Source organism: Neodiprion pinetum, chromosome 7 (genome assembly GCF_021155775.2).
Source record: "Neodiprion pinetum isolate iyNeoPine1 chromosome 7, iyNeoPine1.2, whole genome shotgun sequence".
NCBI lineage: Eukaryota > Metazoa > Arthropoda > Insecta > Hymenoptera > Diprionidae > Neodiprion > Neodiprion pinetum.
Window position 1 is genome coordinate 25,666,488 of NC_060238.1, and position 139,035 is coordinate 25,805,522.

General features: G+C 42.9%; 14 protein-coding genes and 1 long non-coding RNA gene across 33 annotated transcripts in view; 7 read left to right on the forward strand and 8 right to left on the reverse strand.

Moving 5' to 3' along the window:
- The first annotated feature begins 6,561 nt into the window (after nt 1-6,561).
- On the forward strand, nt 6,562-8,521 carry LOC124223456 (gustatory and odorant receptor 21a-like). Its single transcript, XM_046635441.2, has 5 exons — nt 6,562-6,768; nt 6,842-7,219; nt 7,290-7,461; nt 8,074-8,204; nt 8,312-8,521. The coding sequence occupies exons 1-5, from the start codon at nt 6,562-6,564 to the stop codon at nt 8,519-8,521; spliced, it is 1,098 nt and encodes a 365-aa protein (XP_046491397.1).
- Nucleotides 8,522-8,612: 91 nt separating this feature from the next.
- Nucleotides 8,613-11,529, reverse strand: LOC124223455 (uncharacterized). 3 transcript variants are annotated; one of them, XM_046635439.2, is made up of 5 exons: nt 11,189-11,529; nt 9,833-10,135; nt 9,222-9,653; nt 8,915-9,138; nt 8,613-8,831 (listed from the first exon to the last, which is right to left on the reverse strand). In XM_046635439.2, exons 1-5 carry the CDS (start codon nt 11,241-11,243, stop codon nt 8,754-8,756), a joined length of 1,092 nt encoding a protein of 363 aa, XP_046491395.1. In that variant the 5' UTR covers nt 11,244-11,529; the 3' UTR covers nt 8,613-8,753. The 3 variants fall into 3 exon arrangements, with proteins under 3 accessions (XP_046491395.1, XP_046491394.1, XP_046491393.1); XM_046635438.2 differs by having other exon boundaries at nt 9,222-9,635; nt 9,833-11,529; XM_046635437.2 differs by having other exon boundaries at nt 9,833-11,529.
- Nucleotides 11,530-11,616: 87 nt separating this feature from the next.
- Nucleotides 11,617-15,035, forward strand: LOC124223454 (uncharacterized). Its single transcript, XM_046635436.2, has 3 exons — nt 11,617-13,842; nt 13,947-14,328; nt 14,881-15,035. Exons 1-3 carry the CDS (start codon nt 12,197-12,199, stop codon nt 15,004-15,006), a joined length of 2,154 nt encoding a protein of 717 aa, XP_046491392.1. The 5' UTR covers nt 11,617-12,196; the 3' UTR covers nt 15,007-15,035.
- Nucleotides 15,036-15,052: 17 nt separating this feature from the next.
- On the reverse strand, nt 15,053-17,430 carry LOC124223459 (coiled-coil domain-containing protein 124). Its single transcript, XM_046635449.2, has 4 exons — nt 17,252-17,430; nt 16,615-16,802; nt 16,250-16,524; nt 15,053-15,828 (listed from the first exon to the last, which is right to left on the reverse strand). The coding sequence occupies exons 2-4, from the start codon at nt 16,771-16,773 to the stop codon at nt 15,633-15,635; spliced, it is 630 nt and encodes a 209-aa protein (XP_046491405.1). The 5' UTR covers nt 16,774-16,802; nt 17,252-17,430; the 3' UTR covers nt 15,053-15,632.
- On the forward strand, nt 16,956-18,525 carry LOC124223461 (UPF0235 protein C15orf40 homolog). The gene is made up of 4 exons (XM_046635453.2): nt 16,956-17,229; nt 17,650-17,743; nt 17,829-17,956; nt 18,143-18,525. Exons 1-4 carry the CDS (start codon nt 17,086-17,088, stop codon nt 18,236-18,238), a joined length of 462 nt encoding a protein of 153 aa, XP_046491409.1. The 5' UTR covers nt 16,956-17,085; the 3' UTR covers nt 18,239-18,525.
- Nucleotides 18,526-19,195: 670 nt separating this feature from the next.
- Nucleotides 19,196-22,728, reverse strand: Vdup1 (arrestin family protein Vdup1). Of its 4 annotated transcripts, none has more exons than XM_046635445.2 (7): nt 22,704-22,728; nt 22,027-22,239; nt 21,173-21,297; nt 20,874-21,091; nt 20,609-20,782; nt 19,467-19,688; nt 19,196-19,387 (listed from the first exon to the last, which is right to left on the reverse strand). In XM_046635445.2, the coding sequence occupies exons 2-7, from the start codon at nt 22,137-22,139 to the stop codon at nt 19,196-19,198; spliced, it is 1,044 nt and encodes a 347-aa protein (XP_046491401.1). In that variant the 5' UTR covers nt 22,140-22,239; nt 22,704-22,728. The 4 variants fall into 4 exon arrangements, with proteins under 4 accessions (XP_046491401.1, XP_046491400.1, XP_046491399.1 ...); XM_046635444.2 differs by lacking the exon at nt 22,704-22,728 and adding an exon at nt 22,381-22,697; XM_046635443.2 differs by lacking the exon at nt 22,704-22,728 and adding an exon at nt 22,377-22,697.
- Nucleotides 22,729-24,649: 1,921 nt separating this feature from the next.
- igl (igloo) lies at nt 24,650-47,948 on the forward strand. Of its 2 annotated transcripts, XM_046635447.2 has the most exons (5): nt 24,650-25,039; nt 25,241-25,544; nt 35,723-36,001; nt 36,691-36,863; nt 43,971-47,948. In XM_046635447.2, the coding sequence occupies exons 2-5, from the start codon at nt 25,472-25,474 to the stop codon at nt 44,115-44,117; spliced, it is 672 nt and encodes a 223-aa protein (XP_046491403.1). In that variant the 5' UTR covers nt 24,650-25,039; nt 25,241-25,471; the 3' UTR covers nt 44,118-47,948. The 2 variants fall into 2 exon arrangements, with proteins under 2 accessions (XP_046491403.1, XP_046491404.1); XM_046635448.2 differs by having other exon boundaries at nt 24,650-25,544; nt 36,718-36,863.
- A 1,771-nt stretch (nt 47,949-49,719) lies between these two features.
- Nucleotides 49,720-50,981, forward strand: LOC124223460 (zinc finger matrin-type protein 5). The gene is made up of 3 exons (XM_046635451.2): nt 49,720-50,043; nt 50,119-50,256; nt 50,316-50,981. Exons 1-3 carry the CDS (start codon nt 49,917-49,919, stop codon nt 50,549-50,551), a joined length of 501 nt encoding a protein of 166 aa, XP_046491407.1. The 5' UTR covers nt 49,720-49,916; the 3' UTR covers nt 50,552-50,981.
- A 175-nt stretch (nt 50,982-51,156) lies between these two features.
- On the forward strand, nt 51,157-80,933 carry LOC124223452 (pleckstrin homology-like domain family B member 1). Its single transcript, XM_046635430.2, has 13 exons — nt 51,157-51,431; nt 65,070-65,204; nt 66,448-66,621; nt 66,693-67,875; nt 67,968-68,808; nt 69,711-70,093; nt 70,209-70,359; nt 70,506-70,737; nt 70,826-70,994; nt 72,546-72,696; nt 77,363-77,539; nt 78,255-78,515; nt 79,736-80,933. Exons 2-13 carry the CDS (start codon nt 65,075-65,077, stop codon nt 79,922-79,924), a joined length of 4,041 nt encoding a protein of 1,346 aa, XP_046491386.1. The 5' UTR covers nt 51,157-51,431; nt 65,070-65,074; the 3' UTR covers nt 79,925-80,933.
- On the reverse strand, nt 73,147-75,319 carry LOC124223462 (uncharacterized). The gene is made up of 3 exons (XR_006884312.2): nt 75,043-75,319; nt 74,795-74,887; nt 73,147-73,401 (listed from the first exon to the last, which is right to left on the reverse strand). It is a non-coding gene; the product is annotated as an uncharacterized lncRNA (long non-coding RNA).
- A 13,330-nt stretch (nt 80,934-94,263) lies between the features above and the next one.
- On the forward strand, nt 94,264-134,654 carry LOC124223254 (cilia- and flagella-associated protein 298). 7 transcript variants are annotated; one of them, XM_046635052.2, is made up of 6 exons: nt 94,264-94,468; nt 94,594-94,743; nt 94,800-94,885; nt 94,959-95,129; nt 95,248-95,463; nt 130,986-134,654. In XM_046635052.2, the coding sequence occupies exons 1-6, from the start codon at nt 94,330-94,332 to the stop codon at nt 131,094-131,096; spliced, it is 873 nt and encodes a 290-aa protein (XP_046491008.1). In that variant the 5' UTR covers nt 94,264-94,329; the 3' UTR covers nt 131,097-134,654. The 7 variants fall into 7 exon arrangements, with proteins under 7 accessions (XP_046491008.1, XP_046491002.1, XP_046491007.1 ...); XM_046635046.2 differs by lacking the exons at nt 94,264-94,468; nt 94,594-94,743; nt 94,800-94,885; nt 94,959-95,129; nt 95,248-95,463 and adding exons at nt 124,316-125,134; nt 125,248-125,596; nt 126,706-126,996; nt 127,099-127,292; nt 127,385-127,704 and having other exon boundaries at nt 130,967-134,654; XM_046635051.2 differs by lacking the exons at nt 94,264-94,468; nt 94,594-94,743; nt 94,800-94,885; nt 94,959-95,129; nt 95,248-95,463 and adding exons at nt 124,316-125,134; nt 125,248-125,596; nt 126,706-126,996; nt 127,099-127,292; nt 127,385-127,704.
- On the reverse strand, nt 99,138-108,646 carry Teh4 (tipE homolog 4). Its single transcript, XM_046635042.2, has 5 exons — nt 107,190-108,646; nt 106,349-106,559; nt 103,206-103,660; nt 102,745-103,042; nt 99,138-100,560 (listed from the first exon to the last, which is right to left on the reverse strand). The coding sequence occupies exons 1-5, from the start codon at nt 107,330-107,332 to the stop codon at nt 100,282-100,284; spliced, it is 1,386 nt and encodes a 461-aa protein (XP_046490998.1). The 5' UTR covers nt 107,333-108,646; the 3' UTR covers nt 99,138-100,281.
- Nucleotides 109,528-114,827, reverse strand: Teh2 (tipE homolog 2). Of its 2 annotated transcripts, none has more exons than XM_046635057.2 (4): nt 114,535-114,827; nt 113,761-114,019; nt 113,509-113,676; nt 109,528-112,918 (listed from the first exon to the last, which is right to left on the reverse strand). In XM_046635057.2, exons 1-4 carry the CDS (start codon nt 114,821-114,823, stop codon nt 112,873-112,875), a joined length of 762 nt encoding a protein of 253 aa, XP_046491013.1. In that variant the 5' UTR covers nt 114,824-114,827; the 3' UTR covers nt 109,528-112,872. The 2 variants fall into 2 exon arrangements, with proteins under 2 accessions (XP_046491013.1, XP_046491014.1); XM_046635058.2 differs by having other exon boundaries at nt 113,498-113,676.
- On the reverse strand, nt 113,882-118,929 carry Teh3 (tipE homolog 3). 4 transcript variants are annotated; one of them, XM_069137831.1, is made up of 2 exons: nt 116,423-118,929; nt 113,882-114,019 (listed from the first exon to the last, which is right to left on the reverse strand). In XM_069137831.1, exon 1 carries the CDS (start codon nt 117,774-117,776, stop codon nt 116,433-116,435), a length of 1,344 nt encoding a protein of 447 aa, XP_068993932.1. In that variant the 5' UTR covers nt 117,777-118,929; the 3' UTR covers nt 113,882-114,019; nt 116,423-116,432. The 4 variants fall into 4 exon arrangements, with proteins under 4 accessions (XP_068993932.1, XP_068993933.1, XP_046491001.1 ...); XM_069137832.1 differs by lacking the exon at nt 113,882-114,019 and adding an exon at nt 114,952-115,062 and having other exon boundaries at nt 116,423-118,677; XM_046635045.2 differs by lacking the exon at nt 113,882-114,019 and adding an exon at nt 115,775-116,155 and having other exon boundaries at nt 116,427-118,929.
- A 484-nt stretch (nt 134,655-135,138) lies between the features above and the next one.
- The window catches only part of LOC124223250 (protein no-on-transient A), a 13,007-nt gene continuing 9,110 nt past the window's right edge, over nt 135,139-139,035 (reverse strand). For 2 of the 3 annotated variants that reach the window (XM_046635035.2, XM_046635036.2), the window contains 5 exons: nt 136,306-136,354; nt 136,000-136,087; nt 135,747-135,821; nt 135,503-135,550; nt 135,139-135,274 (listed from right to left, as the gene is read on the reverse strand). In XM_046635035.2, coding sequence (XP_046490991.1) covers nt 136,048-136,087; nt 136,306-136,354 — 89 coding nt within the window. In that variant the 3' untranslated portion in view covers nt 135,139-135,274; nt 135,503-135,550; nt 135,747-135,821; nt 136,000-136,047. Of the gene's footprint in view, nt 135,275-135,502; nt 135,551-135,746; nt 135,822-135,999; nt 136,088-136,305; nt 136,355-137,934 lie in introns of all 3 variants that reach the window. The other variant, XM_046635033.2, reaches the window with a different exon arrangement.

A 139,035-nucleotide genomic window follows, 5' to 3' on the forward strand; every position in this document is an offset into this window, starting at 1 on the left:
TATTCACACAACGTTTAATGGTTTTATGATCGTATTGGGGTTTTTTAAGCTTCGATCGCTATCCTACGCCGCAATCGCGATGAATCTTTCGCTATTCTCAAGATTGCAGCACACGATCTGTCGATTTACCAGTTTCCATTTTTGTTAGCTATAACGTTTCGATGCGATTTTTTACGCAGCCTCGCCAATACGCGTCAGAGGATTATATACAATGCGATGTCGTATTGTATGGGTTTGCGAAATAGGACTCGTAAATCTGTGCTGTTCTGTTGACATCTGCAATAAACATAATCGAGTACGCGTATAAGGTGTAGGTATCTTACAAATATTCGTATTTTCTAAATTCTCATAACGCAGATCGTATCTCGGATCGCTAAACTAGTCGTAACTTTAGAGAGGAATCGCAACGACGTTGGTATATCATCATTATTCTATCGGAGCTCGTCAAATACTTGTCGTCGTAGTTTTATTTGTACTGTAGGTGTACGTATTTTCTGTTTACTTAGGGAAATCCGTCTCGATCCTCAATATAACGCCTCTCGCTGAAACTTTTACGTATTACTTACTTACCGCGTACCTTATACTCACATGCCCTGTAGTGTGAAATAAGTCAGGCGTTTTAGAGATTTTACACATCAGAGAGCGCCGATCCGTGCCAGGCTTGATTCAATTAGGGAGAAACTTGGCCTGCATTTAATGAAATCAAAGAAGAAATCGATATTCGTTCGAAACGAAAAATAGAACAGGAGCTTCGTTCGGTCCATGGCTGTATATTTGTACATGTGACCAAAAATCGGGAAGGAGGCGTCCATTAATTAAGTGAGCTGAAAATTGATGGGGGGGGGGGGGATCGATTAAAATTTCACACCAACTTTTCTCATTCAGAGAATATACATTGTTATAACAGATAACATATTGTATTATTAAATCAATCCCGGGAGTAAACAATATTACATAAACATATCAAATAAATTTAATTGCTTAAAAATTATTGGTTAAATATGACGTGAGAGAAAGGGGGAAGAGGGAGGAACAAATGAAAAAAAAAAAAATTGCTTTGCGTAATTAACGAACGCCCCCTAAGCTGTAAAAATCGACGATAAGCATCGAATCCCGCTATTGGGATTTCCGTAGAAGGTTTCTAAAGCCGTCGTAAATGAGTAAAGGTGAAAATTGCAGAGACCTTTAAATGTTCGGGGTAAAATTTCCATATGGAAACAGGCCTGTCCGTACACAGAAAGTCTATTGTTACGGTCACGCAGCATCGAGGGTAATAAGACAATCTGCGAAATTATACAGTTCCGTGAAAATTTAGCCTACTCGGGTACGCATTGGATAATCCCTGTACGACGGGAGGGTGAATCGCTGGATTTATTCTCGCAGGACAGAGGCCTCCGACCCGGGTTCAGTTATCCTTGGAAAATAAATTTCGAATATTACGGAAGTCCGCAGGTTTATAACGAGGAAAATACCAGCGCGTGGCTCCGAGGCAATTATCTGGTTCACCCTCGGGGCCGAAAGCCGGTAAAAAGAAAGGGAAGAAATGGAAAAAAATTAAAATAAAAAAGGAAACCGGAAGGAAGAAAACGCGGTCGGGGGCAGGCAGGTGACCCCTGCGAGGGCTCTTCGCGCAATTAATCAGACCTCGGTGGCTCTCGTCATCCTGCAGGAGGGACGGTTGTTTTGAGTTATTAGACCGAGTTTCAGCTGCATCGAAACGGCGACTCCGGGGCCCCAACGAGGCGCGGTTGTAGCAATTATAAACATACCGTCGCGTCGGAATTACGGCTTCAACCGTCTGGCAGATGTAAGCGGTTGTCGACCGGTCTCCTTTATCGGTATTCGAAACCGATTTTCTCACTCGGGATTTCGTAATGTATTGGAATCCATGCCTGTACCGGTTCTGTAATAGGAAACCACGCGGACGGCTCGTGGATCTATCGTGTGTGGAGGTATAGATCCACTTCTCTCGGACGTAATTAAAGCCGGATCATATATTATCAACCTTCGCTAATTGCTTCGCAATCGATTCCGCGAGGCGTTACGATTCGATCAATCCTTAATCTTGACCGTAAAAACTTGACCTATCACCACTCGCTCCTCGTCGTCTGCAGTTCTGCTCGGGCTCTGTTTTTGTTTCTGGTTAAGGGGAAATGGGCCGATAATGGGATGATATTGAAATGGCATTTGTGAAGAACTGAAACAACGTAAGTCGTTTTCCTTTTTACAACGTTTTTATTGGAGTTTTGGCTATTAAATTCTGTGGTACAATTTCAAGAATATTAATGTTTATAATATGGAAGATATGGGCGGATAAGGAAGACCAGACCTAAATTTTTGGCACTTTCCAAGTGACATTGTCTTCGTGGAATGTCGTTCCTCTACGGACTGAAACAAAATTTTTTTGAAAAAACATAAGAGTTAAAAAAAATGGCGGCTTGGATTTGAAAAACATCGAAAAATGTACGACATTTGTTGGCAACAATAACAACGATAATAAATTACCAAAAACTAATGACGAACGTTGTTTGGCGTAAAACGCGTGTACCCGACCCGAAAAAATGTAACAAACAATTTATAATTAAGAAAAATTGCGCATGTTTTGTCAGTACTTTATAAAAGCAAATTGAATTTTTGCCGCATTTTCAGTTGTTTTTTTAATTTTTCTTGGGCCAAAATGTTTGGTCTGTAGTAACAGAATGCAAGAACTAGCAAAAGAGAAAACGAAAAACTTGGAACGTTTTTTGCGCCCGGGGTTCCCTTAGTTCGAAATTCCGGTATCTGCTGCCGCCTCTATTCGCGAATTCAAATATCCGCCAGAATTACCGCCGGCGGAGCGTTTCGTCGCCCCCCGAAGACGTCGACGCCATATGGGTGGCTCTTGGGAGTCCAGGTTCGAGTCAGAATTACCCATATTTACCATCGCATTGTCATTACACTTTTTCCTCTCCTCCGTGCAACGGTCAATGCGTGCGGTTTACGGTCAATGCGTGCGGTTTACGGTCAACGGAGCCTCGACTCCTCGTCTCCAGGCTAACAATCTATTATGTAGAATCTTACACGTGTGCGTCTTTCAACTTCACGCCTCTCTCCTCGTCGCCGATGCATCTATGAGAGGATCTCTTTGCCGCGGTCTGTCTTTTTCCTCAGATTTTCAACGTCTGATTGCAGAGGTGAACGAAGGGACCGGAGAAAGGGGGGAGGGGGGGGGGGGGGGGTCAGTCAACGCTGCAGACCGTATGAACGGCGACTCAATGCGCCTCGTCAGCTTAAAGACTCCCAACAAACGATCCCCCGTATCTTCCTGGATCGTTGGACGATCGGCAAACCGGCAAAGTTCCTTCCTTCCTTCCTTCCTTCCTCGGTTATTCACTCGAGCTTGTTAGTTAGCCGCCTTCTTCGTTTGCGATCATCGATTCGTCACCGTGAGCAGCTGGAAGAAAATAATCGAATTCAAAGATTGTTGCACACGTAACCCCCCGTGATTTCCGTGCCTCCCCCCTCCGCCCCTCGGGGGCAATCTTCGAGGAGACGAAACCCCGCGTCACGTTTTACGAGCGAGGAAACCCGGCGCGCGGTTTGGACGAGAAACGTTGGCAGCGACTTCCTTCCGCCGGACGGACAAGCCCTCGTAATTTTTTTTCCGACACCAGGGGTTATCGGGCGCGTGCCACATGCCGTAAGGGTTGATCCGATCCGGCGGGAGGTCGACTTTGCCGGGTTTGATATCCGGCCGGGAATTGGGGCTGCACCCTGGGATCAGCTGCGGCTCGTTTTGACCCGGCGATGTGTGCCTAATACGGAAACGGTTGCAACCCGAGCTGCAGTGTCTCCGGGGGGCAAGGAGGCGACGCTCCCTGGCTTCTTCGGGGGGCCCAAGGACGCCGATCGAGAGTGTAGTGCCGTGCCTTTTTTGGAATTTCTCATGCCGACTCCCGGGCACCTCCTGATTCGAACGTGGGCGATAGTTTATCGCTGTTCTGTTATGCGGCCGAGCACGCCACTTGACTCAATTGCCTGTCTCTCCGTCTACCGTCGATACAACGGCGGCGATCACTTTTTGGTAATCCTTGTTTCCGTGGGCTCCAGCGTTTATGCTAATCGTTGAAGAACGATTTATCGCTACACGGGTTCTAATGGAAATCAACGAGGATACTGGTTGCAAAAAATTTATATTGTGAAACTGATCGGGTTTCGGTAGCGACGTTATGTTGACTCGGACCATTCGGTGTCACGTTGGGCACTTTCCCTCTCCTTAGAAGAAATCGGGTTTCTTGTTTTGCTTGCCTTTGCAGAATCTCAAGATTTGTGTCACAGCTACGCGCTGCCCCGATTTTAGAGAGAGAGAGAGAGAGAGAAATTTTACGTGCTAATTGGAAAAAAAAGTAAAGAAATTAATCGAGACGGATTCAACGACGTTGATGCCGATAATTCGGTTTTACGACCAATTACAATTAATCACTTCCACTAATTTACGTCAGCGAGAATCTTCATATCGTAAAGCTTCTTCGAATCGATTTCATTTTATGCAACAATTTATTTTCAGAATGATTAACACCCGGGGGAAATGGGAACTGAGAGAACGGAGAGTTTGAACTTTCGTTTGCCTAATTCCTCGTCTCGACGTTTAGTTTTTCACTTTCCCGACGTGAATTCGCGTGCGAGAATAACGACAAGGGTGACAAAATCGAACCGATGTAGAACCTCTGATAAAGTGAGGCGGTGATTACAGATTGTGCAAGAATTTATAAACTGTAAATAACATACATACGCTATACCTGGACGCCGATTAGCGTGACATTCGGAATTAACATCGAAGGTAAACACACTCGAGGGCAGTTTATACTTTCGTAAAGTTTGTAAATATAATATGAGCCTTACCGGAAACAGGACCCGACGAAGCAAACGGGGATTTGAATTCAAGTTTAATAGCCGGGACATTACGGCGTGTTACGATATCGCTCGTTCGCCGCGTGGGCGAGGATTTACACACAACGCGGGGCGAAATTAGTTATACACAACGAGTCTGTCGTGGGCAGAGGGTCCGCATGTAGGAGCGGGCTGAACAAGCCTTCGAATACGTCGACGGGGTTCCCACGCCGAGAAGAGGAGAAGGAGGAAGAGGAGGACGAGAATTATCGGCGACTCGAACCGACCGACCGCTTTCGCTTTCTCGCTGCCGCTGCTCCTGCGGCTGCTGCACCCAGAGGAATTGGGGCACGCAGACCGCGATTATCCGGGACACCTGTTTACCCCCGGACCCCCCATGAAAGCGAAAACCCTAATTCTCGGCCCGATTTCGCATCTGGCCAAGCTCCGATACCAGTTTAATTAGGTCCGCTCACGCCACGGAACCGCGTCCTGATTGCCGTAATTGTTGATTTTCACACGTCAAATTGTTCGTCGTCGTCACGCTTTTCATCCTCGCGAATCGCATTCGCCGTCGATTAGTGATCATCTGGTCGAAAGCGGGTGAAACAATTTTTCTGAATTTTACAGCTATTGAAACCGACCGAAATTCACTTGTCGACTTTACTCGTGACTTTACTTACACGCTCTCAAGCGTGATTCGGCATTTCCCTTACGGCCGTTTGACGGGAAACGAGATAATTGTAAGCCGGAATATTGAAGGTCTCGGGTGTGCAGTGACGTGCAACGGACCCAAACCACGAGAAGGTGCGTATGGTGGTGCACTTATGCGGCATGATCGGAGTACAAAATATGAACTGTGTTCGAGGAACTTGATAGCAGCAGGAGAGAAACCAAGAGGCTTAATTCACCGGATCGCGTGGCTGCTCCTCGTACTCAGTTTCGATACAGCGGCGATAAGAGGAGGGGAAGAAAGAAACGGGAAAAAGATCCGCGGTGAAAATCTGGCTCGTTGTTCGAAGGCACGCGACGACGATGTTTCTACCAGACGAGACGACGCCTTTGGCTCGTCTGTCGGTCCCTAAAATCGGCTCGGATCGAAGATCGTGATCCGTGCCGGGCATAACTGCCCGGCCAGAGAGATCGATGAACTTGCTTGCGTCACATCTGGCCGTCGCTCAACCCGGAATGACCGGTAGATGCGCTCTCGTGTAACGTAGGTGTGCTGGATTCAAGAAGTCATTTTAGTGTAATTCACTCTTTCCCCCGGCAGTCGGTGCGTATCTTCGGGAACGAGCTGCAGGCTTCAGCTTTAAAGACGACTTTCGATCTCCTGCACGCTACAACTCGGTGTATCAATTTCTCGTCGCAGGGTAATCATCACTCGATTTTTTCCCATGTCTTTTAGCGTTTCGAAACCAGTTCGAGTGTCTAATGACACAACGACTGAATACAGGGACTCACGAAACGCGGCGATGATTAAATTCGCATATTCGTTCTCCTAACGGCACGATTAGACCATCCGTACCTGCAAATTGTATCGCCGCTGTCACCTAATTCGGACCATTACCGAAATTTATCAAACTGTGTGAAACTGCCAGACGGAATAATAGATTGTAACCGTCGCTGTTCATCGGGCAGTTCGGAACGAGAATTCGAATCCTTCAGCCATTCGGCGACGGTGACACAAGGATGGACTTCAGAACCGTCTGTCGTCCTATGATCCTGGCCCTCCGGGTATCCGGGACGTTCTTCATCTCCGTTAAACGCGATGGCTACACCTTCTCCTGGTTCTCCGTCGAGACCATTTACGCGATCCTCTTCCACGTGGTGACTGACGTGGTCGCCGCTATCTCGATCACGCCAAAGATAAAGGAGCTTTTGGAATCCGGATTCGACGTATTGACGATCAATTTTCCCGTCTCATGTATTTCCCTCTTTTCTTGATATTCAGCTATTGACATTCTTTCAGCTTGGGCTCGACAGCTTCTTCACTCTCGCGCTGACGTGGCCGAACTTTGTGCTGCCGATAATCGGCTTATTCTCCAGCAAATCCGTAACGAGATACCTGAACGAATGGAAGATCGTTGAGGACGAGTTTCGCGCCCTGGCCGGAAAGTCCCTGGTTTTTCCTGAACTGAAAACGGCCAGCCGTCTGCTACCGATTGTAACGTTGATCTTGCCGATCCCCGTTACCGTGATAGCCATAAGCATTGGCCGTCATTCGATCATCCAAGCGATCACAAACGCAAAACCCTTACTGACGTTCGAGTGTGTCGCAACGATGTGGCAAATCCAGGCCGAGCTTTTCAGCCTAACGTACCAAAAGTACTGCGAAAATCTATCCAAGGTATACCGTGAAAATCTTGCGTCGAACCAAACTATCTCAAAAACGAATCCTCCTCTTTGAACCCATGCAGACGCTGCACTCGACTCAGGGTACCAACGCCTCCGTTATCATACGGTACAGGCTTCTTTACCTGAGGATCACTTCACTGGCGTTGAGCCTGAACAGATCGATGAACCTGATGACCACGATTGCTTACGTCATCCTCTACATCGACATGATTATCGGAGCCTATTCGGCGATTGGTAATCGTAGTTTCTTAGAAGATCAATTTTCGAGGCAACGATAAAGAACCCGCGGAATACTTATGGAAATCGGCTCCGTAATTGGAAAAAAGTACGTTTCCAGATGTTTTGATATCTATGGATTTCCTGATTTTCATGAATTGTAAAGCTTCAATGGGACTTGAAATCAAACAAATCACTGAAAAAACTGCACGGTTGATTCTCGAAGATAGGCAGGAAGCTGTGACTGATTCCATCGACGCATCGATTCCATCCATGAACTCGCTGGTTTACCGGAAGGGGGTGCAACGTCGGATTTCTGGTGAAGAACGAGACCCTCCAACTCTTGCAATAATCGACTTGTTCTGTTATTCACGCGCGTGTGAAGTTTCGGCAAATCGGCTGTGCAGTTTCTGAGCGATACATTTGATTTCATGTTCCCCTTGAAGGTTTGTAATTCGTAAAAATCGCGTAACACATAGATATCAAAAAATTCATACACCCCCTATCCGAAGCCTGTATCTTGGAAACTACTTATTGCTGGGACTTATCTCCACGAGAACTTTTGATAAGGGTTCTGCGGGGTCCTTTCTACAGAAAAATTGTACCATTTTTTTTTTTTTATTATTACAGTGGGTCTCTCTAGCAAGGTAGTGACCGCCTCTCTACTCTACCAACTTTTCTTCCCGCTGTTATACTGCACAATTATAAATCAGGTCTACTGTGAGGCAGGGAGGAGGATCACGCTGGCCGGAGGCGAAGAGGTAAGAGTCCATTTTTAAAGGCAACCTTCCTTACTTACCGACGCTGAATGATCGACGGTCTTAGGCAAAAATCTGACGCCTGCAGTTACCGATCGATGCTTCAACAGGTCGCCGGAAAGATAAGCGGCATGAGGTCACGGTTCTCCTGGGCTGCCCGAACCGAGTTCTTTCGACTAATGGATACCGTTTACCTTCTTTCACCGGAGCCCAGACTCGCTGGCTGCGTAAGGTTGGGCAGAGGTCTCACAACCGTCAGTTTAAAGATTATGTTCAGCTATTTGGTTGTCTTGTTTCAATTCAGAGGCAGCCTTGAATAGGATGAAATCACACGTCGCGTTCCAGCATTGTAATAATGGTATGATTAAAATATTGAAACGACCATATTCTAATAATATTATGTGTTATCTATTACGTTCTTATCGCGTCATATTTATTTATTCCTACATCATGGGATGAAATTAGACTTAAGGTAATCAGGGAACATTGAAACTGAATCCAGTATCTCTGACGACACCGTCGATTCCGGGAATACAAGCTCAGAATCCGACCTCAGCCTCGTTGGCAGGCAGGATCACATCTTCCACGTTGATAGGGATAGGGCTGCTTGCAGCCGGAGCAATCGGAAGTCTGTAAAAACCACGAAGTCACAAAAAATTGGTAACAAAAATACGCCAAAGAGGATGAGATTCAGATAACAGCGATTCGAATACCTGCTGCAGTTGCTGATTCGGAATACACATCCAGATGCTCGTGTACGGGCAGCCAGCAGGGGCGGAACCCAAACCGAAACCAGTACTGATCCCAAGACCGAACGTGATCTGCGGCACCATTTGAATCTGGGGAACGAGAGCGAGGCTTGCAGTACCTGGTGCAGGGTACCACGGTTGAAATCCTGGGGCTGCTTCGAGTGGAGTATTCAGTCCAGGTTGTTCGCCTGAAAATCCAAGGTCGAATGACAGATCAGGCCACGGATCGACAGACAGACAGCAAACGAAGCTGATCACCGGCTGTTCTTACCCGACACGATGTCAGTCCCAGTGTCTGAGCACCCAGGTTGTCCAGGCCCGCAGCTGGTGTTGTTTCGGTTTGTGTCGTCTGGCTTTTTCCCACGATGACCGGCGTCCGAGTCAGGCAAGGGGTTGTTAACTATCAGGTTGGTATTGTTGACGTAATTCCGAATGTCGATGCTGGTCGTTAGGTTGGCGAACGGATTCACTCCTTGACGATGTTCGAACTTTCCTCCCTCGCATTTGTCTCCCTCCTCGCAGGCGCTCTCGTATTCGGTGATCCGATGGTGGATCTCCTTCGTCTTTCTCAGGCAGCGATCGTAGCAGACCTCGGAACAGGAAGTGACGTCTTGACGACGACACGGCTCGCGTTCACACTCCTCCATGCATCCGTTGCCAGCAGCGGGGACTGACGGCGTTCTACCTGGGTACAAAATTTCAACTATTCCACAGCATTAGATCGCTCGGTCTTCGTCATTGTTGACGGTGATATGAATCTTCCGAGAATTGAGGATGGTAAAATGGACGGTGCAAACCGCTTCCTCGACCCACAGACTGACGCGAAGTTGATGACGTCGACGCTTCAACACGGAATACATAATGTTATGGATCTATATTTACCAGTGGCCTGCGGTGAGTCGTACCTCCTATGCCTCAGCAGGCACTTGATGTACGACCTGTAATCTTTGTGATGGCAGAGAGATCCCTCGGTCTTCAGGGTGGACGAGCCGTAGTCGTGTCCAGGGGGCTTGATCTTCTCGGCGTCATCTTCGAGTTCGTTGAGGGTGGAGTTCGATCGCTGAGCCGAAGCACTCGCGAGTAATGCGAGGATCGCAATCGAGGCTGCGGTACCCGCGAGGCGCATTGCTTGGATGTGGGAGGTTGAGCGACCTGCGAGTTTCTTATCCCGGGCCTCGTGATGCCCTTTTATATACAAAAGAAACGGTTGGCAAACAGATAGTAGTCGGTTTGCGCAACACATTTTTTTCACCGTCTCTTGACAAGATAGGGCGATGCACTCCCTCCTCCCACACCGTGTACAACGCGGCGAGGCTCGACACGCGTGAATAATTGCTCGTAACTTAACGACTATTCTTTCACAGTCTGCAGGATGTTTAATCCGGGACACGTCTGTTTGAACTTCGTCCCGGGATAACGTTTCTCGGGCTTTCTGATACATGCGGCAATCTGATAACAAAGTCCTCCGCGTCGCGCGGACTCGCAAATGTGTCTGTATGTACTTTCCTCGCGATGCCTGATAACCCCGAAGAATTCTCTGACAATTAGTTACCTGGCCTCGGGGTTGTCGCGCAAATTTAACGAGCAACGGTAACGGTTCCATTATACGTTTCCCTACCTTCCTTGAATTCGCAAATGAAATGTGGGCGGAAGCGATCGTTCCGCGAATCTGATCATGAGTCATAACGGAATAAGCCAGAAAGTTTCTCAAACGAATCCGAGTCTGTCCTTTCGCGTTTCCGTCCGATTTAGAATTCTCCTTGAGTTCTACGGAGGTTCTTCAGGTGACTTTACGATGGTTGGCTCCTCACTCGGGAAATCCGAGGAGTAAATTTTCCGCCACAAAGGCCCGTTATTGTTTTGCCTAATTTTTCTCGAATCGAGGTCAGACATGAGGGGCGGTAAGGGGGAGGGTGAGGCAAGTTAATATTCATCGTATCAGAAACAGTGGCCCATATATTTCCCCTCCATTGTTATGAGAGTCAACGCGAGTCGCCGCGCGTGCCGTAGGCGTAGGTAACGTTTATAACTGTGATGCGCGATTACTTGTCGGAAAAGGGGTAAGGTACCGAGAAGTATGGATTACGGTCGTGGAATATCGAGGACTCGGAAGCGATTAGGAAATTCGTCCACGTCCCCCGGCGTGTCGGTGCATCGTGGCGCATAGTTCGAATCGATGTGCCTGTCCGATTATTAGGCGGTTAACGGGTTAGGCTTTCAAGAGCTCGTCGGTTGTACCTACAGGCAATGAGGCGTAACGACGTGCCGCGACGGGCATAACAGGTATACACATGCGATTCGGTCTCGGTACAGAGTGTAATTAGCTGAAAAGCGAGGGCACATGCAGGTTGCGCAACATCTGGCTGCGGGGTCGCCACGGCTATCTGGCTCTCGGTGTGAACTGAGATGAAACAGCGAATTCCAGATAGCTGACGGTCTGTTTACACTGGCCCGGCGACGGGGTGCGGGAGGCGGATGATTATTTTTGGAGCAACCTGCCGCGCGGATGGCCGGAAAGGTATAGCAGCCGGGGCCCCGGCTGGCGGGAGTAAGCATTTCTCGGTGTGGTGTTGTTAGAACGGTCGGAGTATAGCGAATGGCGGCGAGTAACGGGACCGACCCAGGCGTCGGGGCCCTCGGCGCACTGCGTTCAGTATTGAGACGCAGCCCGAGCTATGGTCTGCGGTGCCGTGCCCGAGCTTATGGCCACTACGCCATGGCCGCCGTGACCTAAACGCCAGTGTCAATCGTGCCCAATTTTCACTCGTTACCGTACCGACGAAACGCGGCGAAGAGGGCGACAGGCGCAGTCGGCCGAGGATCGCCACCGCGGGACAACCGCGGCAAGTACTCCTCCTCCAGCGAGTGACGTGAACGTGAGGATTTGAGAAACACACTCCGAGTGTCTTGCAACTGACAAGAAAGTCGACTCGACTCGGCTCGGCTCGAACGACGACGCCGTGACGCCGCCCAGCAGTTTGCGTCACCTCCAACTGCGCGCTGGCAAACTTATATTATACCTACTATACTCGGTGTGTACCCAGCTGGCTGCACGCAAGTCCGCTGACAATCTTATTCCACGCCGCGTGGTGCCGACCGGGACCTAAACGATCACGAATTCGCTCCGAGCCTCCGCCCAAGTCGTTTCGCGATCGCGTCGCGCTCCTTGGGAGCATGCCTCGGTCAGCACCGGTAGGCAGGAAGTCGTAGGCACACTTAGAGACACGCTGCAGCAGTCTTTCCGTCATGCAGGAAGCCGGCTGCGAGCCCCCGACGTCTTCTCCTGGGTCCGACGGACCCTCCTGGTACCGAAGGTGCCTGGCCTACCTCAGGAATCACGGTCGCGTTGATCCGGCCAAGGTTGAACTGCCGCACTGCGACTTCTTCATCGTCGGACAGCGCCGAACTCTGCGGGTCTTGAGGCCCGCGCTTAGGGGCCGGTGGTTCTACGAGGGTAACAACGGCCGGCCTGAATCCGTCAATGACAACTTCTTCTCAAGGTGGTCGAAGCGGCCTCATCCTTCCGGGAACTGCAGGTGCTCCTTTCGGCAGTCGGCCAGGCTAAGCTCGACCGAGGAGGAGATCATTTCGAAGGAGATAAACAGGATTCGGACGAGCCTTTGCGAGGCTGAGAAGACCGGGCAGGACATCGGGGAGATCGAAAGGAGCGTGGCGATCAACCTTGACGTGCTGATCCCCGTTACCAGTCAACCGACCAAAAGGGCGACCGTCGCTGAGGAGAAGATCGTCAAGACAAAGATCATCCAGGATCTGGAGAGGTACATAAACGATCTTCTTCAAGAAATACTCACCGACTCGGTAAAGTTCGCCGCGGACGTTGAGAAACTTGGACGACGGGAGGGAGGCGACGATGAAAGCGTGTCCGTCGGCCCCGATGAACGTAAGTCCGACAATAACGGTGAGCCGTTCGGTAATTTAAACTTCGCTTTTCACGCCGACGAGCAGAAGTCATTGGAACGAAACGGGAGCGTTCGAAAGGAGGAGATGACGCCTAGTGGTTACGAGAATCCCGCGTTCTTGGGCTCCTCGAGCGATCCCGACGGACTTGAGTTCTACCTTAACAGACCAGTGGGCAAGAGCTTGGCCCGCTGCACCATGGAGCAGCTGGACTGCATAGACTCCGGAATAAACAGCGTCGAGACGGTCGAGTTTCAGCCCGACCAGGAGCCCAGTCTGGAGGAATCGCTGATGGAGATCATAGACGCGAAACTCGGTCGAACGCACCTTCGCAAAAGCTGGGAGGACTTTCAAGCTCCGAAGGCAAAGAGCGCAGGCGACGACGAGCCGACCGAGAAAGTAACGGAGCCCCAAGGGGAGGTTGAATCACCGCCCGAGACGGGTGGCAGTGATACCGATACCTCCGAACCTCTCGACGAGGTTCAAACTGATCCCAGCTTCGCAAAGTTGCGCTTGGAGTTCAGCAAGAAACCGATTAACGAGGAAGTTCAGCTTGGAAGAAGGGCCGACTCGATCAGGTCCTCGCTGGTCGCCCAGGCCAGGGAACGCTCGGATTCGTTCGGGAGGCTGCAGGAGGACAAGGAATCGAACGGGTCTGAGCTGGACGACTCGTGCTCCGTGATCCCGGAGAGCCCGCGCGACATCGTGCTCTTCCGCAAAAACAGGAAACCCACGATCGTCTTCCTCCACGGCTTCGGCTCAAGCGCCGACGTCTTCGAACTCCAGCTCGAGTACTTCTCCAGTCTCGGCTACCCCTGCATCGCCCCCGACATGCTCGGCCACGGACTCAGTTCCGCTCCTGATCGCGCCAGCGATTACCACTTCGAAAAGCTCCTGAAGGACCTCGTCGTTCTTCTTCATCATTACGCTTTCAGGCCTGGACATAAGTGCGTCATAGTCGCGCACAACTACGGGTGAGTGGTTTGAGTGGTTCTCTTCTCACATTTCCATTTAACAATAAGGGTTATTCCACGATTCGACGAAAGCTTATCAACTCCCGGATCGTTTCAATTTTCAGGTGTAGTCTCGCCGCCGCGTTGGCCTGCAAGTTCGAAAGCAATATTCATCAGCTGGTCCTGATATCCGGCGGTGGTCCAACGCCCCTGGCGAGACCGAGTGCTGAGGGGGCTGCTCACTGCTGCTTAAGAGCGATGGTGGCTCCTCTTCTGGTCTGCGGTCTTCGCCGAGAGGTCATGTACTCTCCCAGGGGACGCCAACACCCCTACTGCGGTTCCGAGCCCCCGGAGCAGCGACCTTCCCACATGAAATACGTCCTCGATGGCATGGTCTGGCCCGAAGGGGAGTACACGCTCTACAGGCGGATCTGCACACCGACTTTACTCGTTCATGGACTCAGGGACAACGAGGTGTCACTTGTTCAGGAGTGTCAGATGGAAAGGGTGAGTTGAAATACGAAAGAACCTTGTACCAAACTGGGCCCCTGATGTACACAAATGGTTCATGTAGAAATGTATGGTATTAGCCAAGCATAACAACGACAAAAATATTTTAACGTATGAACGTGTGTGCGTTATAAAATATAGTTAATCAAAATTTGTCAAAAAAAGGACTCTTCATCGGAGGTGTCAAAAATTATAAAAATTTTTTCTATGTGTTCGTTTGGTAGCTTCAGAAGTTTTTCTTGGTGTTTAGCATAAGCCAAGTACCAAATGCCCATTAGAATGTGTGCACAACATTCCACAGTACGGGCACAATACTGACATTTTCAAAAAAAAAAAAAAAATAGATTTAACACCTACTGTAACTTGTAATACAGTATGACTTCAAGTTTCATATTAAGATGATTTGAGACAATGTTCTTTGTGCTGCAGAATTTCTTAAAAGTATAACGTTCGTGAATTAAGACCCCGAAGAGAATGCAATGTCGCAATAATCTTCTTCATAGTTTCCCTGATGCTGGTGAATGATTCGAACGAACGTTTTGCTTTCAGACGATGGTGAAAGCGTTTTTGGAAGCCCTTCCATCGGCCGGTCACAACCCAATGACGGACTGTCCGGAACAGCTGAACCACATGATTCATTGTTTCATAGACTTGTGGAAGAACAAGAAGTGGTAGAGACAAGTATTCGGAAGTTGATTTTTTGTTTTTTTTTTCGATACGAGAACCGAGTGTACGATAGTGAAACCTTAAAGTCTGCATCGAGCCTCTGGTTAACCAAAGCTAGGCGAATATATACCTGAGTAAATTTAATTGTAAAGAAAAGGTGACTCGACGATCGTTGTAGAAGGTCGAAAAACGCTGTTCAACGTTATTGTTATTGTCGTTTTCGTTGTTATATAGTATATTGTTGATAAAAATTACTTTATCAGAGGCTATATCTGCTACTGCGCTATGTAACGAGTCATGTACCAAAGATCATTTCTACGATATGTTGTATACGTGTATAGTATGTAATTCAAGTGTATTTTTCCGCTGTATAATTCGATATTATTATTATTATTATTTTTTTTTTCAAAAAAGCATAATTTATTAATCGATTTACACAACAAGAACGTCTCTCCGTTTGTGTTTGTTTCGCACTTTTCTCATTTACCAGTGACAATTCTGCATATCGACGTGCCGGTACATAGATCGCGTTATAGGAGGTCAAACACGAAACGGTCTCGCCAATCCGCGTTACCAGCTAAAATACTTTCGCCCGCACCCTTCCCTCGACAAATCGTTTCAAGCGCGATATCGACTCAGCGATTTTGAATTCTCTGGTTGAGCGGGTTGTCCGGCGACTTCATCCACTCCTTCCTTAATATCTGCTTCAGCTGGCTGAGCCGCAGTGTCGGATTCTGCTCTTTGATCAGCGGCATCATTCGCTCCTCGAACGCGGTGTAAGCAGCCTTCAGCCGTTTTTCAGGGTGCCGATCGACCTCAGATTCCTTTGTGCTGTAATTCAGTCGCGAACATGATCAAGTACGCGGTTAAAAATCTTTCGGTTATTTCTCACCAGAGGGGTTAATCACTCGTTGATTTGATGTACACCTGATTTCTAGATCACAAGGGTTTAAAAAGATTTCAGGGATGTTAAACGAATACAAAGAATTTTGAGTGATTTCGAAAGATTTCAAAAAATCACAAGAGATTTCATCGGATTTTAAAGGATTTTTTCAAAAGAAAATTTCAGAGTTTTCAAAACATTTCAACAAATTTCAAACGATTTCAAGAGATTTCCAAAGTTCTCAAAAGATTTCGAAGGCTGTAAAAGATTTCAAGAGATTTCAGAAGGTGTGAAATATTTCAAGAGTTTAACATGATATCCGGAAAAGTGTGCATCGGGTTTCACGAGTGATTAACTCCTCGTTCTCACCTGAGAACCGATAGCGCCTCGTCTATTCCGTGGGCCGTTTCGCCCTCGAGAACGATTCGGTTGATGTTTTCCTCTATCGGTCTCTCCTCATCTTCGGTCTTCTTCTTCTGGGCGACCTGGTTCCGCCTCTCAGTTTCCGCCTGAATTTCCGCCCGCGTCAACTTCGCCGCTGGCTGTTTTCCGCCCACCTTAATGCTGGACATTTCCTTTTCGAGGAGCGCCTTCGCCTCGGCTTTTTTCTCCAACTGCTGCAGCCGCTTCTTTTCCATTTCTTCCTAGAGAACGTACAATTCGGTTCACTTTCCGTGATTGTTTTGTCGTTTCTCTTGTTAAATTATTCCCTTTATTCTAGTCTATTTTCAAACCTGTTTCTGCTTCTTCTTCTGTAACTGCTTATCGTCGTCCTGCCACGCCTTGTCTTCGGCCTCTTGGACCTTCTTCGAGGCCTCGGCTTCCTTTACTGCCGCTTTTCGCGCCCTGGCTGCCACAGCCTTGCTGTTCTCCCCAACGAACTTTTTCGGCATCTTTTATACCGCTTCAGGAATAAACAGACCTACGATAAAATTTTTGTATGATTTAAATACAAGGTGTAAAGAAAATTGAACGTTTTAAAAAAATTCTATTTCAAATCGCGAGGCTTGCGGGGAATTTTTCAGCCTCTATGTTGGCATTCCTGAGCGTACTCCCTTCACCCCTCTGCTCGTCGCTGCGTTTCTAGCAGCTCAGTTGATAATTTAGCATCTAGGCCAGGGAGTCTGACAGAACGGAATAAAATCAGTCCGGGGTACGGAGATGCCATAAAAAAAAATAAAAATAAAAAATGATGAGAGGAGCCGATGTTGGGACAAGTGGTGATAAAATTGTGTGACGTAAAATTAGGCGCAGTGAAAAAAACTAGCAGCATCTCGTTGCGAGAAATGTCGAAGAAAGGATCGTCCAAGAAGGCTAGGGAGAAGGTGAAAACAGGTGAAAATATCGAGGTAAGTATTCGTTACTACTCACCCGAGTATTTTTGGAAACCGTTGGAAATTTTATCCTTTCCTTGAAAGATCCTCCTCCCGTCTTCTCTCGGTTTTCTCTCTTTACGCGATCATCTGTCGAACCAATACAACATTTCGGAGCAGAGCGCGTGGCCCTGGTCTTGCTCAGCTGCTCGCTTCAGTCGTTCGATAACAATGCTCGACACAGGCTGGGCAGCCGCTGGGCGAAAATTCACTAGAGAAGACCAGAGTCACCATGTATATTTTGTCGACGGTAATACGTGGTCCGAAAAAGGACTGACGGAAAAGGATGAGGCATGAAAACAATCGATAAAATCTAAGCTACAATGTATCAGATGCAATTTTCTGTATGTTAACATGACTATTCGTTTGATTTTAGTTTTTCTGCGCGTGTTACAGCCTCGCCTTACTTGTCCAGTTACTTTGGACAAAAGCGGCAACGTGTTGATCAAAATTCAAGCCAAGCCGGGAGCCAAGCACAACAATGTAACAGGTAATCGGACGATGTGCCGTTTCTGGTGTTTTCCTTTACTCTGGTTTACTCAAATTTCATTTTTCTACCTGTTTTCTCTCCCCAGACATTTCCGAAGAGAGTGTCGGAGTCGCTATATCAGCACCTCCGGTCGATGGCGAAGCAAACACAGAGCTGGTGAAATACCTGACGTCGGTACTGGGCGTAAGGAAGTCGGACGTGTCTTTGGACAGGGTGCGTATGATAAGATTCATGCAATTGAAATATTTGTCTAAGAATAATGAATGAAAGTTTTTTTTCGGGTAACGTTGAAAGGAAAGATCGTTTAGAAATCAAATGACACCATGATTAGTAATATCGATTTGTATACTCAACAGACGAGAAATTCATTGCTTAATATCTTATCAACTCATCCCGCAGGGTTCGAAGAGTCGTCAGAAGACCGTCATCGTGTCCAATCAGACCGTGGAAAGGGTTCTCGAAAAACTTCGAGAGGAAATGCAGACGAGCGGTTGACTTCGGTTAATTGTATGTATTTTGGGTAAAAATTTGTTTTAACATATAAATTTTAGGATTATCAACGAACTCTGTTAAATGTCGAGTTGAAACAACAAGCACACTCATACACACACATAAAAAGCATAATCATGCACACGTACGCAAATATATTTATATCAGTATATATAAACTGCATTAAATTACATATATTAAATACAATCATTTTTAATTAACCATCGTTAAATACGCGCGGGATCCACGTCTAAAATATGCAACTCTCAAAGTTTCGTTATTTGATTCCAGCGCGCGTGGCTCAAAACATTAAGATAGTGTTATAAAATTAATATGGCGCTTTAAACGGTGTGAAAAACATATCCAACTCAAATATTCAGGGGGGTAATCTCACGTCACGGTGACTTTTTTTTAATAATTTCTTTTTCGTATTAAAATTTATTTAATAATTTCAAATTTTTACACATAAAATAGGAAGATATGAAGCAATGCGAGAAAAAAAAACCAAAGAGATTATCAAAAAGTATACTTATCGCTATCGTCTGAAGCAAAATTTTGCAAATCCTATACATAAAAAAAACCAAATTTTGAATATCTTTTTTTTTAACTTAATTAGTTGAAACAATGGATTAAACTGGATATGGTGATTGAAATAATTTTGACGGTGCTTCAGACCATAACGTCAAGTATACGTTTCGATAATCTCTTTGGTCTCTTTTTTTTTTTGTCACATGCGTGAAAGTTGAGACATCGCGTCTACCAGATTTTAATACGGGTAACTTCAGGCGACCATACGTGAGAGATGTGCCATAAAAAAGGAAGAAAAAAAGTTTTCCGCATTACTTTACAACTTACTCTTCTGCGTGTAAAAATTTGAAATTATTAAACAAATGTTACTGTAAAAATAAAATCATGAAAAACAGTAATTGAGATGCGAGATGCGTCCTCCTCATCGAGGATAATCTACTCCTGGACATCAAAGGCCTTGTCGTCCAGCCAGGGCCTGAATATCGGCAAAGTAGAAGGGTAGTGGGCCCCCCTTTTCGAGGGCGCGGTTCCGGCCGGCGCTCCTTCCGGTCTGAGCGGATAAGTGGCCAGGACGATCGGTATCTGGAGCTTGATCTCCTTGTCGAGGCTCTTGGGAGTGATGACGAACTGCGGAAGAATACGACAGCGAAACGTCAGACTCGCTGGGAGAACGAACCCCGTGAAACAAAGTTAAATAACTTCTCACGTATACGTGGTAGAGTATGTTTATCAGGTGACACCCTCGCAGATTCGTTGGCGGCAACGGAGGGACGTACATCTGCTCGTTTAGCCACTCCTCGCCATCCCCGGGTCGAATTTTCCCCCTCGAAACGCTGGCGAGCTCCCGAGTCTCGCTCGCCAGGACCTTTCCTCGACACAAGTACTGGATCGTCTCGGTAAGCGAAGCCTTGGTGGACTTCATGGTCACCTGAGAAGAATAATGAGAAGATACGATTCGGCGAACACCGTTACGGAGTAATCCTACTGTGACCAGCGTGTAACAAGATTTATTTAGGAAAAACTGCAAATGCAATACTAATCATTTTTTCATATGTTTTTAGGTACAAAAATATTTATATTTTCACACGTTACTTTTCTTCGCGACGGCTGATGTGTAAATTTCCAAAAATTAGCCCGTTTGCATGTTGGTTACAGTAGGATAGCCCCTTAAGGGGTAACACTGCTGTAAATACTAAAAGAAAGCTATTTTTTGAATTTTATTCTTTTGCATGTGAGAAAGGCAATAAGGTAATAATATTTAAGAGTTATTAGGCATATATTCAAGCATAATGCAAACAATTATTGTCGTCAAATATTCAGACATGACGATACAGGAGTCATTCTCACGAAAAAAAAAATTAAAGAATCAAATAATCTACATATCATTATTTACAAACGTACGTAGGAGATTTTGAAAATATTTATTTTTGTGTAACTTGCGTATATTTGAATGAAAATGTTCAACGTTCGATCAAAGGAAGAGTATTTATTTGTTAATAAACAATGTTTAAATTGACTTATCGAAAATTCGTTACGTATTTCTGTAGCTATCAATATGTAGATTAGGTGATTCTATTTTTATACTTTCGCAGATTCAAACGCGCCGAATTTACCCTACATGCCGCATGTCTGGGGAGAATGATTCCAGTGTCACGATTTTTTGATATTTGTTAATAATAAATTTTTTGCATTACGCTTAAACGTATGCCCGACAGCTTCCTTGAATATCATCACCTCATTACCTTTTCTTCCAACAAAGAAAAATAAAAATTGTCAAATTTTGAAATTTTCACAGCGGCGTCACCCCTTAATCCTCGTTGTCCCTTCCCAGCGCCGACAAGCGCTCACCTTGCTGCGGTTGCTGACCGTGGCGGAAATGCCGATGGTCTCTCCAGGGACGTATCCACCGCGGTCAAGACTGACCCTGCAGAAAACGGGGCCCCCCGAGACGCAGGAGACGCCGACTCGCTGCTCGACCTCGAGCCTTGCAGGCTGCTGCATTGGAGAAGATCTTTGATCAAGCTTCGTGGCGGGGAGGAGATCGAAACGCAAAATGAGTGGTCGTCGGACTCGTTAGATAGATCAGGGTTTCAATATCGGTCTGTATCATTACCGCCAGTATCGGGGGCTCCAGGTTGAGATCGATCGGGTTCATCACGATGAAGACCTGCTGGTTCTTGTGCGTCAGGCCTCCAGGCTCGCGCAGGGCCGCCTTGCAGTAGTACTGGACCCATCCGTGCTTCCCGAGGAAGGTCGAGGGCAGTCCGAGAGGAAGTCCGAGCTTGAAGGGGAAGCTGTGGATCCCCGGGGACAGGAGGGACGGCCCTTCGCCTGGAATTGGAACTCAGTGTTAAAGCACCGTTGGATTAAAACGGGAAATTCGAGGAACGTAAAGTCGCGAGTGGCGCTTGCCTGGCTCCCCCAAAAGTCTCATCCGGAAATCGATGTAGTTCTCCTTGTCGTAGACCCGCTCGGCGCGCTGACTTCGAACCCTTACAACCCCCTCGCCAACGACGTGGAAATGCAGCCCGGAAACGCTGCGGAAATAGAGAAACGATTGATGTTGGGAAGGATTCTTTTCACCTTACGTGTCGTTAAGAACAAACAGATTAGCTTTGTCGTCGATTGTGACGAACAACTATGGTCGGAAAATATTCACTTTTTGCGTGTAACGTGAAAACTTTTAACTAACGCGTGTGTTGGAACAAGGTTTAGTATAATGGAATTGATGTTAGAATATTTTGTATACGAATGGTTTTATTGTAATGTGATTTTTTTCAGTTTTTCGCAAAACTACAGTTATTATTAACAAAAATTATGCTGTATATAGTGTCACGGTACACTGGTCGGAAAAATTTTGCGACAAGGAAGGTGCTTGCTAATTTTAAAATACCTGTAATACAATAATCTACCATCGTCGTAAAACCGTATTTATTTTTATTCGATCAGGTCCAGTTTTTGTGTTACAGCTAGTGTACCGGAAAAGTTGAATGTTTATCGTTCTGATTTACCTTTTTTTATCCTAGGCGTTTTGTTATTTGTTGTAACTGACTAGTATTTATATACGAATAAAAAAATGCAAGTCAGAACGACAAACATTCAATTTTACCGGTACACTAGCTGTAACAGAAAAACCAAACGTGATCGAATAAAAATAAATACGGTTCCACAGCGAGGGTAGATTACATTATTATAGGTATGTTAAAAACAGTAAATGCAATCAGCTCTCACTTTCGATGGATGAATAGATTAAACAGTGAACTCACTAGGCCTCGTCATCGAGCTCGATTAGCACTCTGCCCGAAAGAAAGTGCCCGGGAAAATACAGGAGATTGGTATTGTCGAAGAGTATAAGAAATTTGCTCAATTTCCGCGTCATAATTCCCGCTTTTTTCTCCTCTTAAAAGCCTGCAGTTTAGTGGTCCTCAACCGTGTCCAGCAACAGGTGTGTCGTACTCCTCATTCGTACGTCAGCAGCGCTGCAACGCGATTACGTGCATAGAATATACATTCGCATGTAACAAACACACACACACACGCACACACTCAGACGAGTTCTTATTTATCATTCGAAAGTAAGACGGGAGATCTTGTAAAGTGATGTTAAAAATTTCACCGACCGTTAGAACCGCGACTCGCGATGTCTGTTTTCTTTTTTTTTTTTTTTTTTTTTATCTTCAAGTCTCTCCGCGGACGGATATCTTTTTCCTTTAGTCAAAGAGTCGTCTACACCGCGATCCTCAGGAACCCTTGAAGCCTTCGATTTTACCGATCACCTTGGAACACATCCGGCACATGATCGCGCGGTTGTTCGATTATCGCTGCGTTGAAGTCACCGATTTTCACTGCGATTTTTCACTCCCGAATCCCGCGATCTCGTCTCAGCGATTATCTGGTGGTCGGAACCAGCCGCAACACACCCGCGACCTTGCTTCTTCCTTACCATTATTGGTGCCCGGTTCACTTTCGCTCCTTACCATCGTCTCCCACCGCCTTGCATTCCCGTAACCGTTCACCAATCCTAGTCAAATCCGAACGGTTACCTGAACGCGCTGACCAATCCTGGGCCCGAATACTTACTTGACGATGTTACGTAGGCGTCTGTTACGCGATTCCGAAAGGTTTTTTTACCCAAACAAACTTGCGGATACCTCCTATCTGTGAATAATAGAATTTTTTTTGGTCATTCTGAGTCCGTTGAATCTTGACGATAAATTATCGCGAATTTCTTTTTAAGCGGCGTACAAGCCTCGTTTTTCAATTTGACGATGAATTTTTCGTATATCTTTAAATTTTCGAACCCACGCAACTACGTCAGTCAAGTAGTTCCACAAGGCGACACCGATGGCGCCAACGTTCGTCTTTCCACCCAAACGCCTTTTCCGAATCGCTTTTACCCACAGTCGAAGATATAAGGGGACCGAAGTAGAGACTTTCTCCGATGAAAATAGAAAGTTGCCTTTCCGCTGACGAAATATTTGTACTCGTAAAATCACAGAGTAACAGTTTTCTTTCTTTTTTTTTTTTTATTTTTTATTTATCATTCTTAACTTTGAACTGTAGGTCGAAAGACAAAAAACGTCATTAACGAATGATATTGCACAAGGGAAAGGCATTGTTATACGAAAATTGTTGGTTTAAGATACGAAGTGAATAAAAACAAAAAAAAAAAAACGATATTGAAACAAACAAAACCTGCATTGCGATATTGTTGAATTTAAAGTATTTCAAACAAAATAATGCAAACTTTATAGCAAGATATGTTACTTATCAGATAACGGTAATCGAATGATGAGATATTTGAAGACTGAAAGAATTGCGCACAATTTCGAAAAATTCAAAACTCTATCGCACGGCGATTCGAGAAACTAAACGTGAGCTAGTAAAGTCGTCTGGTACGAATTCAAACCGTAGATGAAATTATTTATGCACTAACATCGTGTAAATATGTATGGAGGGCGTCAGCGTTGCCGCGTTTCAGGATTAAATATTCCAGTAACAGAAGCTTTCGATTTCGATCCGTTTATTCGAATCAAACCTCGAACAAAAAATTAAAAAAAAATTTTCTCCACAAACAGAATATTAGAAGATCCTTACGCGATTTATGACGAGTAAAAATGTTGCTCATAGAAACAATTATTAGCTGCAGTCTTTTTTTTTTGTCCGACCAAAATCTGGAGCAATAAAAATTTACGCGTAAAACGTTGTATTATAGACCGTTCGATAAGAAGTTGAAAATATTTGCGACAGTATTTTTCAACACAAGTCAACGTGTGTTTGCGAATAAATAAAAGTACGCCAGTACCATCGGTAGTTTAATTCTATATCGGGCTTCTTCTGAGACACGTATTTCCGAATTGTGGGATTCAGTCCGCTCGGAATGAGTCTGAATAAAAGGAGGTACGGTTAATATTTTGATTCTCCGTCGTCGTGGTGCCAGCTCAACGGAGATCCCACCAACCAGCGGCGTATAGCGTCGCGACGCAAGGGCAGGGTCGTCAGTACGCCCCGTGCCGCCGACGGGAACCATCTCTCAAATGTCGATCCCGAAGGTGTAGCTTAGATTAGCCGATAGTCCCGATAATAGGAGTGAAATCGAGGAATCGTCCAATTTCTTTGTACGACAAACGAATCGACGGAATTTGATACTAGAAATTTAAAGCCTCGTATTATATATATTATAACGTAAAAGTGAGGGGTTGAACAAAAAAAAAAAAAAAAAAATAGTCTCCAAAAATTAAGAACGCAGCTCAAACGCTTATTACGCAAAATCGTAGAGATATTATCTTGCAGAAAACATATTGTTAGTGCGAGTTGAACGTGAGTCGTCCCTCGTGCGTAATTAACAAGTTAATCTGTCGATTGTACGAGTAATCAACGTCGCAAGAGCCAAGTAACGCAACAATTACCGGTAAAACGGCACAGCCTGCACAAAAATTTCGTAGAGTAATTAATATTTTTTAATCAGACACGAATTAAACGGAAAGTATAAAGAGAGGAAGAAGAGACCAATTTTCAATTTAATTTTTTCAAACTGCGAAAGCGAAAGCTGTGAAAGTTTGAATCGTCGTTTACGCCGTTATTTGTCGTGGAATTAATTAGGCACGGGTGATTATAGATAATTGTTGACCAGTTCGCGTTCCTCGAGGGATAAGTACACACCGCTAAGAAAGTATAATCTAACAAACGAAACTGTCTTCGTTTAGATTTTCGAGTATCCAACGCGTACCGCACAGGTTAAAAGACCAAGTGGTAAAACACAGAACACGTCCGTCTCAGGTATAATAATCGTTAACTACAACCCTCAGAGTATATACACGATCAATTGTCCGCTGTAATATTTTTATAAAGTATAATATATACGTATTGAGATAACCGTACCTACATACATATTTTCCACGATATATTCCGTATATTTTTACGAGGTATCGATATTGTCGCGACGCGATAAATTAATATTCACATTCTCGACTGATGTAGAAGAATAGCGCGGCAGAATACTTCAACCGTATAACAAATGAGAGATTATTCTTATACCGACCAGTGAATGTAACATTGGCTCGAAGGGAAATTCGTAATTTTGATTTTAAAATAAAGAGAACGACGAAAAAGCTAAAAAAATAAACGAGATAAACAAAAGTGTGTGAAAAGTCTGCGCAGCTGTACCAGGTAGATAATCTCAAGGAGTGAGAGAAAAGAGAGACGTGCAAGATGGGATGTAACACGAGCAAGGAAAGCGTTCAGCCAACAGCCGAGGAGGCTAAAGAGGACTCGAAGAACGGTGGTGAGTAAATATTTCGATACTCCTTATCCATCCCTCGACGAGATAGGATTGATTTCCTTCCCCACTCCTTTTTGTTGTTTTCTAACCCGTCGTCGCTTATTCCTCGCTCTCTTCTTTCTGGTATTCGTTAATTACCGTCTTCCCGAGGGGGTCTGTCAAGTCCCACCAACTCCGTTCCAAGCCGGCCAGGCTTTGCCTACCTCGCGTGTTCGAGACGTCAAAGGTTGAGTGTAAGGTCACGCGAGGATGAGAATTGCATTTTCGCAATGTCTGGCTCCTGGGCACACATAAACTCTTATCCAAGGCTATCCATCGCACTGTCACATTGATATTTCCACGCTCGATTGACAGGCTGTGCTCGACTTCGTTATTTTCTATGGTCTCTTCTTCTCGTCCCTCTTGACATTGCCTTGCCTTTTATCTGTGGTTTTAGTTTTGATCTTTGACTTCTACGACTACCAAGCCTGTTTGGTGGGTATTCCTACGGTTCGTGCAAGTGGGCCTTGCCCGTGTTTAAGCTAGTAAATAAATAAACATGCCATCCGGACTGGCGAAAGACAAATCAGTCATGATTAATCCCCTCGTTTTCACCCTGTTGCTGAATTTACGCTCTCTAAGGGGTTGCCGAGTTGATGAGCAGTGCAAATATTTTGCGAAGAAAAATGAACCGAGACTTTCGAAGAGGGTTGGCAGGAAAAAAATAAATATAAGTCAAAGCTCAGGGAAGGGAAAAGAAGTGTAATTCGGCGTCATTCGGACGGGGAAAAACTGGGTGTGTTTTTAAGCGATCGGGTTACGTGAATTCGAGCCGTTAGCCCACGCTACAGGCGAAATAAAACACGAGCTGTTGCGCGTCTCTGTTGAGGAATCGATCGATTCAAATGAGAGTAATTGCCGGCGCGCCGATTCGCTCGGCTGGTATTTCTTCGCCTTTGTTCTCTGTCTGTCCAATGGGTCGGTGTTTTTTCACTCTCGAGGGTGGCTGAGAGCATTCTTGAAACTGATTTTTACCCCCTCGAATTAGATCGCTTGTTTTCGATTATTATTCGGAACAGAGGGGGGGACCATCCCCGCGTCGCGTTCCGGAAGGACGACGATACGGTTTTGCAGTAGACGGGAAGCGGGGAGCGGCCGCGATTTCAAGAGAAGACAGAGCTTCTGATAACGCGATCGATTCCTCGCGAACAGGTCGGCGAACCTACGCCATTCTCAAATAACGCCTTCCTATAGCCAGCGGTAGACGCGTGTCGAGACGTCCAAGTTGAACACTAAATATATACAATAGCTTTCCTCGATGTATGCGAGTGGCTTTTCGCCATCGTAAGATGGCCGTTACAGCTTCGCAAAAAAAAAAAGAAAAAAAAGTTACCAGCTAACGTCGAGTTGCGATAATTTTGCGATAGGGTGGTTCGATCTGCGAAGAGGGTGTATAGCACAGTTTATACACAATATAAGTGTACAACCAGTTTGTTCGTACACCCGGTGTTCCCGATAGCATCGCCCTTTACTGCAGCGTGTAGCGTAGGTAGATGGTATAACGTGAATACACGACGAATCAAAATTATACTTTAATATTCATGTGAAATTAGCATCGTTACTTTCTCGCGGATGGGTACAGGGTGATTCGGATCTGATTCCCCTCTTAAAACCAGGATGAAAGTTACTTTACGCGGATTTCGAGCTACCAACAGTTTCCGAGATACGGAGCTTCGAAGTTGACCAATCGTGGAGCTGCACGGCCGAGCAGACGACGCAAAGGCGGCTCTCCGATTGGTCGAACTTCTGGGTTCCGTAACTCGGAAGCCGTACATCCCTCGAAGATACTCCAAAGGAACTTTCGTTCCGGATTTTTACGAGCCACCCAGATCGCCGAACGTGAACCACCCTGTACGGACCAGCGAATTGCCGAGGTCGCGTGCCGACTCGACCTCCTTCAACAGCTCATAGCCATATAAGACAGATCCGCGATTTTGTGCCAGTTATAGCTTATGCATACATAAATTTCACATCGCGAACTAGGTAGATGTTACCCGGTGGCGAGGTGTGCTGGTTTACGAGTACGAGACCAAAGTAGGTATGTCATTACGCGTGTTGGACAGGGATGTACGCGCACATGTATAGCAGGGTGTTTCATTCGTTAACTTTCTTTGTTCTTAAGATGTCACTCGAAAAATTTGTCCCTTCTTCGTTTTCGGTACTGATTTTTGTGAACAATGATCAACTGGACCGCGATACGAAAAAAATAAACTAATGTACATACAAGTCCGTGAGATGTAGACATAAAAATAAATAAAAAATATAACAATAATTGGTAGCGACCTCTGAACATTTTCCTACTTCCTCCAGGGTTTACAACAGTTCTTTTTTTTCGGTATTTGTCACAAATTTTGATAGTGTCACCTTGAAAAAAAAATAAAAAAAGTCAAGATACGACCCACCCTACCGCACATGTGTATGTGTCGTGTGAATTCGTACCTATCCAGTAAAATGTACGTGCAAATATGTATGATGTATATTCACGAACACCGTTGCTACGGCTACCATTGTGGTGTCTGCGGGCCGCGGCTTCTATCTATGGCATACAAGCCACTTGGGAATCGTGACAATTGAAGCAAAAGGGTTGAAGAGAAAGATGGTGAACCATCCCCGCTGCTGGTAATGCGATTCCGCGGATGTATATTCATGCTTCACATCCGCAATCGTGGACTCGGTGATCGAATACGAGATGAAGAAATAGGAGAGGAAGGGAATTTGGAGGAAAATATTCGAACAAAGGGGTGCAAGTCGACTCGGTCCCCCTTTCTTCAAGCCGACAATTATTCATTTCCTCCATCCCGTGTTACGAGGGATTCGCGATCCATGGAAATCGCTCTGACAATGGGACTGGAAAAAGAGGGTTCGGCGCTGCCGGCGATAGCCGGTGAAAAATCGATAGTCAACGAGCCATGGAAGCTCCTGTAAGCCACAGGCCAGAGGCAGAATCACACGTTTAACCCAAGTACGAATGTAGTGTGTGGATGGAACCTGCGAACCGGTACGTGAACGTACCCACCCACACATTGCACGCAAGGATGACGAAACGGATGTATCGATTTTCCGGCGGGTCGGTGTCGAGCGCGTATAAAATCGAGAAACGCGAGTCTAGTTCCAGGACAACTCTGCGTTCGTAATGCACCCTCGAGATAAAGCCCTGACTGCCTTTTCAACGACGCCGCCACTCGCCGCTTACCGCTGATTGCGATGGATAATTTTAAACGAAACTCGTACACGCGCCTCGCGTGCAGGGGATAAAGGGACGTCGGAAAATTGAGAGACGGGCTGTCCAATTAAACTTCTCCAAACGTGATCGTAATGCACCTGCAGGCTGCAGTAAAATCCGACATATTATTGCCGACCTTCGAGTCACCCCCCCCCCCCCCCCCCCCAACGGCTCACTTTACCTTCGCGATCCTTTTCCGTTGACTGCTCGAATCTGATGAAGCGAAATTAAAACCGGATTAGAACCTGAAACTCGTTACGACAACTTTGCTCTGATGATTTGTGGGAAAAAGCTTGTAAACCTTGATCCTCCCTCTCTTCCGGGGGATGGAAAGGACGCGGTGAGAAATGAAAAAAGTTCCGCGAAAAGTCGTCTCACGTTTTTCCCAGTTCCCGTAATCTTCCGCGCGATCCCGTCCGGCGCTTTTTCAATTTCGAGAGTAGATCCCTTCAAAATCCGAGCTTCCTGCCGGAACTCGGGAAAGGTTCGCGTGCCCGCATCGCCAGAGGGTTGAAGGGATCGTACTGGCGTAGAGCCCACGCCGACAATTACCTGCCCGGTTTACGGCGCCCGAGAAAAGCCCGATCTGAATCGGAGAGCGCAGATCCTCGTCCAGGGCCTCGAGGCCGAAAGCTCTCGGGTTATTCCCTTATTTATTGATCTCCCCTCCGGACTCTCCACGGCGGTTCGTCGTTCCCGAGATGAGGATGAGACACACGCGCGACTTTTCCGCCCTTCCTCCCTCTCGCAAGCTCCTCCGTTTCGACCTGCCTTACCGACTGACGTGCAGCCCTGTTTTATCGACGGCAGCGATCAGCGTCGATCAAATTTGCCGGAATCGCTCTCACGATAGGATCAATTCCATCACTGGAAAATCGTTGTTCAACTTTCAATTTATATACAACCCTGCGACGTACTCGGAGCTTTATCCGTGCGGAGCTTGCGAGCTTTTGTGGGTAAAGGCTCGCATCGCAGGCCGGTAATGCAGGGAACGTACTCATCCCTCCTCTAGTTCGCTTCTGCCTTACTCACGGCCAGTCGGAGCCACCCAAACGATTAATCGGTGGCGAAGTGCCGGCGGAAGTTTTACCCCAACTCAAGAAAAACAAATATGAAGCTGGACAGAGTCGTCGGTAAGATTATTGTTTCAGTTTGTGCGATTAAATGGTCCGAAATCAGTTTCGTCGTCGAAGAAGACAGTTTGTCATATCGAATTACCACGAAACTACATCCTACGTAGGAAAAAATTGTACAAACTTTTACAGGACCGAGTCCAAGTAATTTCGGCGCGAACTCTGGAGGATGACAGGCGGATTGAAAAAGGCCGAATATTTCAGAGCTGGTGACATGGTGGGAGTGGGGAAATAAAAGTGTCAAACTTTTTCGCGTGCTATACGTCTTGAGGGAGTGTCATTCCGGCCAAGAAACGAACGCCGAGGAGTTTTGGGGTAGAAAATGTGCAGATGGGAAGGTTTCCTCGACGAGCCTGTCACGAATGAACCCAGACTCGATCCGTCAGCCACGTGCCTTCCTCCTATTGTGCGCCTCCTCCAATTCCCAATTACACAGCTGCCTGAGTTACATGGCTGGTCAGTGTTTTTGCTGCTACTCGTTCGCTAAAATTGTCGAGTATACCAATCAGCACGAGATTAATCTCGATTAACCAGAATGCCGTGAATTTACGTGCGGATATTAAGCGCCGAGTCGTACAGTCTGTAGTTCGGTATATCTCTATTTTTTAACTTCTTTTTTTTTAAAGTTGCCAATAGAAAAGTACTGAAAAAAAATTGTAGTCAAACCTGGAGGAGGTAGGAAAATAATTAGAGGTCGCTACTATTGTGATATTTTTTACTGATTTTTTACATGTACACCTTTCGGACTTGTATATGTATATATATATATGTTAGATTATTTCTTTTGTACCACGGTCCAATTAATCGTTCGCCAAACAACAGTCAAATGCGCCTAAGAATTTCACAGTTTCTTGTCACAGATTAATCGTCTCGGAGAAATTTGGATGATAGTTTTCGTTGCCGAAATAGGAGTATCGCGTCACCTTAATGTCCCTGTTTCGTGTTCGGTACTGATTTTTATGAAGAATGATTAATTGGAAATAAATAAGAAATATAACAATAATCCGTAACGTCCTCTAAATATTTTTCTATTTCCTCCAGGTCTTACGACAATTTTTTTGTAGTATTTTTCTCAAATTTTTCGATTGATAAAATAAAATTTAGAAACGAACCACCCCAATATATACCCATGCAGTTAAAAGAACGAAATCCTCAACAAAAATGCCAGATTCCCCCACCTTAACGTCGTGTAAAAGGTGATGGCATTTTTCTCTTTCCCCCATACATTACAGACATCTCGAAGATAATTTTTCGCCAACCATTTTAATTTTCTTGCGTATACCTACACTTGGCGCGCTTCTCTTTCCGCGCGATCGACGCGACCACGTCGCGGAGGTGACGAAGAAGCAGCTCGCCCATGGTTGTACGTACCTCGGCAAAAGGTTAGAAATTTGCTTGGCAGAGGCAAAAAACTAGCTCGTCACCGGCCACCCGGAGACACCCTTCGCGGTTCGCAGGGGCTGGAGTGTTATCCTCGGTTGCGCGCACCTCGCGGCCCATGGCGAGACCCTAAGGGGCGGGGGAGGAGAGGGGGTCGTATAAAAGGGGGCGTCGCGACGCCGGAGAGTCAGTCGTGCAGGGGATCCTACACCGGGTGCAGCGAGCATCGTCAGGTGAGTTTTTCACGAGGAGGGATGACGTGGTTAGCAAATAAAAAAGGAAAAGTAGAAGAAAGGTGGAAAAAAAAACTCTGTAATTTTTCAGTACCTACTTCATGTTTCTTTGTTTACAATTCCATTTTTTTAAATTTTTCTACATTTTTCTTCATTTCTCTCTATTCTCACCAATTTGTCACGTCGTACTATTGTTTCTTCGTTTAAAAATATATTCGAGAGAAGTGATGAAAAAAATGGAACTCTTCATATAGTCCTGTCGCACTTTCTTTGTAGACGAGGGCAAAAAAAAAAAGAGGTGCGAGATAAATAGCCTTGTTTTAAATTAAGGATCTTACTCGTCCCGGATTTTCGGGGTAAAAATAGAGGAGTTGGCGGTTGCCACGGGGATGATCGAGACTTGAATTTGGGTATATTTCGGACCGAATCGATTCCGGGGCGCATCAATCATTCCCTATTTTCCTCACCGCGGGCTTGGAAATCTGACGAGTAACTTATGGGCGCGATATGCTTGGGGGGGGGGGTAAGACCCTCTCAATGTCGAACCCGAAGAGTGATCGTGACTAATCTCACCCTTGAGTTTTCGTCATCGTTCGAGTGTAGAGCAGTCGATGAGGTCCGACGTCGCCCCCGAACATCCCTTTGTACCCTTTATTCCACCCTGCAAAATTTCAGTCCACACCGTAGCGTTGTAACTGAATTCCCGACGCTCCGGACTCGTAATTATCGAATTCCCAAGCCCGGGCAGCCTGGGCGTCTCGCTTTGGCTTGATAGAAGCTAAACTGCGAACACGGAAAAGTTGATGGGAAGTTATTTGGGGGGTTAAAAATAGTTGTTGGAAAAGATTCTCATCGTACCCGTCATGTAATTGTTCGCGAAATTAAAGACCCCATCGTGTGGTTTTGGCACGCCGCGTTTTTATCGCTACCCCCATAAAATTCGCCATGCTTTTTTACGCGCACTAATATTAGATTTTATCATCGTGTATGTCATACATAAAACCACTCGAGTTCGCAGGCCCTACCTTGAAGATAATCGGATCGCCGTCTGGTCCGTTTATCGTTAATTGCGTCACAACGGTGCAGGTAATCCTGAATGATCCTTGATCCGCTACCTATAATAACACGGTGGAAAATATTTCGCCCTTGCGTTGGCTTCTACCTGATTTTTATTTTCTTCTAATTTTTTCGCACTAATTGTGAGTCACGGTGACTATTCTTAAAGCATTCTTCTCTCAAACAGCGAACAGATGAAATCGAACAACGTTACAGAATTTAACACGTTTTTACCGGGTCTTTGACGAGGAGCGTAAAGACGCGCCTGAGAAACATGCTGGGAGTATCAAAATTGGAATCCCACTGGGCAAAGGCCTCGTCAGGCAGCTCGTGCTGTCTCCCTCTGTGTTTTATTCGATCTGATTAAATTGCAACGACCCATTTAGCTCCGAATGGAGACAGGAGGCTCAGGTTTAGGGGGGGGGGGGGGGGGGGGGGTAGTTTTCACTCTGTTTAGACGCGCCGAATGCGACGCATTCATCGGTTTCTGATCAGACAGAGTGACGTCGTCGAGCAAGATACAAACCTGGAACAATGAGCTCGGCGTGTTTGATTGTTCACATCCGCACGTTCGAGACTGAAACCTCGTCAAATTTATATGCAAAATTGTCCCCGAGCGGCGGTGCAGGTGAACCTGTACTTTCGTAGTATCGCGTTGAGATCAAAACTTTTCCGAGTAAGAAACTCTCGACATGAATATGGCTTGGTTAGATATGAGGAATCGAGCAGGGATTATAATGAAACGAAGTTATATACCTTCTGGATTAACTAGAACGAGAGCGGAGAACTCCGAGAACTGTATAATCTGCCAGCGATTATCTGCGGGAGTCGGTATATTTTTCAATCCACGTAAATTACGAAGTTTGAGGTTCAAATACACGGCTCCGTTGCTGTTCCTGCAGATTTCGTTGGGAAGGATGACGATCTCTGCTTCCGGTTTTAAATTGACAGTTTAACGAGCGTGATTCCCAGTCTGATGGTTATTCTGAAAGAGAAGTCGCGGTTTTCCCCGATTCGTAAGCTCTGCTATCGCATTCGTGACAACCGCCTCACTCCCTCCTTCGACCGTTACTTATCTACTTTATTTCCCGGAGCCTGTAACCGTTCCCTCCCCTTATAATAGCTGCACGCCTAGAAGCAACATCAATGGCGTTAAGTGCCGCGGAAGCTGAAAGAGAGGCCTGAAAAAACACAGAGAAACAGGTCATTACTTTGAGCTACCATTGAAATTCGGGGTTATAGAATCGGCGCGGCGGGGGTTGAGCTCTGCCATTTTATAAGTGCGCGAACACTGGCACACGCCGAATTTAACCGGCATGTGTGCGGGGAGCAAACATCCAGCTGCTGTGGAGCATTATGGAGGGAAGGCTATATCGCTGTTTACCTTCCTCTTCCTCTTCGGGGCCCGCCCCTCTCTTTCTGGATAAGATTAACGACCCGGCTGCCCGGGCGCTAATATCGAACCGAGAAATATATATATATATATATATATGTGTGTGTGTTTGTGTGTGTGAAAAACCCGTCAAGTCGACGAGAACCGGCCGAAAAACTCAAAGCCGTTTTTCAAATCCTTGATTCGCGACAAACTCTCGTTGCCGACCCTCCGACAACTTTCCGGGTATGGATGAATTCAAGCTCCGACTTGGAAAGCTCCGACTTCTTCTTCCACGTCCCTCGATCGATCCAAGGAGCACGTAGGTACCTCGCAACTCGCTGACCTCCACGACCACTATGCTACTACACCAACCCGTGGAAAGACCTCGGATTAATTGTCACCTCCGCTTCGTGTAAATTGTTCCCCATCGCTTCTCGTAAACTTCGGCCTGCCCAAAACTACCGATTCACTGATATTCGAACGGTTTTCCACCGCCGGCGCTATTCAACTTCATTATTATCATTATTCTTCGAAGATTTGTGTCGTCTCAGGCAATCGTTTCTTATCGCAAGACTTGGCGCCTCCCACCCAGGTATAGTAACGGGGAAACTTTTCTTACCCTCGGTCATTTGCCGTTGCAAAATGGCGCCCAATTGGAATCATAAAATACTGATAAATTCTCATAATCGTAGGTGGGATTTGGTCAGATCCTAGACGATTGAATTCTTGCCATCTGAGTGCGTCGTTTGAAAGTTATTTCATAATTTTTCACCGTCGAAAAACAAAATTACGATCATTTATAATTCTCAAGTGCAGCGTGTCGGCTAATTCGACATACGGTGGAGAAAACGAACAATTTAGAAATTCACAACGTATGCTCGTAATTTCGAGAATATGACAATGAGAAATTGTCGACAGAATCAGTCGACTAAGGATTCCGGAATACACAAGTAATAAATGTGCGGTAATTTAATTATTCGTTTCTTGATCGTTGTGGCTCTGGAGGATAGTTGGACTTTGTACTCGTAAACGCGGTACGGACTCATTTACAGAAAACACGCGATCGCGGCAGTCTGAGCGTGACCTGGAAAACTTGGGATTCGACTTGCCGTACCAGGAAAACAACAATAGCAACACAAAGGGCGGATGCTAACAAACAAAAACAGACACACCACGACACTCGCGGTAGCTCCGGGCGCCGACAGCTGATACTGAGACCCAGTTTTCCCGGCGGTACGGACGTGAGATAATCTCTCGGCTTTCCTTCACTTCCACGTTGCTTTTCTCCTCTCGTAGAAAAACACCTCGGAAAAAAATGGTCGGAAACATCGCGGCGATAAAGAAGTTTAATTTTGAGGAGTTGAATTTTTCATACCTCGGCTTCGCACGGTGTTCAGGCCTCTTTCCATCTCCAGTGCGGTAATTCGACAGGCCAACGGATTACAGGTACCGTGATCGAGATAACGAGATTGAATCGCGAATCGCGATAAATATATTTACGACTTCCGTCCCGGGTCTGTACTCCTCTGGAACATGCTCATCCAGGCTGGATATTCGGCTCGGAGGGTAGAGGGGGTGGGGGTGGAAAGGTCCCGAGAGGACCTCGCGACCTGGCTCTCGGAACTCGACGAGAAAAATACGGGTTGAAAAGCTCAGGGTCGGTTCATAAATACGAATTAGAACTCCGGGGTAAAAGGTCGGACCTAAGGAGGAGGCTAAAGCTCGCTCTTCTTCTTCCCCAGATATCAAACAATCGACGGAAGGGACGGGGACCGACGAAACTGCCGCGGCGGAAGAGGCGAGCAGCAAATCGGCCGAGGCCACTAAGGAGGCGGCGAGCCAGGGCGAGAACGAGAAGGACAAGGACGAGGCTGCCACCAGGATACAAGCCGCGTTCCGAGGCCACCACGCGAGGAAGAGCATGAAGGAACCGGAGAGCGGAACGAGGCAGCCGCAGAGCCAGAACGACGCGGAACCAACGCAGGAGCAGCTACTCGAGGAGTTCCGGGCGGATGACAAGGGTGAGAGGACTAGCGGTGTTTTCCATAATACAGGTTTGCAAGCAAAAAAGTGCACAGGGTTTTGTACTGTTTATTACAGATTTTCACTCACTGAAATCGGGGGAAGTACTAAGAAAATTCCATCACGTCAGGTTTTTTCTTTAACTCGTGATCGTAATTTCATTTAGAGTGAAACTCCGGTTTAACTCGAGATCTGGTATCCTCTTCTTAGTTCTAAAAATCCTATGCAAAAGTCATTTCTTACTCTCATTTAATACGTATTAGAGTGATACTCAAGAATAAATACAATCAGGGAAACAGAAAATGGAAAGCGGAAGTGTGTTCGGCGAGGTAAAGAGAAGAAGAAAAGATTTCATATTAAGTAAATTTCACGACGGAATTGTTTGTTTCATTTTAAAAGAAATATTATTTAGTTCATTGTAACGAAATGGTAACTTTTCATTATTGTTATGCTTTTTTTTTTACGCAAACACGTTGTATATTGCAAAAATATTGTACGCGATGGAGGGAAATGGAAGTCATTTTCGGATTCGGCACACTCGAAAACATGATATTCAACAGAAACATCCCATGCAGCTGAAAAATGAAGTTTTCTTTTTTTTTTGCAGACCTGTATTATCTTTGGTTTCTCGTCATCCTTTTTGTTTATCCGTTATTCGTTGCGGAACTCACTCCCCGTACTTTCATAGGCGTAAGAAATGAGCTTAATTTTCCAGAACTCTGCAACGCTGCTACCAAGATCCAGGCGTCGTTCCGAGGCCACATGTCGAGGAAGGAGCAGCAGGTCGTATCGGCTGCCTCGGCGGCGATCAAGCCGATCGAACAGTTCGTAGAAAAAACGGCGGACAAAATCGACCAGAAGGTGAGTTCAGTGAAGGCAAGGCTACGTTCAGATCGCTCCGCAAAGATTCCGGGCTCTGCAGCCTCACCTTCGATAAGGACTGGCGGAGGCGACGTATAAACCACGGAGTAATCCCTCATTAGCCCATACCCTACAGTTTCCTTGAATACTAGCTTCCGCTTACGAGATGCGTAGATTACCTGGATTACTCGATCAGTCGAAATACGTCTGACGGTATCAACGCGCGGTGCCCGGATCTAAACAGCCATCCCTTTCCCGCGGTGCTGTTGTAATATTCATGCGTGTACCGTGTATCAAAGCATTATCCTTTCCCAGGTTCCAATATGGCGTCCAGTTTACGGCTTGAAAGGCTGATAAGTCCAGCGATTATCAGTGAATTATTACCAAACTCGGTACACCCATTCCAGCCATCGGTCTCCGAGCTTCTGAATTTTTCCACAAATTTTCATCATCGTGATTGAAAATGGCATCGATTGAAACTTTTCAAGTGGGCCGATTTTCGGCGGTTGAACAATTTTCTTCACTCGATATAAGAAAAATAAATTTCAGGCATTCCCCAGCTGTCGGAATGGCTTTAGGCTGATGCCGGTTCACTCCGAATTACAAACACGGCAGAGGAGTTTTTTCTCAGGCGAAAAACCCTGCTTATAACTAATTTTGGGGAGCTTCAGATACAGTACCTTAGAACGCGGTGGGGTCAGAATACACAAATTACCGCGAATTCTTTCCCGCATAATTTGCGTTTTTCATCCAGTGCGTTGCGAGGAGCGCGAGTAAGGCACTGCAAGGTTTGTGCTTTCAGACTCCGAGTATAAATTTAACGCACAATTTTTCACGGCGAGAAAAAACAAACAACGATGAACCAGATTTTCTTAAGAGAAAGCGAATAACCGTAACGCCGGAAAACTGGCGTACGTGGTTTTATGCGAGGGTGAAACTCAGCGGAACATATCCTCGGGCAAACAGCACCCAATCGAAGCTCCGTCTCTTCTCAACGAGCCCTTATGCATGTGCGTTTGCTTATCGAGTCAGTGAGCGTTGGATGATCGATTGGTACCGATTAGCTTCCTTGCGAACGAACAAAACCCTATTCGAGGGCCGGTAGGCGTGAACGTTCCCAGCGATTTCCACCCTTATTTATTATTATTATTACTATTTTTTTTTTTATCATATCGCCATTCCTTCCTCACATATCGACGTTCACGCCTCGCGCCTGAATTACCGCCGATACGAAACTTCCGCGAATTTCGGGGCGGGATCCGGGTTTCATCGATCCCCTAAAAAATACAACTTCCCTCCGAGTTCGCCTCCCCTTCGACTGGCGGTTGACAGAGCAAGCTGTCCGGTAGTTATTCCTGCAACGTCGTGGGTGTTGAGTTACCGCTGTTTGTTCAACGCGATCGGATTCTTTCTCTAGCGCAAATTGGTAGTTAAGTTTCGTCCCGTCGTCTTACGTAAGTGTTTGATCAAGTCGGACAAACAATTGCCTGCAACGTTACAGTGTATAGTAGTCGAAGAAAATTCGAGTAATGCGAGTCAACGGAGGGATGAAAAAGGCGGAACCTTTTGAGGGGAAAAAATTCTCTGCACGTCTCGAGTAAAGTGTTGAAAAGTGATTACACCGGCACGTGGGTACCTACAACGTTCGAGTCTTTGAAATTGCATTGAAACGTTCGAGATTCTCACTCGGCGTTCAGCTTGCGGGTCCTTTTGTGGCCATTGTTAGGCCGGCGAAGCGGCGCAGGAAAGTTTCCCGAGTCCAGGGATGGCAGGCAGCCATTCTCACAAAGAGATTGCGAAGGGAATAATTTTCCAACATCCGCCTCCGGCGCGGCGCGTTTGAACGACTCTCTTGGCAGCCGGCATAAGGTGTCGGAGATCAATGTTGGGAAAAATATATTCGCGAAATTCCCCGCCTTCTTCCAGTTTTTGGCTCAGTCGGAAAGAGAGAGAGAGGGAGAGAGAGAGCAGAACGAAATAAAAAAAAAAAAACAAGCCCATCCGTGTGCAGTGCGCCGCGCGAATTCCGGCCAGCCACTCCAATCAGCGGAGTCAGCTTTCTAGCTCTCTTCAGAATCTCGAACTCCAGCCGCTCTAAGGACGAAATCCAAGAAAAGAGAGAGGATCGTTTGCCGTGTGAAATAAAATAAAATTCCGAACGTTATGATAATATTTCCCAAAGGAAATGAGTAGAGAAAGATATTACGTCAATTTTGGGGCGTGAAACAATTAACTCGTTCATGCATACGTTTTTCCTTACATAGGATTCACTCAAAATTTTGAAAACATGTGCCTTCTGGGTCGCTGATTACGAATCGGAATTCGAAATTTGAAAATTCAAAATGTCGGACAGATAAAGACTAGAAGAGAAAAAAATTTACGCAAACTCTGTAAAGTTCTCTGGTGTGTACTCAGTTCGTGTAAAAATTAGCGTGTAGATTAGCAGAAAATGCTTTTTTTCGTGGTAAAGTACGAATTACGAGATTTGTTTACATTTCCTATTTTCACAATAAACGGATAAATAAATTTTAGATTTTTTTAAACTTGGAAATATCTCAGAGGCCATGTGGGAGTAAAAAACTGGGCAATTGTTACGAAAAAAGTAGTTCAACGAATAATAAGCTGCCAAAAAAAAAATAAAAAAAAACAAAGATGGGACGCCGAGCGTCCCAGCGTGAATTAAAGGGTTAAAAGCTCTGTACAAGCGGCCTAGGCGCACACGGGGTTAATAATTCACAGGGAATTGCACGCCACGGGGCATTTTCTTCCGCATAACCTTCACGCCGTGGCAAATAAGACCGACTAGTGCAGCAGTGCGACAATGAGTAAAACATCAATCCGCCCTCGGGGTCCCGCGAGCCGAGAGCTTGCACAGGGTTTTATTGATTTTAACGTCACTCCATTGTTCCCCGAGACTCAAACAAAGCTCCAAAGTCCCTCGGCTATTGTTTCAAACACGTATCAAGCGTCGCGTCAATCAAAAGCAGCCAAACCGTGTAAGGATTTATTTATCACCGCTGATCAGGCTGATGAGACGGCACCCCGAAATTAAGCTCATCCGGCGACGACGGAAATTGATGATGAAAATTGATCAAATAAAAGATTTTCATTTCTTCGAATCCGAGGTGAAAGATGGCAAATCCATTCTCTGACCGTCGAACTTTCTCCTCAGCTTTCGATATCCTCGCCCTCGGCCAATCTGTGAAATATCAATGACGAGCGCCTCGCAGGGTGCAGAAATATTTTGCAAACGAATCAGCATTTATGAGAAGCCCTCTCAAGGTATGGCCTGATCGATACAATCCCGTTTCTCCCTGGCTGCAGCCTCGTCACAGCTGAAGTCGAGGCCGAGTGTCATAAATCCCGAGAGAGGGTGCAGGATGTTTGTTCTGCACGATGGATCAGAATCAACGGGTGGTGAGAAATTTGGGGCGGGGTTGAAATTCCGAAAGCGCCTAGCTCTGAATTATTTCATGGCGAAACTAGGAATAAAGAAATCAAACTTTTACGAAATAACAAAGTTTCGAATCGTCGGAAAGCCGACTGCTCAAACTTCCGGGATGCAAAATTCCTAAAATTCAAGTTACGATAGAGCAAAGTTTCGAAAAGTAAAGTTTGAATGGAGTGAAATCCCGACAAATTAAAATATACTCACACAGCGTAGAAAAATGAGAATAACCGAAAGTCTTGGATCATTCGGAATTTCGGTGTTACAGATTTTTCAATTTCCTCACTCTCGCATTTTATCCTCTCGGAATTTTTAGCGTCGGGTTTCATACCATTCGAAACTTTGATGTTTCGTAAAAGTTTGATATCTTTATTCTAAGTTGTGCGTGCAAAAAATTCGGAATTCGGTGCTTTCGGAACGTTTAAAATTCGAGATTTCAACATCGCCCCCGAAATATGTCGCATCCCGAGGCATCGCAGTGGAATAATTAAGCCTCGGTCGGAACTGCAATCTCGCGATGTTAGAATTCAATTTGTCAATAATTATAAGGAAACCCGATCCCGTTTATTCGTGTAAAACGCGATCGAATCGTTAGCCAAAAAGCGATTACCCGCCCCTGAAAATATCACGAGATGATAAACTGATTAAAAAAAATCAAATATTTTCGGACGTTATTTCTGCGGCCTTGCCGGGTAATAATAACAAACGGTGAATAAAAACCTGCCACGATATAACAGGAGCTTGTCGATCCTTATCAGTCACGATCCTTCGATCTACAGTCGCTTCTAGACGGCCTTCGTGCGGTTCGCAGGAGTCGATTACTCGTTGATTTTTCTATTTTATTTTATACATTTTTTCCCGCCCTCCCCGGAGCTTTTTTCCAACGGTTCCCATTTCGCGAAAAGGAAAACGGAACGCGTGTAGAAAAGTCTCGACAAAAAATGTAGATAATTATAAAACACGGCCGGGGTTCGATTCTCGGGGGGAATTTCGGCCGATGCGCGAAACCGGAAACCCACCCTTTTTTCGCACATGCACACCTGCCCTCCCTCCCGATGTTACTTTCGCCTCACACTCTGTCTACCTGTTTAATTAATGCTGCACGGGCCGGACGCTCAAGGGGCGAAAAGGGGCGAAAGGGGGTGAAACGGGGTGAGGTGAGCGCTCCCTCCGCTCCGCTGGGGTGGGATCGATAATTTCAGCACAACGCCGGCTATTATTAGCAACTTTGACATTAGGTTCACACGTATAATGTATATGCATTAACATATATTTACGTATATGTATGCCAATTACGCCTTATACATATATTATACCCATGCAGACACTCGGTTACAGCGTACAAGTGCAGTCGGAAATTTTATTGTGATTTTCGAACGCGAATTCTTGCGGCTTTCATTCAGTCCCAGGCTTGAAATTACGCTCCGATATAATTTCCATTCGGTATCACCCCTAAGAACGGAAATTCGTCTTTTTTCTTACCAATCGTCCCCTACAGTGATGTGCAGTTATATACGACGACGCCGGAAGGAAAGCCTAGAAGGCAGGGAAATTATTTAATTACCGATAATCTGGTACGCCGTTGCTGGCTGTAAGCTGATAAGATAAAAATAAAGAAGGAAAGAAAGAAAAAAAAAAAAAATTGACGGAAGAAACCCGAGTCGTTGATATAAACGCGTTAACGAGAAGAACGAAAGAAAATGAGAAAAGAAAAAATGACAAAGTTACAGGCAAACTAATTTCTGTCTGTAAAAAAAAAAAAAAAAAAAAAAAAAAAAGAAAGAAGGAGAACAGTGAGGAAATATTCCCTGGATTCTAATCCACGCAGTAATTAATAATAACAATTCTTGTTGTTTTTCTTTGGATAAATTTCGGGGCGCCCGTTTTCTATTCGGTATAAAAATCCTGCCGACGACGCTGGTTTTCAACGTTCGTACGAATTATGACAACCCAGACCCAGACCTTGGGTATGAAACGTGGATTCGCGGTGAACATGATTTGATATTTGGCGAATAATGCCTTTCCCTGATCCGAAATCTCCTGTCCCCTCGGGGCCGACAACCAGCAAGGCGTACCTCTCGTGTTTATTCAATGATACGAGACCCAGTGCCCCGGTTAGATTTCATATCCTCTCGTGAATACGACACGCTGTTTAGCGCGGCTCGTTATTCCCGGGCGATAAACGAGATAATTAGTCGAGCGTTATTACAGCCGGTACTCGACGTAAGAATGACCAAAAAATAACGGATTTAAGACGAAACGCGTCGTTTATTTTTAACTCACTATCCACCGCTACCGACTCTGTGTACAGCAAACGTTTAACGAGCGGAGAAAGTGATTAAGTTTGTTAATTTCAGCAGTCTAACAATCCGCGAAGCTGGTAGAGTAGAAGAGGGTTGACGGATTTCGCGAATTCCGAGCTGCGGGATCGATTTGCGGAAAGTCACGTGTCCGAGACGTGACGAGATTTCGTTATTCTTCGACGAATCCTGGCGGCGAGACGCGCCCAGAAATTCCGTTACCTTCGATCTTTGCGCGGTTCGTCAGAATGGAAAAAGAAGAAAGAAAAAAGAAACGGCGAAGCGGACGGACTCTGCAAATTAGGGTGAAATTCGCGCTTCGGTAAGCGTCAGGACTTTCATCATCTCCGGCAGGTCCGCCATGCATAAGGGATGATTCGGATTCAAATCACGGTGATATCGCGCAGCTCTCGGGTAAAAGCACAGCCCCTGCTGCAGGATCGCGAGTACGTTCTTTGACCCTCGGAATAATTTCCGATCTCTTCAACGACGACGATATTACAGGCGAACACTGTGTGCATGTGCAGCGAATTGTTCGCGGCTTTCATCTTCGCTAATTATGCCCACTTCGTTTGATTGGCTAATTAATTTAAGGCCCCGTCCGTGGCTGGAAAATAGCCTGGCTGCATCCCGGAGTGAGGGAGGTAATGTATTCGTGTACACATCGCACGAACATGCTTTGCAAAATGAGCATACGACGCTGTATTATTACGTAGGTACGTCGTACAGAGCCAACGCGATGTCTTCGTCGCGTCGCGTCGCGTCGTTGCGAAACGTGGAATAATGTTGAGTGAAAAGTTTCTCATACCCCCTTAACCTGTTTACCTGTGTACGTATGTGCATACGTTTATCTACGTTTCAATTTCTCGCCAACTTTTCCTTAAAGTTTATACGCGGCTCGATGTAGGTCGCATCTTCTCTTGAATGCAAAACAGGAATAACACAAGGGTGAAATTCTGTGCAGAGATTATTTATTCCGAAAAATTATTGCTCGTTATACATTTTCATATTCAATCGAAGATTTTTACAGGAATGTTTCGAACTGATAAACGTGATAAAAGCCAAGGTTTAAAGAATACAATCATTTCGATCGAGAATGTCGAGGTACTGAATCACGTAAAGAAAAAATAAATAAACGAATTCCTCACAAATAGTTTGAGCTTGATTTTTTTGGGGGGTTTTCGGATAGTTAAAAAAAAAAAGATAAAAAACAAAAAAATCGTCAAATACCTTGACTATTTTTACTTTACTTTGTCTTCAGCCTTCTTATTTTTTTTTTTGTTTCGATTAACAAAATTGAGTCACCGATAGGATTATGTTCAGATCGAACTATAAGGAACGTCGGTTTTCCTCTTTCAGGTAAACGACGCGCTGAACGAACTTGAGAGCATCGACTTGACAGATCCGGATCTGCACAAGGCAGCAACAAAGATCCAGGCGAGTTTCCGGGGTCACAAAGTGCGCCAGGACGGGCCGGCAGTCGGAGGAACAGAGCCTGGCAAGTAGGCGGAAGTACCGAAGGTACACGGGCTGGAAGAAAAATCAGGAAAAACTTAAAAACCAAAGAGCAAAGATAAAACGTAAAAAAAAAAAAACAAAAAACAAAAGAAAATTAAAAACGAAAAATTTATCCTTTTTCTAAGCCACCGCAAAAAAAAAAATCCCGCAAGGTAACTCGGTGTGGGGAAAAAGAGAGAGAAGATCTACTGTTTTTTTCCCACAAATAAAAACCAAAAAAAAAAAAAAGAAGAAAAACTGCGAGACACACATTCCTGCGTCTAATGTAAATACAGCGGTATTATGAGTGGGATTTTATTGGCGCTGGCTGGAACGGAAAAACGAACAACCCGTTATGCGAACGCTAACCGCTAACGGATTATAAATTCAGTTACATACACGATTCCTATTTCTGTTTGTTTTTTCTTTTTCTTTTTTGTTACATCAGTTTATTTATTCATTTTTCTTTCTTTTTTTTTTTTTGGCCCTCGTTTCAATTTATCAAATCACTTCTGATTATTAATTGAACCGTACGTCACGTATTGTTGTTGTTATTATTGTTGTTATTATTATTATTATTATTATTATATATATACGTACAGCGTAACAACGATGTAGAAGTGCATATTTTACATAATAACTAATCTAACTTATATAATTACGCGGTATAAAAACCGTAAATATGTGTGTGGTTCTTAGATGCGGGGAGGTATAATATACGTATAATATATACACGTGATAGAAAATAGAACCTACATTTTATTATAATTTTCAATTGAAGGTGAAGAAAATTTTGAAATGAATTTTATCAAAAACTGGAATATATCTTCAAGCCTGCTGAATCGTTAAGACTTGCTGCGGATTTAGATTTTTTTTATTTATTCTTTTTTCCTCATTCTTTTAAGTTTGTCAAGGTAACATGTACGTCGTTTATTAGAAAGAAAAAAAAAAAAAAACAATCGTACCTAACATACAGGACTTACGTTTAACAACATTACAGTAAAACGGGGATCGAACGAGAAGTGAGAAGTGAATGATACAGAATCACTTTTCGGTACAGTTTATTTTGTAATATAGTTACTTACGCATTATAGGTATAATATATTATACACGCAAGATTAGTATATAAATACGTAGAAGTTATAATTATATAGTAATTATTATTCTACAAGCTACAGGGAAAGGAAGAAATTTTCAAAGGCATTGCGTATGCGTATTGAAACGAAGAAAACTCGTTTATGAATAAACTATGAACACGGGGAAAAATTATAACGAGCTAAGAAAACGAAAAAAAAGAAAAAAAAAAAAAAAAGAAAGAATAGTGATAAAATGAAAAAAAATTTAGCGTCAATTCGATACTCAAATCAATTAGGGGGCTTCGTTTTGTTTGCGAGGCACGTACAATTATAATGCGATATAGGAATACGAAAAATATATAAAGAGAAGTCTGTGAGCGGAAATATTAACAATAATAACAATGATAATTATGATAACAATAACAATGATAACACGGTACTTAATGCAGGAAGGAAAAATAAGCGAGATGAGAAAGTTGAGATATATTACACGTATTACATTGAAAAATATTACATTTTATATCCCAGGCGCCGATCTCGCTCGGTGTCTGTTATTATTATCGCTAATGTTGTTGTTATTAACATTATTATCATTATTATTATTATTTTTACAAACAGGCCGTTTTCACGTCCGCGCGTCATTCATTCGTTTAATTCGCAAGCTGAGAAAAATGAAAGATAAAACTAACGAAAAACTATAAATGTCGTATTATAATAACGACCGTAAAACAATACCGAGAGTAATTATAATACGAGGAATAAAATATGATTCCGCTAATTTTAAAAAAAAAATTGGGCTGCAAACCTGATCGAAGATACCGTTAACATTTGATAATCACTGATTGAAAGTTGTACTAATAATCGTTTTTGCCCCGTCAGATAATTGGGTACACTTATTATATATATATATATATATATATATACAATGCATACTCCCGTAATACGTGAATTATATACGCGGTATTAATTTCCTACCTTATACGCAATTTTATTATACCTATTATATATATATGATTATACATCGTATATGTGTGTATGTATATATTTATATATATACATTTATATTCACTGTATAATCATCCGATACACTTGATACACATAATTATTATATTATACCTACATCTACCAATTATTATACATATATATCTGTATAAAAAGCAGCCTAGTATCTACACATACATATATTATTATTATTATACACCGTAACCGCGATTTTCTCCAATTTACACTAAAGCGATAAACTTCTGATAGTCGAAAATAAAATTGATATATCTTATCTATGTCAAAAACATCCTAAACACGAAACAACGGTAATTAATTCATTAGTGAACAATTGACTTGTGGTTAGTATTTTTCTAGCCCAGCGTCGCATTGCAATTGCTTTGCAATTGCTTGACGTCAGTGTTGTTCTTTAAAAATCTTGCGTTGATTACTATGCATTGTTATTTGTTGAGCAATTGTCACCGCTTGTACGTTTAACATTGGGAGAAGAAAAAAAAAAAAAAAAATCGGAAAAAAATGATAACTCTTCTGTGATTAACAAGATTAGTTAATCAATGAATGAACAGAGAAGTAAAAAAAAAAAAAAAACAATTCAACGCTAGCGCGTCTAATAATTTATTTCTCGTTGCATTGATCTCTTGTACGCAGTTCGAAAATTTTCTGTTCTACCCGTGTTACGAAATATATCCAGTACCTGTGAAACTTAGTTCGTACCTGTTCAGATTATTCAATTATCGCCACGTTCGTTTTATTGGAAACTTTGTTGCATAATTACTGTATACATAAATTATTATACATTATGTGCCATGCCTGCGCACCTGTCGCACTCTTATGAATTCTTACACTGTTACGCCGATGTTGTTTTTAGCGGGCCTAAGAACTCACAATATTCTACATATTATACATACACACGCATGCCTATGTATCAAATATTTATATATATACACAATACACGTATACATGACTTGTTACGGTGAATAACGCGTAACGATTTTCTATGTAATCTCAAAAAGAAATTTAAGGCGCTACGTGCACTAAATAAATTAGATATATATACATCGCGTAATTTGTCACGCTGCCGTGGAAAAATTGGCCAATTGCAGTTGCGAAAACTGAATTTTTTTGTTTCATTTTTTTTTGTTTTTAAGCTTGTATATTTACAAGCAGAAATGATTTACTTAAAGAAAACATGTGAACGTTAACGAGTTGCGAGAATTCGAGCATTTTTAGTGATATAATTACGGTCATTATTAATCATTGAGTAATATTGGAAGCAAGTTACTGTAAAAGAAGTTCATTCGCATACCCACCGGTAATAAAAATTTAACATCGTTGGCTTTAGGTGGGATGCTTCTAAACATAATGAGAAAAGAAAGAATGAATGAAAGGAAAGATTCAAGAGGAATAAATTAGTAGAATCGTTTAAGACCGTTGGTGAAAATTTGAAGGATAGCATTTTTATTCGATATACGCGGTCGGTATAATTATTTACAATATTACACGACAGTTGTAAGGCAAATCCTGATTGAAATAATTTTTCAATCACTGTGAATTTCAACTTTATCTAATTTTCATTTAAATTGAAATTTTCTTACCAACAACACACAAGCGCATCGCTTCAATTTTATGTATCGCTAAAACGTGAGCCAAAATAAAAAAGATAAAAAATACAGTAAAGAAGGAAACAACAAGGATCGATTTTACGTCGAAATTGTAATACACCTTGATGCCAACGTTAAACAAAAAAAAAAAAAAAAAGAAAGACAGATTTTGTTCTTTAAATCCAACGAGTAATCAAGAATTACAATAATAAACGAAGATTTCTACAGTAAGTGAACGAGTGAACGAAGAAGAGGAAGAAGAAGAAGAAGACGAAGAAAAAAGAAAACACTTTACACATAATTATGATCTCGGGGAGATAATCTTTTATTAATTAAATTAACTTTTATTCAAATAAAAATGTTAAATCAACTTCTCAGTACGACATTGCGATGCATTCGCAGCCTGCAAACCATCGCATTATTTTTCCATGCGGTAAAGATGAGTAAATTCAAACAGGGCTTTGCACTATACCCAGTGACACATGTCACGAGAGGGACGACGTATCGCGTTGGGCTAGATTGATCACGTCGAATTTAAAATTCAGATATAGGTATATGTTATACGCTCGTTGCGGATATGAAAGTGTAGAATACGCCTGTGGGTCCATGGCTATGTAACCCGGCCGCGTTGTCACACAGACAAATATCTATACCTATACGATGCATAATTTATGCAGTGTTTGAGGAGAGAAGTTTTGCAACACCGAATCTATCGATTCAACCGGAGGTTTCGGTTGAGGTAGGTGTAAAAATATTGCGAGAGAATCGTTCCAAGGTTTTCTCGAATTCGACGCGAGAAGGACAAGAAACGAAAATCAATTTTCACTTCAATCGGTCGTATGATTTTTTCTCTCTCTGTCTCCTCTCTCTCTCTCTCTCTCGTTAAATTTTCCACTAGTCGTATGTTATTTAATTATACCAACGTGCGTAAGAGTATTATAAAATAATTTCGAAAAACAAAGATATAAACTATGTGCTTGTAGAGGAAGTGATAATACATAGGTGATTTCGAATTGTACTTATACATAAACAAATATGAATATATATATATATATATATATATGTGTGTATATATATTTAATATATATACACACATATATATCAAATTAATATATAAATACATAAAAGGCGAGGTGAACTATATATTGCAATGAAGGTAGAAAATTGATATTCAGGATCGATCTTATGATATAATTTTACGTATGTGACCTATATATAATACATACATGTATGCATACATGCATAAGTATAATTGCTTTAGTTTATATAACATTACACAATTACCTTATTATTACCTACAATAAACGCGTTGATAAGAATTGAAGAGAATCTTTATTACGTTTTTCTTCGTTCGACAGCAACAATACACGTGGCGATGTATGTGTGTACATTCAGATATTATGCCTATATCTATTCTATATACAATATATGATTTAATCGAGCAGTACTACATATGCATATGTACCCTGTTTATTTAAAATAAATGCCTACGTCAGAATGTATATAAATGAAAAAAGGGCGAATACACGAATTCCCCTCGGTGTTGCTAGAACGAAAAAAGGAAAGAAAGTTTTCTCATAACGCTGGCTAAATATACATTTTAATTTAGCTGTATAATAAATGTGTGCTTTTTCTCGTAAAAATTCCTCGGGATCCAAGCTCGTGCAGAAATGATGTACCACATAGAATTACGCTCGAACGTTTCGTCTTATTCTCAAATAACAAGTTTTAATACAAGGTGGAAATTTGAGCGAGTAATTTTTTAGGCAAATCGCGGTTCCCCAGCCGTTTCATAATTCAATTTTATATTCAAACCCGCGCGCCTCTGAGTTTCGGGTCTCGAGCCGCAAAATGGCGGCCGGTCACGTGGGACGGAGGATCAATAAGCGCGTGTAGCGCTCTGTGTCGTTTCTCTGATCCACGTCGTGCTTTTCTCCTTCCTTGTTCCCTGTTTTATTTACAGTTTCGCGTCCAAGGTTGACGCGCGGTCGTTTGGCGCAAGTGTACATTAAATGGTAATATAGTCGGTGGCGAATAATAAAACGAGAATTTGCATAACGCCGCAGAGGGGGAAAAGAGGGTAAAAAAGACACGCTGCTCGTCGTCTTATCTCTGTAAATAACCCCGGAATGGGTAGACGATACTACTGCGACTACTGCGATCGGTCCTTCAAAGACGACCCGGAAGCGAGAAAAAAACACTTGTCGAGTATCCAGCACTCGAGAAATCGCACCGAGCATTACGACCGGTTCAAAGGTGGGATTGATTATCCTCTTCCAAGCTTCAGGCTTCGATAATTCATTCCAATTTTACAAAACCATCGTTTTTCAGACGCAGCGGTTATCCTGAAGGAAGAGTCCGCGAAAACACCATGCAAGCGTTTCATCACTCAGGGTGATTGCGCCTTCGGGAGCGGGTGCAGATTCTCCCATTACACACCGCACATGATGTGGGAGCTGGAGCAGCACGGTAAGGGATCAAAATCGATCGATTACACACCGAGATTCAACGTCTTTCGATCCTTTCAGTACTCGCAAGGGAACGGCAGAGCTTGCAAGGGGTGGATTTACCGCCTCTGGCCTCCGAGGCGATCGACGAGCTTCTCGAGGGAGGAACGGAGGCGGGAGACCAGGTCCGAAGGAGCTTCGTACCCCGGTGGAACTACCCCGTTGAGCTTCAGAGCTTTTCCAATCTGCCGCCATCGCTGTGGCCAATAACGCCTGACTCGATAACGGATACGAATTTTGGAAAATGGGGCTTTTAGTCGACCGAACGATGAAGCATGATCCGTGATGTTAGAGACTCGACAAACTCGGGTGGGAGTAAAAACATAGAAAGATCGGAAAATCGAAGAGTCATGGTATCGAATTTTTAAAAAAATATCGAATATAAAAATAAAGTAAAAGAATACAGAAAGGTCAGAGTATAAAATGCCGAACTATAGATCGCCGTCAGAATTCCTCTCGATAATATAGATATCATACACAGATTCTCAATTTTTCCGTTCTATGTTTCGACCCTTTATATATTTTGTCTTTCTGATTTTCGACTTTCTATGTTTTCAATTTTCTACCCTTGGACTTTCAACCACATGTTCAAATTCCACGAATATAAAGATTTTCGGGTCTGTGAAAATTTGTTATTCGGGTCCTTCCGTCAATCGGGAATTCCATTTCTTAACCTCTAGTCTTAAACTCGCTTCAACTCGTCAACGGCCAGTTTCTTCATTACCGATCGGTAAAGCTCCGATCTCGCGCGCCTCTGGCGGCGAGCTGCGCTCGGCAAAGCTCGGCAATCGACGAAGTCTGGCCGATCCGGCTCCCTCCCCACTTCGTTGCTCACTCAGTCGTCGCCCGGCGTCGGGTACACGCAGGCTATAGAATCGCTCGACGGACTTTGAGAGCATCGAGCACGCCGCAGGAAGTGTCGAGTTCCTCAAAAGTTCCGAAGCTTCAGAGTCAAGCATCTCCGAACGGTAGCATGGAACGCGAGGCTCCAAGCCGCCGGGCCGAGCACTCCGCAAGCTTTTTCACCGCCGCCTAAAAGCTCGCGTGTCTCATTTCACTATCCGCGACGCGAGTGCCGGACGCCCGATCGAGGACTCTGGATACTCACGCCGTCGCCGCTTCCCTCCAGCTCTTTTGGTGAGTTGAAGATTGGTTATTTGAATCGCAGGAAGAGAGGAGGAGAGACGACAACCAGCGATTCGCAAAGACGAAGGAGGCGAGCCGCTCGATTCGAGTCTCGCTGCGTCCCGACTCGCGAAATGGACCGAGACCCGTTCTGTTCGCTCGTTCAAATTTCCTGCCCTTCGGAGCCTGCGGAGCGGGGACGGATTTTCTATTTTGGAACAGCTGCGAGGGGCGCCGGGAGAGAAAGGACAATGCACCGTCCTCGCCTCCTCTCACGTTCCTCTCCGTTCTGCGTGCTTACGGCCCTTCCTGCATCTGCGGCTTACATTGTCCGTTATTGTCAGCACGCGCACCGGTCAGTAAAGGGCAGTCGAACCGCTGCCTGTGTGTATGTAAGAGGTCGAGGATAGATTTCTGTGCCGATTTTCACGCAGGATGGTTTCTACAGGGTGGCGACCAACCGGGAAAATCGTGAATAGTCGGAGAATTACGATGGGCCGTAGGGAAAAACGCACTTTTTATATAAATCGTTTTCGAACTACAGCTATACTTTGTAAATTCACCTGAGATAACTTTCGGAAATGGTATTTTTGTTAAATTTCTAATTGTTAGTGTGAAACGAAGCCGTACCGTGCTTGTTTTTTTCTTTTTTTTTTTTTACACACAAATTTATATATTCAAGGTGCACAACTTCTGGAGCTTTTGGTCATAAAAGCTGACCAACGTTACCCAAGTTTCGTGAGATAAAATCAGGGAATTCTGAATTTTTTTACGGGGATAAGTCGAGGAAATTTATTTGAGCAAAATTGTCGCCACCCTGTTTTATTGCACGCAGTTTTGGATGAAGAAACATATGCCCCGATCTTGACAATCAATCGTTAACCTAACGTTGAGCTTTTATAGGGAAAAATATTTAACGAGAATATTTCGCAATTTGATTATCTAAAAACAGCTCTAATGAAACCGACCTCCAAGTTCGTTTATCTATATTTATATATGTATATACGTCTATGGTTTATTTACGGTCTTGCAAAATTTCTGCAGGTGGCTTTCGGAAGGAAAGAATAAAGTCGAAGAAATCCAAAGATTGATGGTTTTCTGGGTGAATCGATCATACCTATGATCTTTTCCATTCTGCTCGAACAACAATGTATTATGTTGAATTTCGTTCTGCCCCGTTTGAGATTGAAATTAAGTTATAGATACGCGGAAATCGTCGGTCATTACAATACCTACGGTGAACTATGTCAGTCCGCACCGCTGCATGACTGGCGAAATCGTTAACGATGAAAAATGAAACGCGGAATCATTCACAATTCACTAAACGCGAAGAGAGGTTCTTAATGGAGAGAGATAATATCTAATGCCGATATGCTGCAGCGCTGTAAGCACAGACAGAGAAAATCGAGAAAACTGTGATAGAATTTTCGAATTGTCCGTCGAAGAAGTTATTCTGCGAATGCTTCAAAGCTGTACGCAGCAATTAAGTCACATTAGCGACGAAAAAAAAAAAATCCCAAGTGACGTAAAATCATTTTTAAAGTTTCGAGGAATATTGTTTGAACGAAATATATTGTCATATTCCGAAATTCATTTTATACTCGCGACAATTTTTCTCATCGAACAGGCAGAGGAAAAATTGCATTCCCGTTGCGCGAGAAAACCTGAATGCAATAAAAAAATCCAGGAATCCGAAATGTGACTTCTTACCGCTACCCTGAACTTTGATACGTTGCTTTCTGTCAAGACTGAAATACCTTATACGCGTAACCCCGCATGTTGGAAAACTATAAACTTTATAACCAGAATGTACCGCGTCTTAGTCACCGGGTGAAAATTATTGTAAAAATAGCTAGGGCATAAATAGCGATTGAACGGCATAAGGTGCCTCTCAAATCTCGCGTATAATATACAAATGTATTATTAGGCCATCGGCTCGTAGACGTGATTTTTAGCAGAACATAGCCAAGATGTGTAATGTAACGTATCTGATATATTATACACACATGTATACAAAGATTTTTATTACCGGCGCGTGATTTTCACTTGCGAAATTCAAACAGATAGTTATAATGAGAAAATGTTGATTATTCAACGTTTCTTTTTTCTCTCTTTCTTTTATCGACTTATTTTTTCCTCCCGATTCCGCATCCCTGAGAAGACGGTACTATTTCGTATCTTAATCTCTGTTTACCCAGGCATTAAGAGTCTCAGCTTCGGCTCCGCGACGACGCGGGAAATGTAATAAAAATTCTTCATATAAAATTCGTACATCATGTATTAAAAGCCCCCTGACCCGAACCGCGATGATAAACTTAATCGCAGTTGAATATGCAACAGACGTATATTTACAATGAACACAAGTGCCGCGCCACGTTTACAAGCCGCGACGTTTTCCGCCGTAGCCGTTTACTTATAGAGCTTTATCGCTTTTGGCACAGTTCATTGATAACCGGCTAGTCGCGCACCACGTGGTCGGGACTGCAGTATTTCATGTTTCATATTTTTCCTCGAACTCTGGACGGTCTCGAGTCTTACTCATCCGCACCAGAATATAAATCGCAATTACACGATCGAACGATTGACGGTTGATCAATTTTTTTGCGCGCCAATTATCGTCCAGCGACTGATCATCGGGCTCGCCGACATCGATCTATAAGTGTACGTACCTACGAACGCGTTGTTAAAAAGCAAGACGAGGCGACGCGTCGCGGTAGATTGTGTGTACGGCAATTTAAAATAATTTATTTTGATTGTCTTTATACGGGCCTTCGTTACGTCATCTTGAAACATCTCTCCCGCCCTGACGTTTTACGCTTATGGAGACGTGCAACGAGGCTGCAGATACCCACACACCAGAGTTTGGTGTGAAATGAACCGTGTGAAAATGTGACCAATGTCCGATGCCCACGCTCGGCTAAACCGAAAATGAGGGGAAAATCACAGATGCAACAGTCGAGTCGAATCGAGTACAGAATGCGGCACGCAGACGCGATCGTTCGCGATTTGCGTCAATCGAAATCAATAATAATCGACGAGCGTTGAGCAAATCACGCTGATACCGCAGTGCCAATGATAAACACGTTGTAGCTATATAGTTAACTTACGTTACAATTGTAAGACTGGCTTTGCCGTGCGAATATTAATTTGAATCTGTAAAATAAGCGAGGCGAATCGTTGTCAAGAGACTAAAATGACTATAGATTTGAGTTCCGGAGGGTCGAAAATCCCGAAACACAAAAATGCAGCCTTATACGGAATATTTTTATTTCAGACCTATTTTGATCGGACTACAGCGGTCGGTATCTGCACAGGTACAATAACGCATTCAGACCACGAGGCCTTATCTTGGGGCAAATAATCGACGGACTCCCAGCCCGCGTAATCGTGTCACAAATACACGCGAGTCTCTTCTAGCGGTGGTATAATAATGTTGCGTAGGTATGACATCGAGGAGTATACATGTATTATACGTACGTACAACCGATGTGCCTACGCATGGCGTTCCGTGGAATGCCCGCATTTTCAAAACGTTGCAAAACTTACACCTCTGCAGTGCTCGTTACATGAATTACAAGCGACACCGCAAGGCAAACATACGTGTTATCCTTTGTTTGTACAATCTCATGTGCTCGTTTTTGCATCTCTGGAACATCGTCGCCTGAAGGACGGTTGTATGTTATTACGTGCGTTATAAATTTGCCGGACTAGAAAAACGCACTTAATTATACTCTTTCAATTAAGGCCTTATTATTTTTCACTAGAACAGGTGAAATAGCTGTGTCTAATGATATCGAGGAATTTTTATTGCTGGTGATAACGACTCGTGAAAATATTTAATGAAAATTTTCAAGTCCATTTTTACTTCCGTTTCAATTAGCAGCCACGATGGTCGGTGAATTGCCTCTGAAATTCTTCCGCACGTCAAGGAGGCACATCGGCAGTACAAACCTTTACGATACTCCGAATAGCGTGATCCCAATTCTTCCTGCACGCGTAAACTACGAGGAAAGGTCTATACATGTATATATAGATCAAGCGAGTGTGTAAAGCAGCCTGTCGACGATAGAATAACGAAATGTAAAAAGTACAATCAGTAGTTCTTCGAGCCGGTATACAACGCTCGTTGAACGACGACTGGTTCTTTTGTCACCCGGTGCACGTAGCTGTTCCGAAAGGCCATCACCGCAAGGTCGTCTCGAATGGTTACGTAAGAGTGAATGCGAGAAAGACGGAGATACAGAAACACGCCGCCGGTGTGTACTCGTGGCCGTAGGAAGGACCGCCATTATCCAATAATATCCGCCGCCATGTTGCCTCTTTGCTGGAAGAGGTTTCGACGTTCCAACGATCGGTTGACGAACAATTACGTTCGATCGAAGCTGCAGATGCTCCAACCTTCGCGTGGAAGTCCCCAACTCAACCTCGATTTGCAAACCTACTTGGAGCACTTTAAGTTGGGTTCCTCGTACTCGCAGGGTTCTCCATTACTCGGTGCAGCCTTATTATACCTGCTGGCTTACCTACCCAGCTAATGACCCGAGCAGGGACTACCTGCAGTTCTGGGAACGAGGCAGGAGGATCATATTGGAGCCACGTCTGGTCTGGTGTGCCGGTGTAAACGGTGGACGATAGTCGACGGGGCAGCCCGGTCAAGACCCGAAGGGTGAAGAGGAAGAGAAGGAGGAGGAGGAGAAAGAGGGGAGCGGAACGACCGCGGCATTCCTTACACGCCGATGAACCTGCAGCATCGTAGGGTCTTTACTTTCGTTTTAAACTGTTATACCTACCTACGGGATGTTGTCTTTTCCCAACCATGAATAATAAATCTTGATCGTTACACGCGTGGAATTGCGAATTGCAAGCAATGGGTTACGCGATAAGGACGCGTCTTGTAACACTGGACATTCGTGCGAAATGTTATTGTAAAAGGGTATCGATTTTCATCTTGGAACGTTTTACTTACGTACGGTTTCATTGTTTGCGATCAGTGTCTTTGGTACCGTTCGTGCGAGATTGATTTCACATTGCGTAATGGCTCCGATTGCTCTCGATGGTATGCATACCGTTTACCGTCTGCTCGATTTGGACTATACCTAGGCGGACGTTGTAAAAATTTAGATTAACATCGGGACTGTGGTCAGCCATTTACTTCAATTCCAGTCTCAGCTGTAAGTTTAATCTTGATTCATGGCGCGATGCGGTCTGAAGCTTTCTTCGAGTTAGTTGTTCAAAACCATTCGAGTTACAAAGATGGTGAATTTAGATCTGCACAGAAACAGATATATCCTCAAACCAGGAACAATTTGAACCGAATAATATACAATGACGAACGTGCGGAAGAACCGCATTCCTGATCAACTCGTTGCGACGATCTTGACTCGGGTTGCGTAATTTACACGTAAATCTACTCGTCGTATCTTATCCGTCTATCGATCTATTCACGTCGATTCGTCATCGGCTCTTCCCGCGTACCTACTTATCCACCTCCACTTTATACTACGTACAGAATTTTGCGGCAGGTCAAGATATTTAGCGTAATAGCATAATATTCGGAATTTATAGGAGGGCAAGAACGTCAATGGCATTCCTGCAGTGCGCCTCGACTTCTCTTGCGTTTCCAGACGGAGTACACTAGGTTGATTCACATTGAAACGTTTTTTTTTTCTTAGTTACCACTCGAAAAATTTGTGACAAATACTGAGAAAAAATTATTTATTAACACTGCAGTGCGTGCATACGTAACGTTTGTTTTCCTATTTGTTCTCCTTGTTTTTCTTGAGACATATGTGCACACAAACGTATCGAGCAGCCGCTACGCGACCGGCTGCCTTCCTTTTCGTACCCAAGTGAGCGTGCGTTATAACATCACTCTCGCGCGATCCTTCAAGCTTCCAGCTTCCACTTTCCAGCTATTCGGACTCGCGTGATCGGCGTTCGTTCCATTCGCGGATGACTCGGTTACGACATTTCATACATCAACGTGCGTGCTCGTATTATAAATGTACAAACACGATGAGTACACGCCAACTCGCGTTCCAACCATACGTGCAACTCGACCCAACTTTGCCTTTCGCATTTCGTACTTTGCGCGGAATACCGGGAGAATTATACGCTTCGGTCGCTCGTGTCGATAACTCATCAGAGACGCTACTTTTGATGTAAATTGTAAACGCGGAAAAAGGAGACACGAGTATCGGAGCTTGTGTGACAAACCCGAACGACTCTAATTCCCAACACCGACTCTTTATCTCGGTTTGGGTATACATGTACATACATATGCATGTACCTATGTGGCTCGAATTAAAACAAACATGCCAGCTTATCTGTCAAACCCCATCCAAAGCTTAGCCGTATCAGCAGCATTATACTGGCGCAATTTGATATTACCGTTACAGTATTACAGAATATTACACGTGTTGGATATGTTCAGGTTCATTGAATTCATTCAATTTACTTTTGAAATTGATTGTTTGGTTCGTTGATTTGTTTTGTTTTGTTTTGTTTTTTTTTTTTTAATTTAATTTTCGGTACACGGCAAACCCTGTAGAATCAATTACTATTTGGCATGTATCGTAGGTATGTACATGAAATTGGAACAGGGTGTTTAATCGTTTAACTTTTTTTCTACAAGGTGTCACTCGTAAAATTTGTGACAAATACTGAAAAAAAGGTGTCGCAAAACCTGGATGAGGTAGGAAAATATTTATAGGTCGCTATCAATTATCAAACCAAAAAAAAAAAAAAAATGAACCATAGTACAGTACAACGTAAAAAACAATTAATCGAATATTCTTTGCCAGTCTGTAACTTGTGAATGTAACAGTGAAGCTGAGTGACTGTATCCGTAAGACGCTTCTTCAGAGTGGGTCCGTCTGCATCTAGCAGCACACCCGCATCTCACATCTCAACTCTTGGAAAATCATCCACCGGCCATCCTTTTGCGTCCTGACGTACAGCGAATATCATAATATCGCCGTTAGGTAATTCTAGAACCGCGACTGCACGAAACGATTGTATAATCTGCGTATACGGATGCAAAACAGTACCCAGGAACACGTTGGTATTTTCTGCTCGTACAAGCCGTCATCGCCGGTCACGGGAAAAAGCGCGGTGCGATGGGCAGGGTCGAAATATTCAGAATACATACTCGCACCGAGCACCTGGCACACCTGCTCAGGTTAACGCATACGCACTTGCGCGGCGAACCTGTCCAATGTTCAAACCTACGTGATGCGATCTGCATCGCGTGTCCGTTCGGTAAACCGTTCGTTTATACTCTCCAACAGCGTGTAATACTTGGACACGTTGTGCCTGATGAAGTTCTCGTGTAATATTGAAAGAAGAAATTTTTAGTCGCGATAGCCGAGCGAAATAAACATTTTTTAGTTCAGGGGGGCGGGTGTGAAATTTCAAATTTGAAAAGTTCCGGAGGAGCCGAGTTCCGAATTTTTTTGCGGTGAAACTTGAGGTAAAGAAGCGAAACTTTTGACGAAACGTCAAAGTTTGGAATGGCCCGAAACTCGACGCTCAAAGTTCCGGAAGTGCGAATGTGAGAAAATTTTGAAATCTGAAGCATCGAAATTCGGAATGATCGAAGATTTTCAGTTCTGTGAATTTCTGGCTTGGTGAAATTTCACCACTTTGATCTTTCTTTGTTTCGGATTTTCGATATCCTTACGTTCGGAATCCTGGCTATTCTGATTCCTGGTTATATTTTAACTTGCGAAATTTTTCTCTATCGGAAATTTACTTATCTGAACTTTGCTCCATCGTAACTTGAATTTTCAGAATCCTGCGTTTTGTAACTTTGAGCCGTCAGCTTTCCGACCGTTCGAAACTTTTTTATTTCCTCAAAGTTCGATTTCTTTATTTCAAGTTTCGCCAGCAAATAATTCGGAATTAAACTTTTTCGGAACTTCAACCCCGTCCCAGTTCAGTTTTCGACCGTGACTTATCCCTGAAAAACAATTGTTCAGATTCCGATTTCACATATCGTCTTACCGCTTGATTATCGTTGAGAAAACTTTGAGTCACGAAAACTCTCCTAGGTAATAGAAAGCTGCTAGAGTCTAGCGGGAGGTCAAGTGTATACCCAATGACGTGTAAGGGCCCGGGATTTCCTCGTTAGTAAACGGAGGTCGTACGAATACCCTGCATGCGTTTGGTGTGTATGCAGAGTATTTTACCATGCACGGTGACGCATCGAGCTGTTCATCGCATTTGTATAAAGGGGCGCGCGAACCGGGCGATTGCTTTATATTCCGACGTAGAAATACCGTCATCACGGATCATGTGTACGGTGTGGATGGTACAAAACAAAGTGAGAAATAAAATTTGAAAAAAAGAAGAAGAGAGCGGATATGTGGTTAAATCGAAACACACACAGGAACTTCTGTGGGACGAAGGTGTAGCCGTGCCTCGGGGACCACCTACGTATCATTATTATTCTCGTCTGATTTACAAAAACGGTACCAAGCGGTCGCCCTCGAATGTAACGTGTATACATATTAGTTTCCGCCATGCAGGTTTACGGTAGAACAGACAGGCGGACGCCTCCGGATATTCACGGAACCAGAGAGGAGGGAGAGAGAGAGAGAGAGAAGTGAGAAAACAGAGCTTTGGATGTATTACGTACGTATACATTCCCCGTGACACGTGATTGACCCCGTATTTGAATCAGACTTTAAAAACAAATGAACACAGGGTTAAAAATACGATATCTAGAATATTTTTTCAGCTAATGTACGGTAAAGTTTACAACTTTGGTTTATTTTTGATAGATGAGAGAAAAAAAAAATAAAAAATATTCAACACTGAAATGTTGTCGGAAAATTTGGCAAATTTTGATATTTATCACACGTTAGTCGTGTTGGGGGAATTTTTCAGCCTGTTCGAAATTCCATTTCTAACCTACGGTTGTGGAAGAATTGTTTGTCCGAAGAGTGCGACGAGTTTATTGGACTCGCGAGGACGGTTTAAGAATTAGCTAACAACCCGTAGTAGGCACGCCACGTGGGTAGGTATACGACTACCGATGCACTACCACCATTGGACAAAAACCTTTCGAAATACCGACGGTCGCTTCTACTACGCGAGTCCGTGTTCCGAATTCCTAATGGGTAATAGCTAATCCCTAATGGCATCGTGACACTGTAGAAACGAATGCACGCGTTGCGTTGGAAACGAAATTGGAAAGAAGTCGGGCGGAGCTGCTGATCTGGAGCTGAAATTGTGTCTAAAATCGAAATTATGCGCTCATCGATGAAAAATCTTTACAATAAATGAGGTTCGTCTTTGTTTGATGCGCCTTCACCGCCGTACGCATTAGATAAAAATGAACAACACCACGCCCAGCGGCTTGCTGCCACGGTGATGTCATCACCGTCGTTAATTGTCCCTCAAAAAAAAAAAGAAAAAAGAAGCGCAAGCCGGTTGTTAAACATACCAAAGCCACGCTTTGCGCGACTCGATGGAAAAACTGTTCGATCTCTTTCGAGACGATCGGTGGAAATCAAACAGCGCATCATTTAGAAGTCGGTAACGTTAACGTAACGAAACATCGTGGAATAAACCGTTGTACAATTTTAGAACGACTTTCAGGTAGTTGGATTTAACGATTTTTCCAACCATACATCGTCAACGTCACGTTACCAACTTCAACCTAATGACACAACGACCAAACTCAAAGTTTGTAAGTTACCCCCAATTATTGGGAATGTCGCTTTGCAATGCGTCATCTTAAGAAATCGAACTAACGTAATCAGGCTAACAGCTGACCTTATTGATTACGTTTAATTAATTTATCCGTCACGAGGAATTTGAAAGCCCATGAATTACGATTTGCCTCCATTAATATGAAACTCTGACGTCGTGAGGACATTTTCCATTACGCGCATGTAACCAGTGTGTTCGAGTCCCCGTCGTTCTTCGATGCAATTACTACACCGGGTAGGAAATTACTCTCAAGTTTCGTCTGACGTGACTTTTTATAGAATTCACAGAGACTCGATCGTCTGTCGTCCGAGGCACTCTCGCCTGCTTGGTGCAGATGGTAGCTGGTTTTATACACCGAGGCGTTAACTCATTTTCTGTTACTCCTGCAGCGGCTTACCTACCACTTAACTACAGCATGCTCTTTATATATCTACTAAAGGCTCGCTACTCGAGTGCACGAACATCGATTGCAGCAGGTCCCCGTTTCACAAGTGGTTTCGATCCCGCTTATGTGTGGATGCCACTTCATTTTTCATCTCGTTGCATTTCACAGTCCTCGGGCCATTTGATCCGCATGCTTCTCATAAAATTCACCAAACTTCATAACAGAGATCGTAAAAGCTCCAAGTGCAGCAGCACGTGACGCGAAGATTGTCACATGCTATTCCGAGCACTCGCTAGAACTGTCAGTGACTTCATAGAGAATGCTACGTGAGCGTGTTTAGACTATACGTATCTCCGTCTCGCTCTTTCACTCTTGCTCATCGAAGCAAACGCCTCCGGCTAGGGAACACGGTTGTTGAATCGGCTTGTGTAAACACGAATCGCGATTGTAGATGTGTGTTGTTTTTTTTTTCTTTTTTTCTTTTTTACTCTTTTTTTTCGACTCGTTTTTCCTACTCTTTTATCATTTTCCCGAGGTACAACGTCACGACGAAGGGAAGAGCCATGGTTTTGTTACTCGGAAATTATTTCGCAACCGCTTGATCTTTCATATACGTACTGATATCACACGTACAGCTATTCCGTGGTTTGTTCAAACATTTATCCACCTGTAAATTACCGTCACAATATTGTATTCCAAATGCGTCACGATTTACGGTATACAAGGTGTACGTGTAATATTCACCTGAGCAGCAAAAACTGTCGCAAGAACACCGCAACGTTTACACAGTTAAATTAGATAAAACGGAGAAGAGGCGCCGTCGACGATACGGACTGTGTTCAGGAGATATCATTCTCCGCTTGATAAGCTGCCCGACAGCATGCGAAAATAAAGGAAAAGGAACCCGCCAACCGACGATTGAATAAGAACCACTTCGCCTGCATTTCTTCGGTACCCCGAATCCGGCTTAAGGGGTTATACTTAGTCAGGAGACGAAGAGACATTTCAATTTATTAATATAAAAATTCATATACATATTGGGGTACCATTGAACTTGATTCTGATATTTTTTATTTGTAAAAATAACGATTCTTAAGCCTGCTGTAGCCGATCTTCGAAAATGCAATAAGACAAAAATCGATTTTTGAAAAATCCCGACTAGGCATAACCTCTTGACCATAATTCTATAACAATTTTCGAGTTGTTTTGGTACTCTGGACGTGCGCAGTTCCTACACGCGTAGACGCGTTAGCGCTCGCGCACGTCCGGTAGCCGCATATAGAACATCCGCTCCATGCTCGACGACTTCTTTGACGAGGCATCCGCTGCGTTCCGTCCCCCTCCTGAGACAGAGGTGTGGATAAGCGTGATCTTGACTACAGTGTCTACGGTGTAACGTCCGTACGGGTACCTTGAACTATGAGAACGCCAGCAAAATGTTCCCGGGCTTCGTTTACGATAGAGAGAATAAGGTGACGAGGCCCCGCGCAAGGCCAGCAGTCTTTCATCTCGGCTCACCGTTTCTTATCGTCCGACTGCCTTCTCATCGTCTTCTTCGCTTCTCCTTGCTGAAAGATGAGCTGAATGACAGTCGAAAGCGGAGGCATATACACATCGTATACGTGCAGGAACCGAGAGGGAGAGTGAGAAAATTGTATAAGAAGAAGTGCCGGCAGGCATCTGGCTGGCAACTGGCTCCTTTCGAGGCGCTACGCCGTTTTCTTCGCTGCCTTTGAAATCTAAAAGCGTCCCTCTCTCTCTCTCTCTCTCTCTCTCTCTCTCTCTCTCTCTCTCTCTCTCTCTCTCTCTCTCGTCTCTTATCTCTCTATTTTTCTGTTCCCCGCCCACGCCCCTGCGGGGACTAATTAAACGAGTTCTCCATCCGTCGCGTGTACCTACGATATACTGTAAAACGGCTGGACGCTGTTCGGGAGGGTGAGCAAATTCTCTTCCTCAATGACCCGGACCAAGTGTATACCCAGGCTCTTCAGCTGCCACAAGTGGGAACTCGTAACCGCGTCAAACGTAACTCCGCGACTTTGATAGAGGTGAAGTGAACCGCGTTTCGAGTACGATTTCCAACTTTTATAACTTCATGTTTACCATTCTTATTCCTGAGGATCCGTCACCGTGGTCGAAACGAGAAAACAATCCTGAAATTTCAATTGGAGCATCAACTCCAGGCACTTAAAGAGCGCTTCTTTTTCTCGCGCTTACCGTACACGGTGCCGTTGGTGTAACATTAATGAGAGAATATACGGAGCGTCGTTTCCATAGTAAAAGGATTTTAGATTCAATACCGTGGCTCCACTTGTCGTGGTCTGATGATAATTCCCGCAAACACTCTTTCTTCTCATTCTTCTTTCTTTCTCTCAGCTCCTCTGGATTCCTCGTTCGTGTGTCCCCGGTTCTATTCTTCTTTTCATTCCGCCTTTCAATGGGCTTAACCACTTCGTTTCGGCAGGCAAACGTCTGCTGGTAGTGGTCGTGGTTTGTTCTTCCTTCGAGAAGGATTGATTGTTTTCTTTGGTAGCTTAACAAACGCCTCTCTCACTCCCAACTCGCTGTACAATCGCAATCCGAGAGTTTGTTGACTTGACCCATTTCCTCCTGATGCGGTTGATGGAGTCGCGCAGCCTGCAGGGAGCATCGCGATGCATCGATTAATTGACTTGATGAATTTTCTCCCCCGTGTTGTCGCCCCGATTTGGTTTAAATACCCACAGAGAGCAGAAATCATAGCAGAAAATATTTTTTACAAGAGGAAACACCTTCAACTTCACACCGCGACAATCGGGCCCGTGCAACAATTTCCTTGGTCTCCAACGACGACTATGCTGACGACGAGGTTGTTCAACCCATGCGAATGACTCGGTAACGAGTTGAAATAAGTTTAATTACGAGCTGCATTAGCTGTTAGCGCAAGCCTATTTACCCCTCCTCGTTTGCCACGTACTTTATTGCCGTAGGTATTAAAGAATCGTGTGCACTTCTCTGCGGGTTCAAGCTGCTTTTTATACAGTAATAAATATTCCTTTACTTGTTCTCCAAGTGCTGCCTCTAAGGAGAAATTCCCGGGTCGACTTTGGATCCCAACGGGACCAAAAAAAAGGAACGAAATATTATTTCTAGTCCGAGTGATTCATCACCGCGATGCGATGCGGGGACGTACATGCAGCTACCGATCTAATTCCACGTTCCAGAGAGACTATCTTATCCGAGCGAGTGGCTGCTTCTTATCGAGAAATCAATATGACCGTGCGAACATTTATGTGCCTATCCCCCGTCCCTTGTCTGCTAGAGTTACGCTTCGTGTTTCATTATATAGCTCGTAGCCGATGTAACCCGATTCTCGGAGATTAAAGTTACGAGTATGTACGTATTTAGATGCACGAAGGAAGGAATTAACGAGACCGTCCCCTGAACATGCAAAACCGGTCAACGGCCGTTCGGCCCGAGAGCAGAAAAAATACCAGGGGCAAAAAAACCGCAATCCACAAGAACGAAAAAAAACCTTAGACTAACGCGTTTTATCCTCTATATTCCAGGCGAGATGGCGAACACTGGACTCGAGGTACGGGAGACTGGACGAGTCCTACGGGTTCAGACGGAGACACCTCACTTGGTATCAACCGGAAGTGGACGCCTATCAGTCGCCGTGACCTTGCACCCGTTACCCGAAGGTGAGGATGCCTCCTTGCGTCAATGTTCCCAATTCCTAGTGACACCGAACGTAGTCTACGATGCATGCGGAGATTGGCGCTGAAGGTTTCAGACACTGGTTCACGCCGAGGGCGGTAACCCGGGATTCATATACGAATATAGTTGCTGGAAAATTATTCTACGGAATCATCCGCCAACGGCTGCTGCACCGGCTCCAAGTGCTACTTTGCGTCTAGCTGATCATCGTCGGTTGGAAGAGCATCCAGAATTACGTTTCTCTGTAGAGGTTTACTGGCAGCAAATAACTTGGGAGAAATTGTTCCATGTTTTCTTTTTTTTTTTTTTATACAGTTCCGGGTATACGGGAATGAATTTCTATCAATTGAATTGCGTAATTTGTTCGATAGAATATTAGGTAACAACGGTGTCGGGTGATCTGGACAGATATAGTCGAGACCATGACTGATACTACTTTCCAAATTCTTGTCGATTCCGGTAGGTTCTGAAATTCTTATTCGACTTGACCACCTTCCTAATCTCGCACTGCAGAGACTTCTAGAAAGAGACTTAGCCGCACTCCGTGTCTACTCTTGCAACCGACTGCGCGTGCTTATTCTGGTAATTTGGTATTTCGGGGACTTGGACTCCCCGCGACTTACGGACGAACAGCGTTCGGAGCCGGTGCAACGGAGCCAGTATTCCCAAAACGACTGAAACGCCGTCGTCGACGTCGTGCTCCCGGGGCTACGCCAAAACTATATATAAATCCCCGTCCTTTGTACTCGTCGAGCCCTCGAGACCCACGGCTACGCTGGTAACCGGCAACTCCGGCATCAACAGCAGCCCTCTTCGAACTTGCATAACGCCGGCACCAACCCGCCCCAAAATCGTAAACCGGGACTACGCACCGTGGTTTCTCCAACTTCATGGGGCGTCAAAAATACACCAGACTGTTTTACAGCCCCGTCAAGAACGATGGGGACGGCTTACACCTGCTCCTTCAACCCGAACGTCCGTCCCTCCATCCTGCTTTTCAAGCTCATCCTCAATGAATGAATTACATTTCTGCATAACGCCGGTCGTTCAATTAACCTACACCGCAAGAGGGTAATTAATTGGGCAATTGCTCGAGCGCGCCATTTACTCGGCTGCTGTGCCGCGCACCCCTTTCGTCAGCAATTATCGTTTGTAACATCTACGAAACGCAGTCTCTACACCGCGATGATTCTGACGAACCTCTTACCTCGATTGTTTCACGCAAAGGACGAGTCACTCTCGGCTCAGGCAGGGAGGCTGATATCTCGGTGTCGGGTACGGGAATCGAGCCGATTCACTGCGCCATCGAGAACGAGAACAATGTTGTGACCCTGTATCCTATCAGCGGGAAAACGGCCATCGATGGAGTTCTGGTGAACAGTCCGGTTCGACTTGCCCAAGGTATGAAAGTCGTATACAGGTGCCTAATTTATCGACATTCCTAACATCTTCGTCTTGTTTCATTTGCCCAGGGTGCATGCTGTCCTTTGGACGATCGAGTTACATGAGGTTCAATCACCCAGCAGAAGCGAAACAGTTGAAATCGGTTTTACCGAACTCGAGGATATCGATGGCACCGATATCATTTTCGCTCGGCGACAACTTGGAGAATCATCTGGAGCGGAAGCCACCTGTAGCGCCCCGTAAATCGCCCCGGAATTCGTACTCCGAGGACGAGGGTTTCCTCGGCAAGCTGACGAAGTTCGAGATGCTCGCCAGACAGGGTAGGAACGCAGTTTGCGTTTCGCCGAAGGTCTTCCCCGCCGGAAGTGGAACGGCGAATGTTCCGGCTGACCAGATACTGGGTTACTCGAGGTCGCCAAGCCTCGCGTCGCTCTCCAAGGCAAACAACAACAACAACAACATCGCACCCCTTCAGAACCTGACCAATTTTGACGTGAGCAGGTCCAACACCCCGACGATAATCGCGCACGACGACAACCGGCTCCAACGACGCGAAGTGAGCAGATCTCCGGCCGGAAACGGAGTCTCAAGCACGTCGGTGCCCAACCATAACAACCTCCAGGTATTCGGGAGCCAGGAGAGTTTCGGGAAACCGATCTACAAGCAAATGTACCATGAGAACAACAACGAGAATAACAGGAACGAGGAGAATTTACGCGTCGGTATGTCGCAGAGTCTGGTCTGTCAGCGCTCCTCGGAGTACGACAACTTCGGAAGGGAGTACGACATGAGCCAGAGCCTGATCGTGGCCAAGACAACCACCGAGTATTTTCAGGTAGATCAATTTGGCTCGAACCCGAATTTGCGGGACCATGAAAATGGTGGCTTGGGCCTCGTGAATGGCGGCTCAAACCCCCATGTCAGGAGGATCCACCCCCCAAGTCCGGCGTTCAACCGGAATCCAAAGTACAGTGACCAGCCGAGGAGAACCTATGCGAACTACGCCAGAGTCAAAAGCCCGGCACCCAGCGCCGGAAGCGGGTGCTCGATCGAGGAACTCAGAGAAAGGCAGATCGATGCTGAGAACAAGAGGAAGGAGGCTGAGTCCAGGCGCAGGCAGGCACAGGAAGAGAGGATGAGGGAGCAGGAGGTCGAACGACAAGAAAAACTCAGACTCGAAGAGATCCTGGCCATGTGCGCCGAGTACGAGAGACAGAGCACGGTTGATCAGAGACCCAGGCAACCGAACAGGTGAGAATTAAAGGGTGCAGGATGTCATCGGGGAATTCCTCGCTTCCCATTATCGCTTCTCACACCGTCTTATTATATATTCCATTTTTCAGGATAAAGACGAACGGCTCACTTCCTCGGGAGAAGCGGCCCGGCTACAATTCCCCCTTTGACAGTCCGATCAGGAGTCCATCCTCCAGTGGGAGTCAGCAGAGCAATTTTTCATTTTCCGAATCTTCGAGGCCGGGGGTTTCCTACGAGAACGTCAACCTGGTCCAGGGGGCCAGGAACGGCCGGACCGAAGTTGTTTTTGGGGGTGAAACCTCAGGGGAGAACGGCAACGAGACCATCGCTGTGAACTACGAGAACGTTAGAATAAACGAGGCCACTTCGGGATACGGGAAAATCCAGGTGGTAAACTCTAGGAGCTTACCGACTCAGAACTACGAGAATTTTTCACCTACGAATGGAAATCTTCGACCTTCGCAAATCGAGGAACACAATCCGGTCGTGACGAAAAATAACGCAACGTCTTACCAGCAGGCGAGAGGCTTCAGAAGCTTTAGCAATAACCAACAGCAGCAGCAACAGCAGCAGCATCAGCATCAGTGTCAGGGTAACAGGAAGAACGGACAGCTTCAGAACAGCTGTGAAGTTATCGAGAACAAACTTGCCATATCGAACGACGACCTCCTCGAGGCTATTGAGCAGCTCTCGATGATATCGAAGTCCAAGGAGGCGTTCGCCACTCCGAAGAGAAACAACACCGAGAGGGATAACGCCAAGTCGAACGAAGCCAAGGCTGACAAGGCCAGGGAGGAGCTAGAGATTGAGGACAGAAGGAAGTACGTTGAATTCTTGCAGAACGAGAAGGTTCATATACACGGTAACATGGATGTGCTCAAGAGGAGCATCGCTGACATCGAGACACAGGAAGAGGAAATTGGCAGAGAGGTGAGAATCGAGTGATTTTTTTTTTCACTCAGAACAAAACTCTGACCACAACACTTCACCATGCAATATGATGATTCTGTGGAGGGCACTTCGGTGTGACCCTTATCTTGAGGTTGATAACGAGTTTCCTATGTGTGGGGAGTAACGTGAGGCATAATTTTAAAATATCAGGTTTCAATATTCAGCATCTTCAAATTTGAACTCTTCTCTCAAATCCTTCGAAACTAACGCCATTCAAAGCACAGTTACAGTCCTAGCAGTTCGTAATGAGAACCTTCAATTTTAACCGTCACACTTTCTTTTCTCAATGAATTGTGGTCGGAACGCGGAGGCGACTAGCTGTCATTATTATGATTAGCATCATTGGGTAACTAGAGTCGCAATCCGAGTTCCAAAAACTCTTAGCTAAACCCGTTTCGCGAACAAAGTGTTGGCGTATTACGTCACTTCAATGTTATCTGCGATTCGAAGAGGCGCGGCAAACGCGACCAGGTCAATATTTGTTAAGCTTTTTGCATTTATGGTTAGATAGTCCGAATGCTTCCCCTCCATCATACGCAACTTCTTATCTCGCGTGTCGTGACACATGCGATCGCATGCGGCTTTGTGTCGTACCTCCTTCGACAGTCACCTCTAGTTTTCTTACAATTAGTTGCACTTGAGCTCGTCTGTATATAGTATAGCAGTGTTTCGCGTCCTACGAAAAGAAGCGCAGTGAAATGCCTACTAAAGTCAAAAGCCTACAAAAATTTGCTCGAATTTTTTTACGCCGTACTAAAAGTGACGCAAGCTGCATTGGATTAAGAGAAAGAGAGGTGCGTGAAAACTTATTCGATACACGTATTCGAAGAATAGTGATGTAGCGTTTTGGAAGTAGTTAACACAGACGCATAAATTTTCAGCTGGAACTTGAGAAGGCGCTCCTGTCGGCTGAGTATGAGGCTGAGTCTTTGAAGCTCTCGCAGGATGAGGGGGAGAAAATACGGACCCAGATGCGGATCAACGAGCTCGAGAGAGAAATGGCCGAGGATACCGTCACCCAAGCCAATCTTCAGGCGGAAGCCAAACAGAGGGTTCAAAGTGCTCAGCAGGCCTGTTTCCGAATCGAGGAAGAGATCCGGGAGGCCGATGATTCCGCTGACGAAAGGAGGCGACAGGATCTCGTTGAGAAGCTCTCGGTACAGCAGGACCTTCTCGAATCCGAAAGAAAGGCCTTCGAGGATCTAGAATTTCATCACCTCGAGGAAGAAGCCAGCAAACTTGCCACCAGGGAAGAATTGCAAAGGTTAGCAATTCGTTCGTCATCTTCTTCAAAAGCTCCTTCTCGTCTCGTGGACGTTTGGAAAGCCTTCGCTCTTACCGTTTCCATTTCTGGATCCCTAATTCCTTTCTCTTTTTAGGTACCTGAGTGATTTATCGACCAGAATAGAAGCCAAAAAGGCTCAGCTCAACAATCTCGAGTCTCAGCGAACCGCCGCAAAGAATACTGCCATCAGAGACACAAGGAGTCTCGAGAGGCAGAAGTTGGGACACGTTCGTCGCCTCGAGGAGGTAATCGCGGTTTTGTTTCCTCCGCGATGAGACAAGCTCCACCGCTCACGATTTCTTTATTTTTTTCATCTCGAATTATTACCATCTTCGACAAAGATTCTAGAGATTTTTCCAATATGGCCTAATGTCGCGGTGAATTCTTTCAGGGTCGAAACAGGCTCCGGGCAATCGACGATGAACTGGAAAGCCTGTCGCGTAACGAGGCCGAGAATCCGGACGAAAAACGATCACCGAGCCGAGAGGATTTCGACAGGATATCAAGGGTCACTACGGACTCACCAATCGTCCAGACAACCGGCCAAGGCAGTCTTGGAAGAAAAACGATCGAGTCGCTCAAGGAGATCGAGCGAAACAGGCAGCTCCACCTTGCCAAACAGGGTAAGTTATCGTACTGTCCAACTACCAAATACCGCAGAACTTCATTACTCCGAGCTGTATTGACAACGGGATTACGGATCATTCACAGGAAGTCAGGTGATATCCGAGGAGAGGCGGAGGGTCGAGGAACTGAAAAGACGGGTTCAGGACGAGGTCCGGACCCAGTGGGAGGAGCGGAAAATGAACTGCGCTTCTTTCAACAGCGTCGAATCTGGAGAAGAGTCGTCAAGTTATTCTACCGGCGGTCCGACGGAGAGGTGAGTTTCACCCTCTTATTTTTGTCCCAGTTTTACGATCATGGATTGACTGTTCCTCTAATACGCTCGATCGAAAAGTCTAATGAACCGCTTTTTTCTACCCGATCTCCGAATCGTTACAAGTACCGAAAGTTTTTTTTACTGACTGGAAGCGTCACGAGTAAATGGACTTAATTAGCAAGAAAAGCTTCACACCGATTGGTGAGAAATGAAAATTGTTTGAATTCCCGTTTAAAGAAATGATCGGTAGAAAATCTGGTAATCTGATGAAAATAAGCAGTTTACGTACACCGCTTCTATTTAGATTCGAAGTAACAGGTTTGTTGTTTTAGAATTTTTTTTGTTAGCTTGTATCAGAGGCGTGTGACTGGTAAAATTTATCAGTACCAACGCATAACTTACGAGGTAGTCATAGATACTAGCGTAGGAAATAGATCGAGTCCCGAGGCGATATCGTCTGATCGATGAACGAATTGGTGCTAGTGCAGAATGCATAAACGTGTGGTACAGTATAACGCTTCTCTGCATGTCAAGCAGCACATTCGTAGAAATTATCGCAAGTTATCGGTGAGCTGACTGTGGCGTGTTGACTCACGTTGCCAGAGCCGATGATGATTTTGCGAGAGAGAGAGAAGAAATAAAAAAACAGGCAGACAACTGTACATCATAGAGGAATATAGAAAGCGAATTCAGGCTAGAGAGTGGCTTGTGCGGAGTGATCGAAGAGGGACGGTGGGGCGTGTTATCGCCGCCGATACGATATCGGCTACCTCTTGCTTTCGTCCCGTGTCCATACGTTATTATATCTGAGTGTGTCGTTGCGATGGGTATTAGCGCGTTGCGAGGTAGCGGATGATGACCGTCTACTCCCAAAGCCGACAGTAACTCGGCGATAAAAGTTAGAAAATCGAAACCGACGAGTCGATAAATTAGGCCAAGGCGGATCGCCGGTTAGCTTTTGACGCTAAAAATGATCAAAGTTTAGTGTTTTGGGTGACGCAGTTCACCCGCCACTCGAGTCCAACAACAAGTGAGAGTGGCGAATTCGCGAGTGCGGATCAGTTTTTGATGCACGGTGAAAGAAATTTCCCCAGCAAGATCAGAGACAGTTCGAATGTTCGTATGCATATTGGGTTGAGAATTCTGGGTACTCACCAGGGCTGATATTTGACGACGAAAATGTGCGATTAGGACGATATGAACCTCCGTCAAACAGGTGACGTTCTTCTGACCGAAGCAAGGTCCACCGGATGCAGCGTAATAACGTACATAACGAGTCACAGGTGGTATCTTTGTGCGAAAGACTGGCTTTTAGAAAACTGTTACAAACCGGCGCGAGGATTGACGATCCGAGTTTACGCTCGAATTTCGTAAGTCTGACTATAACGTCTTTTTTCACTTTTCTTTTCATTTCTCAAAGAGCGGGTTAGTCTTTGAAGTGTAATCAGCAGGCGCGGAAGAACATTGAACGGCTCATTAGACTCGTTTGATCTCAATACTGCCCTGAATTCGAATTCGAAATGCAGATTCGTTTCGTATTTTTTTATCTAGCGGAAGCGGAAGCAGCGACGGGGCCGATGGAGGAACCAGCGAGAAACTTTCACCCGGGAAATCGAGTCCTGGACCGAGTCCTGGTCCTGGTTCCGGAAGCGGAGGAGCTGGACCCTCCAACGGAAGTTACGCTCTGCTTCAGCGCGGCAATGTGAGTCTAATTTTTGTTTCGTGTTAGAATAATTTTAATTTTAGCCAAAACCCACGCAGTCAAGCCTTTAATATCTCCAGCTAGGATTTGTCAAAGTCATTCACAATTACAAAAGTAATTTGAATGTTTCTAAATAAAATATTTTCGGCGCAAAAATTCCGTTTTCACATCTCACTCCTAAAAAACTCGAATCGCTTCTCCCAGCTCTCTGATGCTTTGGCTGCTCAAGTTTCATCAAGCCTTCGATTGCGAAACGAATTACTGTTTGTCAGGTGACGCTGTAAGTCACGGACAGTGATAATAGTCTCACATATTTTTGGCATCGTTGAAGAAAACTAAAATTATTGTTTGTTTTCGTTCGGCTCTTTATTGCACTTTAAATTCACACCATCTGTCATTTTTGAGGTAACGTAATACGATTTATCTATATCTATAGACACAATATCGTGAAAATTTCACAATTGGAGAAGGTGGAAAAGAAAATTCGAAATCGTAATATTACTGCTACCATAATTTACTGGTAATAAACTAATGAACGAACAATTGTTCGGTCTCTTCCTGTTGTTGTACCGAAATTGTTGTTTACTCTGCGATTCTCTTGTCTCCTTGTCCTCTTCTCGTCTTCTCGCACCGATCTATTCTCGAGATAATAGTTGAGGATTTCCGGGAGGGCATTTGAGCAGGGGAGGGCGTCTAAACCTATTTCTAGAATAGGCGCGTTATATCGGTGAGATTTTCTCGGATGAAGAGTATCCACTCGTCGTTTCGGTATAAGGAGCACCTGTTCTAACTTATCGGGCAACATTTTTCGACACAAATCACGTGGAATAAATAGAACACGTGTTTCTGAATAAATCAAAAAAATTTGGAAAACAAGAAGAAGAAGAAGAAAAAGAAACTTTTCCTGTGTACGTATAAATCTTTTTCAAGCGTTGCCAAACTTGCCAAGAAATTTTGCATTGCTCGCTTCAGAGAAAATACTGAATCATCCTGCATCGGTCAGGTGCGTTATGAGATTTGCGACTCGAGGAGCGCGCCTCGCAAATTTTCATGTTTTCCTGTCCGACGCCTCCAGGTACTTAAATAAAACCCAAGGCTCTTTGAACTCGGCACCGTGCAATGTTAATTATTACGACCCGGAAACCACAAAGCGGCGACGACACTTTCATGTAGCGTAGGTATAATAACCGGTAAGCTATGGGGTATGAAAAGATTATAACGAAATCCTTGCAGTTTCTTGCGTCTTTTCTCTCCATAATGCATCGTAGTTTATAGCCAAACCACTTATATCGGAATGAATTTCAACGTGGTAATAATAGACGGTGTATTATATGTGTATAAATTTTATGGTTGATCGTGGGTGGGATCGTTTATAAGCTGTCAGCAGCTGTCTATGAAGATAAAAACAAAAAAAAAAAAAAAGATACCGAAAAACAAGTAAAATAGAGAATAAAACATACGTATTTTCGCGATTACGTATGTATTTCTTGTTTTTTGAATTTTTTTATTTTTTTTTTCTATTCCGACATCCCTTTTTTCATCCATCGTCTCGGAGATTTAATACACACTTGTAGACAGATATATAAGCGAATAAAAATGTTACTCGACTTTGAACATTATATGTATTTACAAGCGTTAGGTAAATTGTTGCGTAACGTCGAATCGTACCGCTTTGGACTTATAATTACAACCACGTTATAATTCCACGAAAGAGAGAGAGAAAAAGTGCAAGCACACCAGGTAAGAAGATGAAAAAAATTTTGATCTATGTTTCGTATGTACGTTATGGCCTACGATGTGTAGAAAGTTTTCACACCGCGGTCCTCAAGATCATTGCATAACCGGGTATGTATGTGTAAGTTATACGTGCATGTCCTCACGTTGTCAACGCTTTTTAGATGAAAACTTTGAAATACTGCCAGGCGTGCGTGAAGAATCCATTTACGCGTTTCAATGAAAATACCGAGAGCCGAGGTCGCTGGCAGCTGATTCTAACTAAATATCCATCCAACGTGTCCTAGATTTCGGTGTACAACGCGCGTTGTCCGAGGACTCGATGTTCAATCAAATTAAACCTCGTTGTATATCGTATACATACCCTCTTCTTCACGCAAACACGAATCCAAGATTTATATATAGACCCGCGACGATGGAAACGTTGAACGATGAATCCTGAAGGCTTCTTTTCATTCTGTAATTTATCAAGATATAGCACAATTTCAATGAAATTTCGGAACACCTGACTCATTTCTTTGCTGCACAAATTTCATTCAATTCTTTATATCTTTCAAATTCTCGCCATTCTTTCCACCTTAGGCATTCTTCCACATCTCATCATTATCATACCCTCTGTATTGTTCTGCACACCTTAGACTTGGAATCGTCAAACCACGCGATTATACCGAATAAGTCGCGATTGTTTCGCCGTTTGGATTGCGGTGAATATATAATTACACACGTAGGTTGGTACTTGCTCGGATGCCTCGTGTATGCGTAACCCGGAGGCCTATTCGGGGGTGGAGGGGCGTCGCGACGCATCGACGTCGACGCGGGAATCAAACGGCCCCGATCCTCTCATCGTCAGTGCCTTCGGCAACGCGTTGACGTCCGCTAGCACGCACTTACCAAGGAACGAGCAATCCTCACGATTATTATAAGTGCCAGTTTCTTGCACAACTGCATACCTGTTCGTGGTGAAATAGCTTGTTGTGCTTGCCGGTCGCGCCTCCGCCTTATATATATATGTATAAAATTGTACATGTATACTAGAGTTTGAACAATTTTTTCACTCCTCTCGTGAAAAAATTTTAAGTATTTTTAGCGAGGGTTAATCAATCGGCGTTTTTCGAGTATAACTGTTGGCAAAAAATTTTTTTACCGTTCACTTAGACGAGACTCGTCGACGCAATTATGTCCCTAATATGGATTAACTCACTCAAGTATGGAAGAAAGAAGAATCATGTGAAGAAAAAGCACGTGAGTTTCTTATAATCGATTGCGTGGGTTCATTTTTATTTTTATTTTTTTTTCTATTACTCATGTTAACTTATCTGCATGACATCGAAAGAAAAATAATCTTCTATAATTAGACTTGAGAATCGTTTGTAATTTATAGCGGATAGATATTGTAGACTGAAAAACTGAAAGGAAATTATATTACAATATTGATGATAGTATAATTATTAATAATAAAATAAGCATATATTTTAAACCACAAAAATATCTTCCGAACACCGTCGATTGTTATAAATATACTTTTTCGAGTTTCATTTTGAACGTGCAATTTTTTTTTTTACAGAATTTTTTTTTCTTGACTGAAAACTTGCCTATGTCATCCCTTATTCGTATTCTTAATTAAAAATTTGCAAACTGAGGTGCAAGCTGGAGAAAAGTTGTGTAAAAACAGGGAGGAAATGTCGATTGTCCAATCGATTAAAATCAGTCCCTTCTCTTGTTCTTCATTAGCTTCTTCTTCTCCTTACTCAATTGAAAACGGGAAATATTCCGTTTCAGAAACGGCCTCCATGAAAATATGCAGAAAGCAGTTGTAAGCAGCGATTGTTCCGACTCAATAAAAACATGCACGTGAATTCGTTGAAATTGCAGTTGTAATGAAGCGTTTGCAGAATGTGTATGAAAAATTTCTTCACCGCCTTTGTTCAACTCTTCATATTATGCGTATGGCTGTGAACTAAGAAATGTGAACGAATCCAAATCGCGCTTAACGATCTCAAGTTTCGCGAACGCGGTTTAATCCCACAACCATAATTTAAGCACTTTGCACGCGCTGCAATCTGTTCGTTGTATTGGTATAATAATTCTCGACTAAAACCTGTACAACATTCTAAACTGGTTTAGTCAGCGGCATAGTCTAGGATCGATTTCGGAATGTGTAGGTAGATATATATGTTTAAATAGAAATACATGTATACATTTTTTATTTTTTTTTTTCTTTTCTTTGCTAAAAATATTCGTCGCTAAGTTTTCAGCCTGGATATCTAGGTACATATGGAAGGTCTGTGTATATATATACACGTACAGGATTTTATGATACATTCTTTTTTTTTTTAGATTCTGACTATTTTTCATGACTTTTTTTTAAAACGAGTTTCTTTTTTTTTTCTTTTTTGTCATCTCTACTGGAACAATAGGTACTGATTTGCAATTAAGAAAAGTAAACACCGTATTACGGAGCTAAAAAAGACTTGGGTGTGGTTTATAATAGAATATTGCGGAAGTGACGGAAGTTATAACGCTTGAAAAAACATTTTAACTAGCTCGTCAAGATCCGTCAGCTGCAGTCTTGTCAACGGGATAGACACCTAGATGTATATATACATATGGGTAAACATAGAGTGAGGCACAGACAGATGCACCGATATACCTACGTGCCGGTACACATAGCGTTCTATTTCATTGTAAAATGAATTTTACAAAAATAGCTCGTGGCCCGGCGGCAGCACGCAGCGTATAAACGTATAAACATGATGTATATGTTTTGTATGAAAAGAATGTATATATTTGCCCGAGCCGTCGCTCTTCCGCAGATCACTGCGTATACATATATAAACTTTGAGCTTTGCTACGTGAAAGAAAAAAACAAGAGATGACCTAAATATCAGTAATCGATAATGTTTTTTTTTATTTTTTCTTCTTTGATTTGTAGCCGAGAGACGAAAAACGTATATCATCCGAGGGCGAAAGGACCAGCAGTAACAGCGGAGGTATGCCTGACGGAACCGGAAGTCGACCTCATTCGCAAACGTCCAGCGAACTCGACACTCTCGGACCGCTGCGGCCGCTGCAGCCGGTTAAGCATCGGGAAAAGCCGAAATTATTGCAGGTGAGGGTGACTTTGGATCTACGAAAGATCTGATTTTGAGTTCCGGTAAAGCGCGTGACGTCAGACCTTCAAGTTTTACCGATTGAGTCGTATTTCACGATTTTTTCGACCCCTGAGCGACGGAATCGTCTCGTACTTTCAGAAATGATAACGCTGATGACAGTGATTGTCTGCTCACTTGGATACGTTTACAAGATCGATGAGAAGTACCCCAGAAAACAAGGAACTTGGCTCTACGCGTAGAAAGAAGCCGTGTGTCATATTCAATCAAATTCAAGTGTATAATTCACAGTCTTTACCTTCAATTTTCTAAATACGTGATTATCGAATAGAAACGTAATGACGGATCTTGTGATCTTCTTAAGTTTAAATAGACTTCTTTACACGGGAGATGAAGAAACGGAAAAATACGATTCGTTGGTTTTGTCGATAAAACAGGAAGACAGATAGACATTCCCCTTATTTTATTAAGCGCGGGAGTTGAGGGACGGATATTCTCAACTAAAAGTGAGTCTCGATGTGAATATTGAAAACTTCGTGATGAGATGAAAATTAACAACTCTTTGGCATTATTATTATTCAAAATAAATCATCCTATCAACTTGGCTACGATTAATTTTTTCCAGATTTTATTTCATCGCAAAGTGTACAATATTACAATAGTACAATGTCCCATAACACTTTAGATGCGGGTTTTCATGTAATTCCATTACAGCAGCGACCGCTGACTCGATATTTGCCGATAAAATCGGAATCCCTCGACCTGAGGCACCACATCGAGACGGCCGGACACCAGCTTCAGCTTATCCACGACGTCTCCGTCGACACGACGACATGCTGTGGCTACCTCTCTAAAATGAGCAAGAAATTTCACCACTGGAACAAACGGTGGTTCGTCTTCGACCGGAAGCGGAAAACCTTGTCGTATTACAGTGACAGCTCAGCGAAAAAGGCTCGCGGCCTTGTCTACTTCCAGGTATGAGCGATTTAAATTAAATTGAGGATTTAAATTAATTGGAAGTACCGTCTGGATAGTAAATCGTTGAGACCAAGAGATAAGAAAATTGTTTCGGAAGATCTTCTACAGCGTTATTTGTGACAGTCATGGTGGTAAACATGGTGAAAGGATAGCTCGAATTATCCGACATCAACAGTTTGATGAATTGTTCTACAACGAGAACGTTCAAAATACTCGAACCCTGCTGTTTTTCATTCGATTCTAATGTTTTGGGATTATTTTGTCCGCCACAGAGATTTCTATACATACTGTCGGAAACATTTTTTTACAAACAGTAATCTCCGGATCGGATAAAAATAGATTTTTAAAAGTACGGTACAGGCAATGTTCGCCATCAATGTTTCCACATCAAACACGTGATGTCATGTGGGATTTGTTGAATTTTTCGTGCAAGTGATTTAAAATCAATAACATTTATTACATTAATTGGTTCAAAAGCAGCAGAGTTTGATCATTTTAGACGTTCTAGCCTACAACCTTTTCTTAAATTATTGATATCTGAGCTTGTGTTATTTGGATTTGCTGAGCATCATTTACGATCACATATTATTGATGTTATTTAACTCGTCTCGCCGTCATTGACACAAATAACACCTTTGCAGCATTTTTAAACGGTTTTTCTTATCTCTTTCTAACTGTCGACCCTGAGGACTCATCCTTGATTTGGGACGGAGTTGACTTTCCGAATTTGAAAAGTTCCGAAAGCGCCGAATTCCGAATTATTTATTGGCGAAACTTGAAGTAAAGAAAACAAACTTTGAAGAATCAACAAAGTTTCGAATGGTCGGAAACCCGATAGAGCAAAATTTCGAAAAATAAAATTTCGATAGAGTAAAATTTGGAAAATTGAAATATACTCACACAGTTTAGTTTACTCAACGAATGGGTGTGAAAATTGAGAACCACCATCGGAACTTTGACTTACTGCAGTTATGCTCTTTCGAAACTTTGCACTTCCGGAACTTTGAGCTTCGGATTTCGGACCATTCGAAACTCGTAAAAGTTTGATTTCTTCACTTTAAGTTTCGCCACCAAAAACTTTGGAATTCGGTGCTTCCAGAACTTTTCAAATTCGGGATGTCAACCCCGCCCCCTTAATTTCGAGCCTGAACCTTGTCACTAACGAACCAAGATATCTCTCGACCGTCGTGATTTACTAACACCGTCTCCAATCGCAGTCCATCGAGGAAGTCTACGTGGACCACTTGAACAGCGTCAGATCGCCGCAGCCATCGCTCACCTTCATCGTCAAGACGTCGGCCCGGCTTTATCACTTGATGGCGCCGAGTCCAGAGGCGATGCGAGTTTGGGTGGACGTCGTTTTCACGGGTGCCGAGGGGTACCACGAGTTCGACCACGGCGTTTGAGGGAAAAGCCGAGCCGACTCGATGGCTGCAGTAATTTATCAAGTTTTTATTTTTTTTCATCACGACCTTTCGCAAGCACGATCGTTGCGTCGATTTTTGCCTTTCCCTGAAACTTTGGAAAGAAACGCGCTTTCGTCTAATCCCTCCGCCTCTGCAGGTGACTTATCGAGAGGAACCGGAGAAAGCGAAAAAAAGTTTCTAGCGGTGTCCAATTCAGCGACAATAAATTTCATTGTTATCGCGTGTACTGTATATATTGATATATTTACATACCTAATGGGGAAGAAATATATATACTATATTTACACGCATTTTTTACACGTTGTAACCAATGGTGCCACGATTCGTTGATAATAAAAATAATATTAGTAATAACAGTAGTAATAATGGTATTAGTAATAATTGTAATATCCGAAGAAGTGTGACGAGGGCATTATTAGATGAATCATGGGTATATGTAATATGTAATTGTGTATAATCAAAGTATTGTTATACACATCGTGTAACAATGAAGAATGAGAAGCGTTTAATTATTGATAATATGGAAAACCTTCCGTGTCTTATACCGAGATGAACGATAGACGAAGTCTTATTATGCTAGTAAATATATATTATCGATATATTATATTATTATTCTATCGAGTCTGAGAGAATTTTTGATGAATGATAATTTTTACATAAAAAAAGCTATGATCTAGTCTTCCAGTGAGCAAAATAAACAAAGCGGAACAATGAATACAAGAAAAAAGATACATTTTGAGAAAGGGTATTTACAGCAATTGGTTCGAATGAATTATATTTGAGCTGAATTCGTGCAGCTCGCGGTTAGAATGACCAGCTCTTACGTAAATCGTATTATAATAATAAATAATACGACAGGATCAATTATGTATAATTATATATGTAAATGATCTGGAATGAACCAGAAAATGAATTATTTTACCAATATGATTGTACATACTATGTTATACATGAATGTAATAAAGATTAAGATAAGTCACTGTGAAAATTTGCTACTATTGAACCCATACTGTATCCTCGTTCTTGAAAACGTGCATTCAAAGTAGACCCCGGTTATAAGTGTTGTAACAAGTACTTGGAGAATGCTTTGGTTGTTAATCTATTGAGATTTGTATTTTGAAGTTGGGATTAAAGTTGCGCGATTGTTATTTGAAGGATGAAATGGATGTTGGTTTGTTAGAATTGGTTAAAAAGTAATCGTGATAAGAGAGATTCGAAGTATATTTGAGGGGAGATGAAATACAAGTGAGTCTGATTTAAAGGGTATCGATGCGAGGAAGATGCAAGAATTCAGGAAATAAGAAAACAAGATTGACTATGTGGGGGTGATTACGAATCGATGGTCGAATCCTCGATGGAGTCGAATTGGTATGGAATGACTAACATGTAACGTTGAAGAGGATGAGTTCGATTTGTTGTGACATAAATGGATAATACAGAGTGTACATTAGGAAGAAAATGCACATCACATTTGCAGTCATATTTTAGGGACGTGGCTGGAACTAGCAATTGTAATGAAATCAAGTAATTTTCGGCGAAAATCCGAATCAGTTTGCGTTACTTTTTTTTAGCGATAGATTTTTTGTACGTAAGCCAATCTGTGTGACCCTACCTGACTAATTGGAGCCTCAGAAACTCAGAAAACGCAGCGAGAATAGCGTTGGACCAACCAAAAAGAAATGGCGAGCAAAAAAGCACCTGCTGAAAAATGTCGAAAACACAGGTTCTCGTTTTTTGGCTGTAACTTTTGATGCGTTGATCGCAGCGTATTGGAACTACGCCCAATCGATTTCTCCTGCAAAATTACGTCCGAATAGTGCCGCAATTAATTTATTACAGCACTTTTCAAAATCGCGAAAATTTTCGCCAAAAATGCGAAGGGGTTAGCATTACTTTTTCTTCATTTTTCGACCAAAAATTTTGGGTCTCAGATTCGTTTTGTATGACCCTTTTCTGACTGATTGGACCCCCAGGAACTCAGAAGACGCAGCGAAAAGAGCCTCAGATCAACGGGAGAGAAATTACGACGGAAAAAGCACCTGCTGAAAAATGTCGAAATCACAGGTTTTCGTTTTTTGGCTGTAAATTTTGATGCGTTGATCGCAGCGTATTGGGACTGCGCCCAATCGATTTCTCTCGCGAAATTACGTCAAAATAGTGCCACGATTGATTTATTCCAGCACTTTACAAAATCGCGAAAATTTTCGCCAAAAATACAAAGGGGTAAGCCTTGCTGTTTTTTTGGGCGAAAAACTTTTAGTCTCCGATTCGATTTGTATGACCCTTTTCTGACCAATTGGACCCCCAGGAACTCAGAAAACGCAGCGAAAACAGCGTGGGATCAACAGGAGAGAAATTACGACGGAAAAAGCACCTGCTGAAAAATGTCGAAATCACAGGTTTTTGTTTTTTGGCTGTAAATTTTGATGCGTTGATCGCAGCGTATTGGGACTGCGCCCAATCGATTTCTCTCGCAAAATTACGTCAAAATAGTGCCACGATTAATTTATTCCAGCAATTTTCAAAATCGCGAAAATTTTCGCCAAAAATACAAAGGGGTAAGCCTTGCTGTTTTTTTGGGCGAAAAACTTTTAGTCTCCGATTCGATTTGTATGACCCTTTTCTGACCAATTGGACCCCCAGGAACTCAGAAAACGCAGCGAAAACAGCGTGGGATCAACAGGAGAGAAATTACGACGGAAAAAGCGCCTGCTAAAAAATGTCGAAATCACAGGTTTTCGTTTTTTGGCTGTAAATTTTGATGCGTTGATCGCAGCGCATTGGGACTGCGCCCAATCGATTTCTCTCGCAAAATTACGTCAGAATAGAGCCACGAATAATTTATTCCAGCACTTTTCAAAATCGCGAAAATTTTCGCCAAAAATACAAAGGGGTAAGCCTTGCTGTTTTTTTGGGCGAAAAACTTTTAGTCTCCGATTCGATTTGTATGACCCTTTCCTGACCAATTGAACGCCCAGGAACTCAGAAAACGCAGCGAAAACAGCGTGGGATCAACAGCAAAGAAATTACGACGGAAAAAGCACCTGCTGAAAAATGTCGAAATCACAGGTTTTCGTTTTTTGGCTGTAAATTTTGATGCGTTGATCGCAGCGTATTGGGACTGCGCCCAATCGATTTCTCTCGCAAAATTACGTCGGAATAATGCGTGAAAGAAATTATTTCAGCACTTTTCAAAATCGCGGAAATTTTCGCCAAAAATACAAAGGGGTAAGCCTTGCTGTTTTTGTGGGCGAAAAACTTTTAGTCTCCGATTCGATTTGTATGACCCTTTTCTGACCAATTGGACCCCCAGGAACTCAGAAAACGCAGCGAAAACAGCGTGGGATCAACAGGAGAGAAATTACGACGGAAAAAGCACCTGCTGAAAAATGTCGAAATCACAGGTTTTCGTTGTTTGGCTGTCAATTCTGATGCGTTGATCGCAGCGTATTGGGACTGCGCCCAATCGATTTCTCTCGCAAAATTACGTCGGAATAATGCGTGAAAGAATTTATTTCAGCACTTTTCAAAATCGCGGAAATTTTCGCCAAAAATACAAAGGGGTAAGCCTTGCTGTTTTTGTGGGCGAAAAACTTTTAGTCTCCGATTCGATTTGTATGACCCTTTTCTGACCAATTGGACCCCCAGGAACTCAGAAAACGGAGCGAAAACAGCGTGGGATCAACAGGAGAGAAATTACGACGGAAAAAGCACCTGCTGAAAAATGTCGAAATCACAGGTTTTCGTTTTTTGGCTGTCAATTTTGATGCGTTGATCGCAGCGTATTGGGACTGCGCCCAATCGATTTCTCTCGCAAAATTACGTCAGAATAGTGCCACGATTAATTTATTCCAGCACTTTTCAAAATCGCGAAAATTTTCGCCAAAAATACAAAGGGGTAAGCCTTGCTGTTTTTTTGGGCGAAAAACTTTTAGTCTCCGATTCGATTTGTATGACCCTTTTCTGACCAATTGGACCCCCAGGAACTCAGAAAACGCAGCGAAAACAGCGTGGGATCAACAGGAGAGAAATTACGACGGAAAAAGCACCTGCTGAAAAATGTCGAAATCACAGGTTTTCGTTGTTTGGCTGTCAATTCTGATGCGTTGATCGCAGCGTATTGGGACTGCGCCCAATCGATTTCTCTCGCAAAATTACGTCAGAATAGTGCAACGAATCATTTATTCCAGCACTTTTCAAAATCGCGAAAATTTTCGCCAAAAATACAAAGGGGTAAGCCTTGCTGTTTTTTTGGGCGAAAAACTTTTAGTCTCCGATTCGATTTGTATGACCCTTTTCTGACCAATTGGACCCCCAGGAACTCAGAAAACGCAGCGAAAACAGCGTGGGATCAACAGGAGAGAAATTACGACGGAAAAAGCACCTGCTGAAAAATGTCGAAATCTCTGGTTTTTGTTTTTTGGCTGTAAATTTTGATGCGTTGATCGCAGCGTATTGGGACTGCGCCCAATCGATTTCTCTCGCAAAATTACGTCAGAATATTGCCACGATTAATTTATTCCAGCACTTTTCAAAATCGCGAAAATTTTCGCCAAAAATACAAAGGGGTAAGCCTTGCTGTTTTTTTGGGCGAAAAACTTTTAGTCTCCAATTCGATTTGTATGAACCTTTTCTGACCAATTGGACCCCCAGGAACTCAGAATACGCAGCGAAAACAGCGTGGGATCAACAGGAGAGAAATTACGACGGAAAAAGCACCTGCTGAAATATGTCGAAATCACAGGTTTTCGTTTTTTGGCTGTAAATTTTGATGCGTTGATCGCAGCGTATTGGGACTGCGCCCAATCGATTTCTCTCGCAAAATTACGTCGGAATAATGCGTGAAAGAATTTATTTCAGCACTTTTCAAAATCGCGGAAATTTTCGCCAATAATACAAAGGGGTAAGCCTTGCTGTTTTTTTGGGCGAAAAACTTTTAGTCTCCGATTCGATTTGTATGACCCTTTTCTGACCAATTGGACCCCCAGGAACTCAGAAAACGCAGCGAAAACAGCGTGGGATCAACAGAAGAGAAATTACGACGGAAAAAGCACCTGCTGAAAAATGTCGAAATCACAGGTTTTCGTTTTTTGGCTGTAAATTTTGATGCGTTGATCGCAGCGTATTGGGACTGCGCCCAATCGATTTCTCTCGCAAAATTACGTCGGAATAATGCGTGAAAGAATTTATTTCAGCACTTTTCAAAATCGCGAAAATTTTCGCCAAAAATACAAAGGGGTAAGCCTTGCTGTTTTTTTGGGCGTAAAACTTTTAGTCTCCGATTCGATTTGTATGACCCTTTTCTGACCAATTGGACCCCCAGGAACTCAGAAAACGCAGCGAAAAGAGCGTGGGATCAACAGGAGAGAAATTACGACGGAAAAAGCACCTGCTGAAAAATGTCGAAATCACAGGTTTTCGTTTTTTGGCTGTAAAATTTGATGCGTTGATGGCAGCGTATTGGAACTGCGCCCAATCGATTTCTCTCGCCAAATTACGTCAGAATAGTGCCACGATTAATTTATTACAGCACTTTTCAAAATCGCGAAAATTTTCGCCAAAAATACAAAGGGGTAAGCCTTGCTGTTTTTTTGGGCGAAAAACTTTCAGTCTCCGATTCGATTTGTATGACCCTTTTCTGACCAATTGGACCCCCAGGAACTCAGAAAACGCAGCGAAAACAGCGTGGGATCAACAGGAGAGAAATTACGACGGAAAAAGCACCTGCTGAAAAATGTCGAAATCACAGGTTTTCGTTTTTTGGCTGTAAATTTTGATGCGTTGATCGCAGCGTATTGGGACTGCGCCCAATCGATTTCTCTCGCAAAATTACGTCGGAATAATGCGTGAAAGAATTTATTCCAGCACTTTTCAAAATCGCGAAAATTTTCGCCAAAAATACAAAGGGGTAAGCCTTGCTGTTTTTTTGGGCGAAAAACTTTTAGTCTCCGATTCGATTTGTATGACCCTTTTCTGACCAATTGGACCCCCAGGAACTCAGAATACGCAGCGAAAACAGCGTGGGATCAACAGGAGAGAAATTACGACGGAAAAAGCACCTGCTGAAAAATTTCGAAATCACAGGTTTTCGTTTTTTGGCTGTAAATTTTGATGCGTTGATCGCAGCGTATTGGGACTGCGCCCAATCGATTTCTCTCGGTAAATTACGTCGGAATAATGCGTGAAAGAATTTATTTCAGCACTTTTCAAAATCGCGGAAATTTTCGCCAAAAATACAAAGGGGTAAGCCTTGCTGTTTTTGTGGGCGAAAAACTTTTAGTCTCCGATTCGATTTGTATGACCCTTTTCTGACCAATTGGACCCCCAGGAACTCAGAATACGCAGCGAAAACAGCGTGGGATCAACAGGAGAGAAATTACGACGGAAAAAGCACCTGCTGAAAAATGTCGAAATCACAGGTTTTCGTTTTTTGGCTGTAAAATTTGATGCGTTGATGGCAGCGTATTGGAACTGCGCCCAATCGATTTCTCTCGCCAAATTACGTCAGAATAGTGCCACGATTAATTTATTACAGCACTTTTCAAAATCGCGAAAATTTTCGCCAAAAATACAAAGGGGTAAGCCTTGCTGTTTTTTTGGGCGAAAAACTTTCAGTCTCCGATTCGATTTGTATGACCCTTTTCTGACCAATTGGACCCCCAGGAACTCAGAAAACGCAGCGAAAACAGCGTGGGATCAACAGGAGAGAAATTACGACGGAAAAAGCACCTGCTGAAAAATGTCGAAATCACAGGTTTTCGTTGTTTGGCTGTCAATTCTGATGCGTTGATCGCAGCGTATTGGGACTGCGCCCAATCGATTTCTCTCGCCAAATTACGTCAGAATAGTGCAACGAATCATTTATTCCAGCACTTTTCAAAATCGCGAAAATTTTTGCCAAAAATACAAAGGGGTAAGCCTTGCTGTTTTTTTGGGCGAAAAACTTTTAGTCTCCGATTCGATTTGTATGAACCTTTTCTGACCAATTGGACCCCCAGGAACTCAGAATACGCAGCGAAAACAGCGTGGGATCAACAGGAGAGAAATTACGACGGAAAAAGCACCTGCTGAAAAATGTCGAAATCACAGGTTTTCGTTTTTTGGCTGTAAATTTTGATGCGTTGATCGCAGCGTATTGGGACTGCGCCCAATCGATTTCTCTCGCAAAATTACGTCGGAATAATGCGTGAAAGAATTTATTTCAGCACTTTTCAAAATCGCGGAAATTTTCGCCAAAAATACAAAGGGGTAAGCCTTGCTGTTTTTTTGGGCGAAAAACTTTTAGTCTCCGATTCGATTTGTATGACCCTTTTCTGACCAATTGGACCCCCAGGAACTCAGAAAACGCAGCGAAAACAGCGTGGGATCAACAGAAGAGAAATTACGACGGAAAAAGCACCTGCTGAAAAATGTCGAAATCACAGGTTTTCGTTTATTGGCTGTCAATTTTGATGCGTTGATCGCAGCGTATTGGGACTGCGCCCAATCGATTTCTCTCGCAAAATTACGTCGGAATAGTGCCACGAATAATTTATTACAGCACTTTTCAAAATCGCGAAAATTTTCGCCAAAAATACAAAGGGGTAAGCCTTGCTGTTTTTTTGGGCGAAAAACTTTTAGTCTCCGATTCGATTTGTATAACCCTTTTCTGACCAATTGGACCCCCAGGAACTCAGAATACGCAGCGAAAACAGCGTGGGATCAACAGGAGAGAAATTACGACGGAAAAAGCACCTGCTGAAAAATGTCGAAATCACAGGTTTTCGTTGTTTGGCTGTCAATTCTGATGCGTTGATCGCAGCGTATTGGGACTGCGCCCAATCGATTTCTCTCGCAAAATTACGTCAGAATAGTGCCACGAATCATTTATTACAGCACTTTTCAAAATCGCGAAAATTTTCGCCAAAAATACAAAGGGGTAAGCCTTGCTGTTTATTTGGGCGAAAAACTTTTAGTCTCCGATTCGATTTGTATGACCCTTTTCTGACCAATTGGACCCCCAGGAACTCAGAAAACGCAGCGAAAACAGCGTGGGATCAACAGAAGAGAAATTACGACGGAAAAAGCACCTGCTGAAAAATGTCGAAATCACAGGTTTTCGTTTTTTGGCTGTAAATTTTGATGCGTTGATCGCAGCGTATTGGGACTGCGCCCAATCGATTTCTCTCGCAAAATTACGTCGGAATAATGCGTGAAAGAATTTATTTCAGCACTTTTCAAAATCGCGAAAATTTTCGCCAAAAATACAAAGGGGTAAGCCTTGCTGTTTTTTTGGGCGAAAAACTTTTAGTCTCCGATTCGATTTGTATAACCCTTTTCTGACCAATTGGACCCCCAGGAACTCAGAATACGCAGCGAAAACAGCGTGGGATCAACAGGAGAGAAATTACGACGGAAAAAGCACCTGCTGAAAAATGTCGAAATCACAGGTTTTCGTTGTTTGGCTGTCAATTCTGATGCGTTGATCGCAGCGTATTGGGACTGCGCCCAATCGATTTCTCTCGCAAAATTACGTCAGAATAGTGCCACGAATCATTTATTACAGCACTTTTCAAAATCGCGAAAATTTTCGCCAAAAATACAAAGGGGTAAGCCTTGCTGTTTATTTGGGCGAAAAACTTTTAGTCTCCGATTCGATTTGTATGACCCTTTTCTGACCAATTGGACCCCCAGGAACTCAGAAAACGCAGCGAAAACAGCGTGGGATCAACAGAAGAGAAATTACGACGGAAAAAGCACCTGCTGAAAAATGTCGAAATCACAGGTTTTCGTTTTTTGGCTGTAAATTTTGATGCGTTGATCGCAGCGTATTGGGACTGCGCCCAATCGATTTCTCTCGCAAAATTACGTCGGAATAATGCGTGAAAGAATTTATTTCAGCACTTTTCAAAATCGCGAAAATTTTCGCCAAAAATACAAAGGGGTAAGCCTTGCTGTTTTTTTGGGCGAAAAACTTTTAGTCTCCGATTCGATTTGTATGACCCTTTTCTGACCAATTGGACCCCCAGGAACTCAGAAAACGCAGCGAAAAGAGCGTGGGATCAACAGGAGAGAAATTACGACGGAAAAAGCACCTGCTGAAAAATGTCGAAATCACAGGTTTTCGTTTTTTGGCTGTAAATTTTGATGCGTTGATCGCAGCGTATTGGGACTGCGCCCAATCGATTTCTCTCGCAAAATTACGTCGGAATAATGCGTGAAAGAATTTATTTCAGCACTTTTCAAAATCGCGGAAATTTTCGCCAAAAATACAAAGGGGTAAGCCTTGCTGTTTTTTTGGGCGAAAAACTTTTAGTCTCCGATTCGATTTGTATGACCCTTTTCTGACCAATTGGACCCCCAGGAACTCAGAAAACGCAGCGAAAACAGCGTGGGATCAACAGGAGAGAAATTACGACGGAAAAAGCACCTGCTGAAAAATGTCGAAATCACAGGTTTTCGTTTTTTGGCTGTAAAATTTGATGCGTTGATGGCAGCGTATTGGAACTGCGCCCAATCGATTTCTCTCGCCAAATTACGTCAGAATAGTGCCACGATTAATTTATTACAGCACTTTTCAAAATCGCGAAAATTTTCGCCAAAAATACAAAGGGGTAAGCCTTGCTGTTTTTTTGGGCGAAAAACTTTCAGTCTCCGATTCGATTTGTATGACCCTTTTCTGACCAATTGGACCCCCAGGAACTCAGAAAACGCAGCGAAAACAGCGTGGGATCAACAGGAGAGAAATTACGACGGAAAAAGCACCTGCTGAAAAATGTCGAAATCACAGGTTTTCGTTGTTTGGCTGTCAATTCTGATGCGTTGATCGCAGCGTATTGGGACTGCGCCCAATCGATTTCTCTCGCCAAATTACGTCAGAATAGTGCAACGAATCATTTATTCCAGCACTTTTCAAAATCGCGAAAATTTTTGCCAAAAATACAAAGGGGTAAGCCTTGCTGTTTTTTTGGGCGAAAAACTTTTAGTCTCCGATTCGATTTGTATGAACCTTTTCTGACCAATTGGACCCCCAGGAACTCAGAATACGCAGCGAAAACAGCGTGGGATCAACAGGAGAGAAATTACGACGGAAAAAGCACCTGCTGAAAAATGTCGAAATCACAGGTTTTCGTTTTTTGGCTGTAAATTTTGATGCGTTGATCGCAGCGTATTGGGACTGCGCCCAATCGATTTCTCTCGCAAAATTACGTCGGAATAATGCGTGAAAGAATTTATTTCAGCACTTTTCAAAATCGCGGAAATTTTCGCCAAAAATACAAAGGGGTAAGCCTTGCTGTTTTTTTGGGCGAAAAACTTTTAGTCTCCGATTCGATTTGTATGACCCTTTTCTGACCAATTGGACCCCCAGGAACTCAGAAAACGCAGCGAAAACAGCGTGGGATCAACAGAAGAGAAATTACGACGGAAAAAGCACCTGCTGAAAAATGTCGAAATCACAGGTTTTCGTTTATTGGCTGTCAATTTTGATGCGTTGATCGCAGCGTATTGGGACTGCGCCCAATCGATTTCTCTCGCAAAATTACGTCGGAATAGTGCCACGAATAATTTATTACAGCACTTTTCAAAATCGCGAAAATTTTCGCCAAAAATACAAAGGGGTAAGCCTTGCTGTTTTTTTGGGCGAAAAACTTTTAGTCTCCGATTCGATTTGTATAACCCTTTTCTGACCAATTGGACCCCCAGGAACTCAGAATACGCAGCGAAAACAGCGTGGGATCAACAGGAGAGAAATTACGACGGAAAAAGCACCTGCTGAAAAATGTCGAAATCACAGGTTTTCGTTGTTTGGCTGTCAATTCTGATGCGTTGATCGCAGCGTATTGGGACTGCGCCCAATCGATTTCTCTCGCAAAATTACGTCAGAATAGTGCCACGAATCATTTATTACAGCACTTTTCAAAATCGCGAAAATTTTCGCCAAAAATACAAAGGGGTAAGCCTTGCTGTTTATTTGGGCGAAAAACTTTTAGTCTCCGATTCGATTTGTATGACCCTTTTCTGACCAATTGGACCCCCAGGAACTCAGAAAACGCAGCGAAAACAGCGTGGGATCAACAGAAGAGAAATTACGACGGAAAAAGCACCTGCTGAAAAATGTCGAAATCACAGGTTTTCGTTTTTTGGCTGTAAATTTTGATGCGTTGATCGCAGCGTATTGGGACTGCGCCCAATCGATTTCTCTCGCAAAATTACGTCGGAATAATGCGTGAAAGAATTTATTTCAGCACTTTTCAAAATCGCGAAAATTTTCGCCAAAAATACAAAGGGGTAAGCCTTGCTGTTTTTTTGGGCGAAAAACTTTTAGTCTCCGATTCGATTTGTATGACCCTTTTCTGACCAATTGGACCCCCAGGAACTCAGAAAACGCAGCGAAAAGAGCGTGGGATCAACAGGAGAGAAATTACGACGGAAAAAGCACCTGCTGAAAAATGTCGAAATCACAGGTTTTCGTTTTTTGGCTGTAAAATTTGATGCGTTGATGGCAGCGTATTGGAACTGCGCCCAATCGATTTCTCTCGCCAAATTACGTCAGAATAGTGCCACGGTTAATTTATTACAGCACTTTTCAAAATCGCGAAAATTTTCGCCAAAAATACAAAGGGGTAAGCCTTGCTGTTTTTTTGGGCGAAAAACTTTCAGTCTCCGATTCGATTTGTATGACCCTTTTCTGACCAATTGGACCCCCAGGAACTCAGAAAACGCAGCGAAAACAGCGTGGGATCAACAGGAGAGAAATTACGACGGAAAAAGCACCTGCTGAAAAATGTCGAAATCACAGGTTTTCGTTTTTTGGCTGTAAATTTTGATGCGTTGATCGCAGCGTATTGGGACTGCGCCCAATCGATTTCTCTCGCAAAATTACGTCGGAATAATGCGTGAAAGAATTTATTCCAGCACTTTTCAAAATCGCGAAAATTTTCGCCAAAAATACAAAGGGGTAAGCCTTGCTGTTTTTTTGGGCGAAAAACTTTTAGTCTCCGATTCGATTTGTATGACCCTTTTCTGACCAATTGGACCCCCAGGAACTCAGAAAACGCAGCGAAAACAGCGTGGGATCAACAGGAGAGAAATTACGACGGAAAAAGCACCTGCTGAAAAATTTCGAAATCACAGGTTTTCGTTTTTTGGCTGTAAATTTTGATGCGTTGATCGCAGCGTATTGGGACTGCGCCCAATCGATTTCTCTCGCAAAATTACGTCGGAATAATGCGTGAAAGAATTGATTTCAGCACTTTTCAAAATCGCGGAAATTTTCGCCAAAAATACAAAGGGGTAAGCCTTGCTGTTTTTTTGGGCGAAAAACTTTCAGTCTCCGATTCGATTTGTATGACCCTTTTCTGACCAATTGGACCCCCAGGAACTCAGAAAACGCAGCGAAAACAGCGTGGGATCAACAGGAGAGAAATTACGACGGAAAAAGCACCTGCTGAAAAATGTCGAAATCACAGGTTTTCGTTTTTTGGCTGTACATTTTGATGCGTTGATCGCAGCGTATTGGGACTGCGCTCAATCGATTTCTCTCGCAAAATTACGTCGGAATAATGTGTGAAAGAATTTATTCCAGCACTTTTCAAAATCGCGAAAATTTTCGCCAAAAATACAAAGGGGTAAGCCTTGCTGTTTTTTTGGGCGAAAAACTTTTAGTCTCCGATTCGATTTGTATGACCCTTTTCTGACCAATTGAACGCCCAGGAACTCAGAAAACGCAGCGAAAACAGCGTGGGATCAACAGGAGAGAAATTACGACGGAAAAAGCACCTGCTGAAAAATTTCGAAATCACAGGTTTCCGTTTTTTGGCTGTACATTTTGATGCGTTGATCGCAGCGTATTGGGATTGCGCCCAATCGATTTCTCTCGCAAAATTACGTCGGAATAATGCGTGAAAGAATTTATTTTAGCACTTTTCAAAATCGCGAAAATTTTCGCCAAAAATACAAAGGGGTAAGCCTTGCTGTTTTTTTGGGCGAAAAACTTTTAGTCTCCGATTCGATTTGTATGACCCTTTTCTGACCAATTGGACCCCCAGGAACTCAGAAAACGCAGCGAAAACAGCGTGGGATCAACAGGAGAGAAATTACGACGGAAAAAGCACCTGCTGAAAAATGTCGAAATCACAGGTTTTCGTTGTTTGGCTGTCAATTCTGATGCGTTGATCGCAGCGTATTGGGACTGCGCTCAATCGATTTCTCTCGCAAAATTACGTCGGAATAATGTGTGAAAGAATTTATTCCAGCACTTTTCAAAATCGCGAAAATTTTCGCCAAAAATACAAAGGGGTAAGCCTTGCTGTTTTTTTGGGCGAAAAACTTTTAGTCTCCGATTCGATTTGTATGACCCTTTTCTGACCAATTGAACGCCCAGGAACTCAGAAAACGCAGCGAAAACAGCGTGGGATCAACAGGAGAGAAATTACGACGGAAAAAGCACCTGCTGAAAAATTTCGAAATCACAGGTTTTCGTTTTTTGGCTGTACATTTTGATGCGTTGATCGCAGCGTATTGGGATTGCGCCCAATCGATTTCTCTCGCAAAATTACGTCGGAATAATGCGTGAAAGAATTTATTTTAGCACTTTTCAAAATCGCGAAAATTTTCGCCAAAAATACAAAGGGGTAAGCCTTGCTGTTTTTTTGGGCGAAAAACTTTTAGTCTCCGATTCGATTTGTATGACCCTTTTCTGACCAATTGGACCCCCAGGAACTCAGAAAACGCAGCGAAAACAGCGTGGGATCAACAGGAGAGAAATTACGACGGAAAAAGCACCTGCTGAAAAATGTCGAAATCACAGGTTTTCGTTTTTTGGCTGTAAATTTTGATGCGTTGATCGCAGCGTATTGGGACTGCGCCCAATCGATTTCTCTCGCAAAATTACGTCGGAACAGTGCGTGAAAGAATTTATTCCAGCACTTTTTAAAATTGCAAACTTATTCTGCAGTATCCAACCTCCCTCAAATACTTTATTCATTATACCTTTTGAGTCTGCAATCTATAAACGGTCTTGAACCTCTCGTTAGATATGAATATCACCTTTTATTTCGCATTCCAGAGTATCGCGATTGTTTGACTTTCGTTCATTATTTCACCATACATGTTGCACTGAGGCATCTCACTGTTCAGAAAACTAGCTTGTTAGATCAATGCTCCACGGTCGCTATAGTTACGTATATCATCCGTACACACGTTACACTGCATACTGGCGTTCACTCAGTTGTTTACTTCAATTCTTTCTGCACATGAATTTGACATCAGCTTGACGCCAAGGGGCCTGTGATTTAACCAATAAAGTGTTAGTTGTTAAGATTATTCGTATTTCATCTTGCTTTCGAAGGATCACGTTAACTTGAATATCCACTTTGCTTACTCGTTTCTTCTATATCTGTGCAATGGTTCGGCTGCAAGTAAAGAAAGGAGATGAAACTCAATTTCTGTTTGACACCAGCGTCGAGACTAGTGTCGATGAGGTGATTAGCGACGTTACGACCATTTACAACGGTCGTTTAAAAGTCTCGAGAATTTGCTATGGTAAAAATGCGTTACAAGAATGCTAAAATATAAATATCATCAATTCTATAATAACGGTTCAATATGAAAATATGTAGAGCCAACAGAAAGTATATCACACAATCCTTAATCAATCGTTGAAACAGAAATTGAAGAATTGATCAAGCATGGCACGATGCTGCCACACGATATGATGGGCCTGACTGACGAGCAAGTCGAGGAACTCAGGCTGAGAGATGAGTGGGGAGAGAAGTGCTGCCCTATGGGTGGCTGGACCATGAACAAGGATATCGTGGGTAAGTATCGAGAATCCCCCTTTTACCTTCGAAATACTCAAAACCCTCTTCCGTAGGTCGTAGAAACGGCAGACAGCCAAACGAGAAAATGCGAGAAGTCTTGAAGAAGACGATCGACGAAGCTCGTGCGATGACTTCAAAGGTTCGTTTGTAACTGATCTAAGTATAAAGGTTCGTTAATGCACAATTAACACGTCCTTCACCATTACCGGCAGAAACTAGTGCAGCAGAATATATTAGTCACTCAAAAGACGGTCCAGACAGCTCTGGACAATCTGCGAGGTGCCGTCACGATCGTTTACCCAATGGGACTGCCACCGCACGACGTAATTCGCCAGGAATTTGAAAATACCGAAGATCTTAGTGGTACTCAAGCCTCCCTTGAGGTAAGCTCTAAAAACCGACAAACTGCAGGTGTGGCTGGATGTAATTTCACTGAGTTTCAGGATAACGACACGGTTATTTAGCCCAATTAATCCAAGCACATTTCTTCTGCTCCACAAGGTCATGGACGTGAATATGGCCCAACTCTGGTTCTCCGGCAAAGAGATGCTGCGGGGTAAGAAGGTCAAGGACTATCTTGGCCGGAACGAGAAAACTAAGGTTATCGTTAAGCTGCACAAAAGAGGCTCTGGGAAGCCGGGAAGGGAACCAATCATGTCTGAAGATGAACGGAAGATGCTTATGCTGCACGCTTATAAACGCCAGGAACAATTCAAGGTATTCACTTACGTATATATATATATATATATATATATTGTCAAACCACTTTCCGTCAGCGATGGTTTCTTATGTACCAACCGCGGGTGAAGCGACCAAATTGTAGGGGTTGATAACGCAGCAGGTTGGGGTAAACGCAAATTCTACCATACGGTAACACGTTTGGTTATACGTAACATCGGTTGTTTGATGGCTCACCTTCATGGAAGTGGTGATCGATCGCCGATGAGTCCGTGTGTCACTTCATCGATCACTGCATACTTCATACCTATTGGTGACCGACGTGAACTTTCTATTCGTTCTGACTTTATCTTTAGCGAGGAAGCAAGAACAGTGATCACTGTCATATTGAACGCCGCTTATGGTGCTCAGCAGGAGGATGCACGGGATCATTCTCGGGCTGAGCTAAGCAGCAAAAGATTGTTTTTAATCAGTTTTAAACTCCATAGAAAAATCGGACAGCCAGTAATTGCCAAAATTTGAATTCTATCGGTCAACGGAAGGTTGCAATCATAGCCGAGGTGGAGTCCAGGTGAACATTGCACCCGGCTGACCTTACGGTGACCTTCCGCCCTTCTGCGTCTGTTGAGCCTTGCAATCAATACTTACATATGGATGCGGTATAGTCTGAAAGGCGAAGGGTTGTGAGTATAGCTGCGCGCCCCAGGGTCCCTCTAACAAATGTTAAGAAAAAAAAACCGTAACCATATGAAAAAGCCGTCCTGGCATTCGCAGAGTGTGACTTCTAACGCGAAGAAAACAAGACAACAAGGTAATCTAGAGTCGACAATACAAATCGACGATTCTTATCCATGATCCCGTAAACAAACAGGAGAGATCGATCACCCTTAGGTTTGTTCCATTCGCGAAAGCCCATCGAAACTCAAACAGGATTACAACGGTCACAACGATGGGGTGAAAAAAGTAGACCTGTCGGGGAAAAATCCACCCCATTTATAAAACTTCTTTCATCTTTTTTACTTTCCATCACGTCGGTAATTTTTTTCATGATACCGCTTTGTGCTTTCCGGAAAGAATTTCTTTCCAGAAAAATACTGGAACCTCCATCCCTCGGGTCCAGTTTGTCGGACTTGGCTCAATCTACCTGGTTTCGGACAAAATTTCCCGCCACGAATCCGATGACTTTTCTAATCCGTTGGCTCCTAATTGGTGATTAGCGATGCTCTGTTTAGCACGCATTGTAACTCGGGTTCGCTGATTTACCTGGCACGACGTGGTTTCGCGTGATTCGAGGGCGTTTGCTAGGAACAAGAAGAATAGTCCGAGGAGTCTTATCGACGGTTCAAACCAAGTTTTATAGTTTCGTGCTTCGTGATGCCGAATAATTACCCCTAGACCCTGCGGAACATCGTCTCTCGAGTTAAACCAGAACAACAGCCCTGTGCTATCAGTGCAAAATTGTTTTCACAATTCGGTGATCCGCAACCTCAAAGTGGAGAATAAATTGAACGAGACAGAGGCGGAGATCTGGTACTTTTTATGCGGATAATCGTATTCATCACACGTTCGAATGAATCTCAATTCAATTTAGCGTCTATTCTGCTGCTAGGTCGATAAAGAACTTGTGCGATACGTAGATTCCAGAGCCAGCTGTTTCGCACTGTTGCGCTTATCGCAAACAACGCGACTCGTTCCAAATAGCTTCTCGGTATTTCAAAGATGCCAACCGACTGATATTCGTCTGTACATACCGGGGTTGACCTTTCCTCATAATTTATGCAAGGGGTGCATTACGGTAAAAGCTTCGCGAGGCTTCCATCCAACGTCGCTTCGTTTCTTTCCACTTTGTCGGAAAACTCTTCACTCAAGGAGAGCGGGTTTGCAGATCGTGTTACAAAATGCCACGGCTTTTCGAAATCCGATAGCTACTCATCGCGTCGGCGAAATGCGAGATCCTGAAGCATGCCGCGATTTTAGCGAACGTGTAGCGAAACCGCACTGTAAATTTTTAGGCATTCGCCTGAATTATTTACGCGGGTGTGAATGATAGATTGCCTAGCTCTATCTCTGAGCAAAGTGGTAATATTTCGCGAATGCCTGAATAATATGTAAAATAATATTATCTCATAAGAAGACAGGGGTAGAAGTTTATCGGTACCTTTCGGGGATATCTGCGCGTTCGTAACGCACGTACGTAGTAATGCTCCTTGTCACGCGATTCAAACGCGTATTTTATGGCATCATGCATATAATATTATTACGGGATTACCGCTAGACCGACGAAAATGCGAAGCTCTCTTTATCCCCAGAGGAGTGTACGATAAAATTTTATTTATGTAAGCGAATATCTGATGCAAGTAAATTTCAGTAAATTTATTTTCATTCATATGGACGCGGGAATTACGCATCCCCGGCATATATATATATATATATGCGGAGTACATAAAATTCATACGATATACAGTTATATAAAACACAGTGTTGCAGTACATACACGTATTACATGGTCAGGGTATGTAAAGCTATTGTATATATAGAGATGGAAATGCTCAGATTCATGTATGTATGTATATACATATATATATATATGTATGTATATTTGTGTTTGGGTGTATAGACAGTAAATATAACATCGAATTATCGTTAATAATAATCAGCGTTGTATAGACAGACGCAGAGCTCAGCATGAACAAACGAGAAGGCACATATAGTATAGAGTGTAAAGCGTTACGATTTTTAGTACTTATCAAGGTAATTAAACAATTCACCATCACGTGTGGCGATCTTGTTCGAAACTTTCAATGGTTTGCATAAGAATTAAATTTATAAATTATTTTCTAACAGATACTATTAAGCTGATAATATATTAGACGCAGTGAAACGTAACTTGTTCGTGACTAATTTTGCCAGGCTTGATTTTCTAGGAAATGGAAATCAATGCATCGTTATATTCGACACGCTTTCCAATCAGCTTCTTCTCCATCCTCTTTTATTTCTCTCTACTTTCACATTTTCATTTTTTAATAACTAACTGGAATTGCTACATCCGCGAAATATATTTAATAATATGGTATCTAAATGTACGTATACATACACATTCGATGAAAAACATGGATGATCAACAATATTCTTTTGCTTGTTTCTTCTACAACGTGCTGTACATCAATTTGCGCCAGTGATTGCAATACATCATATATCATATCGTATATATATATATAAATATATATGTTATATATTATATATCTTTCTGAAATATGCTTTATACGTTATTAGCGTAATATATTAGATGTGAAACGAATATGCGGCGACAGGTTAGTTATATATTATTATTATTATGATATAATAATAACATTCATTCTTTTATATATGTATTATTCGTTTTCGTTACATATGTATATGTATGTATATAGTGTATATAGGTACAGTTTGCATATGGAACGGAGTTGTACAATACTTTGCACATGTCGATCAGCCTTCTGACTTACAATCAGTTTCATCAGGTTGCGATGTATGGCAAATAAAATATGTTTGAAAACAAATCGATTCTCAAACGAGACATTTTTACGAAGCAACAAATTTACAAACTGACATACTAGTTTCAAAAATACTTAACAATGTGCTGGTACTTTTCAAAAACAAGCCACACTACATAGAGGCAGTTATATTATAAAATAAACACCATTATACGTATTTATACACTTATATTTGTATGGAGGAAATTTTATACGGTCTATAAAATCTTGTGTTGAGATGTTTTTTTTTTTTTTTTTTCTTATTTGAGACGGTACAGACCGGTAAATTAGATTCTACGACTAATTATTTTCGACAAACTTTCGAATACGTTAATACAACAAAAAGAAACAATTTCTCCGTGAACTCTTATTCTTTTATTCGTTCATTTCTTCTACTCATTAATTCTTTTTATCAAGGCAATTTAATATTCTGTTGAATAATTGTTGTACTGCAAGGGTTTTAGACATCGTTTCATTCGTTTCGATTCACTTCTGTTTCCGTTAACTGTGCAAATTGCAATCTGCACGATGTATTAAAAAAAATAATTCGCTGTAAACAGTGTTCGTATGTTTGTTTCTTGATCGGACGAACGGTTTCAAAAGAATAGAAAAAAAAAAAAACAATGAAGTGAGTCGTTACAAAAATGTATGTGTATATATAAATTTATATATAATGTATATTATACATAGAGTCACATGTATATGTGTGAATACTTTGTTTTTTTTTTTTGTTATGTTCAGCAGTACAGTGAAGGCAATGTAGATTGAAAAAAGAAAAATCTCAATCATCTTGGCCCCTTCATGGGTATCGTAGGCTAATTGTAAGCTTCTTTTTGTGTTATAGAAACGGTCGCGTCACGCGTTAAATTCGCAATGAAATTCCCTTACTCACCCAATTTCGATCTACCTTCAACCCCACGACGACTATAATCATACGTGACGATTCACTAGGCGTGTCCAATAACCGACAATAGTTGGGCGTCTGATCGGTGCATTATTCAACTTAGCATATTACCGACATGTATGTCCGGTGAAAATTCCACCGAGTCCGCAATCCGCGTCTGCGTCGACTCGACGCTTCCAGTCATTCGTTCACTTCGAAGAGGAAAATTCTTCCGATCCTGATCGAAGCAGCTGTCCTGGTAGGTCGATCGCAGTGAAATTGAGGAAGGCGGGTCGAGTCCCACAAGGCCCAGTCTCGACGGTTCCCTGAACGACGATGATTCGACGTTAATGGGGCAGATTAGACCAAAGGCGACGCTCAAAAGGAGTCTTCGGTCTCGAGGTCGACGAGCGGCAGCCGTTCGTAAACAGCCGGAAGGCCCTGGGGACTCGATTTAGTCTGCTAAAGGGCCAGGGCCCTGATTTCATTCTCGTTTGCGATTCCCTCCGGTGATCCTGGCGTCCCCTCGACCAGACCCTCGTCCTCGCTCTCCTTGTCCTGGGCCTCCGTGCAGTACCTGCACCGCATCTTGGCGTCATCGCCGACCCTGACCGACCTCGTTATTATCACCAAGGTGGTCAGGCTGACGACGAAGAATATCGAGGGCACTATTATCGCGATAAGAAGCTCCGTCCGAGTTTTTTCCAGGTCGAAACGCGCCACCACGAAGAACGAGTCGTTCTGAAATTCACACGAGAGTCGGTCATCTTTTCTCCTCTTTTTCAACATCCCGTTTCTCTGTTCTCAGAGAAGCAAGGAAGTTATTGTAATCATACGGAAAATCGAAAGTTGAGTTTTTACTAGATTTCTACGTTTTGAAGTTTAGACAATCACCTCAAGTCATTTTCAGTCTTTTCCAAACTTAGAACCGATTAGATTTTGGCTTTGACCAGTTTATTACTTTTTCAATTACTTGAATAACGAAATTGTAAAAAAAAAAATTAAAGTGATGACATCTTGAGAATGGATGAATGGATTTCAATGAAAGTTAATACCGCGAGGTTTTTTGGATCACTGATGATCCATTCTGATGATGAATCGAAGGTTAGACTTCCAAAATTTGTAATGGTGGATCCATTGCAGTGGTTCAAAATAAAAACAAATCGTCACATTTTCATTTAACATGGTATCCGAGGGCCTTAAAATCGTTAATCACGAATCTGAATTTTTAGTACGAAATTCGAATTGATTATTATTCTTTTTTTTTTCTCTCTATGAACTTGGAACCTGCAGTGTGCGAACGGGAAGTTCTAAGCCCGCTTGTTTCTCTCTATTTCTTCGATTTAAACTCGATAACGGGTCAAAATCGCGGGACGCCAAATGAGTGATGTTTGTGCGTCGCGTAACTGAAATACCACCAACTACGTGAAACTGTATGACGAACGAGAATCGATCCAACGTTAAGGGTCGCCTGGAATTCCCGCACTCCGAAACCCTTTTACCGCCATGTTGCGCGGGAGAGTATTTTAACAATTAAGAGGACCTGAGCTTATTCAGGATAAAGGGATGAAGGAAAGGAGATACAGCGACTTTCTGCCAATCAATAATTCTTAGATCAGCTCTAATTCCCGCATGTTTTTTGCGAACGCGAAGCAAACGAGTATATAATACGCGAGTCGTCTCCGTCTCGTTTTGGCACGCAATATTAGTACAAGCCGATAAAAGAAACGACATGATTGGGGGACGGGGGTCATAAATCCTGTCAAATACAGAAGCAAGGTACGCCGGATTTTACGAGGCTTTTGACGTTTCTGCGATTCCGAAAACGGCCTATTTTGTTCAAGGAAATATGATCGTAAATACGGAAGAAAGGATTATTGGTAAAAGCAACAGACACTCGACTGTAATAACTCGAGCTGTTGAATCCTGCGGCTGAAACTCTCCGAGATACTCTCGCCTTAAATTGAATACCGCAATTCAGGAGTTTGAGGAGTTTGATCTGGTTGAGCTAACGCAGAAATTGTATCACGCGGTATAAGTTACTCGCAAATTGAATTTGTAAAATTGAAAGAGGTCGCCCGGGAGAGCGAAAGGGGGAGGCGAAATTTTATTCCTTTTTCCACTCGCATTTTTATACCTTCGTTTCGTTCAAGGGGAATTACGCAAATTCCGTTGCGAATAACGAAGAGTATAAGCTTGGGATATAAAAACAGAGAGACGACACAATCGATCATTTTTGCTTTTATCTCGCTGCAACCGGCCAAGTCCAAGGTCAATCAACCCGGAAACAGGGAACGGAAAACGTCGAAAAACCGACGACGTTTGTGAGTCACCGGCGCCGACTCTCCGGAAAATCGAAGCTTCCTTTCATCCCCCATTCTTCAAAGTAGCGAAATCTTCCCGCGGCCATTCGCTCTCCCTTTTATATCCTCCGCAGATTACGTCACGCGAATTTCCCCGCGGAAGAAAATCCAATCCAGTCGTTGAATAACCTCGATAAACAGAATCCACGCTCTCCACCCTCTACTCGATGCAATACATCTAACACTTATTTCTTCTACCTTTCAGGTAAGCCAGCGATATGATGATTCGAGGAGACGAGTTCCAGACGGGTGAGTGAATTTTTAATCCAACAAAGAAAGGGGGGTAAAAATGTTGTCCCAGCCGAAGCTTGTTTCGATATAATAAACGACATTCACTGCTCGAATATGCATCCGCGATCGATTTCTCCGGATAACTCACAGCCACCGATATTGAGAGATGATTACTTTTCCCTTGTCCTTAACCGTCGAGCGGAGAAAGAAGTGGAGCGCAAAGTTTGTTGCAGAAAAGCAAAGAAATTCTTTGACGAACTTTTCAAGTAAAAAAGTGATCTAAACGAAAAACGCAATTATCCGTCTTACAGACGTTCGTGTTTCAACTGACCTTGTTATAATAGCAGGGGTATCTGCTCTGCGCAGTTTTGTTGTCACCGTCCCTCCCATTGGTTAGTAAAAAATCCCGACACTCTCCCCTCAGCGTGTTTACACACCCTTCCAAATTGATGTAGAGCCTCGAGCTGTTATAGATGGTCAGCGATCTCTGGGACGGAACGTAAGAGTCCTCAGGATCGACCTGGCGACCCAAGTTCGCCTCGTAGATGTCAAGGAAGGTGGTGAAGTTCACGTAGGGATGAGGGACCTTCTCCTCGTCGATAAGAGACCCGTTCACGCAGTCCTCCGTCCTGAAACACGGAGTTTCGGTGATTCGTCGTCGAATCGACGATGTACGAAGAGTCTAAACTATTCAAACTATGCAAAACAACCGAAACCCCGCTTCGAGCTGATAGATATTTCAGAGGAGGATCCAGAAAGGAGGAAAAGGAACGGGGGTGAAAAATGGCTAACCTGATAGCGTCCCCTTGCTTCGCGACGGTCAGGCAACTGGCGATAATCGAACCGCTCTCCTCATCCCAGAATTTTACGGATTCCTCGAGCACGGTTCCGGGCAAATTGCCGTTGGCTCGATTCAGGGCTTTGGCGCTAGAGCAGCGGGCGGTGAAAATGTTGTCGTCCTGCATGAGGAAGACGTTGACACCGACGGTGGTTATTTTCGGGCAGTATCTGTCGCAGGAGAAGGGCTTCTTGATTTTGGTACACCGGGAGTGTTGGCAGCTGAAGAAACCGTTCAGCTTCATGTTGTCCTTCTCGCTGTCCACCATGATCCCGTCCGCCTTGTGGTGGCAGAGCATGAGCTCGCTCATGTTCGCACAATGGCCCAAACTGCAGTTGAACACACCGGAAAGCGAGCCGCACTCGCTACCGTTGTTGCAGTTGTAACGCTTGAGATTCGCCGTGTTTACCTGGAAGGCGAAAAGCGAAATGCAGGAAAAATTCACGCGGCGAACGATCGCTAATTCGATTATTCGAGTCCCCGAGGCGAAGGCTAATTGCATTTTCCGATACAGTTGCGATTCAGCGATAAATCGCTTCGTCTGATCAAATTACACGGAAATTTTAGGTACTCTCTCCTGCGGCTACGGTTAATTGGCTGTATGTGGATTTATGGGGGCGAAAATTTTCCCATTGGAAATTAAGCTGTTCCTGGCGTTGTTCGAACGTTGAGGACGGGGCGGGGTTGAAGTTCCGAATTTGAAAGGTTCCGGAAGCGCTTGGTTCTGAATTATTTGGTGGCGAAGCTTGAAATAAAGAAATCAAACTTTGAAGAAACAACAAAGTCCCGAAACGCAAGATTCTGAAAATTCAAGTCAAGATAGAGCAAAGTTCCAACAAGTAGTGGGCGTGAAAAATCGGAAAAACCGAAAATCAGAATCACCAGGATCCTGAAAGTAAAAATATCGAAAATCAAAAACAAAGACAGATCAAAGGGGTGAAATTTCACAAAGTCAGAAATTCAAGATGCTGAAAATCTTGGATTATTTGAAATTTCGATGTTTCAGATTTTTGAATTTTCTCATTTCCGCACTTTGCAAACTTTTCGGATTTATACCCTTCCGGCATTTGGTGCAGTCGGAAAGTTACCCTTTCGGAACTTTGATGTTTCGTCAAAGTATAATTTCTTCACTTTACGTTTCACCAGCAAAGAATTTGAAATTTGGCGTTTTCGCAACTTTTCAAATTCGGTATCACAACCCCGCCTACCTCAAAGAGATAAGAAATCGAACGAAAAAATCGGGTCGATTTACTTTTGGAACAATCGAGATGACAGGGATCGAGGCGTGTAAACAGTTAAGGGAAAAAGCGAAAGGGCGAAAGAGCTTAACCATGATCCGGCAAAGCGACGTCACAGGCAGACGTCGCGTCGTCTTCTCAGAAGTAGCTCAGCCCGTGAGGTGAAATCAATTCGCCGAGAGCGAGAGAGGAATTTCAGGCACAGGCGTCGCGGCTTAACTCGGCACGGCGTTTCTCTAATTAAAGGTGAAAATTATTCATTCCTCGCCTACGGCTTCACGGTACGAGGGTACGTGATATGCACGCAGATTGGAGGGCGGAAGTAGCCGGGTGGATGAAACAGCGAAGTTTACATCGCCGCTGGCAAGTTTCGAAAAAATAAAAACGCCGTTTTTGCATCGCGCGTACGCGTATCGATCCGATATGGAATTTAATTACCCGAATGCCGCTGTCATTAGCTAATAAACCAACACACGCGCCGACTCGTACAAGCCGGTTGAAACATTAATATATTGCAGGGTGAAATTACCACCGGCCAAGGGAAAACTCGGAGTCGAAAACTCAGGTTTACCTCGCGGGTGAATCGCTGGGGAAAAGCGTAACGGCCTGTGTTTTTCTACTCCGAAACGAACTTTTCTACTTCCGCGTATATATGTATACGTACACGTACGTGAAATACGTCGCTACGTTGAATGGCGGCAGTTTACCACGTGTCAAGGTCTCGGACTGCGGAAAAAATGCCGCTTATTAACTTCCGCGTCACGTAAAATAGTCCACCCCTGTCCCGTGACATCCCACTTTTCACAAATCTCGTTTATTGCCAACTTTTCCTACTCGCGGCGTTTGCCACGGGACCACGTATAAACACCATGACGAGTTTCGATGGGAGATTTTCGTCCTGAATTTTAACGCGACGGGAAATTTTCCAAACTCCAAACTTACGGCTGTTGAATAAATTTACTGTGAGAAAAAAAATTGTCGTATCGAAATGTTTTTTTTTTTCCTTTTCTTTTCTTCTCTAAAGCTCTTGCCACAGAACTGAAATATTTTTATTATCATGCGAAACGAGACCGACTACGGCTTGCCCTTTTAGGTTGAAAAGCGCTTCTGACGTAAGGTGACGACACTAAAAGCCTCGTTCGAAAAGTCCCCGCCGTTAAACTGCAAAATTGCTTCAACGACTGGCGTACTTCGAATAAAGCAGGTATCAAGAATTCGAGGCTGTAATTTTTTTTCAGAGGGGTCGATTTTATCTCTATACGGTGCGACGCGAGGTTTCGTCTTTCGCGGTATAAAATCCGTCTAAAAAGGGATGACGAACTCGGTTGGCAAACACGTCATTCCTCCGTCACCGCGAGCCTCGAATCGCACGCAAGATACCTAAACACACATCTGGCGATGAATAAAATAGTTCCAACCAAGGTAAATTCGTCGAAGGTAACTCCGAAATCCCTGCGTGCGATATTGCGATCAACGAATAAACAAGTTACGACGTGCGAAAATTTTAAATGAATAACGAATCTCCTTATTTCCGGATATCCCCGAGTCAGATACACATAAGCAAGTAAATGAACCGGATCGAAAAAGTCGGGAAATTAATAGTACTGTAGTCCAGAAGTGGATTAAGCTCCGTAATTGAGCTGGAGAAGAGCTCGGAGAAAATCTTCGCGTTCCACTCTCCGCGGGAAGATTAGTTTGTTTCGCACATTCTCTTTTTTCTAATTTTTTTTTTTCATTCTTTTGTTCTCCCTCGGTACATAAATTCACCAGAACCAAATTCGCCTGGGTCAAACCTTTGAGTCACACATTATTGTGCCAGGAATTCGAGGAAATCCACGCGCTTAATCGTTAAATCTCACCTGCGGACAAGAGATGCTGGAGGTTCTGGTACAGTTTTGGAAAACAGCGTTGGTCCCGTTCCTCCTTACGGTCGCGTGAATTTGGGGACAAAAACCGGTCGTCTTTGTCAGACACCATTCGCCGCAGCTTGCCCAGGCACAATAATTCACCAGAGTTGTATTCACAGTCTGACACATCACCGGATCCGGTTCTATACCCGCGTTAAAAGCCCTGGAACAGGAATTACGAACATCACAGACCGGCACGAGCTTAACACGCGCTCCCGGGATGAAGGCCACCTGTTTTCTCTCAGGATTCGAATAAAGCCGGATACAACTTTGCGCGATTGATTTTCATCCGGTCTGCGAGGGATGCAACACAAGCCAAAGTTCAAAGTTTTGCTGAGCGAGGAATTTTACATTTCCAATGATTTTTTTTTTAATCCAAATGGAGGATTGTATTTGAGAAATTTGGTGACTAGGTTTACAGAAACAGCGATTTCACTGTTTTTCAGAATCTGGATAATAATTTGGTTCATTTCCACCTCAGGGAAGAAATTTCATCTTTTTTTTTTTTCCTTCCTTTAATGTTGAATCTTTAATTAAATTAAGCCCTGTAGGGTGAATTCATTCGCGAAGCAGGTATAACAAGCGACGTTGCGATAATGCGAGAGAATAAAAGTGTGTCAGGTATGGTGGGTCGATAATGATCATGCAGTGCATACACGGTGGACGGCATCGTGGTTGTTTATTTTAAATTCCAATTTCGAATATGGAAGGGAAATAGGACAAAACAAACGAAACACACACACGCGCAAAAGGGTGATCGGCGTATTATGGATCAATGTTGTAGCGCACCAACCTGTGCGATGGCATGTAGATCGCAACGCTGAGGTAAACCAGAGCGACACAGCTTATGACGATAGTAAATTGACAGAGGCAGATACTTCCGCAGATACGACGATCCTGTTCGGGAATTAATCGCGGTTTGTACTTGCGACCCATTATTGAAGATTTCAGAATTTGACAGGCGAAAAGACTTCTCGATTCACACTCGGACTCGCTGCGATGGTTGAAATTGAAATAATTCAAAATATCGTAGTTTGTTCCAAGAAATAATTACGTCAAAAACCAAAATAATAAAAAAACTTGACCACAATTTCAATTTTTTTTTTTTTTTTGTTTCTGGGACGTTTAATATTCCAGCCAATAAAACGATTAGGCGTTAGTCGGGGTGGAATTTCTGCGCTTTATTTGGAGGAATATGGAAAATACCGCGCGATCATCCAAACGAGGGGATTATTAAATTCTTGGTCGAGTTGCAGGAACTGGAAAGAAATTAAGACGCTTCTCGTCACTTGGGTGGAGTTTCGAAACCACGTGTTGAGTTTATTTCATACTTTTTTTCTTCACTTCTTCTTCTTCTTCTTCTTCTTCACCTGCGGTTATTATTTTGCGTCGCAAGCATACCGAAACCACTCCCTCGCACAGTGTTTTACAAAAACACAAACAACCGCACCCTTGTTTCACCCTCTGTCATCATTGCTGCAATTACTCGAAGATTAATTCTTCGCGGGTGAACCAACTAATCGTGGGAATTTATTTTCAGAACTTACGCGATTTTATTTGTATTGAGGTATGTGGAATTTTTAAAATTTTTTTCCTATTTTAGCGGAGACAATTTTATTAGGTATATACCCCAAAGGGAGGATTCAATTTTCACCTTAATTGTATATGTTTTAGAAAACGCGTAGTCTTATTAAAATTTCACGAATGTACAAACCGTACGTATTATCTAATTCGGAATTTTTTTATTCTATTTTATTTTATTTTTATTTTTTTCTTCTATCACGTACAGAAATATTCGTACCCATCAGGTTGACACTTTGATTTCTTAATAATTCAATTTTGTGCGCGAGGTTTTACAATCGTTAGATGATCAAACCGGATTAAATATGGTTAAAAATCTATTAAGTACGATTTGGCAGTTGTTGTTCGTTTTGGTTTCGTTTAATATTATGTATTATGTTACTTTTACTATCGAGGTATGTTAAGATTCACGCTCCCACGATCGGAGATAAGTGCGATTCGTCATCGGCGATGTGGCCGAAATTACGGTGAACGTCGACATGATGGGAAAGAAATCGTCGATTCACAGACAACCGTTGCCTCCCTCATTCCCGTCCATTTTAACGAAAATCGTAGGAACGCATGTCGGATCCGACTTGTACGAACCGCGCGCGCTCTAAGCCGAAGGAGAAATGCGAGTGATCCGAACCTGTTCGCGCCCTCGCGACTCTGCGGACTGTTTGAAAACAAGCCGAGCCGCCGTCCAGCTACGCGGGTGGAAAAGCTCTGCCACGAAAGCGAGCTTGCGCAAAGAGGGTGGCCACCCCCGCCGAGGGGCGCGACATCCGACGGCGGACGAGTAGTAAGACTCGCCGATGCGTCCGACTGTATTTAAGAAATTATTATGCCGTCGGTAAGTAGGATTTCTTTTCGCTTATTTTGTTGGCCCGACTCCGTTTCCGAGATAAACGGAGATAATTCGATGCAGAATTTTCCGCTCTACGCGATGGTCGAGTCATTTTTCACCTATCGATAGCGGTTTTCTCGAAACGCCGGCTATGCGGTTCAAAAATGACCTAAGATTTGAGTACATGAGGGTCGAAAATCTCGGAAAACAAAAATGCAGCCATATCCCGAATATTCTTAATTCAGACCTATTTTGACTGAAGAATTATATATTATATGCAAGCCGAAATTCTGAAAATTTCAGGCCTAAATTATTCCCGAGGGTTTATTCGGCGATAATTCGGTTGCGAAAGGGGTTTTTGTATTCTTAAATTTTTGTCAACGGTCAAATTCCCTTGTAGATTTACTACAGACTGTTTCGACAGTTGAGTAGAGAGAAATCATTGATCGGTCCACGGTATGAAATATGCAATAAAAGTCAACCGTCGGAGTTGCCATTTTGAATAAATAACTGCTTCGTTCTATTCACATTTTTCGCATTTATTTATTTTTACTTTTCTGAGATATTTAAACAGCCATATTTTTCAAATCAATTTGTTATTGCAGTAAAATCGGAGGGTGATTATTGAAGGAATTGAAACTCAATGGTGAATATTTATTTGCGGAAAACGGAAAAAAGATTTTTCTTTTATTTTTATATCATCGTAATAATTTCTTTTCCAATCTTTACATATTATACGTATATATACATCTGTATTCCGTGTTTGACAAGTCTTACAATATTCATTATTATTATGGTATATTTACACTATAAGTCGCGCATATTAACTGAATTGATCGCATATTTTAATTTTTTATTTTTTTTTTTTACATCATATCATATATATGTATATATATATAATATTGTAACGTATTAACGTATTAGTATAGATGTGTCGTATGTACAAATCTTTTCTGGTTTCGTTAGCTTTAAAAATTTCCTCACGAAGCGGTGAACATTTTTTTGGTGAAATATTATCGATAGGTAAAACGCAATTATTACTATTATTATAAATCCGAATAATAGATTGAAGAAGTATAGAGCCAAATTCGCACAGCTAAAATACGCTCATTTCGGTAATTTTCACCTAACTCTTCGCCTAAGGGCAGCTCATCAGATTTTCCCTCACACAATTTTTATAGCGTGTTGAATTACCATAGAAGTTAGATGAGTACATGTTTTTAAATTTATCGTTCTCTTGTAACGATTACGTACGGTGTGCGTAAAACAAAAAAAGAAAAGAAAAATTCCCGCTACGAACGCAGTTCGCTATTGTTATGTATATTATACGGTGTCAAAATTTGAGCTATTATGAGAATACATTATATTATTGAATGCATATGATAATATATTATTTCGGATTCACACCTCGCGTTAGCAACGTGATTGTGTATATAATAGTAATATGCTACTATTGTTAGAGAGCGCATGTATTTTTTTTCCGTTTTTTTTTTTTTTTTTTTTGTTCTTCAAATTCTCCTTGCTATATTTTTTTTACACTATTCTCCACCGAGTATTATATCACCCGTGTACCGAAGACAGAGAATTAATTAATTAAGTGTTATATATTTCGATAACCTGTAATTTTATTGGCACTAAACTGCGATATAACAATATGTGATTAATCTACGATGAGTATCTGACAAAAGTACTGACATTCAATTATTTTACGATTCCGGAATTAAAACTCAGATTGTCGGTGTTTCCGTAAGTGCGTTGGTGTTTTGAAAATTCTTAATTTCCGATTACTGATTACTTTTTCTCTTGTTTTGCGAAACCCAAAAACTTTCTCCGTTTGTTTTCACACCTTACAAGAAGAAAGTACGTATTAAACTGTCAACGATAGTGCAATTGTAATTTTTTGGTACTTTTGATGATTCAAAATTCCAAAACGATAACGCGCGATATTAATTTATTGATTTCCCTTTACGCTGCAATTTGATTGTATCTGCGTGATTGAGCAAACGTTTTGTCAATCAATTGATTAATCAATAATCGACTTGTTTCTATAACGTAATGCGTATTCGGTCAACTGTGCCAGTACTTCGAATACAACGAGGAATAAGAATTTTGAAGATTATTAGTTTATGATAATACGTAGTATTATAATAATTACGTTACCGTGAACGGGGAAAGTGATCAAAAATTATTATATCAGCAAGCCTTTTATATATATGTATACATATATATATGTACGTGTATAAGAGGAATGACAAATTTAGTGCGAAATGCGTGAGTAATCGTTTTACAAGGAAAAAACAATATTCTCTTCTCCCTCGATTCGTTTCTGTAACAAGTAAGTCCGAAATCGAGAGGAGAGAATTATTCGTTTGAAAAATACTCTTACTGCATATATAGCGAGGAGGTTCAATATTTCACAACCATTCTAGATGAATGGGGCAAGATACGTTCTTCGCATGCTTCGAACTGACGCAATAAATATATACAATTAATTTAGATATATATATATATATATATATGTATATATTATACATAACACTTTTTTCTTTTTCAAAATAAAATCTCAACATATTTATTATTATCTAACCTCCGTAACTGTATATATTAAAATGATAGACAACGTATAATATTATCATAGCCATCCGGCTCGAAGCGCGCATAGAATATTTCGCGAGTCCCGCTGACAAAAATTATTAACTAAACAATATTCCTACATCTATATATGGATATTTACGTTCGTAGTACGTGATTTTATACCACCATTCATAACATCGACAATCATGGCATGTATTTCAACGCCCGTGTAAAAAAATTTGTTTTTTTTCTCAACAATTTTATACTTAAATTTATTAATAATGGAATTATCATTATCGTTATTAATTTTGTTGTTGTTATTATTACTATTGTTATTATTATTATTATTACTAGTATTATTATTCACAGGCAATGAACTTATGTTCATTTCTATATATTTATTAATATATATATATATAAGAATCTTTGTTTACTTATATCTCGGAGACCTGATTCACGGTTTACCTTGCGAAATTTGATACGTCCGTAACAAATGTGTTTTATATACGTTTTTTCGTGCGTGAAAGTAAAGAAAAAAAAAAAAAAAGAAAGAAATCACAAGGCAACAATCGCGCGATTCGTTCATTTACTCACAGCGTCTTTACTTGGCTTAATATCATTGTATATGTTCTTCATGCTTCAAATTTATCTAGCAAAATTTGCGATACTGTGCAGCTATGTTCACTCTAAGCCTCCCATACTATACAATGTCAGTTGAAAATCGTGCGCTATAATTTTTTTTTTATTTTTTATAACTACAACAAGACTCGAAGTATTATAATTCCTGTGTAATTCGATAAACTCTGTGAGCGTCAGTTTCTTTTAATACGTTATAATATCGTATTAGGTATTGATATTAATATTTAACAGAATAAAAATGGCGTGAGTAAGTGCAGTCCAGTATATTATTATAGTTTTCATACAAACACTAATTGAAATAATTATTTTCATTTGTTTACTTCTTTCCTCAGACGAAGGTCAATCTAGATCGGGTTTTACGATTCTATGTAATTTACATTTAAGAATTAATTGGAATACTGGTAGATGATTGAGTCCGAATTTACTATAGATTTACATCGCACACTGCCCGCGGTCAAACTTGCTCTATTATCAAAATCCAAAGCTGTGTCCAACGATTTCTAATCGTTCGTGGATTTCGCTCGCACAATTTATCATATAGAAAAAAAAAGCACCTGGTCTACGCAGAATTATCAAAAAAGATGAGGCTTGAGAGATTTTAGAGAGTGGATTATTACCAAGTAATTATTTTCGTAGATTGTATAATTCGAAAATTAGCAAGCGAGAAGAATATTTTTTCCTACGCGTTGCAGACAATTCTTGACGATCGTTATATACCTGAGCAGAATCGTCGTAAAGATATGCGGGACTTGACATTGGATCGGAAGCGAAGTATACTGTTCGTAGAATAAAATCTTCCCTCTGTTCGACGTGATCGGCGTCATTCCCTCGCTGGGGGATGAGCCCTTGGCAGCAGTCAGTACTCCTCTTCGTCTTCCTCGAATTCGTCCTCAGCGAGGATGCTGTATATTGGCAAAAACTTGACGTTGCCGTTGAGACGTTACGAAAACGAAAGAGAAAGGAGAAGAAAAAAAAAAGAAAAAGAAAAACAGGAAAGTAAACTCGACATGCGGATCGATCGCTTCGGATCGCCCGAAGAAATCGATCGAGAATTAGACGAAAGGACGGGGCGGGATTCAAGTTCCGAATTCGAGAAGTTCCGAAAGCGACTAATTCCGATTTTTTTTTGTCTAGAAACTTGAAGTAACGAAACAAAGGTTTTACGAAACACCAAAGTTTGGACAGTTGGAAACCCGACGCCCAAAGTTTCGAATGTGAGAAAATTGTGAAATGTGATCGAAGATTTTCAGTTCCGTCAATTTCTGGCTCGGTAAAATTTCACGACTTTGATCTTTCTTTATATCCTGCATTTCGTAACTTGGTCGTTTCGTCAAAGTTTGATTTCCTCCCTTCAAGTTTCTCCGCCAAATAATTCGGAATCCGGGGCTTTCGGTGCTTTTAAAATTCGCAACTTGAAGCCCCGCCCCGACGAAAGGACAGATATTAGAACGTCTATAGCCACCGAGGCACTGCATACATACACGCTACTTACTCTTCCTTCCTCGCATACTTGTCGATCAACGGTCGTCCCGGGCTTCCGCATCTTCGTCCGATCGGCGGGCAGTACCAGTAGCAAAGCACGCCGAGGGAGACGGCGAAGAGGACGATCGGAGCTACGAGGGCCATAACGAGATGCCTCAGATTCTCGTCCCACGAGTACCTGAAACAGCAAAATACGGAGAGATGAGGAAGTTGCGATTCGCGGATAAATCATCGGCGGGAAAATTCTCGCGGTGTTTCTCACCTGGCGACGACGGTTTCCGGATGCGTCCGACTGTAGAAGCACGGGAAGATCTTTCCCATGTTTCCGTATCCGAACTTCCTCGCGAACTCCGAGCAGTTAACCCTCGGCGGGTATCCGCACCCCTCGGTGTTGACGAAGAACTTCGTGTTGGCCACGTCCCAGGGGATCAGGCCGGCCGGTTTAGCGAGGAATTCCTCGTACGGCACCCTCGAGTAATTCACCCTGATCTGGTGGCAGCGGAGAGCGGCGCTGGTGCAACCTGCTCGGGAAATCGGAGAGGGTTGTTTCAGGATATTTCGCAAGTTTGGGGGAGGAAAGAGTTTCGTGACGAAACGTTTGGTAGACTCAATTTTGTTAGACCGATTAATAGTGTTTTACAGTCAAATCTCTTGACCCTTTGAAACATTTTACCGTAAAACCATAGTAATCTGTACTAATAAAACTGAGTTTATCAGATATTCGGTTATGACACATACTAGCCCTTTGAATGTCACTTTGACTAATTAGGTTACCACTAAACTTAAAGTAAAAAAATCAAACTTTAATGAAACACAGAAGTTTCGAACTGTCCGAAATCCGACGAGTCAAAGTTTCGTTTTCTGCAAAGTTTTATTTCCTTACTCCAAGTTTCGCCATCAAATAATTCGGAATTTGAAGCTTTCGGAACTTCAACCCCCCTTATCAAACACTCAACGCCCAACCATCCAGCGATAAAATAATAAAAAAAAGTCTCGATCCCTTCGCCGTCAAATTTAATCGAACCCGGATACGCACCCTCCCTGCAGCTGGCCCAGGAGCAGTTCCTCAGGCCCTCGGCGTAGACGTGGTCCGTCGCGACGCAGGCGACGGCGTGGGGCGAGAAGTCGGCGAGTATCGTCGATATCGCGGGCTCGACGACGAACGGTATGAGGAAAAGGAAGGCGAATACCGCGAGAATCGCGGTCGTCCCGAGGCAGAGGGAAGTGTAGAACTTGGCCTTCTCCATCAGACTGGCGACCTCGACCATCGGCAGAACGCCCGTCACGCTCGCCGTCGACTTGGCCTCCCCCTCCTGGCTCCCCATGATCACCGTCGCCTCGTCGGATTCAATGATCGTGCCGTTTTCGGGCCCCGAGGACCCCTCGAGATCGTTGGATATTATCCTCGTAGCTTCACCCCCGCAAAGAGGGCTCGTTCGCTCTATTTCGGACGGTTCGATTCTCCGTTTTTTTACCTTCGCCGATCTTCTCTTTTAGGTGGAAACAGGATTACTGATATTGGCACCGCGGGAAGATAGATTTTTCCAAACGCCCGTTCAATCATCTGGCAGTAGAAACGGCGGGGAAATAAAAAATAGATATACGAATCCGCTTCCCCTCGCGTCGCGTTGCGCGGTTTTCATACGTAATATACGGTGTAGAGAATTTCAATCGTGTTGGTAAACTTTAATAATAATAATAATAATAATAATGATAATATTAATTATAACAACAACAACAATAATAATATAGTTATAGCAGTAACAACGATGATGATAACAATAGCAACAATTATTAGAATAGAATCTTCTTTTCATATGCTATGTATCCTATAGGTATGTATGCGTGTGTTTATTGAATTTAATATACTTTTTGCGTGAGACGTGATTAATTTAATTATTCTTGCGTCGCGCGTCTGTACAGCAAAACTTTTCTTCGCTTATTTTACTTAACAATTAACCTATTAAAATTGTTTTTATATTTTGTTTTTATGAAAAAACCGATCATCTATAGGACGTGCGGCCGTGCCTTATATGCTTCGTCGTATTATCGCGTATGCAATGCATTATAATCTCGATTATAATATTATAATTATTACAATATTGGATTTGAGAAAAATTGCGTGCTTTCGAAATGTGCGGATATCAGTGCCATTTTTTTTTTTTTTTTTCTTTTAAATCCTCTGTTTCTTCAAAATATTATCGCGTTTGTTTGTTTTCTGTTCTTTTTTTTTTTTTTTTTCTTGTCTTAGTTTTTTCTTGTCTCTCAACTTCAAATTCGTGGTAATATCGCAACCTGAATAGAGCCAGTTCAGAGATTGAAAATTTTCTTCCTTTCTTCTTTCAACGAATATATAATTTCCTGTTTTCGTTTCTCAACTGTGATTTTTTTGTGTTTATTTTTTTTTTGTGTTTTTTTTTTTGTTTTTTTTTTTTTGAAAATTTAATTTTGCATTCTTTTTTTTCAGTTTAATTCTTTCGATTTAACTCGTTATTTGAACATCTCGAATCTTTCCGTTCACAGAGATAGAACATTGTCGTTTTCGTACAACGATCAGAATTTCAATCACGCGTTCCCCTCCATATCCACACCTTAATAGTGCCCACGCAGTGAGAAAACCGACTGACGGGCCGGGCTCTCCTCCAGGAGGGGAATGCCTGGAACAAAAGAGGACCAAATACGAATGCAATTAGTAGAAATAGCGAGAATACAAGTGAAACACAACGACTTGAACAGGAAATTTCCCTGACCGGTGCCCTCCGGTGATTAGGTATAAAAACAGTTACGTCGTACCGCATTCGGCAAGTTTTTCCCGAATCCCCCGACGACGATCGATCGGATTCATCCGCGATAAAACGAAACGAAAGATGGGACGAACGAACGGACATAAAATAGAGAAAAAAAATAAATAAAGAAATTCTTACGTGCCGGATCTCAGAGCGCCATAACGGAATCCCCTCCCCCGGCATCGCCCAAATTTCCCGAAGCGCTCTTCTCGAGGGAAGCGAGAGCGGCTCCGGGTTTTCCCTTGAACCGCATTTTCGCATCGTCGCCAACGACGACCGTTCGCTGACAGAGTATCAGGGTGAGGCAGCTGACGATGAAGAGAACACTCGGGAGGATGAAGGCGACGAGGAACTCCTTGTAGGTCCGTTCGAGGTTGAACCTGGACACAACGATCCCGGTATTCCCCTCGGCGTAGAAGCAGGGAAACCGAGCCCTGGCGTTGTGGTCGGTGCCGTCCTTCCCGTACTCCCTGAGGAACTCCTTGCACTCGTCCCTCAAGGTGTTCACGCACCCCTCCAGGTTTATCAGGAGTCTGCTCTCGTTGGCGATGAGGAGGTCCTGCTCCGGTGGCGCCACCTGCCGAGTCTCGTCGAGCGGCTTCGTCGCGAACACGTTGAGGTAGGACAGGTAGGTGAAGTTCGTCAGGTCGGTGAGCATGCTCTTCTCGAGTACGGACCCGTTTATGCAGTCGACCGCCTCGACGCCGGTGCTGGTGTTGTATATCCCGTAGCACGAGGCCATCATAACGTCGCCCCGTTCCTCGTTCCAAATCTCCCTCCCCGTGTCGGCGTCGATCGCCCGTTCGCACTGACTGAGGTATACCTTGTCGCCGCTGAGGAGTATCATGTTCTTGTTCCTCGTCGGTATGTCGACGCAACGTCTGTCGCAGTTGTACGGCGTCCTTATGCGCTCGCAGGTTCCCCGGTTGCAGCTGAAGAGTCCGTCGATGTCGATGCACGTGATCTTCCCCCGGCGTCCGGAGCACTTCAGTGCCGGATCGGTGTCGTGGAACATGCACTCGAAGGCGTCGGTGATGTTGATGCACATCCCCATGGTGCAGTTGAAGGTGCCCGTCAGGTTCCTGCACTCGTCGGCTATGCACCGCGACTTCTTGGCGTTCTCCTGATCGATGCCGTAGCACGTCTTGTTCGCGGTGTTGGTGCAGTTGGCCAGGACGATGCTCGACCCGTTCCTCCTGAGGTTCACGTATATCTGGATGCAGGCACCCGAGGTCTTGGAGAGGCACCACTCGCCGCAGCTTCCCCAATCGCAGCCGTCCTTGTTGACGGCCCTTGTCGTCGTGCACATAACCGGCACCTCGCTGATGCCCGACTGGAACGCCCTCGTGCTCGGCATGTATATGGCGACGGTCAGGTAGACCAGGGCGACCGAGGAGAGAACCGCCGTCATCTGGCAGATGCATATCGTGCCGCATATCCGGCCGTCCTGCGGCGGTATCACGAGATCCTCGACGGGCACCGGCTTCGGCATCCTGGAGTCAGGACTCGGCGCGCTTATCGAATTCGTACGGTGTGACGATATCGGGCTTATTCGGGGCGGGAGCGACTCACGCCTCGGCACTCTCGCGATCCATCGAACCCGCTCACCCTCGGATGGTTAGGTCGAAACTGCCCCGCTCCCTCGCTCCCTCTCGCAGATATCCTCCAGGCGGAACCCCGATTCCGCACTCGGTGTACTTCCAACCCGATCGCGGATCACGCACACCCCTCGTCCTCACGCCCGATGCGCGAACAAACCTCCGCGCACGAATCAATATTACCTGCGCAGTGTTGTGGCATACTGCAGTGACGTCACACCCACCCTACCTCTTTCACCTAGAAACCACGGGAGTTTCACACCCCCTAGGCGAGTCGAAGCCCGATCATCGATTAACGATGTTTCCAATTTTAAATCCAAAAAGTTGACCCGTTTCCGGAAAGTCTTCAGCCTTTCGAGATAGGAGGTGGGCTTAATTGGTCAGGACTTCTTTTTCCGCCTTTGGATATTCCGTACGATCTGCAAGTATCTCACGTAGTAATGTTTCTACGTTCCCGCGTTTCGAAAATTTTCGATTATTTTTATTTGTTTTTTCATTATTGGTTTTTCTTTTTCTTATTTAAAATTTTTTCTTCTCTTTATCGCGTGTGGCACCGCATCGAACTGTGGTAACCTCCTTCTCGGGTACGCTCTGGATTATTACGGTATCGATTCATGCCAGGTAAAACTTGACTACCTCCACACACGGTATATAAAACTCGTGGATCGATACGAAAGTAATTCCGCACTTTCCAGTACGTAGAGAAAAGTTGTTACCGAGGGTATATATTAGATATTTATGTATATATCTCGTTAAATACAGTAAGCGGGTCAAATATTTTTATACTAACAAACGCCGACGCTAGGTTGTTTTTCTTCTCTTTTGTGCAAATCGAACATCAAACACGAACAGAGGAAATATGTTCTATATATTTAATGCGGGATCGGTACGAATTTACTTTGGCGCATGGAAAAAATACGGATTGTTGGTAATTACATTCGATCGAAAAAATACCGTAACAATTTAGGTTTGTTAAAACAATGCGTCAAACTTACTTCGTATCGATGCACTAAGGTATAAGCTTACTCGCTAATTAATATTAAAACGTCACTTACACAACTACACCACAAACAAGCGTATTTTTCTTGAGATGAGCACGATTCGATTTTGAAAAACAAACCGATTGAATACCTGTGTCAAAAATTCGCGAACGATGTGAACGGAGCCGCGGTAAGATTACATCCAACCTTGAAAAGTTATGAAAACAAAAAAGAAAAGTTCAATCGAGGCAAAGGTATCGCGAAACGGACGCGTCCAGACGGATCTGACGTCTGACGGAGAATGAGACGATCGCTAAATTTTCCGCTCCAGAATTGAGTCTTATTGCTCGCAATTTAGTAATTATTATATTACACTGGTTATAACGAAACACGCGGCGACAGGATCTTCCACTTAAATTCCAGCCTTGCTACCACACGGCAACTCGATTCCTATTAGCCAAATTACTAAATGGTTTTGACTCGGACAAAGTCTGAGCCACTTTATGCCCTCTCATGAACGTGATATACACTTATTAACTTGTTGTTACCGCGATATCAGTCCGCCTTCTTCGCGGAACGTGGATTGTCCGTTGAAAAATGATTAACACCCACGACAAGGAGACAAAAAATTAGGTGGACGATAACAGCGACAAAATTTTCAAGGGTTATAATATAATATACGCTTTTATGTTCGCGATGATTTACAAAATGGAATTGAAATCGCTGAAGAAACGGGACTGATTTACGAGAAAGAAGATAAGAGACAAAAAATAAATAAAATATATACGATATGAAAACGGAAACGGTACCAAAGAATTTAGCAACACGGTTCTCTCATTTCCTATCGATCCGGGTCGCGAACTAACCAGCAGAGCACAACTTCCCGTGGGATAAAAACGACCACCTACCGAGAATATCAAAAGAAGATGTCACCTTAGGATTAGGAAAAAAAATGTTGGAAAAAGACGAAGTAGAATAGTGACTTTACATGTCGCGTATCGTTCATCAGCCGATGATCGCGACAAAAGTTGAAATCGTGATGAAAACGACGTGGTGAAAAAGGAAAAAAGCGAGCGAAAAAAATAACGGCGAACTACCTGATGAAACGAAACGTGTTAAATGAATAAAATATAAGCAGCCTGGCCCGGTGCGGTTTTCTATAATGATAAGTATAACATGAGGTATCGTCATTAGGTGTCGTTATTGCGTGACGGCCGGTGTTACTCCTGTCATTTGTTAATTATGAACGGGACCAATTAGGGAAAATTAATTCTCTCCACCGGCGTATTAACTTGGAAAATTCATATTGTTTGACTGAGAAAGAGAGAGAGAGATATCGAATTCATTGGGAGAATTTTATCACACGTATAAAAGGTGTGAATTCTTCATTGCGTAATTTTCAATAATCACACATGTGCTGTTAAACCCGATTTTAATATTCGCTAATCAATTTATAGCGCATTATTATCACCGTTCGGGAATAGCTTTGTCGCGGAAAAATGTAAGTTTCACTCAAAATTTCGAGCACCTTATTGTGCAAGGAATAAACTTTCTTCCGTGCGATTCGAGCGGGTTAAGGGACGATCGATCGGTCTCGTGACCTACGTAACTTTATGCGTATACCGTTCTAACCCGCAATGAATAAAATCGAGCTAGTATTCACCCACGCACACACGCGTAAACAGCCGTAGGACTGGAGAGTTAAGGAATTCAGGGTGTATTTCTTCCCTTGAATAATTGAAGACTGATGTGCAATATTTTGGCAAGTGTCACTGACATCGAAGTAATGAACATAAAAATTACTATTATTATTCGCGAGTCGAAAAATTCTAGGCAAATAAAGAAGGCTCTAAAAATACCCAAAATTTTTTTATAATTTTCACCGAGGAACTTTTTCGGGTAGAAAATTTGAGCGTGGGAATATTAATCAGCCGGGAGATGACGAAGATTATAAACCACGTGAGATTTTCTTTCGAGTAAGCTCGTTACGAAACTATCGTCGAAACGTTGAAATTAAATTTTCTTCATGACAGACGAAGAATTTTGTGAAACCAATAAAGTTGGTTAAACACGTTCACGTATCAATGACAGCGACCACCTGTCAAAATTCTGACATATTCGTACACACGAAAATTGCACAGAGTCCGCGATCACGGACGAATGATCCGTGTATGAGTTTTCAGTGGTGAAATCATCTTGTGGCACCAGTCAGAGAAATAGGGAGTAAAATGAATTGGCAATGTGTAAAAAAGTGTGAAAAACGACGTAGCAACAACGTGTAATCGTATTATCAATTGTTTTACTCACGTCAAGGCGCCAGACACCGAGGGCAGGTTTTAGTCCTGGAAAAAGCTCGCGTTTGCACACACAGTAGCGAAAAGCTCCCGTAAGAGCAACAAATATGGCGGTAACCTGGAGCAACCGAAGCGCCAGCTGGGGGTTGCCGTATTGCAGTATAAAATCAATACACCTGTCACTACGACAAATGCAGTGCCAATGTTTCCCCGACTCCAATACCTGCCTAATCCCGACCCCCGGGTTCGGGGTTTCCGATGTGTGTACGTGCACGCCTCCTACTTTACACACGTCGACGGGCGATGCGCGATGTGTCCCGACACAGGATCCGCTGGGAAGTTGGCGGAAGAGGATGAGAAAAAAAAAAATATACACATTGTCGGATTCTGGTGGTGAATGGGAATCGGGAAATGGGATTTCCTGGTGCTATTAAACCCGGCAGCACCTCCGCTATTGTTACGTAATCCGACATTCTGCCCTGCACGCTTCGTGCCTTTCATCGGCATTGTTCTCCATCCCCGTGCACTTTGTGCCTCATCGGGAGATAGGAAAATCCAATCACTTCCCGCGGGCTACTCGAGACTTTTAATAAACCGATCCACGGGTTGATATAAGTTTAATAAGCCTCGTAATTAGCCGATTTATGATTTCAAGTAACGCGTACGCGAAAGCGAAAAGTTTGAAAGTTGCGACGATTGAGCGTAAATCATGCCGCATCTTTGGCGCTTGTTTCTCGAACCTGGTTGTCTGGCTCGACACGCTATCGACGGTGTATACTTGGAATAAATTCCCGGCCGAATAAAGAAGAGGCAGGGCTGCAGGTATCGGTGTGTGAGTCATAAATATCAGACGGATATTTCCAATATCGACGATACCGCGGATAAACGAGAAGAGAAGAATTTCTGACGGGAAAAACTTGCTCCCTTTCAATGCTCGCGACCGAGGGGACGGGATGTGATCTTTGCTTTTGGTGAAATTAAAGCTTACCTCTGACCAATGAGAAGAGAATTCTCGTTTCATCGCCAGAGTCCTGACGAATCGAAACATAACCCTGCGATTTGTTTTCGCGAAATAATAATAGACAGATAGGTTGTTCGCAATGAGAAGATAAAAGTTTGACCCAATTTTTGACGGAAGCTACCACGTAAAGACTCGGTAAATTATTAACGAAGACCTTATCAGAACCTGTCACTTTCCGACTGCGGACGAACATAGGTATTCGTTTAAATTATCCGCATCACTGTATACATATTTGACCCAAATAATTCGTACACAACGACGATTGATCCGCAGATCGTTCGGTATATAAAGAAAAGGATAGAACGAGCGAAGAAGAAAAAACAATTCGATGGAGGTTAAACGACTCGATAATCACCTAAGCGTAAACTAATTTTTCCGTTTGCTCCGGCTTGGTACTTGCAATTAAACCGGTTAACAACGAGAGGGGAAAAGGCGTTGGGATCGGTCGGTTGGGGTGGAAAAGCATTTGGCCCACATTTTGGTTGACTGGCTTAAAGCCAACGCCGATTCACTCGCATATCTCTTCTTGGAACAACACCAGAAATTGCTTAAGGTCAACCTCTCACCGTCGGCCACTGTAAATTACGTGTTCAACTCGAATTTATAAGTGGAGATTTCGCCCTGAGTATAAGCAAGATGAAAGGTAGTCGCTAGCGATACGTCGAACAGTGAATTATATTCCGTCGGACAGGAACAAGGTTGTTATACAGGGAGGAGAAACTCACCCTGCGCCTGGCAAATTCGATTATAATAGCGAACCAGACGTCGGGAAATCAGAGCTTTCATTAGGGTTCATTTGAGCAAGGAGGCAAAGCTTGAACTAACGTCCTTTACGGGTGTCAGGATTCCGGAATTTGAGTCGAGAAGCTTCGCTTGACATCTGCGGACAGGGCAAAAATTTTAATGTCTCGTCGTTGCTGATTGCGGAAAGAGCGAAGGCAATAACCAACCAGAACCAGGAAAGAAGCTTCAACGATGTCCGAATGGAGTGGAGTATCTTTGGCTTTGGGGATAATTCTGCATTCTTTACTTCCGAGTCAACACTCAGCTTCCGCTCCTCGCCTGAGAGTATACGAAGCCGACCATCGCCGCAGGGAAAAAGCTCCGAGCTTTACGGAATGTCGAGAATTTGTTATTCGCCTATTAGACGAAGACTGCAAGAGGATCCTCCGGCCTGGCCTCTGGTTTCGCATCTGTAAATTCATCCAATTAGTTAGGAGGAAATTCACCCCTGTAGGGTAACGGTAGAAGACACCCGACATGAATCATCTTCCGTTTCGTTTGTCTCGTCAGATTTCTCGCTGTAAGCTCTTTGAAACAACGACGAGCCGACTAAACGCGACGATCCGTGTTGAGTTTTCGTTACGTCTGATCAAAGTCATTGTCTTCCGGTTGCAGTGAGACTGAAACTGAAGAGAGCGAGTCGAGGGTTTGTTAGCGGTAGAAGGCGCAGTATCATTGTTGACGCCAATTTCTCTCGAGCCTCTCTCTTTCGCCGACTGAGTTGAGACTCAAGATTGTAAAGTGCTCTTTGTTCCAAAGCACGAAACCCCTTCTGATTCGAGAACATTCCGTTACACCCCCCCCCCCCCCCCCCCCCCACGACTGAGTGGACGTGTATACGTCAAAGTTATAATCTACTCATTGCCTCCGTGTGCTCCTCTTCACAGAGACCCGGGAACCCCGCGGCAAAAGCTTTTCACTTATCGATAAATCGGAGATTGGCCAAGAGGCGCTTCTCCTCGTCCGCGATGGGCTGTTGAACGATGAAAATCGTCAAGCCCTTGGCACGATATCTGTTTACCGTTACAGCAAAGGGATCTTTACGCCGTTGCATTTTGGCTTCTCGTTCTTTTAATAACTAATAAGGACAGGGGTATTTTTCCCCCTTTTTTTTCCCAGAGACATATACCGAAAAAGTTAGGAAAAGGGGTGGAACGTGAGTTACGTATCCTGAGACGGGCAACTCGTTTTGAATGAATAATAAATAGCGATAGGAGGGGGTGCGAGCAAGGGTGGTTTTGAGCTTGCACGGGGGACGCCCTGGACGCGGCGGTCGATGCCACCAGATGCCGTCGCGGCGCTGGGGTCGGGTTGAAAGTAAGCTCGCCCCAAAGCCCGAAGCCCGAAGCCTGCAGTAGCCCGGCGTCAGCCGCCGCACCAAGGATTACGTAGCAGGGTGCTATCCTCCACTCGAGGTTACCCCCTCATTAGAAAAATAAACCATACGTACACACGTAATCCTTGACTGGCACGCAACTCTCCGCCGAGCAGAAATCGTTCTTGTTACCATTGTTGTTATATTTTTCATACAATACACATGTCGTGAGATAATCGACCTGCACAGCGATCGGGCTGCTGCACACCGGCGTTGACTCGACCCGTCGAACGGACTAGTATTTTTAATCGAAATCAATCGAACGTATCAAATAATGTGGACAGTGATTGCCGATGTGGTAAAATAGTGCCCCTCGACTCCCGCCTGTTCACCGCTTCCGAAAGCGCCCGGAAAAGGGGAGAGGAGGAGAAAATAACAAGGAGTCAAGGAAGAAGTGTCCGGGATACGAAGGCCTTGACCAGAGGATGAGAGGGCTTAAAAAGGGGGCACCGTGCAGCCCCGACGGTACCTCGCTGTAGGGGGTTTAGTTACCACCGCGTCACCGTTGATTCGTTTTTTTTTTTTTTTTTTTGTTTTTTTAATCGAGCCCTGGTCAATCCGCCAGCACCGAATGAATCCCCAACGCTAGATATATTTTTCTTTCCTTTTTTTTTTCTTTTCCTTCGTGTTTTATTTTATTTTTACTTGGGTTACTTTTCGTAAAACAAGCATAAGAGATCCCTCCAGCCATGAGACTAAGCCGGAGTAAATGCTCGATGAATCCGTACATCCGTAACAATTCATTTCGGTAATGAAACAAATCGCCGTTGTAGAATTGGATTTTGCAATTGATCGAGAGGTAATTGTAGTGTCAAAGAAGAACTTTCTTTTTTTTTTTTTTTTGACAAACGATATAATATGCAGGCTCTGGTAACTTTGACCCTCTGAAGCGAGGCTAACCGATGTGTGTAGAATAAATTTTTAGCCTCGTCTACCTCAAGATCTACATTCCGTCGTTTGAAAGCAACCGGCAACAGCTCATAAGGATCGAAGAAAGTCAGGAGAAAAAATTGATTGTAAAAAACAACACATCGCGAACGGGATCGGTTCTCCAAAATGGCGGATGACAAGGAGAACCAAACGTTCCTCCAGAAGCTACTGTTCTACACGACCGCGTTCTTCATTCTCCTCGGCACCTTCAGCCTCTTCGCCTTCCTCTTCTTGGTCCCATTCGTGATCGACCCTGCCTTCACGACCATCTTCATGCAGTTCGAAACACAGCCCGCCGAGTGTGTCACCATCGACGTGGAGTCACGAAGAGGTGAAGGCTAAGCCGTCGCAGCGATGTTTCCACGTTTCGTCTTTCACGTACTCCACGTATCGCACATACCCACTCACTCCCACATTGCCACGCCGGCCTTCTCGCGCTATCATAGGATCGTTGTCATTGTCGTTCTCGTCCTCGTAATTGAACGGAAGTTTGTCTTTGTTAACAACTGCGCAACGAAACACTATACCCAACTCCCGGACGCTTTACTGCACCGCTCCGTCGTTCTGTATACATAATTGCCTCCGCCTTCCCTCAATCTCCTTGTTATTCGCTATCCAAACTACAAAATTCCCAGCACGTTTGTCGCATTGTTTGGTATCCGTTACGTACCTGCATGCCTAGACAGCCATAATTCTTGTACCGCAGCTAATGTCGTGGCCAACTGTAAATCCGAAAGCGAAAATACTGCGTAGATAGTCACCACGGTACGGATGTAAATTTTTTTCTTATCGTCCCTGTCCGGTATGTGCTGGTAACTGCCCTTCGCGTACAAGCGTTAATTCGCCTGTCGTTCTTTAGTCGGAATTTCAACGTCGTCCGTTATTGTTCCGCGGTCGAGTAATCGCGCGTTTTACAGGACGACGCGGGAAGGGAAACACTAAGAACTGGTGAACAGTAGCCAACAGGAATAAGTCAGAGAATTTTTCACACAAGCTTTTGTAACACGCGCAATAACACTTGGATCCAATTTCCCTCGCGAATGGTCGGTGATTCCGTGTGACCGAGTTTCGTGCGACGCTTTTTTTATTAATCTTATTTTCCATCTACTTCTTCTCCCGGTTTGTTTTTATTCTCCCTCGGAAGATCAGAAGTAGTTTTTAGTTTATTAGCCTATCTCCGTGATTTTATCCTGGCAAGTGTCCCGAAGGATTTCGTTAGTTTGGCAAGCGTGCATCCGGCGTTAGCCTCGTAGAACCGGGAACCACTGTTAATTGTCCGTGTCTTTTCTCAATGGCCGCATAAAAGTTGATCCATCACTGCAGGGTTCCTCGCTGTCCCTTGTAAATTGCCTGATGGTTGTCTGTGTGTTCTGTGTGTCCGATGATAAACCGCATGAAAGTAGGAAGGTCGTCGCTATCATCCTCTCACGCACGCTTCAGGTACTCGTAACTGCTCGTGGACATCGTGCAGAGAAGGTTGTACCAAAGAGTTGTACGATTGTACGCAAATACGGGTCAACTACAAGCTCCCGGTGAACGGTACGTCGGAACTTGAGGATTCGCGACTAGTCGAGGAGGGCAGGGCGGGAGGAGGTGTCGAGGGCGACGAAGAGGCGAACGTTGCTCGTTCGCGACGTTCACGGGCCTTGAGGGAGTACGACTACGCCGAAGAGGTGAACGAGGATTTCGGAGAGGAGAATGATTTTGAGTTGGCCAAGCCCTACCCGACAGGTATATCGTTGATGCAGGTGAAACGGTACGATCTGTGCTAATCGCGCGACCGGCTTCCGGTTCGGTACCGGTCACTGACGAACACCGTCTTCGGCTCCGTAGGTCTGATGGGCAACGACTCGGAGTGGTACTTCACCGGGGCGAAGCTATTCCCGAACGTCAAGGGATGCGGCTATCCGCCGATGCTCAACTGCAGCGTTTTCTACAAGCAATACACGATCATAGGGCACAATTTTAGCTGTTACTACTCGAAGGTCGACCCCGGCATCGTCATCAGCGACTTGGACATGTGGCAGGTCACTATACGAGACACGATTATTACGCTCCCCACCTACCCCTTGGGGGTCTTCTTCGAACGCCTCCTAACCACACGATAACGATGCACCAGGTCCGCATGAACCTCGTCTACGCGATGGCCATTCCGATTCCATCCTTCATTGTGTCGGTGATTTATCTCACCATCGCCTACTTCAAAATTTACAACGAAGAGGAGGAGGTCCTGGTCGACCGCGAGGAGGTCGACGAGGGCATCGACGTCGACGGAAGCAACGCGACCCCCTTGCCGCCGACCAGCGGAGCGTTGACGCCCGGTAGCGAGGCCTTCAGAGAAGACTTGGCTAGCTTTGGGCATCAGTTGAAGGTCGCGATGGCCGACGACATCAGTAGGGAAAGTCTTGATGGAATACCAAATTCACTTTCCGTCCAAGGGTAAGCGAAGACCAAATGCTATTTCCCTCGTAGTAGCCGACCGAAGCAGTCAGGATGCTTATCGATCCCAAACGTCGACCAACTGCCAATGTAACAATGAAAAATCGTACCAACTATTTTCTCTGATCATCTTCTTATTAAATTCAGTCAGGTTTTTCTGCTTTTCCATCACTTGTCTTTGGGCTATAAATAACTGTGGCGAACTCTCCGTTCGAGTGGGTCGGAGAATAAGGGTGATTGATCGTTTCCTAGGGATACGTAAGATTAATGTCGTATAGGTAGACAGACGGAGGTGCGGGACGGGGACGAGAAAAAAACATACCGCACCGTGAGATTAGGTACGAGCTTGCCTGGTAAGCTCTACGTTGACAATGTTTCGTGAAAGCAAAACACTTCGGGGGTTTCCTAGCGCGAGCTTCGATTTTTCAACTCGTCGTAATTTCAAAGGCTTCTTCTCAAGCCCGGCCGTCGTTAACTGCGAGACAAAACGAGCTTTCGCTCTATATCTACAAGACGGTACGAATAAAAATCAGCTTGTATTATCGAGTGGAAATAAAATCTCCAGAAGAATGAAATTCGTATTTTTTCAAAGTCTATACATCACGAAGCCCTCCAGCAACTATTTAGAAACGTGTACGTTGCATAAGCGAGGCAGGTGACATTTATTGAATTGGTTAATGGAATCGACATTTTCTAAATATAGAAGGTATAGACAGAACGGTGCAGATGCACGGGTTGAAAATCTATTTCTCTTCGAGGTCGTCCCGTCGCTTTTTCTCTCTCGTGCAAAGGGCCGTTCGAATCGAAAGCTATTACACAAAGCGTATCGCGCGGTGTACCTACTTTCAGAAAATTGCGGCTTTCCAATACGCCGGTATAAATTTCGAATATAAATACGCGCATAATACATATTTCCCGGGATTTGCATACGAACGTAGACAGTGCAGAAACGGAGAAAATTTATTTCCAGTCAGAAACTGGTGTGCGTAACGATAAAAACTGAACCTGCTACGTGCATCATCGGGAGATCATAAACGGAAGACTTGAAATGCTGCGCAGAGTGCAGGGTGATTAGTCGACGAAGAACGAATTGGTCCGGCTCCAGATGTCGTTAGTAAATTCGGGTTATCCGAAGTAGCCCGCAAGCTCTCCACCCCCGATCGTTGTTTGCCTCTGGCGGTACGGCGCCGCACAGTCTGCAGAAATTCGTCTCTAGTCTGACTCTATCCGTTCCGCTAGATCATATAAACCGCCGTCATCCACCCCATCCGTATCGTTCACGAGCTCGTAGCCGCTTTGTATGGAGAGAATAGTGTATAGCTATCCGCGAAGAGACAGCTAGGGCTGTATTCGCTGCCGGAAGAAAAACAACATTCGCTTTGGTCGGGGTATCGGGAGAAGTCGAGCGGACATCCCCCTGCCCCTCCCCGAGGAGCTGGAGAGGCAGAAATAAAGAACCAGCGAGTCATCCGGCCTCGATGTACGTGTCGAGAACGACGGAAGTGCTACATTGTGCAACGAGGAGGCAAACACGCTCTTTTCGCGCCGTGTTTAAATTTGCAAATAAGAGTCGAAGGCGAGAGCATGCTTGTGAATAGAAATACAAAACCGGTTTTGGATACAGATCCTCTACCGACATCTCACCGACACTCCCAATGTCGGTAAAAGAATCTGTGTTCAGAACCGGTCTTGTATTACTACTGCGAATATTGCGAATACGCGAGGCGAAAAGACCGTTGCCTCCTCGCTGCACACGATTCTTTATACGAGAGTATGGTACGCGTTTTTTCAAGAAGCACGAGATTGAGGTTAGGATCGCGTAGTCATATTTGTTCGCGACAGCGCATGCGCGCAGGACTTGAAAGTGGTATTTTCGGTACTCCGCACATGCGCGCTCGCAGAATCACTATACAGTCATAGAAACGTATACCTTGTGCACGAAAATCACGCATGAAGAAACGCGTAGAACATTCTCGCGTTATATAAAAGCACATTTCCACCACGATAACTCGTGGACGCAGAACTGAGTGCAGGGTGGAAGACCGAGGGTATACGCGCGTAAAGATTACGTACGCACGGTGCAATAAGGTTCTCTAGGTTGCGTGCGACGTCGAAGGTTGAAAGTGCCGCGATATGCGTGAGAAAAGCTTCCGCGGCGAGGAAAGGACGCAGGCATCGATTCATCCCCCCGACTAGCAGCCGCCCTGAAACCCGGAGTGACTGTACCTTGCAGTAACTTATACCCTACAACCGTTGCGGAACAGTCGGTCACTCCAATGACGCGGGTAAATGAATTTTGCAAATTGTCAGCGATTAATGAGCAGCGGTGGATGCGCGGAACAACGTTGACGCAAACGGGGAAAACAGAGACTCGGTCATTCTGCGTATCTATTTTCCTGATTCTATTCATTGCTAGTAATTGGACGCTTGTTAACAACGTAAAAACTAATTAAAACCAAATTTGTTTATGGCTTGGCTCCGAAGAGTTAATTGATAGGGTAGGTGGGTGGTTTTCGATAATTCAGTCGCTGGATTTAGCTGCCCGTTAGAATCTCGATTATACATGTACGCACGACGTCGATTAGCTGTCTCATGATAATTCAGCTATACACGCACACGTGCAAAAGCAAATAACAGCGGTTAGTAGCTTGATAAATCGGCAATGCGAATTGCCGACGGCGAAATATCGTGAGGCCAGGTATTCAGGCATACCTATAATTTCGTCATACATTCGCAAGTACCCCGTTTCTGGAGGTATACTCGAGGTTTCTCGATTATAGACATAAATAGAGGTAATCGATCATCGTGAATTAAGAAAGTCGAAAGTACGTCACACGCTCATTTACAATTAGTGAAATTTACCGTCGGGTCTGCCGGTTACAATTCCACCGGGAATAATAATATTCCGTAGATTTCGACGTCGTGGGTAAATCCGTGCGAGAGGTTCAGGGGCCTTCCGTAGGCAGCGAGACGCCACGAGAAGACCCCTCGCCTTCATTACGACAAAACTAGTAGTGCAGGCACGGTTATGGCCAGACCGCGAGGCGCCAGCAAATGCGAGCCAACGAAACGCGGCTGCGCGCAACCGGATATTTGCGGTTGCGGCGTGCCTGTGCATACGAAACACATACCGTGTAGGCGTAGTTACCCAAAATGCGACACTGTCGATATAAAATACATTTTGCATACCGCGTGGAAAAATAAAAAGTTATATTATTTGTGACTGACCGATTCAACGGCGCCTTCTAACTCCCTGATGAAGTGATTTCGTTTATTTTCAGAAACTTGAGCAAGACGATGACGACGAGTATCTCAACTCCACCTGGGCCGATGGCGGCAGTTTGAAACGTCATTTCCAAGGTCTGAATAACATTTCGTGGAAGCCCCACTAAGCCCAAAGATACGCGGTTGAGTATCCTTAAGAGAAGAAACATGATAATATTAAATTGCATATGCGGAGAAGTGAATGAATTAATTTATACAAATTCTATCTAAATAATAAGATGATTCAGAAGAGAAAAAAAAAAAAATTAATAATTATCAGCATAATTGACGTGCGCGTATAGAACGGCAAACGGAGCAATACGAATAACGAAAATAAATTATATTACTATTTGCATTTCACACGGAGCTAAGGAATTGGCCGGAAAATAAATCATTACACGTACTAGCCGCGACCGCCTCGAGTATCGATCACCCGAACACGTAATCCAACCAACCACACTTGTCGAAATACTAAAATAAAGAAAAAATAAAAAAGAAAAGACTAAGCAACACCGCAGAGTGTGATTCTTATTGCTACAATTTTATTTTTGCGCAAAATATGCCAGCACATAACTGACGTAATAAAATCGACGATATTCATACGAACATACAAATAATAACGATAACAAAATATATACGCATATAAATAAAAATTAGGGAATTTTATTACCTTGATGCATAATAATAATAATAATAGTAATAATAATAATAATAATAATAATGATGATGATGATGAATTGATTGGTTGATTGAAGATTATTACATAATTCTAAACTGAGACTGTGGTGCTACATAAGTTTGCCGTATAATAATGCTAAACGAGAAAACGGAGCTGTGGTACCTATGCAATTATATTTTACTTGATTATATCTATTAATATTTGAGAACAGAAATCCTACCACACACCATGGCTAAACCAAAATCTCGCAGAAATATTCATCAACTGATTGCACGCCTGTAACAGACGATTAACTTCTCTTTCTCTCTTATCACTGCCTGTTTTGATTGACACTGAAGAAAAAGAAGAAAAAAAATCACAACAAAAAACGAAACAAGGATGAAACTTTTTCGATCAAACGCGTCTGTACGACTGTTGTGTAACTATTTTAACATGTATAAATATCCGTCACACTCAACGCTAAAGCGTTGATGTACATTTCCCGTTCTGCTGATCGCCGCCTTTTAAAATAATTAAATTAACTGATTAATCAATAATCATCTGCCATATACCGCGCGTTAATTAAAACCATATATTGTATTCAATGAAAAAAACACGTGCAGGATAATTATTCTTTGTATTGCCGATGGTTTTTTTTTTCATACGTTTCTTCACGAATAACCATCGGTACACGCGTAGATTATGAAATTAAACAAGCATTACTACACACGTGTTGGTGGTGGTGGTGATAAAACGAAGAAAAAAATATACAAGGAAAAAAAGTCATCGTGCTTTGATTTACCCCGTTTGATCAAAATATTCAATTAACGATTATGTAAGTAAAGAAACTTGATGATCTTCAACACCACCACATTACGCATTGTATTATATAGTTATGATAATACTGTATACTAAATAACGCATTTGCATGAATAAGTAAAACGGATAACGTCGCATATAATTAATTAAGTATCGAGAACATAATTTAAAGTACGCATAATTAGTTGAGAAAAGAAAAAAGAAAAAGAAAAATTACTACGTACTATAATTGATAAATTTTAAACAAAAAAAAAACGTATACTTCGCTTGCTGTGTGAACGCGTTACGAGATATCCGCACCACTCACTGTGCATCGTTACACAAATTCTGGCCACCGGAAAACAAACGTACAACACCAATTATTAAATTATACCTACATATAGACACGACTACGACACGAGGATTAGTTTATAAAAGTGACAGTTTTCAGTTCTTATTCTCTTTCTTTTTGTAATTACATTATGATATATTTTGGTTCTGTTTTTCGATTTATTAAAAAGCAGGTCACTTTTTTTTTCTTTTTTTATTTCAAGAAACGAATTTGTACGCAAAAGGAATCAACGCAATTCTGCTTTCTGTGCTAATCGATAAAGTTATACAAAAACTTATCAAGATGTGAATTGTCGAAATACATATTTTTTTTTTAAAACAGCTCAAAACACGACTTGCACACAAAAACATACCGATACCACCCAGCACACGCTACTAATAATCGATAGTTTGTAAAAGTAAAACTGAAAAAGAAAAAACAAAAAAAATTAAAAATAATCTTCTAAGATAAACATACGCGCGTAAGATGTTGCATTTTCAATAAAAGTAATCTTGTGTAAGCCATACAATAAATAATATATAATTATACGTTATTATTAAGCTACGGGAAATAAGTGAATTGTTTTTATGAATTAAGAACAAGTTGTCTGTGATCTACAATAATAAATACTTAAAGACGGAGCGAATGAAAAAAAAAAGAAGAGAATATTGTATAAGTATTATAATTTAAACGTAAAAGTAATGGAGAAAATAAAAAAATTGAAAAAATAAATTAACCAACACGTCATATATGCCGAAGTTGGTAATGCGGATCGTTTAAAAATAATAATTGTATGAGGGATTTCAGACGGGAGCAATATATTATATTATTAACGAAATGTATATCTACGCGAAAAACGAAATTAGGGGGGAAAGAAAAGCATTAAGAAAAAGATAAGGAAGATAATCGCATTTTTGAATCACTGCAAGGAATTATATATAAATAAGAATACACATTACGATCATAAAAAATTGAGGACACAAAGGGCTAAAGAAAAAAAAGGTAGATAAAAAAAAAAAAGTCTAATATTGTATAGTTGCTGTTGTTAATAATCTGTGCTACTTTGCAAGGTAATAATTTCGCCAGAAAATTAAAAAAAAATAAAATGAAATAAATGAATAAATAAATATAAAAAAAAAAAATACGAACACAGAAATGCTTTAAAAAAAAAAATCTAACAATTTAACTAAAATGGGCGCTACCTTCAAACGTTAATATCATAATAGATAAGGAATATTAATATACATTATAGGTAATAAAATGGAGAGAAATAATAATAATAATAATAATAGTAATAATAATATAAACAGCGATAATTACAAATGCGCACGCGCACGAACACACACACATACACCACATGAATGATTACGAGCAAATTATTCTCACAGTGGCATAAATATAACATTATCAACCAGCGCGGCTACAAGACAGAATTGAGAAAAAAAGTAACAATAAATATACAAATGGAAAGAGAAAAATTTAAGAAAAAAACAAAAAAAAAAAATTGTAATATAAACTAAGATTTATAAAAAAGCGCAAACACCAAAATCGTTCCTTCCACCCGCTCCGGCCGTGTTTTTGATTGATTTTCTAATTACAAGGATAATTTTTAATTACACACGAATTGAATTTCACATGTATATTGTATAAATCAAATCGACTATTATATCTCATCTATACGCACCTCAAATGCAATTATACATGAATAAAAAATAACAGAAAATGTATTATAATTATTTACAAGTGGAAACGGTATTGTTTCATACTCTAAATACATACATACGTACATATTGTGGTCACGATGTAATAATAAAATGAGTTGTCGAGTGTTACGGAAAATGCAAAAAAAAAAGTTAAAATTAAAAAATAAAATTTAAAAAAAAAAAAAAAAAAAACAAACGTTCATTAATAATTTTTGTACCATTTGGCACGTACCTACGCGTTGAGAACAAAAAGAAAAAGAAAAGGTAAAACAACAACATGCATTTCGGCATGATCGCGAATTTATATTTATGTACAACACGTTCTCAATTTATTATGTAAATTATTAATTATAAAATTTCGACCGTTAAAAAATCAATTATACACATACATATATTATATATATATATATATATATATATATACCGATTAAATTTAGTGTGTGAAAATGTAATATACTTGGCTTTTTCTGCGGTTAAATAATAAAATGTTGTCAAGGCTTTCACCAAATGATTATTTCCTACACTCGGTCTGCATTAATAAGTTCTTTTTTCCCACTCTTTTATGCGTCAATTCAAAGTTTCCAGCTTTTCAGGCGTTCGGGAATTGGGGATTGGTAATTAACGATTAAAGTAGAGAAGGTTAGTAAATGACACGTGAAAATTTCTTTTCAACACATCAATTAACGGTTAATCTATGAAGAGTCTTTTTATTTCACTTCGTTTTCATCAAAACGTGATTACAGGTACTGTAGAACTTCTCCATCCCAACTTCTAGGACATCTTCCACGAAATAATGAATCGTACGCCATTTTTCACCTGTAAAATTATCAACAAATTTTGGTAAGCCAGAGTTCAGCTACAGCCGAATCCTCAGACTGATCGAACAGAATGTGTCAGTGTACGAACGAAAAGTTGTCATCTTCTCTTATTCAGGACTCTAGCCAGTTTTTCATCATTTTGACGTACGTAAATTCTATTCCCATCAAAATATCGGTAGAAGATAAAACAAAAAATTAAAAACTAAAAAATAATGTGTCATCTTACAAGATTCGTGCAGCCCTGCATCGAAGTTCACGTATTTTCCTCAGTTACCTGCGACAAAATAGAAAGCAAATAATCGATCAGACGGTGTTAAAATCAATCCTAGAAATGCGAAAGGGGTTTTAAAATATCGTCAGTACACGTTGGGTATATTTTAAGACATCAAAATAATCAGACCCGAAAGATGCTATCATCATTGAAGAAAATTACAGCGAACCATGTGAGTGGACGGTTGCAAAACTTTTACCTAAACTCAGGAAGAGATTCATCTTGGAAAATCCGTGCCACTCTGCATCGAAGTTCACACATTTTTCCCAGTCACCTGAAACAAAAAGAGGAAATAATCGATCAGACGGTGCTAAAGTTGTTTTAAAATATCGTCAGTGCACATTTGATATCATTTTGGGACATCAAAATAATCAGAGCCGAAAGGTGCTATCACCGTAGAAATAAATGACAACGAAACATGCGAGTAAAAACTTTTACAACTTTTCTCTCACCTCGTGCGGAAATTAGATTCCAATTTCCAAAGAATTCCGTTCAACGGTTCATGGAATTTTCACGAGTCCAAGTCGTAGATTAAAATCCCTGTAACAGAAGAGACGACAAAATTTTCAGAATGGCGAATAAGATTCGATGCATTTTGAGAGGATTGTTCTCTTCTATTATTGATTCAGAATAATACGTTGGGAAATTGTTTCATCAATGGTACTCAGACCCGAAAGATGTTTTCATCATTTTATAACAGATTATAATAAATTGTTAATTTTCAACAATTATTATTATTAATTCTGTTTCATTATTACCTTATATTTGTAGATCGTCGAAGACTCGTCAGCCACCTACAGCTATAATCTGTAACGACAGAAGAGAAAATTAACACGTGATTCAGTAAGTAATAATTAGAACATATTAAATCCCCTTTTACAAGTATGACTAACGACATTAAATATAACAAGACAAATATACAACTGCGTTTTTCCGAATGTCCTTGAAATGTTAGACAAAGGAAAAAAAAAAACAAACCAAAAGATGTACAAGCTTACAGTAATGTTATTCCGCGATAGATCAACATTGGAATGCAAGTTTGTTGTACAATAACTACAGTAATATTATTCAAAGTCGACGGTTACAGAAATGTGAACACCTTTTTCCAATAGATTCCCTATAATAAACAATTGCAAAAGAATCACTTTTCGATAATTTCCTCGTCATTTTCTAATATCATATGCGGTAAGTTTAGTTTGACTTAAACGTTCATTTCGTGCGCGTTAAATCATGTGGAATATTTCAAGAAATCAGAGACTAGAAAATTAAAAACAGGTTATAAATTTACGGCAATATCGTACACACAAGTCCAACGCTTCGCATAAAAATTTCACAGAGTTTCAAATAAATTCGTCGCTGTAATTTTGCTGGATAATAAAAGTACGTACAATCAATCAGTACAGAGTTGTTGCAAAATTCTCCCAATTTTTGAAATCCTATGAAAAAATTTTCCACAAAAAACAAATCGCCACTTTACAAAGCGTTAAAAAAAAAAAAAATATCACAAAATGGTTTATACCATAATATGAAAAACCGATTGAATAAAATTATTTTCTCAATTCTGTAATTCAAGTCACAGCTAGATGTAAAATCAAATGATCTTCAAAAGTATGAAATTCAGCCAAATCGCTCCAAAAATTGTCAATATAATTGCATCGCAAGTACATTTTTTATTCAACTTAATTTTCCATTTTTGTAACAACCCTGTTTTATCCGTCGAATAATCAGACTTGTAATAAATCTGAGCACGCAAAGGTACAAAGGGAAGAGGGGGAGGGGGACCGACATTCGGCAATCGTCAAAATCCAGGGAGGTCCGGGTTTATAGAAATCGTAGGTAAATCGTTTACGAGAGCTGAACGCGATTGTTCCGCAATTGACACAGACAATTAGTTGCCATCGTTCACAGAACAGGGTACAGAGAATTACTTTCTTTTTTTTTCTTTCTTACATTTGGTACAAACAGCATAAACCATTAATCGCAGTTTACAACGTTTGCAACCGGTAATTTTCTACTTCACGTATAAACTTATCCGATTAGCAGCAGCAGTAGCACAAAAATTCGCAATCGGAGAAAACTCATGTTTCGAATAACGAACACACACTCAGTCAGAGAACGTATTATCATTCAGTATATTGCCATTCGAATAATTGTTCGATGTTTTCTTCTTCGTATCATTAGTACTGCAAACACTTATGCAAATTGTTATAAATTTCAATTTGAGATTAAAAATAAAATTTCGATTCATCTTCAAGTTTTACATACGTGATCGTGACAAAGTGTTTGCCGTACTGGACATAAATAGTTCCACATGTTCCCACCCCAAGTGTATAAAGTATAATTTATATAGATATACCTTTAATAACATTTTCGCAAATGCTACTCACCTCAGTAATAGTGGGGGTTCAATGAATAGTTCATTCAACATAGTAAGAGCCTATATCTTGCGATTGCAGTCTCTCCTCCGCTAAAGAACACTGCCGCGATCAACCATTTGGATCACATAATAATGTTGAAACTGTAAACATAGGTATCTGGGCAAAGAAGTCACGGGGTCATGAAAAACACCCAAAGTGTTTTCGTCTCAGGGCTTTCGGTCAGTTATACACATCAGTACTTCTATTCAAATCCAGAAAAATTTTCCTGCGTAGTCGAGAAGTTGACAAGTTCACACATCGAGAAAAATTGGTTTACAAATTCAAGCGATCCTGAAGTTTAAATGATTTCTCAAAACTGACGGTTCAACTGGTAGATTATCGAATATGGGAAAATAGAAGAAAAAAGGTATTAAAGAAAGCAAAAAATAAAAAAATAAACACGATCAAGAGAAAATTGTGTTAGATTTATAAACGAAGTACAAAGTTATAATTCAGAAAAAATTTCTAGCTTCAATAAGATGCATGTAAGCACTGTGAATATGTTGTTACAAAGAAAAATTTCAGTAAAGGAATGATTGCAAAATTGATTTTAAAAATTGAATTATTAAATGGAAGATTTTTTTTTTTTTTTTTTTTTTGTTTTTGTTATACAAACATTACCACCCTATATCAGCGATGCTTTTTCCACATTGTAGATTGTTGATTCCCTTATAAGCCAAAGTTGTAAAATAAAAAAAAAAAATAAAAAATTCTCAAGTTCCACAGAACAGGAAAATCGACGGAAATGTTTGAGTGTCTCCTCTTCTCTGATCGTTTCAACAGTTAACACACACACACACAGCAAAGATTTCCAATTATCGATGCTGCGAAGCGTGTTCTTTGTTACACGCATAAGCAGAAACTTTGAAGTTACGGTAGTTTGTTCTTAAAAGTTTCTTCGAGTCCATAAATCTTCGGCCGCGTAGATTGTGATAAATAATAAATTCTCTTCGTGTTAATGTTAAATTTCATTGATAAAATGTCACGCTGAGATACATCATTTGCAAATATTTATGCACGTTTGCAATTAGAAATTTCATCAAGCTCCAGTCGTTTTTCTCAAAGTGATTT

Coding starts and splice junctions, on each gene's coding strand:
- LOC124223456 (XM_046635441.2), top strand. CDS start 6,562: ATGGACTTCAGAACCGTCTGTCGTCCTATGATCCTGGCCCTCCGGGTA. Junction 7,220..7,289: donor ACTGCGAAAATCTATCCAAG/GTATACCGTGAA, acceptor GAACCCATGCAG/ACGCTGCACTCGACTCAGGG. Junction 8,205..8,311: donor CGCTGGCCGGAGGCGAAGAG/GTAAGAGTCCAT, acceptor ATGCTTCAACAG/GTCGCCGGAAAGATAAGCGG.
- LOC124223455 (XM_046635437.2), bottom strand. CDS start 10,634: ATGACTCATGATCAGATTCGCGGAACGATCGCTTCCGCCCACATTTCA. Junction 9,139..9,221: donor TGGGACTGACATCGTGTCGG/GTAAGAACAGCC, acceptor TTGGATTTTCAG/GCGAACAACCTGGACTGAAT. Junction 8,832..8,914: donor CGAATCAGCAACTGCAGCAG/GTATTCGAATCG, acceptor TGGTTTTTACAG/ACTTCCGATTGCTCCGGCTG.
- LOC124223454 (XM_046635436.2), top strand. CDS start 12,197: ATGCAGGAAGCCGGCTGCGAGCCCCCGACGTCTTCTCCTGGGTCCGAC. Junction 13,843..13,946: donor ATAGTCGCGCACAACTACGG/GTGAGTGGTTTG, acceptor TTCAATTTTCAG/GTGTAGTCTCGCCGCCGCGT. Junction 14,329..14,880: donor AGGAGTGTCAGATGGAAAGG/GTGAGTTGAAAT, acceptor TTTTGCTTTCAG/ACGATGGTGAAAGCGTTTTT.
- LOC124223459 (XM_046635449.2), bottom strand. CDS start 16,773: ATGCCGAAAAAGTTCGTTGGGGAGAACAGCAAGGCTGTGGCAGCCAGG. Junction 16,525..16,614: donor AGAAGAAGAAGCAGAAACAG/GTTTGAAAATAG, acceptor TACGTTCTCTAG/GAAGAAATGGAAAAGAAGCG. Junction 15,829..16,249: donor GAGGCGCTATCGGTTCTCAG/GTGAGAACGAGG, acceptor ACTGAATTACAG/CACAAAGGAATCTGAGGTCG.
- LOC124223461 (XM_046635453.2), top strand. CDS start 17,086: ATGTTGGGACAAGTGGTGATAAAATTGTGTGACGTAAAATTAGGCGCA. Junction 17,230..17,649: donor AAACAGGTGAAAATATCGAG/GTAAGTATTCGT, acceptor CGCGTGTTACAG/CCTCGCCTTACTTGTCCAGT. Junction 17,957..18,142: donor CGGACGTGTCTTTGGACAGG/GTGCGTATGATA, acceptor CTCATCCCGCAG/GGTTCGAAGAGTCGTCAGAA.
- Vdup1 (XM_046635445.2), bottom strand. CDS start 22,139: ATGACGCGGAAATTGAGCAAATTTCTTATACTCTTCGACAATACCAAT. Junction 20,783..20,873: donor TGGAGCCCCCGATACTGGCG/GTAATGATACAG, acceptor CCCGCCACGAAG/CTTGATCAAAGATCTTCTCC. Junction 19,689..20,608: donor CGGTCAGCAACCGCAGCAAG/GTGAGCGCTTGT, acceptor TATTCTTCTCAG/GTGACCATGAAGTCCACCAA.
- igl (XM_046635447.2), top strand. CDS start 25,472: ATGGGATGTAACACGAGCAAGGAAAGCGTTCAGCCAACAGCCGAGGAG. Junction 25,545..35,722: donor AGAGGACTCGAAGAACGGTG/GTGAGTAAATAT, acceptor CTTCTTCCCCAG/ATATCAAACAATCGACGGAA. Junction 36,002..36,690: donor GTTCCGGGCGGATGACAAGG/GTGAGAGGACTA, acceptor GTACTTTCATAG/GCGTAAGAAATGAGCTTAAT.
- LOC124223460 (XM_046635451.2), top strand. CDS start 49,917: ATGGGTAGACGATACTACTGCGACTACTGCGATCGGTCCTTCAAAGAC. Junction 50,044..50,118: donor GCATTACGACCGGTTCAAAG/GTGGGATTGATT, acceptor ATCGTTTTTCAG/ACGCAGCGGTTATCCTGAAG. Junction 50,257..50,315: donor GTGGGAGCTGGAGCAGCACG/GTAAGGGATCAA, acceptor CGATCCTTTCAG/TACTCGCAAGGGAACGGCAG.
- LOC124223452 (XM_046635430.2), top strand. CDS start 65,075: ATGGCGAACACTGGACTCGAGGTACGGGAGACTGGACGAGTCCTACGG. Junction 70,738..70,825: donor GCTCCACCTTGCCAAACAGG/GTAAGTTATCGT, acceptor GATCATTCACAG/GAAGTCAGGTGATATCCGAG. Junction 70,995..72,545: donor ACCGGCGGTCCGACGGAGAG/GTGAGTTTCACC, acceptor TTTTTTATCTAG/CGGAAGCGGAAGCAGCGACG.
- Teh4 (XM_046635042.2), bottom strand. CDS start 107,332: ATGGGTCGCAAGTACAAACCGCGATTAATTCCCGAACAGGATCGTCGT. Junction 103,661..106,348: donor CCAGCATCTCTTGTCCGCAG/GTGAGATTTAAC, acceptor TTCGCCTTCCAG/GTAAACACGGCGAATCTCAA. Junction 103,043..103,205: donor AAGCAAGGGGACGCTATCAG/GTTAGCCATTTT, acceptor TCCGTGTTTCAG/GACGGAGGACTGCGTGAACG.
- Teh2 (XM_046635057.2), bottom strand. CDS start 114,823: ATGGGGAGCCAGGAGGGGGAGGCCAAGTCGACGGCGAGCGTGACGGGC. Junction 114,020..114,534: donor CTGGGCCAGCTGCAGGGAGG/GTGCGTATCCGG, acceptor TTTCCCGAGCAG/GTTGCACCAGCGCCGCTCTC. Junction 113,677..113,760: donor CCGGAAACCGTCGTCGCCAG/GTGAGAAACACC, acceptor TTGCTGTTTCAG/GTACTCGTGGGACGAGAATC.
- Teh3 (XM_069137831.1), bottom strand. CDS start 117,776: ATGCCGAAGCCGGTGCCCGTCGAGGATCTCGTGATACCGCCGCAGGAC.
- LOC124223254 (XM_046635046.2), top strand. CDS start 125,392: ATGGCGGATGACAAGGAGAACCAAACGTTCCTCCAGAAGCTACTGTTC. Junction 125,597..126,705: donor CGACGTGGAGTCACGAAGAG/GTGAAGGCTAAG, acceptor CGCACGCTTCAG/GTACTCGTAACTGCTCGTGG. Junction 126,997..127,098: donor GGCCAAGCCCTACCCGACAG/GTATATCGTTGA, acceptor TCGGCTCCGTAG/GTCTGATGGGCAACGACTCG.